The sequence below is a fragment of the Jatropha curcas genome, chromosome 2 (genome assembly GCF_041381405.1).
Source record: "Jatropha curcas cultivar XTBG-Jc1 chromosome 2, XTBG_Jcur_1.0, whole genome shotgun sequence".
Taxonomy (NCBI): domain Eukaryota; kingdom Viridiplantae; phylum Streptophyta; class Magnoliopsida; order Malpighiales; family Euphorbiaceae; genus Jatropha; species Jatropha curcas.
The window spans coordinates 31,403,298-31,538,647 of NC_143152.1; the positions used below are offsets into that span (position 1 = coordinate 31,403,298).

At 33.3% G+C, this 135,350-nt stretch overlaps 26 protein-coding genes and 1 non-coding gene across 37 annotated transcripts in view; 13 read left to right on the top strand and 14 right to left on the bottom strand.

The window, feature by feature from the left end:
• Positions 1-1,294, bottom strand: part of LOC105647680 (PITH domain protein (DUF1000)) — a 2,187-nt gene extending 893 nt beyond the window's left edge. The window contains exons 1-5 of the mRNA XM_012233856.4: positions 1,122-1,294; positions 920-1,006; positions 421-544; positions 219-267; positions 50-107 (exon numbers count right to left, since the gene is read on the bottom strand). Coding sequence (XP_012089246.1) covers positions 50-107; positions 219-267; positions 421-544; positions 920-1,006; positions 1,122-1,160 — 357 coding nt within the window. The 5' untranslated portion in view covers positions 1,161-1,294. The remainder of the gene's footprint in view (positions 1-49; positions 108-218; positions 268-420; positions 545-919; positions 1,007-1,121) is intronic.
• A 953-nt stretch (positions 1,295-2,247) lies between these two features.
• EMB3119 (Ribose 5-phosphate isomerase, type A protein) lies at positions 2,248-3,480 on the top strand. Its single transcript, XM_020684761.3, has one exon. It carries the CDS (start codon positions 2,396-2,398, stop codon positions 3,245-3,247), a length of 852 nt encoding a protein of 283 aa, XP_020540420.1. The 5' UTR covers positions 2,248-2,395; the 3' UTR covers positions 3,248-3,480.
• A 980-nt stretch (positions 3,481-4,460) lies between these two features.
• Positions 4,461-6,293, bottom strand: LOC105647859 (uncharacterized). 3 transcript variants are annotated; one of them, XM_012234084.4, is made up of 6 exons: positions 6,075-6,293; positions 5,691-5,861; positions 5,494-5,577; positions 5,246-5,371; positions 5,054-5,143; positions 4,461-4,722 (listed from the first exon to the last, which is right to left on the bottom strand). In XM_012234084.4, exons 1-6 carry the CDS (start codon positions 6,169-6,171, stop codon positions 4,646-4,648), a joined length of 645 nt encoding a protein of 214 aa, XP_012089474.1. In that variant the 5' UTR covers positions 6,172-6,293; the 3' UTR covers positions 4,461-4,645. The 3 variants fall into 3 exon arrangements, with proteins under 3 accessions (XP_012089474.1, XP_020540423.1, XP_020540422.1); XM_020684764.3 differs by having other exon boundaries at positions 4,461-4,747; positions 6,075-6,287; XM_020684763.3 differs by having other exon boundaries at positions 4,461-4,756; positions 6,075-6,283.
• A 3,288-nt stretch (positions 6,294-9,581) lies between these two features.
• TIM23-3 (translocase inner membrane subunit 23-3) lies at positions 9,582-10,748 on the bottom strand. The gene has a single exon (XM_012233853.4). The coding sequence runs from the start codon at positions 10,461-10,463 to the stop codon at positions 9,921-9,923; it is 543 nt and encodes a 180-aa protein (XP_012089243.1). The 5' UTR covers positions 10,464-10,748; the 3' UTR covers positions 9,582-9,920.
• A 1,606-nt stretch (positions 10,749-12,354) lies between these two features.
• Positions 12,355-14,724, top strand: LOC105647676 (Duplicated homeodomain-like superfamily protein). Its single transcript, XM_012233852.4, has 2 exons — positions 12,355-12,896; positions 13,242-14,724. The coding sequence occupies exons 1-2, from the start codon at positions 12,493-12,495 to the stop codon at positions 14,644-14,646; spliced, it is 1,809 nt and encodes a 602-aa protein (XP_012089242.1). The 5' UTR covers positions 12,355-12,492; the 3' UTR covers positions 14,647-14,724.
• Positions 14,725-21,224: 6,500 nt separating this feature from the next.
• NEK2 (NIMA-related kinase 2) lies at positions 21,225-27,399 on the top strand. The gene is given in 16 exon segments (XM_089718182.1): positions 21,225-21,488; positions 22,667-22,778; positions 22,923-22,989; positions 23,396-23,461; positions 23,945-23,991; positions 24,110-24,155; positions 24,286-24,366; positions 24,470-24,512; positions 24,596-24,645; positions 24,725-24,806; positions 24,900-24,949; positions 25,166-25,239; positions 25,347-25,398; positions 25,808-26,239; positions 26,421-27,049; positions 27,051-27,399. Coding segments are annotated over 15 exon segments (1,824 nt in total). The 5' UTR covers positions 21,225-21,488; positions 22,667-22,692; the 3' UTR covers positions 27,070-27,399.
• A 593-nt stretch (positions 27,400-27,992) lies between these two features.
• On the top strand, positions 27,993-29,798 carry LOC105647673 (protein IQ-DOMAIN 19). The gene is made up of 3 exons (XM_089718220.1): positions 27,993-28,403; positions 28,529-28,771; positions 28,854-29,798. The coding sequence occupies exons 1-3, from the start codon at positions 27,993-27,995 to the stop codon at positions 29,457-29,459; spliced, it is 1,260 nt and encodes a 419-aa protein (XP_089574346.1). The 3' UTR covers positions 29,460-29,798.
• LOC105647674 (Pseudouridine synthase family protein) lies at positions 28,788-36,493 on the bottom strand. Its single transcript, XM_089718219.1, has 21 exons — positions 36,191-36,493; positions 35,880-36,092; positions 35,573-35,787; positions 35,369-35,441; positions 34,996-35,052; positions 34,665-34,744; positions 34,520-34,582; positions 34,329-34,416; positions 33,942-34,045; positions 33,697-33,799; positions 33,334-33,407; positions 32,722-32,786; positions 32,368-32,546; positions 32,127-32,194; positions 31,964-32,024; positions 31,544-31,581; positions 31,354-31,422; positions 30,905-31,253; positions 30,599-30,707; positions 29,890-29,996; positions 28,788-29,797 (listed from the first exon to the last, which is right to left on the bottom strand). Exons 1-19 carry the CDS (start codon positions 36,479-36,481, stop codon positions 30,678-30,680), a joined length of 2,220 nt encoding a protein of 739 aa, XP_089574345.1. The 5' UTR covers positions 36,482-36,493; the 3' UTR covers positions 28,788-29,797; positions 29,890-29,996; positions 30,599-30,677.
• Positions 36,494-37,652: 1,159 nt separating this feature from the next.
• Positions 37,653-42,331, top strand: LOC105647672 (Protein prenylyltransferase superfamily protein). The gene is made up of 9 exons (XM_012233844.4): positions 37,653-37,999; positions 39,025-39,089; positions 39,597-39,645; positions 40,481-40,575; positions 40,656-40,741; positions 40,850-40,909; positions 41,029-41,110; positions 41,626-41,739; positions 41,946-42,331. The coding sequence occupies exons 1-9, from the start codon at positions 37,813-37,815 to the stop codon at positions 42,114-42,116; spliced, it is 909 nt and encodes a 302-aa protein (XP_012089234.1). The 5' UTR covers positions 37,653-37,812; the 3' UTR covers positions 42,117-42,331.
• Positions 42,332-43,065: 734 nt separating this feature from the next.
• LOC105647671 (Ribosomal protein S3Ae) lies at positions 43,066-45,414 on the top strand. The gene is made up of 7 exons (XM_012233843.4): positions 43,066-43,203; positions 43,294-43,341; positions 43,612-43,717; positions 44,215-44,352; positions 44,462-44,647; positions 44,731-44,931; positions 45,105-45,414. The coding sequence occupies exons 1-7, from the start codon at positions 43,193-43,195 to the stop codon at positions 45,204-45,206; spliced, it is 792 nt and encodes a 263-aa protein (XP_012089233.1). The 5' UTR covers positions 43,066-43,192; the 3' UTR covers positions 45,207-45,414.
• Positions 45,415-45,843: 429 nt separating this feature from the next.
• Positions 45,844-49,495, bottom strand: LOC105647858 (uncharacterized). 2 transcript variants are annotated; one of them, XM_020684575.3, is made up of 3 exons: positions 48,720-49,495; positions 46,740-48,560; positions 45,844-46,618 (listed from the first exon to the last, which is right to left on the bottom strand). In XM_020684575.3, exons 1-3 carry the CDS (start codon positions 49,405-49,407, stop codon positions 46,185-46,187), a joined length of 2,943 nt encoding a protein of 980 aa, XP_020540234.1. In that variant the 5' UTR covers positions 49,408-49,495; the 3' UTR covers positions 45,844-46,184. The 2 variants fall into 2 exon arrangements, with proteins under 2 accessions (XP_020540234.1, XP_020540233.1); XM_020684574.3 differs by having other exon boundaries at positions 46,740-49,495.
• A 933-nt stretch (positions 49,496-50,428) lies between these two features.
• LOC105647668 (Tesmin/TSO1-like CXC domain-containing protein) lies at positions 50,429-55,351 on the bottom strand. Its single transcript, XM_012233842.4, has 11 exons — positions 55,092-55,351; positions 54,234-54,397; positions 53,389-54,124; positions 52,662-52,914; positions 52,464-52,566; positions 52,312-52,380; positions 51,981-52,161; positions 51,577-51,672; positions 51,436-51,502; positions 51,195-51,330; positions 50,429-51,105 (listed from the first exon to the last, which is right to left on the bottom strand). The coding sequence occupies exons 1-11, from the start codon at positions 55,149-55,151 to the stop codon at positions 50,760-50,762; spliced, it is 2,211 nt and encodes a 736-aa protein (XP_012089232.1). The 5' UTR covers positions 55,152-55,351; the 3' UTR covers positions 50,429-50,759.
• Positions 55,352-56,385: 1,034 nt separating this feature from the next.
• LOC105647667 (protein NDL2) lies at positions 56,386-60,204 on the bottom strand. The gene is made up of 11 exons (XM_089718424.1): positions 60,051-60,204; positions 59,752-59,851; positions 59,289-59,386; positions 59,056-59,144; positions 58,482-58,542; positions 58,296-58,382; positions 58,090-58,167; positions 57,957-58,013; positions 57,707-57,762; positions 57,240-57,375; positions 56,386-56,977 (listed from the first exon to the last, which is right to left on the bottom strand). The coding sequence occupies exons 1-11, from the start codon at positions 60,108-60,110 to the stop codon at positions 56,738-56,740; spliced, it is 1,062 nt and encodes a 353-aa protein (XP_089574550.1). The 5' UTR covers positions 60,111-60,204; the 3' UTR covers positions 56,386-56,737.
• A 4,174-nt stretch (positions 60,205-64,378) lies between these two features.
• LOC105647666 (uncharacterized) lies at positions 64,379-67,009 on the bottom strand. Of its 5 annotated transcripts, none has more exons than XR_016319803.1 (4): positions 66,547-66,889; positions 66,167-66,239; positions 64,761-66,082; positions 64,379-64,624 (listed from the first exon to the last, which is right to left on the bottom strand). XR_016319803.1 is itself a non-coding variant. In XM_089718611.1 (4 exons), the coding sequence occupies exon 4, from the start codon at positions 65,998-66,000 to the stop codon at positions 65,101-65,103; it is 900 nt and encodes a 299-aa protein (XP_089574737.1). In that variant the 5' UTR covers positions 66,001-66,082; positions 66,167-66,239; positions 66,547-66,743; positions 66,902-67,009; the 3' UTR covers positions 64,379-65,100. The 5 variants fall into 5 exon arrangements, 3 of the variants coding, with proteins under 3 accessions (XP_089574737.1, XP_089574738.1, XP_089574736.1); XR_016319802.1 differs by having other exon boundaries at positions 64,723-66,082; XM_089718611.1 differs by adding an exon at positions 66,902-67,009 and having other exon boundaries at positions 64,379-66,082; positions 66,547-66,743.
• A 2,761-nt stretch (positions 67,010-69,770) lies between these two features.
• Positions 69,771-72,946, top strand: LOC105647665 (uncharacterized). Of its 3 annotated transcripts, none has more exons than XM_089718267.1 (6): positions 69,771-70,205; positions 70,662-70,777; positions 71,417-71,476; positions 71,752-71,804; positions 71,900-71,932; positions 72,039-72,946. In XM_089718267.1, exons 1-6 carry the CDS (start codon positions 69,982-69,984, stop codon positions 72,159-72,161), a joined length of 609 nt encoding a protein of 202 aa, XP_089574393.1. In that variant the 5' UTR covers positions 69,771-69,981; the 3' UTR covers positions 72,162-72,946. The 3 variants fall into 3 exon arrangements, with proteins under 3 accessions (XP_089574393.1, XP_089574394.1, XP_089574395.1); XM_089718268.1 differs by having other exon boundaries at positions 69,772-70,205; positions 70,665-70,777; XM_089718269.1 differs by having other exon boundaries at positions 69,782-70,205; positions 70,676-70,777; positions 71,412-71,476.
• Positions 72,947-74,868: 1,922 nt separating this feature from the next.
• On the bottom strand, positions 74,869-77,390 carry LOC105647664 (FKBP-like peptidyl-prolyl cis-trans isomerase family protein). The gene is made up of 8 exons (XM_012233833.4): positions 77,227-77,390; positions 76,939-77,115; positions 76,734-76,768; positions 76,025-76,118; positions 75,794-75,854; positions 75,372-75,417; positions 75,193-75,263; positions 74,869-75,062 (listed from the first exon to the last, which is right to left on the bottom strand). Exons 1-8 carry the CDS (start codon positions 77,373-77,375, stop codon positions 74,985-74,987), a joined length of 711 nt encoding a protein of 236 aa, XP_012089223.2. The 5' UTR covers positions 77,376-77,390; the 3' UTR covers positions 74,869-74,984.
• A 702-nt stretch (positions 77,391-78,092) lies between these two features.
• Positions 78,093-85,288, top strand: ZDS (zeta-carotene desaturase). Its single transcript, NM_001308705.1, is given in 14 exon segments — positions 78,093-78,601; positions 79,452-79,576; positions 79,848-79,982; positions 80,577-80,649; positions 80,796-80,869; positions 81,363-81,467; positions 81,570-81,814; positions 81,993-82,080; positions 82,955-82,997; positions 83,100-83,256; positions 83,405-83,533; positions 84,233-84,305; positions 84,502-84,666; positions 85,009-85,288. Coding segments are annotated over 14 exon segments (1,761 nt in total). The 5' UTR covers positions 78,093-78,420; the 3' UTR covers positions 85,177-85,288.
• A 22-nt stretch (positions 85,289-85,310) lies between these two features.
• On the bottom strand, positions 85,311-86,654 carry DRT102 (DNA-damage-repair/toleration protein DRT102). The gene has a single exon (XM_012233831.4). It carries the CDS (start codon positions 86,509-86,511, stop codon positions 85,543-85,545), a length of 969 nt encoding a protein of 322 aa, XP_012089221.1. The 5' UTR covers positions 86,512-86,654; the 3' UTR covers positions 85,311-85,542.
• Positions 86,655-87,082: 428 nt separating this feature from the next.
• On the top strand, positions 87,083-91,183 carry LOC105647661 (adenine phosphoribosyltransferase-like protein, putative (DUF2358)). 2 transcript variants are annotated; one of them, XM_012233829.4, is made up of 8 exons: positions 87,083-87,224; positions 87,314-87,471; positions 87,574-87,671; positions 87,762-87,827; positions 88,130-88,212; positions 89,760-89,806; positions 90,635-90,713; positions 90,856-91,183. In XM_012233829.4, the coding sequence occupies exons 1-8, from the start codon at positions 87,171-87,173 to the stop codon at positions 90,943-90,945; spliced, it is 675 nt and encodes a 224-aa protein (XP_012089219.1). In that variant the 5' UTR covers positions 87,083-87,170; the 3' UTR covers positions 90,946-91,183. The 2 variants fall into 2 exon arrangements, with proteins under 2 accessions (XP_012089219.1, XP_012089220.1); XM_012233830.4 differs by lacking the exon at positions 87,762-87,827.
• A 735-nt stretch (positions 91,184-91,918) lies between these two features.
• Positions 91,919-93,444, bottom strand: LOC105647660 (uncharacterized). The gene has a single exon (XM_012233828.3). The coding sequence runs from the start codon at positions 93,103-93,105 to the stop codon at positions 92,008-92,010; it is 1,098 nt and encodes a 365-aa protein (XP_012089218.3). The 5' UTR covers positions 93,106-93,444; the 3' UTR covers positions 91,919-92,007.
• A 1,431-nt stretch (positions 93,445-94,875) lies between these two features.
• On the bottom strand, positions 94,876-95,511 carry LOC105647857 (Calcium-binding EF hand family protein). Its single transcript, XM_012234082.4, has one exon. The coding sequence runs from the start codon at positions 95,428-95,430 to the stop codon at positions 95,038-95,040; it is 393 nt and encodes a 130-aa protein (XP_012089472.1). The 5' UTR covers positions 95,431-95,511; the 3' UTR covers positions 94,876-95,037.
• Positions 95,512-102,906: 7,395 nt separating this feature from the next.
• WNK1 (WNK family serine/threonine-protein kinase 1) lies at positions 102,907-106,492 on the top strand. The gene is made up of 7 exons (XM_012233827.3): positions 102,907-103,345; positions 103,437-103,474; positions 103,680-103,907; positions 104,049-104,269; positions 104,377-104,534; positions 104,670-105,108; positions 105,214-106,492. The coding sequence occupies exons 1-7, from the start codon at positions 103,271-103,273 to the stop codon at positions 106,251-106,253; spliced, it is 2,199 nt and encodes a 732-aa protein (XP_012089217.1). The 5' UTR covers positions 102,907-103,270; the 3' UTR covers positions 106,254-106,492.
• A 3,713-nt stretch (positions 106,493-110,205) lies between these two features.
• LOC105647658 (myelin-associated oligodendrocyte basic protein) lies at positions 110,206-114,669 on the bottom strand. Its single transcript, XM_089718613.1, has 6 exons — positions 113,775-114,669; positions 113,213-113,315; positions 111,433-111,488; positions 111,173-111,337; positions 110,576-110,689; positions 110,206-110,487 (listed from the first exon to the last, which is right to left on the bottom strand). Exons 1-6 carry the CDS (start codon positions 114,465-114,467, stop codon positions 110,395-110,397), a joined length of 1,224 nt encoding a protein of 407 aa, XP_089574739.1. The 5' UTR covers positions 114,468-114,669; the 3' UTR covers positions 110,206-110,394.
• A 328-nt stretch (positions 114,670-114,997) lies between these two features.
• LOC149498624 (small ribosomal subunit protein eS24z) lies at positions 114,998-117,336 on the top strand. Its single transcript, XM_089718614.1, has 5 exons — positions 114,998-115,174; positions 115,746-115,787; positions 115,987-116,157; positions 116,896-116,982; positions 117,106-117,336. The coding sequence occupies exons 1-5, from the start codon at positions 115,103-115,105 to the stop codon at positions 117,136-117,138; spliced, it is 405 nt and encodes a 134-aa protein (XP_089574740.1). The 5' UTR covers positions 114,998-115,102; the 3' UTR covers positions 117,139-117,336.
• LOC149498625 (small nucleolar RNA SNORD24) lies at positions 115,363-115,450 on the top strand. The gene has a single exon (XR_016319859.1). It is a non-coding gene; the product is annotated as a small nucleolar RNA SNORD24 (small nucleolar RNA).
• A 1,716-nt stretch (positions 117,337-119,052) lies between the features above and the next one.
• On the top strand, positions 119,053-121,503 carry LOC149498626 (Cytidine/deoxycytidylate deaminase family protein). The gene is made up of 5 exons (XM_089718552.1): positions 119,053-119,226; positions 120,095-120,154; positions 120,648-120,838; positions 120,996-121,100; positions 121,210-121,503. The coding sequence occupies exons 1-5, from the start codon at positions 119,211-119,213 to the stop codon at positions 121,396-121,398; spliced, it is 561 nt and encodes a 186-aa protein (XP_089574678.1). The 5' UTR covers positions 119,053-119,210; the 3' UTR covers positions 121,399-121,503.
• Positions 121,504-121,965: 462 nt separating this feature from the next.
• LOC105647654 (protein transport protein SEC24 C) lies at positions 121,966-134,127 on the bottom strand. The gene is made up of 25 exons (XM_089718057.1): positions 133,801-134,127; positions 132,664-133,630; positions 132,101-132,325; positions 131,901-131,975; positions 131,665-131,763; positions 131,374-131,485; positions 130,746-130,873; positions 130,449-130,568; positions 130,071-130,151; positions 129,291-129,368; positions 129,045-129,137; positions 128,038-128,092; positions 127,176-127,252; positions 126,980-127,051; positions 126,760-126,843; positions 125,516-125,635; positions 125,334-125,402; positions 124,757-124,834; positions 124,304-124,442; positions 123,881-124,045; positions 123,342-123,487; positions 123,081-123,260; positions 122,673-122,761; positions 122,542-122,573; positions 121,966-122,447 (listed from the first exon to the last, which is right to left on the bottom strand). Exons 2-25 carry the CDS (start codon positions 133,528-133,530, stop codon positions 122,335-122,337), a joined length of 3,297 nt encoding a protein of 1,098 aa, XP_089574183.1. The 5' UTR covers positions 133,531-133,630; positions 133,801-134,127; the 3' UTR covers positions 121,966-122,334.
• Positions 134,128-135,350: the final 1,223 nt, after the last annotated feature.

The following is a 135,350-nucleotide window of genomic DNA, read 5'->3' on the forward strand; positions in this document are numbered from 1 at the left end:
AAGAACAACATCAGCATCGCAGTAGCAGGCGAAGAAAACAAACACATACCTTAAGATTATCTGGGGATAAAATTGCAGTGTCACTAGGTGGGAAGTCGCTGACATTACTGCCATATCACATCATGCAAAAGATTAGTGAGCTTTGCTCTTTTCCGTTTCTGCTGCACTTTTTGTCAATACTAATTAGTTAAAGGCTTAAAGCAGGTGCTGAATAATACCTAAATCCCATATGCTCCTTGTTTGAGAAAAGTTTTACAGTCTTAGGACCTGTAGAGACAACCATCTCATTAGAACCTTTCTGGTTTATAATACAAAGTGGAATAATAGATTAAACCTAGGAAATACTAACTGATATAATAAATAGATGATGCTGAAAAAAAAAAAAGAAATGGAAGGGTTTAGCTTAATGGAAAAGGATACCTTCTTCTTCAGGTCCTTTGATGATGACAGAGTACAATTTAACAACTTGAGTGAATGGTATATAAATCAATAATTGCTCGTCTGCATCACTCTCTAGATTCAAACCATCATCTTCTCTATAATCCTAATTTCGGAATAAAGTACAATCAATAAAACCGAATAGAATAGTATTTTGTTGTTACTGTCGATAGCACTCAGGGGAGGAAAAAAGTACAATGGACAAAAAGAAGTCTACTTAAATCCTTTGTATTTCTTTGAGAATACTTGAAAGACAACATCACTATCATACTCAAACAATTTTTTCCAATAACACTGAGGTAAAAGAATGAATAACAGTTGAATCTCAAAACTTTCATTGCTTTGAAATTAAAGAATAAAAGAAGGGACAAATTGATACCGGGCGAGAATGATAGAACAAGAAGCAAACCTTCCGTCTTTAACAAAATCCAAAACAACATAAATTAACTAATACAGACAATTCTGTACTTCTAAATTTTACCTGCTTGAGAGCATTAGGAAGCGAATGGCTGGTGTTTTGATTAAGACATTCAACTCCAGACCAATCAACAAAGTCCACTAGATCAACCTGATTCATAGAAAAGATTCAACAAATCTCAATCACCCACCAAAACCCAGCATCCCATAATCAAATAGTCCCCCACTAATTTTCTCAGGAAACAAACGGAAACAAGAATACTTACTTGGCTTCTTTGAATTGCATTAGCTGATTCCGAAGACATGGTTTAATGGCCTGATTAATGAAAGTCTAGAGAGAAAACACCCACAAACAAAGAGAACAACTTTAAAGAAGAAAAGGATACACCACTGTTAGGACAGAGATCAAAATGTATAGTGTGCGCAACAAACATAGGAATCCTAGCGGAAGACGAAATTCGATGATTAAACGACAGCATTTTGTACACCTTCCCGTTGAATCTTAAGACTCGGGAGTTGGGGCCGGACCCAATTCGGAGGCCCAAACCCAAACTCGTGTGCAGCTGCCAAAAACTTTAGCCTTTAGAGATTGAGATCAATGACTTGAATTACAGTTAAGTATATTAATTAGAAAATATTGATTATATTAATTCATAGTTGCCCCCAACAAACAATTCATCTTCTCTTCAAAGCATATAAAAAAAAAAAAAAAAAAAGAGAATTATTCAAGACTAATTACTAATAAATTATGGACTCACTATAATTTTTGCTTAAATTTTTTATTATTATTTTTTTTAATAAAAAGAAAGTAATTAAGGACTAACCAAAACCATCTCGAGAAAGCTCTTTAAGAATATGAACACACAAAGTTAGAGTAGAAGCAGGCTTCCAAAGTCAATTTTTTATTATCTTATTTTTACAAATTTCACATTGTTCTAAAGTTACCTATTTAAATTGTCTTCCAATATAATTAAAAGCTTATGCTATAGTTTTTTTTTTTAATAATCACATATCATATTAAATTCACTATTTTCATTTAGACAATGACAAATCATTTATATTAAAATCAAGAGATTTTCAAATAAAAAAAATATATTTTTTACATATTGCCCATGGTATTTTATAACTATATTTAGCACTTGAAATTAAAATTTATGGTATTTATTAATTTTAGCTACACATCATTTGAAAGTCGGAATTAAGTTAAAATTAATTTAAAGTAATAAAATTAAAAATTTTAATTTGAAAATTTAGATGTTTAATTTTTATTTTTATTTTTATTTTTATTTTTATTTTACCAATAATAAGGAAAAACAAGATGTGTGCATTTCACCTTCCAAAGATACATATTATCAAAGCCAACAACCTCAGATATCCCAAGAGCCAAACTCAACCAAAAGTCTAAAACCTTTGAACCTTGCTTACCATGTAAGTCCAAAATCCAAACAAACATAAAGCCACACCAAACACAAAATCAAGAAAAGAGAGGAGCCCGAAAAACATCCTTTCATCTCCATTCACTTTCTCCACCTCTAAAATTATGGCTTCCTTATCCCTCCTCTCTCCTTCCTCTACCTCCTCCTCTCTCCACCACAATGCTTCCTTCCACCTTAACATGCGCACCAGCTCGCTTGCCCTGCGCACATCTACCAAGACTTTCTCAGTCAGAGCCCAATCCGCTCCAGTCCTCACCCAAGACGATCTCAAGAAACTCGCCGCTGACAAAGCCGTCGACAATGTAAAATCCGGCATGGTTCTCGGCCTCGGAACTGGCTCCACTGCTTCTTTCGTCGTTGCCAAGATTGGAGAACTTATGAAATCCGGTCAATTGACCGATATTGTTGGTATACCCACTTCAAAACGTACGGAAGAGCAAGCTCTATCGCTTGGGATTCCGCTCTCAGTCCTTGATGATCATCCTCGTATCGACCTTGCAATTGACGGCGCAGATGAGGTCGACCCAGATCTTAATTTAGTCAAAGGCCGAGGTGGGGCTCTTTTGAGAGAGAAAATGGTGGAAGCAGCGTCCGAAAAGTTCGTTGTCGTCGCCGATGAGACGAAACTAGTAACGGGTCTTGGTGGAAGCAAGCTTGCAATGCCGGTAGAGGTGGTGCAATTTTGTTGGAAATACAATCTGGTGAGATTGAAAGAATTGTTCAATGAGGAAGGGGTTGAGGCTAAACTAAGATTGAATGAAGATGGCAAGCCATACGTGACTGACAACTCTAATTACATTGTGGATTTGTATTTTGAGAATCCAATTAAAGATAGTTATGCAGCTGGAAAGGAAATTTCAGCTCTTGAAGGAGTAGTAGAACATGGGTTGTTTTTGGATATGGCAACTGCAGTTATTATTGCTGGGAAGAGTGGAGTAGAGGTCAAGACCAAGTGACAATTTTCAAGAAGGTAGTGACAACTGGATTGTCTTATCATTTGCTGATGTGCTATTGTTGTTGTTAATTACTTATGCTTTTTGTGGTGATTTTGAGCTCTTTTTGCCTGTTAGATGAGCATTATCTGAATGCTTGTTAGATTTTTTTTTTTTTGTTTATGCTATGACTTTGCTCAGTTAACATAGCAATGGAGATGGTGAAATAATGGAAAATGAATTTCATACTTATATAATTCATTTGCAACCACATTATTTTTATACAGTCTTTTTGCTCCCATGGAATTCAAGAGACTAATTTGCTTGCAATAATAGTTAATGCTCTTGTTAGTTGTTTCTTTCCCTTCCCTTTTGGGTATGATTCAATCTGAATTGCTTCTAAACTTATATCGTCTTGTACATTTCAATGATGGCGTATTCTTAGACATTTTATCACTTTTCTAGTGCCCATGCGAGTGAGAAACTGAGAATTCCAAATACACTCAATACCAAAACTTTTCTACCGGTAATTTGGCTTATTGGGAGTTTATTACTGACCAACTGTGTGTAGGATGGCCCAGTTATCATCTTTATATTGCTTATTAGTCCTCCATCGGATGTAATGTTAAATTTGGTTAACAAAGGTCAAATAGAATCTTAATTCTGTGGGAGCATCGTGTGACTTTCAGTTAACAAATCCGTTTTAGGTGATTAAGCCTTTTTTTTTCAGTTTCTACTATAATGTCAATTTTCCCATGGAGCAGAGCTGGTAATATTGCAGCATGGACTCAGATAGAAAGAGATAGATTAAGGGTGCCTAACTCTAGAAACTCTAGAATACTAGAACTTATTACTCTTTAGTTACAAACCTTGAAGATAATGGAAATGAGAACTTAAATATATGAGTGAAAATATTATCTGCAGAATTAGATTATACCCTTTATCTTTTCTGTGATAACAGAGTTATTTGTTTGACTGGAACTTGTTTGTTGCTCATCTAATAGAGAAGTCTCTTCTGCTGAGGAACAGAATGAAGGTCAAGCTTGTGGTCCATTACTTGCGGAGTTGCAAGTGTTTGAATATTCAGAATTAGATGGAAGTGGCATCTATTTTCAAACTATAATTTTTTAAAATTATGATTAAATTGTTATAATTACTAACCATTCATATTTCCACTTGTAATTCATTTCTGAATTAAATCATAATAATTGACAAATTAGAGAAAGACACCACTATGTATCCTCAAAACATACGGGTTCAATCAAAATAAATTACAATACAAAAATCAATAGCATACATATAAATATAATCACAGCATCGATCCAAGAAGTGGATTTTATTTCTAAAAAAGTATGTAATATGGTTATAATAAAAGGCGCTACAGGCATAGGATCCTGCATGCTGCTTTATTATATGATCATCCTACTTGCTCAGAGCCATTAGCGTAGACATGAACAATACGATCCTCCACTGCAAGTTCCCTGCCATAGTTGAGCTACCTGGAAAAAACCCACAAGGTTTAAACTTGTGGGTCTTGAAGTCAATTATATAGAAAGATTAAACTTAAATTGAATTGGTAAGCTTAATTGACAAAAACATTAAATCAAATTATTAATTAAGGATGAAAGGGCTTAATCACAAAACGAAATTAATTATAGAAAACTAATTCATCTTACAAAAATAACTGATATTTTGATAAAAATATATGATGGGAACTTGAAAAATGTAGCTAATGAACATGGTAAATGGACATCCTTTTATATCATCATAACCACATGTTAATTCATAAATGAGTCCTGCTTAATTAATTAATCAAATTAATTAACTCACCATGATTTCCAGGAATGCTTGCAGTATCATCAGTTAATAGAGATTTTGCAACTGTTATTCCAAGCTTGGAACAATCAGATCCAAGAGAACCTTAAACAATCAGGGACATAGAACTTGTGTAAGTTTTTAATTAAATTAGTATCAAAATTAATTAGGGTTGACTCAATTTGACAAAGTCGTTAAAGCTCTTACAATTGCTATAGCATGGGAAGAAAGGGATCTTAAAAAGGTTAGTAAATCCAGATTTGCAAGTACAGAAATGGGTAAAAGTTGAATTTTTTGTGCAGGTACCTTCTCCACAATAGATCCAATTGCAAGCTAGATACATAAAAAGAATTCAGTAACAGCAACAATCAGCTTGGTTAATTAAGATTAAGAGAAATAACGGTTTAATTATGAGAATTAATATATAGAGAGCTTCATTATTATGTGGTAATTACGATCAAAAATAGATGTGTTCAAAGGAACAGGCGTTGCTGGTGGAGTAGGTGGAGCTACTTGGCAACCTTTATATTTGAGCTTACCTGCAAAAGTAAAATGAAGAACAAGAAAAAACGAATTACAAAATATTTATTTTTATTGAGAAGAAAATGAAAAAAAGATCAGAAAAAAAAATTAAGAAGAGAGAAATAATTACATGTTGGAATGACACAAGGAAGGAACTGAAGATTATTGTTAAGATTATCATCTGTAGTTCTGTTCCAACCAGTCTCACATTTGCAGATGTAGCCTAATGGGTATTTTATATTTGCTATGCATTTTCCCTTCCCACATTGCACTAGATCACATATAACATCTGCATCTGCATCTGCAATAATATTAAAAAAAAAACTGATCAAATATCCATAAATGCATCGATTTTGGTGTTCATGTGGATGTGTGATTTTTTTTTTTTTTTTTCATCAAAAGGGTTTTCTCTTGGATTTCAATCCCTGTGCGTTATCAGATAAATATAGTACAACTGTGTTGCTGTGTTTACACTTTACAGTGTGTGTGTGAGAAAGAAAGAGAAAGAGAGTACCATATACAGAAGTTAAGGGATTATCATCCCCCAAAGCAATCACAGGTAGTAACAGAAGAAAGAAAGCTAGAAAAGGGAGTGCCTTAAAGAAAGTCATCTTCCCCACAGAGAAAGAGAGAGAGAGAGATTAGGAAATTTGGTGAGAAGGATCAAAGATTGTTGCTTTTGTAATTGTAATGCATGAATGCATGTATATATAGAGATAATATTACGTAGCAATCTCAGTGAGACTAAATTTTTAAACACTATAAATTTTTGGGGTTCATTAAAGTTTTCTTCTCTATATCAATAACTATAACAAGAAACCTTATGTTTTCTAATTTATTTGCAGAAGTTTCTATGCACTGCCAGTAAACAAATTATATCGTATTTCTGCAAATCTTTGTTTGTCAATGCAGTCACTTTCTTTCTGCAAATCCTTTAATTATAATTGTCTTTAATATCTACAAATAATTGCAATTTGAATAAACCAATCAATCAAATTATACATATTTCAAATAAAATTATGATTCTCATTTTGCAAAATTTTTATTTTGTGAAAAGTTTACCGTTGAATTTAGATAAATTAAGTTTTTTTTTTTAAATTTTCCCTCGAATATCCCATTTCATTTACTAATCTCATATTTTGATTCGCTGTATTATTTAGTATAAGTGTTTTTCTATGCATCGAACCCCCTAAATTAAATTAAATTTTAACTAAGGAAATTTTATTTATAATTAGATTGACAAGTCAAATTGAGGGATAGCGGTCCATATCTGCAACAACATAAACAGGGAAGGGGGTGTGCGATGAATTTAATACTATATGAAAAAATTAATCTGTGACAATTTCGTGTGTTATGGGGGAAGACCTAAAAATTCATATAATAGATACAAGATTTAAAGGGAATGAGACATGTGATATTAATTATATCTTTGTTAAGAAGAGAAAGCAAGTAATCTTTATATATATATATATATAAGCTTATTACAAAGTCAAAATCTCACCACTCTAAAAAATTATCAATGGAAACTTAGAAAAAACACATATATATATATATATATAATCCGGAAGTGTAGAACATAAAGCTTTTTACTTTCTTTTAAATACTTTTTTCAAAAAATAAATTTGTATTTTTATTCTTACACGTGGTAAAAAAACATTAGTAGCTAGATATTTCTTATGATTGTTAAAATTCTTGTACTATACTTGTTGTCTTTTAAATAGGGTAAAAATGTTATATCAATCGAATAATTGACTTCTGACTATAGCATTTGCCAAATCGCGTTGGGTTTTTTTTTTTTATATATCAGAAGTTAGAAAAATTGCGGTTGGGTATTTGACCACATAAAACATGAAAGCATAATTTCCTTGACAAGGTCAATTATATACAATATCTTCTACTTCACTCTCTATGTTACTTCTTTTTCCCATGTGAAATTTTGACCAATTGGTAGTATAATTATAGGCATAACAAATAGCAATACTTAAACTTTGCAATTTGCATTTTATTTTTAGTTTTTTTTAATAAACATACTCTAAAATAAAATTTAGAGACTAATAATTAATTACATTTCATAATTGAAATTGAAAGGCGAGAACAAAGTGCGATTGCAAAAATGCATAAAAGTTCGGGACATTTTCCATTGAATCCAGGAAAGTCAGTTAATTTAGTTAAACTATCTTTTTTACTTATTTTTTCGTCTGAAATATCCCTTTACTAATATTAAATGATGTATACAATTAGAAATATTAAATAGTATATTAAGAAATTAAATAATAAATTATATTTAAAAAAAAAAAAAGGAAATAGGTACATTTTAAGACAAATGAAAAAAAGTGAGCATATATATATAAGAGGGAATAAAAAAAAATGGAAGAAGAAGAAGTAAAAGACAATGTTCATTGAAATACAAAATCCTTTTTTTGACAATTTCTGATTCTTGTTTAGAGAGGTTGTAACTTGTAAGTAATGAGTGGATCACCAGGCCTCCAATCCACCATATTCCACTTTTGTATCATCGAGGCTAATGAATTAAATTTGGACTTCACATTTAGTCCAGCAGAACTGATAAAAGGCCCACTTTTATTAACTAAAAATTTTAAAAATCAGGTGTAATTGTAACAAGAAGCAACATTGATAGTGAAGCCCCTTATGAGATATTACTAAAATACCCCTAATGGTCCATATGCATTGCATATGAGTTTGTGGGTAGAAAGGGAAATAATAGTAGACATCAATCAGACTCCATAGGTGAACCTAACAGGATGCATAGCCTGGCTATAATCTCTTAAAAATGGTTTGCATAAAGCAAATGGTATCTTGTTCAAAGAAGAAAAAAAACTACCCTCCCAGATGTTGTGCAATCCCACACCCATAATCAAGTTAAAGAGTGAGGAGAAACATTTATAGCACAAGTCTTAGAGCTAGAAGCACCACACCAGACACCCACAGAAAGAGGAAGGGAGAGGGGTTGTGAATATCTAGTCAGACATTTCATTATCTCATACCACTTGAATCAATCCATCATACTAGCTCAAAGAATATTCTAAACAATCATGAGCTATAAAGCAGCACCAACAGTCAAACATCCCCTTTCCCTCAAGGGCTTTCCAACTTCCCTTCATTCCATCCCCATTTCTTTCGGATACTTCCAATTGCATCACAATCCTAGAACAAAACTATGTAATCCTTTTTTCCAACGAGGTTACGAGAATGCTTCACTACATGAAAATTTTAATGCGCACTTACCATTAGCTCTACACTCATATCTACACTCACTACATGAAAGGAGTCACAAATAATTATGCTTATTCAAGTGAAGTTTCAAACAAGACAATACAAAAGCTCTCCAAAGCTCTTATTCAACTTAAGTCGCACAAACCACTTGATCATCAGCATCTCAATACTACTTCTGTCATCTCATTCTTATTTTCTTTAAAAGAGCTAATACCCTATCATCTAAGTCCTCAGGTTTATACATACCAAGGAAACGCAGTTAGGACCCATCAGTATGTCAGTCCAGGGCAAATAAATTCAAGTCATGGCTTCCATTTATATACATCATACAATCACTTTGTTTTGATGAATGAGTATCCCATGAATGGTAGTTTCAAGTTATTGAATAATGTTTCCCCAAGGCCAGAGTAGAGAACATGAAGTATGGTGCTAACTAGTTCCACAAAGTTCACAAGAACCAGATATGTTCAGAATATCCACTCAACACAAAGCCAACATGATACAAATACAGCATAAAAGAGAATTAGACATGACATAATAATGTTCCCTTAAAACAATTAAGATTATCTAAAAGAGAAGCCAACATGATACCAATATAACATAATAAAGAAACACTAACCTGAGATCTTTTATGGTTTTACGGAATAATATGTTCTGAAAAATTAAGCATTATCAAGCAATGATGCACTAAACACACAAGAGAAGTCACAGCATATCGGAATTTCCATAAGAAAAAAAAAATGAGGATGGCAAGATAACAATAATGCTTACTAGCAATAATCACATCTTACACCAAAAGACCATAGAAGCAAATATAATATCACCAACATAATCAATAGTTATTTCAATCCCTAAACATCTTTCAGGGGCTTTCCTATAAACAATCAATTCAGTAAATGGAAAATAATAAGAACCCAAAATTCCTATCAAACAGGACATGAAGAAACGGCAAGTCGGCAGATTGGATTATGAAACAAAATACTCGTTACTATTACCAATCCAATTTATAGCAAAATCTATTAAATTCAATTACCTAACATTACCAAGCGAGACACCTCGCAAATCCTTTACCTCCCGAAACAACTTCCCCTCCCAACAAAACCCCCAGAAAGAAAACTTTCAATTTTCAAATGGGCACATATCTCTTAACCACCTGCTTTCCGGAAACAGCTGCCGCGGCCGCGATCCCTCCAATAGCCCCAGCAATAGCCGCTGATCTGGGACCCCTAGCCGCACGATAAATCGCTCCAGTCCCGAGACCCGCAAGAACCGTATTGACCAAGTCATCAGTATCTCTATAATGAATCAAAGCGCTTTCAAGCCCAGCGAACATAAGCCCCAAAACTCCCAAATTGTTCCCAAACTTTCGACCAGCATGTCCACCAGAATTGAGAATCCTATTGACCCGCAATTTCATAGAGTCCCCAGGCTCGGCGGTGCGAATACCTTCCCATGAGCCCTTAATCCCGCCGGCAATCGCTCCTGATAAGTAGCCGGTTCCAGTATAATATTGAAGATTTTCGCTCCAGCTGCGGCGTTGATGAACAGCTTCTTCTTGAAAAAGGAACTCGGGCGATGTGGGTAACTTGTATAAACTTTGAGCTGGTACGTTATAGAGATCTTGATATGGATGATATGTGTAGTATTTCTGATCGTTCGAGTCATCCATTATTGATGTTTGTTTTGCTTAGAGAGATAAAAAGTGAAGATCTTTATACAGAAAACGAAGAGTAGAAGATTGTTTAAGGAGAAAGGTACGGTTTTTATGGAAGAGAAAGGTAGATTTATGAGAAATTTGGGGTCTAGGTTCGGTTCTTGACAGTTCTTCGATGGGTCAAAACTCCTCACGAGAATCCCCTAAAGAAAAAGAGAGGTTTCTAGGAAGAAGCAGCTCTCTTTAGAAGAGGAGTAGGGTTTAACGACAAGGAAGGGTTTTCTAGTTTGACTCTGACTTGGCCAAAAAAGAATAGAATGTCAGAATTTTTTTTTTTTTTTTTAATTCTCTTATAGTTATAAAGCTCTGGCCAGGCCCAGTATACTTTTTGGCCCAATTGTAAACAAAGTTTTTCACTTTGGATCTTTGGGCTAAAAGAGGCCCAATCAGATAGAGTTCACACTTTCAGCTAAAACTGTGGCCCATTTATTGATTGTTTGAACAGACTTGCATCCTTTCTTGTGTGGTTTCTAATCTCTATTGTCCCAACCCCAAGAGAGTGGATTTGTAATTTTATTTTGGTGCATTCTATTAAAGTTTAAATTTCTAATATTAAAAATGATATTATTTAAGAATTAGCCTTACTATTCAAATCTTATGAATAGATAATTTCTTAAATTTAAGAGGAAAAATATAATTTTTCACTAAAGAAATATTTTTTTTTTTAAACTCCCCCAAATACTAGTGTATTTCCACTCCTGCTAGGGGCTAACTATTTGTAACCCTAGTCATATCGACATTTTGATTGAAGAAATTAAGCAAAATATCACAAAATTAAACAAAATACTTGATATTATAATGATAATTGTAATTAATATTTTTTAATTGGGATAAAATCCAAAACTTTAATATATGAAAAATATATTTCTATCCAATATAGGTATCCAAAAGCTACTCCATTCACCAATAAATAAAATAATTAAGATGCTAAAATTTGGAGATTTATTATCTCAAACTATACATAAAAAAATATTAGGCTTAATACATAATTTAATCTTTTGAACTTTCATGAAATAATTTTGAACCTTTCATAAATTAATTATTTTGAACTTTCATAAAATAATTCCAAACTTCAATTCTTAAAATTTTTTTCGTAAACCACCAGTATCTAAATCTTATTACCAGGAATCGTCTAATCTGATTTGGGACTTAGTCATATTTAAGGCTTAGCACTTCTTTACGCTTTTATAACTCTTTATAATAGTCTAGATTAAAAAATGAATCACTTTCAACGGCCATTATTATAGAAAAAGTCTCATTAAAAATATTTAGAAACATAACATCAAACTGATATGTAACACAAACTTATATTATAGGTGATTTACGATTAGCCCTTTAAATAGAAGTAGTGTTATTGAATTGAAGGTATACAGTATACTGTAGCCCTGAGCACCATGTGAAAATAATCTCCTTTCCTTTCCCTTTACTTCCTTAAATAATTGTCCCAGTCTCACTGCATGTTTTCACGTGTCCTGCCATCCCTCTTGCCGTTAATTACACCATCATCACCATCAGCTACTGCATAGGATTCTAAAGGACCCCACCAAACCCTAAATATTAATAACCCATTATTTTTTTTTTTTTTGCTTACAAAACTAATTCCCAATCTCATCTATAGCCTGTGCACATTACATTCCTCTAATGATGACACTGTAAAGCCAATAGCCATTAAGCCCAATTTGACATTGTTCATTTACTTTGATAGGACAGTGACTTCACCTCCCTCCAAAAGAGTGTACTGGGCCATCTCTTTTCCCTTCCATGATAGGACAAAGTCCTTGATAAATGAGAGAGAAATGGCAAGAGGTTGGTGTTGCAGTTTTGTGTATTCTTTTTTTCTTTTTGTTTTTTGGTTAAATGACAGTGGGAAATTGAGAGGAAGAAGGAGAGAGTGAGAGAGGGAAAGGGAAGTAAAGAATTTGCATAGATAGAACATAGACACAGAGAAAAAAACACACAAAAAAAAAAAAAAAAAAAAAAAAACATGTTTGAAGGAGTACCAGACCAATTTCACCAATTCATAGCTTCAAGAACTTCACTTCCTCTACCTCTTTCTTTCCAACCTATTCATGGCTCCTCTGTTGCTACTACCAATACTAGTACTAACTTTACCCCTACTTTTGATCCTTATAGTAGCACCACTTCTCATCAATTGCAAGTGCAACCCAATTTCTTGCACACATTGCACCATGTTTCGCAACCCACTGCCAAAAATGAAGACAAGGAACAGAATAACATGGTGGCTACTATGGATTTGGAGATTGAAAGAGAGAGATCGATACACCAATCCGTCGATCCGTGGTCTAATGATGAAGTGCTTGCCCTATTGAGGATCAGATCTAGCATGGAAAATTGGTTCCCTGAATTCACTTGGGAACATGTATCAAGGTATTCACTTTATTAATTCAGTGAGACAATATCTTCTTTGTGTTTCTCTTTTCTTCTAATGATTATTTGAGTCGCATTAATCCTTTTCAAAATTATGGAGATTTCGTAAATTTGTTTCAGCTGGATGTTATTAGTTAAAGCTCTTGCTAACATGAAGCCAGCATCTTGTGTCAAGTAGTCTTGGGATTTTCAATATCATGTCTTTGTTTATGTGTGAGAGAGGAGAATTAAAGAAGTCTTATTTGAATATTTAATGACCGACTAATAAAATCAAGAAAGAAAATAAATGCTAATGATATGTGTATAGGTGGCTTTTGTTTTTATTCATATTTATGGTGGGTACAGGAAACTAGCAGAGCTTGGGTTCAAAAGGAGTGCTGAAAAATGCAAGGAGAAGTTTGAAGAAGAAAGCAGATACTTCAACAACATTAACTATTCCAAGAATTATAGGTTTTTTGGTGAGCTTGAAGAATTATATAACAATGGTGATGATACTAATAATAATAGTCAAAGCTACCCTCAAGAAAATAATTTAGCAACAGCAGGAAAGAACAAGAAAATGGACAAGCTAGCCAGTGAAGAAGAAGAAGACAAGATTGATCATGAGAAGAACATGGAAGAAGATTCAAGAATTGATCAAACAGTAGGAAATCCAACTGAAGATAATGATAATAATGATGAGGGAAAGGAAATTGAGAAATCCAAGAGCAAGAAAAGGAAAAGAAGACATAAAAAATTTGAGATGTTTAAGGGTTTTTGTGAAGATATTATAAGGAGAATTATGGTTCAACAAGAAGAAATGCATAATAAGCTTCTCGAAGATATAGCGAAGAGAGACGAAGAAAAGATAGCAAGAGAAGAAGCTTGGAAAAAACAAGAAATGGAAAGAATCAAAAAAGAACTTGAAATTAGGGCACAAGAACAAGCTCTTGTTGGCGATAGACAAGCAAAAATAATCAATTTCTTGAAAAAATTCTCATCGTCATCAACTTCTTCTGATTCTATTGAAATTCTTGGAGAGACGACTACTTCATCTTCAATGGTGATACCCAAAAACCCTAATAAACAAATTAGCAAACCTGAAACACCCATATCAACTACCATAGCTTTAGGCCATCAAACAAATCCTGTGATTATATCTAAAAACCCTAGTTCATCTTCTACACTCTCTCACCCTCCCCAAAACTCTATTTTCCTCAATACCCAAAGCAAACCATCAATGCCCATTTCATTATGGACGGAAATAGCGCAAAGAAAGCCTTCACCCAGTAATAAGGAAGATCTTGGTAAGAGATGGCCAAAAGATGAGGTATTAGCATTGATAAACCTAAGGAGCAGTTTTTATAATAATAATATTAATGAAGAAAAGGAAACAACAGTAAAGGCTCCTCTATGGGAAAGAATCTCTCAAGGGATGTTAGAGTTGGGTTATAAAAGAAGTGCAAAGAGGTGTAAAGAGAAATGGGAAAATATAAATAAGTATTTTAAAAAAACTAAGGATGTTAACAAGAAAAGATCTGTTGATTCTAGGACATGTCCATACTTTCATCAATTAAGCACATTGTATAATCAAGGATCACTTGTAATAACATCTTCCGACGGCGTCCAAAAGCGATCCGTGGCAGCTTCACCGGAAAACCACTCGTCGGACGCAGGTGGTGGGCTGATCAGTTCCTCCCAAAATGGTTCTAGTAATTCAGCAATGCATGTTGTTGAAGGTGAGAAACATGATCTTGATTTTGAATTCTAATTGATATTAATTTTTGCAATGTTTATTTGGGTGTGTTCTTTCATTAATAATGAACTAATAAGAGGTTAATTTTTCCAATTTTTTAATTTTTTTTTGGCATATTAGTTTATATAGTATCTTTTATTTGTCACATATATATTATATTTCTTGGAGGAAACATGTGAGCTTGTATTTTAGTGAGCACCGACAAAATAAGAAATGAGGAAAGAGAACCGAGCATTATTTCTGCTTGTAAATCAATAAATTAATTTTCATTTTATAAATAATTGCTATTTCTGATCCTAATATTTTCTATTTTTATTGAAGTTTTGTTTTCCAAATTGAGGAAAGACATCCTTTATGCTGCTTTCACTGTTCAATTTCCAAATCCAATGAAACAATAAGAAATGGAAACTTGGAATCTTTCAGCAAAAGAAAATTCACCAGAATATATGTTACATTGCACATATTCATCACAGACCAACAGAAAAAATAACATATATATATATAAATCATTAGCTAGGTCTATGTATTATGTATATATTATGGTAATAATAATTGTCATTTTTCAGGTGAATTTCTTGCCAATATTGTGTAACCGCCAAACATACATATGCTTATTAATAATAAAAATGTATGTGTGTGTGTCAAAAATATATATTCCCCTTACCTTCTTTATTCATTTTAAATTTTCATTTATACTTTTTATATAAAAATATAAAAACTTGTTGATCTATAATATTGTTTTCTTCTAATAAAATTTACAGTTTTAATTTATTTTAAAAAAAATTTACAATAAAAATATATAAATTTTTATTTTACCACAATTATCCTTTTTAAATAGAAGACTAATTTTATTTTGGGATCTCTTTTATAACTCCTTTTCCATTGAATCAATATCTAATTTCTTTGAAAAAAAAATCGCACATTTTATAAAAATAATTTGTGAGAATAAAGTGTATCTTACCGTTTCAATCGCTGGATCTAATTTGAAAAAAAAAAAAATTTTTTTTCATAAATAAATAGAATATGTCCTTATTTGAAATTAATTGTTTATATTGATTAAGTTAATTTAGTTTTGAAGGGTGGCCCACTAATCTTAGTCGTAGACAGACTACATTACAAAGCCTACAACGACAACACAAAAACATTACATTTGTTTCTGTTCGGGGTGGTGGGTCCTACCACATGATCATCAGAGGAATACATTACATTTATATACGGATGCGATGAATGAATGTCTCCAAAAAATTTTCCAATTTTTTTTTACTTGAAAATAAATAATAATAAAATAAAGGAACAGGGAACGTTTGATCGTTTCGTGTCTTTACGAAGATGAACATACAAGAGAAGAGACAAGTCAAGGCTCAAACTGGGGCCCACTCCTTCCCTTGCATCTAATCTTATTATGTGTGCTACAATTGATACGGTGCAGCGCATCTACGTATTCTGTGATGGTCGTGTGGCGGTACACTGTAGCCGGCGTAGGCTCGAGCAGCTGTGAGTTTGGACCAGTTGGTGCAGCGTATTGCATTAGGGTCCTCACAATCCAACGGTTCAGAGTCAGATGTGCTAATGAATATCACATTCCAGATATATATAATATTATAAATGCTTAATCATTAAAATTTATAATACAATTATAAGTACATTTGCTCAAATTAACCATGAATAAATTATTGAAATAGGTAAAACTTCAATATTGCAAGTCAAGAATTGTTTGATTTCTAATATTTAATTTCAAATTTGAAAATATAGTATTTTCTGTTTGCTTCATTTATTTAAATACTTACATTAAAAGCACAATAATCTTTAGTTTAATTTTATTTATCCCATTGTTAATAAATATGTTAGATAAACAATTTAATAATTATTATATCACTTCATTGAATATTAACTATTTTATACTTTTTATATATTTAAATTTGATTTTTTTTTTTTAAGAAAAAAAACCATATTTGTGATTGTTCTCAGTAATTTTAAAATCATAAAATTCATATGACAGTAAATTGTTATCCATAAACCTTTATTTCTTTTTTCTTTTTGTAATTTTTGGCCTAAAATTATTTATTAATAAAGGCAAAATCAAATTAAAACTTTATCTGATGTAATTTTCCTTATTTTATCATTTTGGGCCATAGCCCATAAGAAAGTTTTATTTGGTTGGGTTGGGTTAGCTCATCTAAAAGGATACCGATTCTTCACAATCAGCCCTACATTGCTCACATCTTGCAAGTGTTGGAAGCAAAGGCACGACCAGCCCAAACTTAGAGGGTCAAAACCATATATAAGATTGTTTAATTCATTTTTTAAAAACCTATAGAAAAAAAAAAAGAAATTGAATATGGAACTCATTTGTGGCAGAAAATAACTAGGTTATTGCTGACTAACTGAGAATTTCATAAACTTTATATGCACAACCAACAAGTCTTATTTTTTCCTATATAAAATTGAAACAACACACGTTCGAGATTCAGAAGTCTCATCTACAATAATGTCTTTTTCCTCTGATAATTACGAGAGAGATGGAAAGCGTTGTCTCGATTGATAGCATTAGGCAGAAGAGATTGCTAATTTGGATGAATTAAATTTGAATCCTAAGCTCTCATCTTTAAATGGCAATACCTAGATTAAGACATGATTAAACACAACCATAAAAATAAAGTAAAACATTGACTAAAAAAATCATATGTTAATGTGTTCTAGTACTTTTGTTCTTAATACTTAAAAGGAACTTTTACTTGCCTTCCTTTAACTACTTAATCTTCTCTCAACAAAAGAAATCATTTTGTGCTTTAAGCTCCTCCTATATTTGACAATTGTGACTTAGACCTTGATATTTGACAATTGCTTTTTTTTTTTTCACCCCATTTTTACTTTGTTGACTTATTTCATTCTTAATCATATTGTTAGGTAATGGAAAATTTTGTTTTTGCTATTCTATAAAGTTTCTAAAATTACCGTTACACTATTTAATTTCTCTATTTTAATTTAAGTTGTCTACCTAAATTTTCCATTTTAAAAAATTTCTCAATCTCTTATTATTTACATAAGAAGTCTCCATTTTCTAATTGACAGACGCTTACATGCATCATTTTGACCTAACAATATTTAGATTTTTATACGAAAATGCAAAATTTTAGAGGGAGACAAATTAATCCTCATCTCCAATTATGAACTTTTTTTAATAGCTAGGATATTATTGGAAGAGTTACATAAAAAGTAGTTTTTACCATTTGGATTGACAACTTATTTGCCCTTGCCCACGAAGGAAATGGAAGTGTTGGTAGTTTAGTGGATTTTATGTACGAAAATGTATAAAGTTATAGTTTTAGAGCCAGCTGCTAATGAGGACAGAAATATGACAAGTTGAGTGGTGGGTGTGTATTATGTGATGTTACTGTGGTTGTGGGTAGCACTATCCGATCCTACTCTCCATCCCCAATTTTATTTCCATAATAATATCTTTATCTATATTTAGAAAATTTGTTGCTTACCACTCCACCATGTTTGCTCTAATTGCTAACCGACTCCTTATCCCACACCAAAAACAAAAATAAAATATAATTAACAAAGTTATTTATTTATATATATTGAAAGTTCTTATCGGCAGAATTGGCTACATAATAAGGATAATTTATCGTTGATGTACTAAATTAATGAAAACTTTTATGGTTGATAGTGGGATGAGCAATTATCGGTTTCTAAACTAGAATCGAAGCAAATCGACCCATTTCAATCAAATTCAGGTAATTGTCTTAGAAATTTGATTAATGATCAATTTGGGTATATAAAATCATTCAATTTTTTTTTGTTGAGTTACCATATATAACTAACTAAATTTATTTTTAAAACTAAAAAAATAGCTTATTTGGTTTGGAATAATTAAATCCAAATGAACCAAACAGATTTTGGATTTGGATACTATAAAAATACCTTTGCATAAACCGAAATCAATCTAATTCGAATTGGTTAACCGCATGCTCATCCCTAATCGCGAGAGCTCGAATTTAAGACCTTTCACTCCTCGTATGTTATTATTTTTACATTATCTTGATGAACATACTACACAATAGAGAAGTATTTTCCAATTTTAAATTACAATAAACCCACATTTGCTTACATGTTTGCCAATATCCAAAGAAGACTATTGTTCTTTTTTCTAGTAATGAGATGAGATGGACTTATGAAATTGCCTTAAAAAGTCAACAAAAGAATATGCACTATCAACTATAGTTATTTTTTAATTTTTTGATGATTAGATCACCCTCCATTAATGTTCTCACATAAAGGTTTTTCTTTTCTGTTTTTTCAGCTCACTTCACGGATGATCCATTCACTTCTTTTTTTGTTAAGCTACTTGAACGTTTCACTCTTTTGTAGATGAAGATGTGACATTTCCTTTATGGAGCCACTCATCTCAATCAATATTCATGGTTATTTTACTTTTTCATGATTTTGAAATTTAAGTAAAGGAACAAAGGGGTTTCACTGAAATTTTAGGTAATTGCATGTGGGTCATGAATTTCAATCATCCAATAATTCTATTAAAAGAGTATTTCTAAATGCATTAATTCAATATGAGGAGCGTGGGATTGCAATTGCTCGTATAAAATATTTAATTGCGGTAAAAAAGTTAACTCGAAAATATTCTGGAGTACCTGACTCTCATTTCCTTTCTAACTCTGCGATTAATTACATTATATTATGGTTTATAAAATAAAAACATTATAATTTTTTAAAAATCACAACAATGTGGTCCGAGTAAAAACTCAATAATTGAGATAAATTTGAAATTTCACAAAAGTGATGATGTGTTTAAAAATAATATTAGTTCGTTAATTACTTTCAATATTACACAAACTGATTTTAATAATTGGTTGATATTGCATGATGAGTTACCACATAAATAATGCTTGGCTACCGTTAATGGTTTTGAAGGCCATTTCTAAACCTTTTTATCCAAAAAGTCAGGAATTTGTTTTCTTTCTCTAGGAACTTTCTCAGGCTTTACAATATTCTTGCATGTGATTGTATGTAAGTTAAAATCTGGATTTATTTGCTAGATTTGATTGGAACCTAAGTCATGGTAATTAAGCCCGTAAGTATTTTTCTCGACTTATATTATAAAATAATTTAATTTTTAAAATCTAAGGATAACATATTAAAATTATTAATTTTAAAATATAGACATAAAATATATTAGAAGAAATTTACTTTTTTAAAAAAAAAAAAGAAGAAAGGAAATTTCCTGTACCGGATAGCTGCCTGCCTCCTACCGCTAATGCAAATATCTAGAACAACAAAACAGTGGTGGTGAGGCACCACTTGAGGGCAAAAATCTGGAAATATAAGAAAGTTAGGAGGGTGTTTTAGTAAAATCAGGTGAATGAAAAGCGCCGGGTTATTAGCCTCGTGATTGCAGATCTAGGAAGAGGTCCATGGGCTCCACTCTGTTTCCTTTGGTCGGTCTTCTCCTCTTCATCCATGTACTTCCATTCATGAACTCAAATGAAATAAAATAAATAAATAATAAAATATTTATGGTAAAAAATGAAGTCTCTTTCATTTGTACCTAACAAATGCAAATACTTTGAGAAATTTCACATAAACCATTAAGAGATATATTTATATTCTTTAAATTATTATATTTTTAAATATTTAAGTATGTCAATCTAAGGTAAAAATACTGGAAAAAAGTTTGTAACGCAATTGATTAATTCTTTTTTTATTTATAAAAAAAAGGTATATATTCAAGTTTGACTAAGGAGCGGCACAGGATAGAATTAGGAGTATCCTATTTTTCACAGTAGCTGTAGATTTTTAATTTAAAAAAAAAAAAAAAATCCCAACACAAAGCTGACAAATTAACAGTAAGAGTGGTAGAGCTACACCCACCTTTGCTTTAACACCTACCGACTAGTTTGAGTTTTCACTCCTTTTAACAAACATAAAAATAAAAATAAAGCACAAAAAAGAAAATACTAACCCAGCAACTTCAATATTGTTGCGTGATTCTCATCTTGACCCATTATTGCCTTCGGGCCTTCCCTTCACTCTCTCTCATTTTTTAATAATTTGAGATATTAAGTAAAATTAATTATTTTGATAGCCCATAACTGTTTTAATAGTATTTTTTTTTCTGTAATTAGTAGTAGTTATTTATAAAATATTACTTTAATTTTTAAACATTAATTTAAAATGTTGTCTTAATCTTTAAAAATTAGATATTACTGAACTTGCCTTTAGCATTTTAATTCGTCAAAACGGTAAAAATTGTTGTCAAATATTACCTTAATCTTTAAAATCTAAACATTACTTACAGTGTGTTTAACATTTTAATTAATCAAAATGTTAATAGTTATTTAAAAAACTGCAGTAGAACACATCATTTCTTTGTTTTCAATATAATTTGGTTACAAGAGTTATGGAGTCATAACCACGGTCTAAAGGTATCTCATCCAAGCTAAACTAAATTTAAAGAATAAAAATGTAAAAAATTAGTGTCATAATCAGCAGTCAGCACACTAATCTCTCCCTCCCTTTGTTTTATTTAAGTAAATATAAATTAGTTTAAGCATTCTATAAAATGGTGGTCCAATCATCTTTTCCTTCTCAGCTCTCTTACTGAAGTTTGTCATTTTCTCTCTCTCTCTCTACAAACAACTCAGTATGTCCCTGGAGCTGCTGCTGCTTCCGCTGCAACTTGCTCCTAAGCTCCTTCTTCTGCTACTCAAACGCTGTCGTTTCTTTGTATCTCTGCAAATGTTCAATTCCGCCTTCTTGTTCCTCTCTCTTCCACACACATTTTGATCTCTCTCTTCGATCCCCTACCTTTCTTTTTCTTCATCATTCACATTCAGGTATTTTCTTTTCAGACTCTGTAGATTTGATTCGCTTTCCTTTTCTGTAATCTTTCTTTGCATTTTCTCAGCTGCATTTTAATTTCTTTTCCTTATTCAAAGATTGAAGATTCACTTGATTTTGTTTCTAATAATTTTTCTTCTGTGTAATCAATTGCTTTGTATTGTGTACATTTTGGTAATTGCTGTTTTTGGAACTTTGATTTGAAATGCAAGTAGTTCAGCTGTTCTACTTGTGGCCTTGAGTTCCTTCATTAGCCAGATATTTTCATTTTTGTCTACTTCTTTCTCTCTCCCTGCTTTTTCCTTTTTTTTTTTTTCTTTTTTTACCTTTTTTTTGGGTAATGACTGCGTTTGGTTGCCGGGAAAATGTGGGGAAAGGCAGGGCGCTAGCATTTTGAGTCTCAATTTATTAATTTATATTGTTTGGTGAGAAATTGATTGTTTTATTGAGTTGCGCTTTTTCTGTTTGATATGGTTAATGCAAATTGCAAATTTCAGCTTTACAAGTATATATTAAAAACACAAAAAATCAACATGTGGCGTTTTGTTTTCTTTCCTTACTCTATTTTGTTGGCCAATAAATTTGCGATTAAAATCTCTTACTTATATTATCTGCCGTTTATGCATTTGTCAAGATCTTCAATTATTTTTACATGGAAATATTTTTTTAAAATAATTTATTTTCCCAGCTCTAAATCCAGTTTATTTGAATCTATGAGTGCACGAATTCTTGCAATTTAGTTCACTATTCAGTGTTTTTTTTTTTTTTTTTTTTGGGTTTTGAGAATTTATTTCTTTTGTCAAAGAGATCATCTCTTCATATTGTGCTAAAAAATAAAAAATAAAAAGAAAAGAAAGTGTAGTGTTCCAAAACTTATCTGTTTTTGGCATTGCAAAATCTTGGATAATTTCTTGGCTTTCAAGGTCTCTTTTATATAATTATTTTTTTTAATTAATCCTTTACATGACATAGTTTCATTTTCGTGCAGTTCCTTTCTTTGCCACTGGCTTATAGGACATGCATTTCTTGAGTAACTTTACGGATAGTGTAACTTCATGTTATCGTTAACATTTTGCATTCCTTTCTAAGTACATTGTGATTATTAGATGAGTATGTGTAATTTTCAGATTTACCATTTTTTTTGGAATTAGTCATTCTTTTTGTCTTTGTTCAGAAAAGTAAGTCTCTTAAATCTCTCACATGGAGCAATATGAAGTACTGGAGCAGATAGGCAAAGGATCATTTGGTTCAGCTCTTCTTGTGAGGCATAAACACGAAAAGAAGAAGTGAGAATGAACCTAGCTCTCTATTCTTAATCTTCTTGTTTGCCTGCTATATTTGAATTTTGTTCTATGAAGGATAAATTGTTTGCTGTATGTTTTTTGGTGACACATTTCATCTTTTATTCTGATTCTTTTATGTTTGTGAAGGTATGTGTTGAAAAAGATTCGCCTTGCCCGGCAGACTGATAGGTCACGTCGATCTGCACATCAAGAGGTCAGTATCTTGCTTGCTGGGCCATTTATCATCAGATTATAGGACATGATGTTTATTTATATTTAAGTTCCTTCTACATTTCTGTTCTGCCGAAATGATAGGTTTTTCCATGGTTTACACCAAAAAATATTTCCCAGCGGTGAGGGAAGCATGTGCTCCTGGCTTCTTATGTCTGAAAAATTAGGAATGAAATAAACCAGTGTTAGTCAAGGGTCTGAATTCAGTGATTTAATAGGCTGTACCTCTTTTTAAGTTTAAACAAGGATATTTGGATCTTGATATGATAAATGCTTTTCAAATGGGTTTTGATATGTATTAATGAATGAATTCACAGCATGTTATGTGGATAAACCTCTGTTTATGATATTTGGATCTACAGGGTTAACCTTTTATTTGTTTTATGCAGAAAGAGCTCATTTCTAGAATACGAAATCCATTTATTGTAGAGTACAAAGATTCTTGGGTAGAGAAGGTAAATTCTGCCTGTAACTATTTGTTAGTTATAATGTGGCATCTTCTTTTGGTGTTTCTTTTTTCCCTCTCCTTGTCCTTGTGAATGGTTTGCATGGGTGTGCATTATGATTTTGATTAGGGTGTTCTTGATGAATCTTCCTCGAAAACAGTATATGGTTCCTATCAAAATTACACACCTAATTGATTTGAATGTACGACAGCAATCTTGTCCTTGTCCAACTATTCCAACTGGGTGTCACCCTTGACATTAATGCGCTACACTTAAATATTAACATCATGGGACGCTTTCTAACATTTGTCAAATGCTTTTAGCATGGAGTGATATTTTTAACATATCATCATCATGAAATCCTCTTAGATTCATGATTGGTTTGTTATGGCGTCTTTCTTCATTGGCCCAGTTATTGCATCATTATTACGGTTCGAGGACTCTTTTGAGAGATGGTCTAATAGTCATTCAATTTTGATACTTTTGGCTCAGGGTTGCTATGTATGCATTATCATAGGTTATTGTGAAGGAGGAGACATGTAAGTTTCCTATCTTGCCAGAATGATGATATATGGAACTGTAAATCCATATATGCATTTCACTTTGAAGTTAAGTTAACCTTGGCACCTGTGCTGTTTTCCTTTCCATGTGTTATAGGGCAGAAGCTATAAAGAAAGCTAATGGAAAGCTTTTCCCAGAAGCGGTTTGTGTTTTCCTTCTCTTTTTGGGCCCCCTTGTATCTTCAGGCAGTTTTCTATTCATTTTTATCGACTTCTATGCAAAAATTTAAAATTTGACCACTTCTTACTTTTTTGTTATCTAATATTTTTCAGAAGATCTGTAAGTGGCTTGTTCAACTCCTGATGGCACTTGACTACTTGCATATGAACCATATTCTTCATCGTGATGTCAAGGTTAGTGGCATACACCGAGTTTCATACTTGGATTAAACATTGAACCTCTCTTTAGAAATGCACTGATAATGTCTCATGATCCTAATGTCTCATGATCCTTCAGTGTTCAAATATCTTTTTGACAAAAGAACAAGACATTCGTCTTGGTGAGTGATCACATTTTTATCTTGTAATTTTTGTGGAGGGAGTTACAATATTCACGAATGAATAATGAACAACATTGATGCAGGCGATTTTGGACTTGCCAAAATACTGACTTCAGATGACCTTGCTTCTTCTGTAAGTATTTTGCTGCCTGAACTGGGTTAACCTTTCAATTCTCTTTCTTTTAGCTTAAGTTTTGCTGTCCTACATTCAGGTTGTGGGGACTCCCAGCTATATGTGTCCTGAGCTTCTGGCTGATATACCTTATGGTTCAAAATCTGACATTTGGTCATTGGGTAAGTTGTGGTATGTGTATGCAAAAGTTGTTCACTTTGATTTCTCTTTTGATTCTTGTAGTTTTTTATATTTCTTGAAACATTGTTGCTCAGGATGCTGTATATACGAAATGACTTCTCTAAAGCCTGCATTTAAAGCCTTTGTAAGCTTCATCGACCCTGATTTTTTACTTTGTAGATTTAAGATGTATTTCTTGTTACACTTTATTACATGTATAAAGATGGATTAATGAAAAAAGGTTCTCACTGTACTTCTCCATTTATGTTTGAGTTGTCTCCAACTGGCTAACATTTCTTTTTGTTTCTAGTTCTGAGTCTACTTATTGTATTTAAATTCTTTTGCTATGTTTCTTGAGCAGGATATGCAAGCACTGATTAACAAGATAAATAAATCAATAGTTGCTCCGCTTCCAACTAAATATTCTGGCGCCTTGTATGTTCTGCATCCCTTCATTTTATAGCTGCTGTAGCAGTAAAGCCTATAGATGATGGGGTTTTAGTGAATATTCTGTCTGATCCTGTTCCTATTCAATGTTACAGCCGAGGTCTCGTCAAAAGCATGCTGCGAAAGAATCCAGAACTTAGGCCAAGTGTATGTGTAATCTCCTTTCGTCTCTTCTTTTGTGATGTGTGAAAATCCTTCTGCAAAAGAGCATCATTGTAGGCTGCCATAATGATGGCCTATAAAGTCCCATTTCATTGGTTCTGCAGCAAAATATTGCTATTCGTTGGACTACACAAATATTTACACTTATATTCTGAACTATGAAGTAAAGTTTCAAAGTAAATTAGTTATTTCATGCTAATCAGTAATCTCGAACACTTCCAGAGATGACAACACAGAGCCAAGTTTACTGTTAGTACACAGTGCTCTAAAATCTTTTGTTGTTTTGCTATAATTTGCTTGCTGGTAAATTAACCCTTGCATTAGAGATATGTGCCAGTGTATAGACTTTCTTGTAAATTGATATGGTTCTCTATTTGAATGTATATTGAGGTAGGCTGCAGAGCTGCTGAGGCACCCACATCTTCAGCCTTATGTTGTTAAGGTTCACCTTAAGATGAATAGTCCTCGACGAGATGCACTACCTTACCAGTGGCCTGAGCCGAATTACATAAAGAAAACACGATTTGCAGATCCAGAAGATTTTCCTCTGAACTCATACAGGGAGAAGCGGTACTCATTCAGCAATGATAGGGCATTAAACCCAATTACATCTGAAGCAGATGAAGAGTCCTTTTGTTCTACCAAAGGAATGCATCGTAGGTTATCAGAATTATCCATTGGAAGTAGCAATGAAGGAACAGTTATTTGTAAACCGATTACTTCTTCAAAACCTTCAAAAATTTCCAAGACTTCAAAGGTTACCGCAACAAAAGCTTCTGCTGCTGTTGTTAGGAGAGAAAGAGAACCTGTGAAGAAACGTGAATCTGTAAGACAATGGAAATTCCTGTCTGTCTTTTCTCAAACACATACATGCAAGCATTTACACTCGCACATGCGAACTCCAGCATGCATGCACGCACACACAAATGCACATAGAGCTTGTCAATTGCAACTTTTCCTGGAAACACAAATCAGGTTCTTATGTGTCATTTCATTATCTTTTTCAGCTTCCTGTTACACGCACACCAACAAAAAAATCTGACCCTACAAATCGCAGAGCATCTTTCCCATTGCCAGCAAGATCCACAAATATTGGTATCCTTCACAGTATAAAATCTCCAGATGTCTCTGTCAATGCACCACGAATTGACAGGATAGCTGAATTTCCATTAGCTTCATATGAAGAGGCATTCTTTCCTATCCGGAAAACTTCATCAACTTCAGCACAAGGATCATGTGGTTCCCCACATCATGGTGACCGTTCAATCACTAAGGACAAATGCACAGTTCAGATAAGTGACAGACCCACTGCGAAGCTCAATTTCAGTGAGGCATGGCAAGGAATTGAGCATAGCATGTTTCAGTTAGACGAAGAGGAAGGAAGCAACTCCTCTAATCAAAATGCAACTGCTGGGGCATCAAGCCACACCTCATCAGACACAAGGCGCCGTAGGTTTGACACCTCATCGTACCAGCAGCGAGCTGAAGCTCTGGAAGGACTGCTTGAATTTAGTGCAAGATTACTGCAAGAGGAAAGGTATGATGAACTTGGTGTGCTACTAAAGCCTTTTGGACCCGGCAAGGTCTCGCCGAGGGAAACTGCTATATGGTTGACAAAAAGCTTCAAGGAGAATACTCAAACCTGAAGATTCCTAGCAAGTAACCAGTTTCACATGTATTATAATTGTAGCTGTGACAGTTTTTAGAGCTCGGTCTATCAGCTTTTCGTCAATGACATGTGAAGAGGCACTAGATATTTAGGCAGATGCTTCTTAGATTGTAAATTTCAGTGCCCCTCTCATTTTTCCTTTTTTTTATTTTTTTTATTTTTTTTTTTTTAAATTTTTATCAAGGTAGCCAATGTAGTATGGCAAAATACCGATTCAAACTCATAATTTGTAGACGAGTTGGGGCAGGCAAATGGACTACCATAGCTGTACTCTCCAATAGATATTTTATATCCACGGCTAATCTGCAGTTCCCATACGACAGATTTGTCACTTCTGTAGCTTCCAGTTCTCCTATCCTCTAATTTTGTTTATGGAAAAAAAAGACATTGATCGATTTTTAGGGTTCTAAAGTATGAAATACTTGAATGTTAGTTTGCGGGACTCCAAACATAAACATTACCTTAAACCTACGTCATATTCCCTTGGCAAATAAAAGCAGAACGTGAAATTTTGGAGGATTCTATGTGGTCAAGTCTGATACAAATTTAAATTTAGGTTTTAATAAAATGTTGCATTTAGATCATTTAAATTTTAAATAAAATTACAGGTACTTTTTTTCGAGGGAGAAAATCACATGTACTTTTAAACTCTGTTTCTTAAGAACTATTAAATTATATTTAATAATCTAACAAAAAAATTCAGAAAGAATCTTTGCCAGTAACTCTTTAGGAGAGTGGCAAATGGCTTGATTAGGGGGAACTTTGCAGGCCTTAGCCAATAAACTATGGCAGGAGAACATACAATATAAAAACAAATACAAACAAAATCAAGTGATAGAGACCATTAAAGAGTCAACAGGAGGGTTTATTTCCTTTAAATAAGAACAATGCCTGCGTCTTTGTAGTGGAGATGGGAAAGGCAAGTAGGTGGATGATAAGTTTCTTGCTAGGGAAAAAGGAGGAGAAAGAAAAGAAGAAAAAAAACATTTCTTTCTATGAGGATAATGTGAAAACCCCAAATGCAAGTTTACCATCTGCTCCTACTACTTACAAGAGGAGATGGAGTTTTGGGAAATCATCAAGCAAAGAGAAAGTTCATAAAAGTTCAACATCTCTCGACTCAATCATCCCTCTCATAGCTCAACATGCATCATCATCATTGGAATGGGAAAATCAGCTAAGTAAAAAGACCAAGACAATAGCAACACCACCACAATCTATAAAAAGACTTGTGGCATCAGAACATATAATAGATAGAATAAGCAAATCAGCTGAAGATGCGGCTGCCACCAGAATCCAAGCTGCTTTTCGATCTCATCTGGTACTAACATGTATTCCTTTTCATTTTACACATGTATGTTTTCGATTCAAATCCTGACATTTTTTCCTTTGAAAATTTTCAATGATACTGAAGAAAAAATAAAGTTTACTGAACTACTTTTGCAGGCAAGAAAAGCACTATGTGCTTTGAGGGGATTAGTGAAGTTACAAGCACTGGCAAGGGGTCACTTGGTGAGGAAACAAACAACGGCTACTCTCCGGCAAATGCATGCACTGATGGCAATACAAGTTAGGGCCCGGTTTCAGAGAATTCAGATGGTTGAAGAATTATCACAGCTTGTTGCAAGAAGCCAATCATCCAGGCATGGAAATTTCTCTCATGATAATGAACTAAGAGAAGCATACAGAGTAAGCAATACAGGAATTCAATCAAACTCTTGACATTTGATTTGATTTACTACTGTTTTAATTTGGTAACGTGTTCATGTAGGAAACTATCGACCTAAATATTTATGAAACGAAAAGACATTTAAAGGAGAAACATCGATATTTTAATCATTCACATATAGATAAAAGAGGGCACAGCAGGCCCCAGAAATACTACTCCAGCGAACTCATCTCAAACAGAGAGAAGCAATACGATGAGTTTTCCTTCCCAACAGCACCAAGTAGTCCCCAAATCCATTCCCCAACTTCAAAGGCAATCCCAGGAAGAGCCTCTTTCACCTATCAGAAACCAGATTACATGCAACCTATTTCTCATCCAAACTACATGGCCAACACAGAATCTTCAAGAGCTAAAGTCAGGTCACAGAGTGAACCTAAACAGAGACCAAATTGGAATATCAAACCAAAAAGCAAGCAAGCAGCTTCAATGGATGGAAGGAATCGCCAGCTAGATGCTCAGATACAAGGCTCATCCACTTACTCGACACCCATTGCTCATGAGAATGAAGACCCCTGGTTCGTCAAGCTTTATCAATCAACCAGATCAAAGGATGGTGACTGTGATGTTAAGAGCCCAGCTAGCTCTAGTTATTCAAATTACAGCAAACTTCTTGTTGCATACGAGGTAGGTTCCTATTCATTTTCATGACTATTTCACAAATTATCTTGCAAATGTTTTTGTTCTGAGTAATTTGAATCTTTTGACTGCAGCCACATTTGAATCTGTACTAACTGATCACCCAAATTCTTATGGCTCTTTATGCCTACTGAAGAATTTCTGAAGGAATAACTAGCATACAAGTTCGCTGCTATGATGCTATCAAAGAAACATGCCAATTGTTTTAAATTTACAAATCTAACATATTGTAAGGGAGCAGCAAATTCAAGTTCATCCATAAAAAACTTCTAGGGAAACAAATTAACGAAATCAGTTCAATTTGACAATTTATGGTAATCATCACTGCAGTCACAGGGTAAGGATGAATCCTGCACAGCATAAAATTCATGGATGAAGGAACGATCTGATTATGTATTTAATATGCTAAAGATATAAAATCATGGAACAAAAGGTGAAATACCAAAATCATGTTCGTCTTTCCTTCCTTTACAATGATGAATGATAGCTTTTTCCAAAAAACATATCACGAGCAATGAACAAGGTGATTAATTGTCTGCAAAATCTAACCTGCACATGCAGTGAATCCATAAGTTAGAGAAACATGCCCCTGCATTATATACTGTTTAAACTTTAAAACTGTGCATTCATTGTGTTTCAATTGATTAGTCCCCCAAAATCTCAGTTGTTCTTGAAGAACAAATTTGAGATCCCATTTAAAATAGCTAGAAAAGCTGATATGCAGTGAATCCATAAGTTGGAAAAAAAATGCCCCTGCATGAAATACTTGTTAAAAACAATGTAAACTTTTAGGCATTTCATTGTGATTCAATTGATTAGTCCCCAAAATTCAGTGTTTCTAAAGAAGCTGATTAATACATCATAATTGCACAGCTTCAAACTGACAGAATTATGAGGTATATTTTATGAATGCACAATGTGCTTTGAGAAGCACTATGATCAGGAAACCTAACCGAGCCATGTAGATATGTATGACATTTGCAAGGCTTCAGCAAAAGGTATTACAAGGTTAAGAATATTTATAAGGATGTTCCAAGTCAAATGAACATGCTAATCAAGAAAATTCAGGGAAGACAAGCAGACCCTGAGGTATTAATAAGATAGTATTGATCAACAAGCGGAAATTCTTAATACATGGAAAGAGACTGAACCTCGTTTGCTCTTGTAACTAGTACTTGTGATCTCCACAAAAGCGTAATTCTGTTGCCAGTACACCAAACCTCTAAGATTTCAGTGGTTTAATGTTTTATGGAATGCAACCTGCAATTTTCATGAATTATTAATTATGCATGTGTATATGCGTTGTAGGCTTAAATTTGAAAAGAAGAAAAATCTGAGTATGTATGTTGACCAAGTAACCACATTGGAACGAGTATGAAGCATGGGACTCAGAAGTACTATGAATACAATTTCAAAATATGAGATTGTTGACACATTCACTAAATGAAAATACGTACAGATGTTGATGTCTTCAGCAACTCCCTAATGGCCATTGTAGCATAACATGAAGCAGGAAGTGTGAAGCTTAACTTGAGAGCTGTTTGGGCTCCATGTGAATTAGACCCAGTGGGAGACTCAGCTTGTGGTAGCCCTTCTTCTCCATCACTCTCTGCCTCTTTATCTACCCGTTCATGTTCATCATTTTCAAAGCTTGCTGTCAATTCCGTTCCATCAGAAAGGCTTTTCCCCTCATCTCTGTTGACTCGTTCTTCTTCTTTGATTAATGTATGTGTTTTTCTCTTGGCAACTTTTTCTAAATCTGTCTCTGCCAATGGTGTATTACAATCAGTATATGAGACTAATTCCCTGCAAAATGAGAGAGATAACAATGATTGGTCAAAATATTATCCAGATATCGAGACCAATAAAGCTACACGATGAGGAAACAGGCATGCATACGGCATACCATTCAAAGTCCATTGGCTTCTGAAAAACACGCCTATAACTTCCCGTCATGCTGGTTATAGAAAATTCCCTACAGAAAAGACATGTATAGCTTTAATTAGAATAAAGTAAGTGTGCATGAGAGGGAGAGAGAGAGGGAGCGAAAAAAGTAATATCGTAAAGAAATTGAGGAACAGCATTTTGTTGAGTACTTGACATTATGCACACTCTCAGCCAAATTGATAGCATCCTGATCAGAACAAATAAGATGATAATTAAAAGTAAAAACAAACAAAAAGAAAAAGGAAACTGAGAAGACTATAATTTGAATGTGAAATAAGCAAATAAATAAATAGAAAAAGTGAACCCCCACCACCCATAGGTGAGTGGTCAGACTCAAATCTGATGCTCCCTAAATTGAGAATGGCAAAAAGGCAGCCAAATTTTCATATTTTATGCTTTGTCAACATGGAATGATAAAAATGAGATTTGTGCACCCTATTCACGTTGAGGGGGCTGAGACCAAGGTCTCTTCCCCTTTGAAATAAACAGTTAAGATAATTGATTAAACAGCTAAGGACTTTTCTTTTTCCTTATAGAGGCAGGTAATTGATCACTAATGCATTTCAAACCTTCTTTGCCAAATCATGATAAGCCTCAGCAATGTCATTTGTTGGATAGCACACCCTAGATCTGCCAAAACAACAAAATCTAAACTTTAAGAAGAAGGAAAAGAGAACTTCATTGTTGACTTTCTTAATATTGTACAATCATGTAATGGTTGGCTTTCCTTACCCAGGCATCGGAAGGATGACATCATCAACATTATAATTTCCAGTGGAGATATCTTCCGCAGTTACTGCCTGCCAAATGATAGGTAGCCATCTTTACAATTTAACATATTCATTGCATGAGTGGGTTATACATCAGATTAACAACAGAGAGCACTATCAGCACGGTTCATTCATAGTTAACTTCAGAATGTGTACAAAAATGTAAGAAATAATTATGTGATAACTATAATGTAGGACCTAACCTTAACAAGAGCATTTTTCCTTTCAGGACAATCTGTTCCAGTGGTTTCATCCAAATTAGAGCAATCATAGATGTCCCCACAGCTACCATCTTCACATTCAGAATTAAAATCTGCTGCATCCTTCTCAGTATCATTTTCTTTGCAATACACCAAGTCCCCCACCACAACTTGGTCAGTTCCTGGCACATAATTAAACATATCAAAATTTTTTGTGATCGCTGCCAAAAAAGAGTGATAAAGCTTTGACAATGTGCATAATGGTATCAGCCTATAAAGGACAACAATGACAGGCAAACCACATGCTTTATTCACTGTGCACAAGAACAACAAGAAACTAGAAATACAACAGGATACCATATTTTTGCACTCTCATACTTGCTGCATGGTTCCACAAATAGCTTTGATAACTGTGTACATACCTGAAAAATAATTGCAGAATAAATATCAAAATTAGAAACCATAAATCTAATATAAAATAGCTTCCTCACGCAAGTTCCACAATCTCTTTGTATTAAACCAGTTATGCAGAAAATATAATGGTATAGTTGTACCTAAAAAGATTAGACATTGAAAGAATATTGGTTTTACATTAAGAATACACATCACAAGCACAAACTCACACAAGGCATTGAAAAAATATTGGCTTTACATTAAGCATATATTGGTTTTCTATTTTTCATTTTCTAAGAAAACCGTTTTTTATAAGTGAACACGCCCTTAACATGTAAAGCTTAATCATGCCTAAGCACTGGATTGTCTAAAATAGAATCACCTATAGCACAAGTTTATTAAATTTAATATTCAATGGTGAGTGAAGGCTTAGAAGTGCGAGTGCCTGAGATACTTTCAGAGAGCATGTATATAACCATGGAACACAGCCTGTCTATGTTAGTTCTCTTATGAAACTAGGCCAATTTCATGTCAAAAGGAATATATTAGTGTTGATATTGCTGAATAATCACTTACATCATTCTCAAGGTTCTAGGTATGGACTTTAAGGCCTGTGAATAGTTACCAGGACATTTTTTCAAACACTGAAGCTGTGAAACATATAAAAAAAAGAGAAAGTTACGCTAATCAAGAGGTAATATTATGCAAGAATATAAATCCCACCTCTCACATGGATGTATGAACAACATTTATTAAACAATTGTGACTAAAACAGAAGGGAAAGGACAGTAAGTTAATTGATTCCACAATAGGGTTAGAAACCTGTTATCTTTTCCCTCTTTTTTCTCACACTTATTTCACATGTTGTCCAACAGATTAAATACTAGCAGTGGCCACCACAGAGAGAATGGTGCAGAACAATGATATCAGACAACTTACTATAGCCCTTTCAGCAATCAGATAGCGAGGTAATTGCCTTAGAGTTCCTTCAATATCGCCAGTTTCCTTATAATATTCTCGTGCCTTCCTTACTGCATCTCTTTGTATTTAAATATCTTAGTCAAGAAAACAACTGCTACTAGTTCTACAAATAATGTTCTAGTGTTGGAAGTAACATACATTTGACTTAAGAACAATTATATGGGAAAATCCTCTGCATAAAATACAGAGCCAACAAAAGGATATCTCCTTCTCTTGGATCAAGAATCATGCTTACGACATTTTTCCATTCTCCTCGGAATAATGCAGCCCCAATGAGATGTGTTGGCACAGAACCACTACCAAAACGCTGAAAATTATATGATAAAACAGTGTAAGGCATACAATAAAATCATGAGTAAAATTATAATAATGAAAAAATAAGATGTAATAGGTAATTCAACTCAAAGTTTTATAGAAATCAAAATCAGATATCAGTATGCTCAGCCAACAAATTTCTGTAAGGCTGGCTGATTAACTACATTTGAGAACAGCAAATATAGAATGTATACTACAAATTTCAGAAGAAATGGAAGCATCAACACAAATATAAAAGTGGGAGAGAGAAGAAAGATAGATGATCAAGGAAGTACTTGTAAGCCAAAGTAGTTGATGAACCCATTCCTTCCTAATGAATCTGCAGATCTTTTAATCGTATCTTCAGAGTCTGCAACAACTCCTCTAATGAAATGCAAAAGCTGTGAGTCCATGCAACAAGAAATTGGACAATGAATGCAACTAGCCAGCATAGAAATGAAATCCATGCATGGGAAACCACTCTTACCGTAATGTGACTGTGAATCGATTCCCTAGGAGCTGCCCAAGAAGAAGTCCTTCCTTAACATGGCTGCAGAATAATGCAACAATAGTTTATGACGTGCTAAAAATAATTTCACAAGAAACTAGGCGAACTTAAAATTTGACCTTACCAGAAATCACCCACTTTGATACCAATCAATCTGTCATTAAGAGCAGCTAGTCTACTGGCATGCTGCTTGAAAACAGTGACCTGGAAGAACAAAAAGAACATAACAACTGAAATATCTTTCTCCAATCAGGCAATAATTAATCAAGCATGCCAAGAAAATTGCACCATTCATGCAGTCACACTCAACTTTGTTAAGAACATAGACCTAGAAATCCCAAATGAATTTCCATTTTATAATCGCAATTCAATTCAGGTTGAAGCAAATGCCCTTTATAAATGGACAAACTAAAATGAAGCAACAGGAGGATTTCTGATTAATGAGAATGGCTTACTCTTTGAGTTGAGATAGCGCGCTTGTCCTTTGTACCCGCAAACCCAAAAGATCGTGGCTGTGAAAAAAAAAAATTCAAACAGAAATTCCAAAATATGATAAAACAATTTCAATTTCCTAGAAGCACAGACATCATAATCCAAATAGGGGGAAATACGAGCAGCATATCAACATATTTGTTCCCAGGAAAAAAAAAAAGGTTTAAAAAGATAACAGGCCAAAAAAAAAAAGTATTATTCCCATGATTACTAATTATGCCCCAAAATGACTGATTCAAATAATAATCCGATTGTAAGCCAAAAATTTTTGGTTTTATTATCTTTCACCATCTCAACGTAGGCAAAAACATAACAACGCCACAAAGCTTGATGTACCTGAAGGCCAAGCATCTTTCCTATCAGACTCATAGCTTCCTGTGTATCCTTATTCTCTTTGTAAAGATGAAACCTGAAAATTTAAATTTTCGGTCCCTTAATGATTTTAAATTATAATAACAAAATCTCTCATCATAAAAAAAAAAAAAAAAAGCTATATTTGCTGCAATTTTGAAAATCCTACAACCATTATTTGACAACCACCTAAGAAATTTGCCAAGATGCTCTGGCCAATCATCTGAACCTCTACTATCAAAAGGCTTATCACCTCTTTCCTTCCTTTTCTTGGAGTTTCTACCTCCATTTTTATGTCCTCCAGAATTCAATCTGATACGAATGCATTTCGATGAAGCATCAGGTCCGTCAACAGTATCAGTCACAAGGAACTTGAACTTCTCCTTGAAGAAATTGTGCATTGCCTATAAAATTCAAAACACCAAATCAACAAACATCATGTACGCCATTAAAAATAAATAGATAAATTAAATAAAATCAAAACTTGAGAACAAACCGTTCTATGAGCTTTATCAGAATCCGGAGAAAGAAGAATAGGCGAAATGCTACTTCTATCTTCACTAGCAGAAGTAATTTGAGCAATAAAAGCTTCTAAACACTGCGTATCAGGCTCACTTGCAAGTAACCTAAACGATTCAATTTCAGATTTGTAATCTTTATCTAATTCATTCGATACTTTGTTTGCTCTGTCTCCTACAGCTTCCACAATCTAAAAAAAATAAAATAAAAGCAAAAAACAAATTAACACAAAAACCTATCTAAACAGACTAAACAAGTATCGACTTTCCGAAAAATTATGAAATTAACCTGTGGAGGGACTTCAAGAGAGGTCAAATGAACTACATTTCCATCGGTATCAACTTCGTTTACTATAAAATCGGAGTATCTTTGCTTGAGAATTCCGCGAAAGCCAGGGAGTTGAGATATATAGCAGAGGATTCCGACGTCGCGTTCTTCTATGGTAGTTTTGAGGGTTGACATCGGAGATATTGAAGAATAACTTTCTCTTGATGCGGTGGTTAGGGTTCTGACATAATATGTGGAGTTGCAGAAGGAAGACGACAGGCAGGGTTTTAGTACTGAAACGTGCCACCGCATCTGGAGGTTTTAGTTTACTACACTGCTTCTCCAAAAATGTGTCGTTTTACTTTTAGTCTCATCACTTGAGAAAACTCGACAGAAAAAACTTGCTGACGTTTGATAAATTTCTGCTAATATCTAATTGTCGTTCGCCTCTATACAAAGTGGAAATGCATTTTCCCACAAAACAAATAGTTTCCAATCATTTTCAAAAATTGGTGGTTATTTATTTGATGTGAAATCTATATAATTTTGCATTTTTATCATTTATAGTTGTAAAATAGAGCCTACAAATTTGAATAGTAATACTTGTAAAAATAAAATTAAATGATTTAATTAGCATCGATGATTAAAAAGATTATGAAATTCATAAATCCCACTTTTGCTTTAAAATGATTAAATTAAGAGTATCATGGAAATTTATGTTTATTACTCTTCAATTAAATTAAAAAAATGAAAAATTCATTAAATATTTAAATATATCATTGGAATTCCATCCATACAAAATACCTCTTAATTAAAAAAAAAAACATTTTTCACTTGTTTATTATGAGTTGGATGTTTTTTCATTCACCATTTATAATTATTTTAAATGGAATTACCTATATTGGAGGATGAATTAAAATAAATAAATTTGCAAAATCTTTCATATATTCCCGTTTATCCATTAACTAATTATTTATGATAAATATAAATAATTTAAACCGTTAAACTTGATGAGGGAACAAAACAAACCATATAGGAAAGATTTAAATAGTAAATTTAAAAGTTATTTAAACCATATTGAGTAAAAGTTATTTAAAAATAATGGAAAAATCTTATCCCCATACTATTTTGTTGGATCGAATATTCAATAAATGTAAATTTGATTAATAAATTTCCCTTATTTATTTTAAAATTTTTATCACTCTAGTTATTTTCATTTGAACTTACTAAATTTGAATGATGATATTTAAATTTTTCATAAATTTATTAACTTTTATAAAATATACCATAACACACAAAATTAATAATTATTTTTCTAGCAGCCTCACCTCAATATTCAATTATTATAGATAACTTTATGGATTTTTTTTTATTAACAATAAAATTTAAACCAATGAATTCCATCCTAAACTAAATTAAAAGGTTTTAATTTGTAAATTAAGTGAAACATGACAAAATAAATAATAATTAACCCAAAGCCGAAAACGAGTGTTCCAAGGTCAGTTCGCACTCTTTTTAACTCTTTCCGTCCTCTCGTTAACGGTACAAGTATATAACAGATCCGCCGGCCAGAGCCGGAGATCGAGAGCATAGAAAGATAGTCAGATACGCCTACTATCCACAGAGAGAGAGGGACTAATACTATGGTGACTAAAACAGAGGAGACACAATTGAATAGGCTAGAAAGTCAAGTAGAGCATGGAGGTGGAGGAGCATGGGAGTATCTCTGCTTGGTCAGGAAACTCAAGGTTAGAAGATCAGATAAGGTCTTGAAACATGGTTTGTTGATCTTGAATGAGCCGAAGAAAAGATCTAGTCTTGGCCCTGAAGGTGATTTATTTATTTATTTTTAAAGTTCCTTTCTCTTCTTTATTGATTTGCTATATTGGGTTTTGCTTAATTGCAGTGAATTTCAGTTTTTTTCAGCATTCTGACGAGCTCTGTGGTTGATTTGAATTGGGTCTGATTAAGAGTTCTGGACTTGTTTGTATGATTTTGAATGATTGGGATTTGAGACTTCAAAATTTGGTGTTGATTGATTTGAATATGAAATTCTGTGTAACACAGTGTGAAAGCCTTGACCTCTCAATGAATGAGTTTGACTATGTTTAAGAGGCTACAATGACTGCTTATCTGGATATGGGAGGAATTGAAAGTATAAGAAAGTAAACAGCAGGAGTGTCTAATGGAAAGCACTAGTTCTGCGTGCGAGGGATTCTATAGAAAACAGTACACTGTTTGTCAAGACTAGAGATTTATTCGACTTCTAATATAGATTAGACCAATGGCCTGTTTTCCGTTGGTCTTGTGATTTGAGTTTAACACGCGCACACATATAGATCTCATTGCTTTTAAATTGAAAAGAAAAATTGATGTCCTAATTGAAATAGTAGTTAAATCTTTCATGGTGCTTAGAATAAATTTATGTGGAATTCATTTCATTTTCAAATGAACTTCGTTAATGTATTTCATGTTTGGATCAATTATAGAATTCATTCTAAACGTGCAGCTTTACTAGCTTATACTTAAAATTGTTAGTTTTAGTAGCTTGTTCTCCTTCTAAGTTTAAAATTCATTTGCAAATTCTATCAGATGATCTAAGCATAATCAATTCCATAAAATTGAAAATGTGAAATTCTAAATAAATTTTCATTTATACCAAATATGTTGTAAATTGAATTCTATAAAATTTCATGAAATTCTTTTGTACCAAACAAAACCTTTAGAATTGAAGACTTTCAGTGTCACTGCAATTTAAAGTTTTTCCCTCAGCTTCCTCCCCGTTTTTTCCAAAGTTGCAGCTCTGCAATTATCGAATAGTACTTCTAACAGGAGATGTTTTTTTCTTGATGTAGAATGGACTCTGTACGAACAGGTGGCAATTGCAGCCATGGACTGCCAGTGTCTTGATGTTGCGAAGGTATTGCTTTTTCCCCCTTCTACACTCAACATCATTGCCTGTTTTTATTTTTAAGAAACGAGAATCTAGGCAAAAGTTTCTATTGGTGATTAAAGCCATAATTTCTTTCGAAGAAGACTGGTACTCTCAGATTTAAGCTGTTTCATTAGGTCATACATTGTTTAGATGATAAAATATGGTTTTTTTGCAGTCTTATGATTGCTTTATCATGATTAGTATTACCATATATTTTGTCAACAACTGGTGTGTCACCCTAGATATCTTTTGAAGACACAGATTATCATGTATGCAGTAGCTCCTCACCGCTTGAGCTATCATTAGATCAAAGCGCTCAACTCATATCCATTTCTGACCCTCCTTTCCTTTTCCATGCTAAAACATAATGTTTTATGTGGAGCTGTTTAATTCATAGAATTTTGTTGATTATTTCAATAGTGGGCAGTGCAAGATGCACTATCTTGAAATGATATGAAATTGGTGCACTTTTAATTCTGGAACTTTTTGCAGGATTGCATTAATGTGTTGCAGAAGAGATTTCCAGAGAGCAAAAGAGCTGGTAAGTCAAAATAACCTACGAGCAGCTCTATTTGTGTGCTTTACCATTATTTTGTGTAGGAGCATTCCTACTTGTCCCGGTTTCATACCCGTGAATTGTGCTTAAGAAATTCCATTATCCTACTTTTTCTCGTTTCTTCTATCTGTGGCCCTGTGGCTAGGAGAGTTTTAGGTTTTCTAGCAATTTTTTTAGATACTAAGGGGCACACCTGGATATATAGGTATGAAATTGTCAACATTCTTATCACCATTTGTTTCTCCATTTTGCTTATCCAACAGTAAAGAGAAACAAAGCAAAGAACCTTTTAGCAATTGTTTTATTTAACTCATCATCTGGCCACATTTTAATGGGCTAATACTAAAATAACCAATCTGAAGATTCTTGGTCAGTGATCCCATTTCAATATTCTTCGTGCTAGAAATTTTGTCTGTCTTCATTAGGCCTTCAGTCTTTGATGGTGTGCTTCTAGGGATGGAGAACTTTCTGTGATATGTCCTCAATTGGACAGCACGTTTTCTTTTGTTTCTTAGCATGTGGCAGTGACGGATGACCTATATGTAGGATCACTATATCTAATTGGCTAGTTTTTGGCTCAAGAGGATTATATATATATATATATATATATATATATATATATTGGTGGACATTCTGTAACATAGTTGGCTTCGGTCATAAACAGCTGGTTTTATATATTGAAAAGATGAATAGTCAGTACCTTTTGGCTGTATTTTGGGCCTTTTAATGCTGTTAAACTAATTATGTAACTAGTGAAGAGATATTTCTTGAGCTTTTGACATTTGATGTTTTGATAATGTTATTTTGGACTAAATTACAGGCAGGCTGGAGGGGATGTTACTTGAAGCAAAGGGATCTTGGGCAGAGGCTGAAAAGGCTTACTCCAGTCTGCTAGAAGATAATCCACTGGATCAGGTAAATTTGTATCCAATTATTAATGAAATGGAACTTTTATTTCTTGAGGGGATGCTTTATTTATTGGTTTTCTTAAGCAGGTAATACTTAAGCGGAGGGTAGCTGTGGCAAAGGCACAAGGCAACATATCAGGAGCTATTGAATTGCTCAACAAATATCTTGAAATGTGAGGCAGATCTGAAAACCCTCATTCTTTGTGGTTGTGATAATAAATCAGTGTTGTGCATGTCTGAGTTTTGTTCTTTTGTTGTTCATCCCTTTCCAACTTTGCTAGATTTATGGCAGATTCTGATGCCTGGAGAGAACTTGCTGAGATATATGTATCTCTACAGATGTGAGTTCCTTTTCTTTATTGTCAGTTAAGAAAGCTATTGTCTACTAAATTCCTTCAGTCGTGTTGTCACTGGATACTTCATTAGCAGCTTAATCTATGTCTCTACATTGATAAATTAGGTACAAGCAAGCAGCATTCTGCTATGAGGAGTTGATACTATCTCAGCCTACTGTTCCTGTATATCATTTAGCCTATGCTGATGTAAGTAACTTCTCCATTCTGGTTATTATCCTTTTTATTTTAATGAAATATTAATCTCTTTCCTTTTCTCTTGGTTTTTGTGGTTTAATAAATTTTGATGCGTTTAAGAGTAAAATAGATCTTTTTTGAGAATATTATAATATACAAAACAAGATGCAATTAAATTTGCCATCTCCTTATTTGTAAAAATACTACATATTCTCCTTCTTGCCATTAATCCTATACAACAGCTGACGAAAATCCCAACTTCTGCTAATACTCATCAAACCATGCAGAAGGAGAAGCTTGACAGCATCTCTCATTCTGAAACTATTTGTTGATAGAAAACACTTGAGGCATACCCAAACAGCTTGCCTCAGACCCCTCTTCCTTTAAAAGCTCTATAGCTGCTGCCCACATTTGATATGTGTGTCTAGAAGCTTTTGGAGACTGTTGCAATGCAATCTTGCCACTGTCAGTAAATGTTAATCTTCTTGGTTTTACTGTTTAATGCTTATGCCTTCTTGGTTTAACAGGTGCTTTACACTCTTGGTGGATTAGAAAACCTACAGGCAGCTAAGAAATATTATGCATCTACAATAGAGTTGACTGGGGGCAAGAACACCAGAGCACTTTTGGGAATTTGTTTGGTGAGCTCCTCAATACTCATTAATTTCAATGATGGTTGCATTATATTTCATTTATTTGTTTCTCTTTTGGCCTTCACAGGCAAAATCCATTCATTAGCTTTATATATTATCTACTGTAGTTATGAGCTCTTTGCTTCTTCTAATCTGTCATTTAGCTGATATCTGAACTGTATGACTAAAAGAATACTATGATCCCTGTTATCCAGTGTACTTCCGCCATTGCACAGCTTACGAAGGGGCGAAACAAGGAAGACAAAGATAGCCCAGAGCTACAGTCTCTTGCAACAGCAACTTTGGAGAAAGACTACAAGCAAAGGGCTTCTAGCAAGCTTTCTGTGCTCACTTCAGCACTAAAAAGCTTGAAAGTTTCATCATAACTTCTTTATCATTGAGTGATGCTTTCTATGGTTGATAAGCTAGAATGCTACAAATGTTTCAAGTTCTTGTTTTTCTTTTCATTGAAGTCCTTAACATTAGGACATGATGTATTATTTTAGAATCCTCCATTGAGCAAACTACTAATATCGTGAGATGAATTTTTTTTTTCTTTGCTATCGAAATAATAGTGTAACAGATTTTCCTTTTTTTATTATTTTATACATCGAAATTCTTAAAAATTCTGCAATACTAGTCGATTGCAGAAACGCCAATAAACCGCTTCTGATATCATTTACTTTCATAAGAATTAAGAAAATAATTAAGATATCTCAATAAAAAAGAAGGTTTTTTTTTTTTTTTTTTAAGGTAAAAATGAAGGTTAATTTAAGAATTGGAAAATCATTAAATAATCTCAATTTTGGAGAAAAAAAAAATAGTAGTTTAAAAAAAATAAGAAAATGATTAAATGACTTTAATTTCAGAGAAATATCCTCTACAAGAAAGTCTGATATAATTTTTATACATTTTTTCTCATGTAATATTAATAAAGTTTTATATATAAATTTTTATTATTCTAAAATTTGTAGTCTTATAGATTTAGTTTTTTAATATGTTTTGGCTAATTTTTAATACTATAACCAATGAATTGTTGGAAAAAATAAATTAGTTCAAAAATATTTTTTCAGAAGTAATTATTTCCTTAACAAGACAAACTACTTTATTATTTCTATCATCCTGTCACAGAAATATAATTTTAAGAAAATGAGATTATTGATTTTTTTTACATTTTCTTTTATTCAAAACTATATGGAAAAATATGCTTTTTTTTTTGGGTACATATATTAATCTATTCGTTTAATGAATTTCTTTTGCTGTTAACTTTTTTTATTTCAGTTATTACTTATTGCCAGGTGGCCCAAGAGGCATTTTCGTAAATTAATGGGTTAACCGGTGGCATATATAATTCTTGGTGGATATAAGAGCTAACCCTAGTAGGGTTTTTGTTCCAGCTCTGCTTATTACCACTGCATCTTCTAAACGGCAGCCAAACCCTAATAGCAGCAGCTCTGAAATCATGGCCGTCGGGTATTCATCCATGTTAACCTCAATAATCTCTCCCTTATCTATAGCATTTGGACATTGAAATGATTTCGTTTCTGTTTTTCTTTTTCTCAGAAAGAACAAGCGTATATCCAAGGGAAAGAAGGGAGGCAAGAAGAAGGCGTAAGTAGATTTACAATCACCGTAACATCTTAATGACCTGAGTATCATATGAATTTTGAATCTTTTGATTAGAGATAGAGTTCATATGTTAATTTCTACGTGTATATATATTGATGATTGGAGATGCGTGTACTGTGTATTATCGATAAGTTCAATATTATACAATTTCAATCGAGGAAGGATATATTTTGCTGTGTGCTTTAATTAATTTTTTGCAAATATTTGTTTTTTTTTTCGACGAATTTGTGATATGGTGGATTATTGAAACAGAGCTGATCCGTTTGCCAAGAAGGACTGGTATGACATTAAGGCACCTTCTGTTTTCAATGTCAGAAATGTTGGCAAAACCCTTGTCACCAGAACTCAGGGAACCAAGGTATTTCTTTTGCCTCCTTTTCACAATCTCATATACATACGTGTGTTGTTAGTTAGTCCATGAGATGTTTGAGGATGTTGCTTAGATTATTTGAATCTGAATAGCCTGGTGACTGCCTGATGGAAATTTTATTTTGATAAATGACCATCTTCGTTTGTAAAATCAATCAAATTGCGTTTTTGTAGCTGTTATTGTGAATCTTTGCGATTACTAAACCCATTCCCCTATCCCCAAAACCAAAAAAAAGAAAAATAAAGGGTAGTTAATTGACAGGAACTTACAGTACTCCTTTAACTCCAATGGAACATTTGGTAAATTTTGAATTTTTGCATGTGAATCCATTTGCTTTTTTCGGGCTGTCATCTCCATTTGTATAAGACTGGACTATGTGACTTCCAATGTCTCTGATGTGAGGTAGATGTTGATAGATGCATTATTTGGGAATTATTATGCAATTTTTGTTCTGTGCTAACGTAAGAGTTTGATTGTGTTAACAGATTGCTTCTGAGGGGCTGAAACATAGAGTTTTTGAAGTATCTTTGGCTGACCTTCAAAAAGATGAAGATAATGCCTATAGGAAAATCCGTCTCAGAGCAGAGGATGTGCAAGGAAGGAATGTGCTGACAAACTTCTGGGTAAGTTGCATCAGGGTCACTATTTTCTGCTGGAAGGCAACTTTTTTTCTGGACATAAGTATTCTATCCTTATGAATCACTTGATTTCTTGTTTCCCCACAAATTTCAGGGAATGGACTTCACTACAGATAAGCTGAGATCACTGGTGCGGAAATGGCAGACACTGATCGAAGCCCATGTTGATGTGAAAACAACCGATAATTACACTCTGAGGTTGTTCTGCATTGCTTTCACTAAGAGACGTGCAAACCAGGTCAAGCGGACCTGCTATGCTCAGTCCAGTCAGATCCGCCAGGTTTATATTTTTCCCAGTGGTTGAATTAATTTTATACAACTGCACTTGTTAACTGTTTGCTTTTGCCTTGTCCTTGATGCCAGATTCGCCGGAAGATGAGGGAAATTATGATTAATCAGGCCTCATCATGTGATTTGAAAGAACTGGTGGCAAAGTTCATTCCTGAGATGATTGGTAGAGAGATTGAGAAGGCAACTTCCAGCATATACCCATTGCAAAATGTCTATATTCGAAAGGTCAAGATCTTGAAGGCACCCAAATTTGACCTTGGAAAGTTGATGGAGGTATCATTTGCTTCTTAAGTTTCAAAATTTGTAAACACAAGTAAACATTATGTTGATGTGCAATATAGATTAACATGAAAGCCATTTTGTGCAACATAGTTTAACATGAAAGCCATTTTTAAAGTCAAATCTTTATGGATTCATTGACTCATTGATATGCTGTTCATCGCTAGGTTCACGGTGACTATTCGGCCGATGATATTGGTGTGAAGTTGGACAGGCCGGCTGATGAAACAATTGCTGAGGCAGAGACTGAAGTTGTCGGTGCAGCCTAAGGAGTATTTTAGTTTGTTATAATCCTCTTGTTTTCAGACTTGTGAACATTTAGTACTTGGAAATTTTGCATTTTTGGATATTAAGAGGTGCTGAGCTAAGGTCTGTATATGACCAATATGTGTGGATTCTTTAGATATTAATAGCCATTAGCTTTTTCCTTATGTACCCAGATTCTAATGCTTCATTATGATTTTGTTTTGGATTTCATATTTGTTTGGTTGATGAACTTGGCAGGGTGTAGTGAATGATCATAGTCCTTGTGTTTAGTTTGCAATTGGCTTGCATTGCTGATATTCATAATGTAGACGGATGGGCAATTAATATTATCTTTTGAAGCGTTAAAGGAGGATTTTCTGCGGTTTGTTGAAATTTAGCATAATAATTGACAGATTTTTTTTCCTTGTCTTTTTACTGGATTTCTACAAAATGGAAAATTTCATAATTTCAAAAACGTTTTTTAACCATTGGTTCAGAATTTATATCGGGTTGAGTATTAAAATTTGATTGGGATGTGTAGTCTTGTTTTTTAATAAATTTTGTTAAGGTTGGAAATTATGCGATAAAAACTAAAAGATATATTTAGAAGTAAGATACAAATACAAAATTCTAATCCAAAATAGACTTCAAATACAAGTATTAAGCAAGAGCTCAGTACTAACTGCCATGCAAGTGGCAATATTACGAACATGTATAACAGAGGTTGCTACATTACAACATTTCATTACCTTGGAAAAAGGTAGTAGAGAAACCATTACAAACATAACAATTTTTTGTGAGCGTTTGGGGAATTACTTAACATCTACATTTCATATCTACATCCGTCATCATCAACCTTGTAAACCCGTGATAAAAAGAAAACTGAGATTTCTAATTAATTGTTTTGCTTCACTTTGACAAACATATAAATGAAGTGTATATGAGACTATATCATCAGAAGATGAGGACGTTTTACTATCTGTGCTTCAACTTTTATTTAGTTAGTAGAGTTGAAGTGCATTTCTAACTTCTCCTCCCTGAAATAATCCAGAGCCCAAAAGTTTATTTCTAACAGAAGAGAGTTGAGCAACAACATCACCAATGTTCATGCGCTCTTGTGGGAATTCAACCGAACAAGAAACTCCAATTTCAAGTATTGAAACCAGGCACTCAATAAGTATATTGTTTCCCCTTGTACTAAAATTCTGATTATTGCTTGATATTACATCTACATTGAGTTGCACATGAAGAAGGTTGAGATCTATGACTTGTCCGGCCACATGTTCAAGCAATGCTTCTTTAACAAAATTGTGCAAGCTCAAATTCTCTTTGAACATATCATCAGTGGGTCTCTTTCCTGTAAACATCTCTAACAAGAGTATGCCAAAGCTAAAAATGTCACCAGATGTTGATACTTCGCCTGCCACACCATACTCTATAATACATACATATTATGATAAGTTAGTTTAGAAATACATCGAGGCTATATATACTTTATATGAAGTATATATGAATATCACGAATTAATGGTAAGAATATGATTTAAGTACAATTACCTGGAGGACAATATCCAATAGTTCCTCTCAGTCCAAGAGAGCTAAATTGATTTGCAGAATCTAGCCTGTCATCAGCAAGGAACTTCGCCAACCCAAAATCACTTACATGTGCTGTCATTTCTTCATCAAGAAGAATGTTGTTTGGTTTTAGATCACAATGAACAATTGGTGCTCCACAATGAAGATGGAGATACTCGAGCGCACAAGCAACATCAATGGCAATATTAAGTCTTTGAAGAACATTTAAAGTCCTTGGCACTTCATCTGGTCCAAGAATTGGATGCAACCAATCATCTAAGCTCCCATTGCTCATGAATTCATAAACTAAAGCTTTGAAATCGTTACCCTGATAATCAACACTTGAACAAGCTGTAAGTACTTTGACAAGATTTCGATGTCTGATGTTCCTTATGGCTGCACATTCTGCTAGAAAACTCTTTGAAGCCCCTCGACGTTGAAGGTCGAGCACCTTCACTGCAATCACAATTCCCTCAGGATCGAGAACTCCCTTATACACAGACCCAGAGCCACCTGTGCCTATCAAGTTATTTGAAGAGAATCCATTAGTGGCTTTAAGAAGACTTTGATAGGACAAGTTCAATGGAGCATTGCCAAAAGGTGTGGATGCAGAGCCTTCCTTTTTCTTCCTTGAGTAGCAAAGAAACAAACAAACAAGCACAAGTGCTACGCTTGTAATCACAGAAACTGTAGAGATTATTATCTTCAATTTGATGGTCATTCTTTTGTTTTGTTCTTCGGAATTACAGGCAGGTAGCCCAAATTCAGGTATACCACCACAAAGCCTTTTATTTCCTGCTATTGACGTTGCACTTGCGTTCTTGAAAATACCTTGTGTTGGTACCATACCTTCGAAATCATTATAAGATAGATCCAAAGTCTGTGTTGAGTTGAATGCCTTTAGAAACTCTGGAATCTTTCCTGACAAATTGTTGTGAGAAACATTCAATTCTACGATGCCTCTTAATGAAATTAATGATGAAGGAATGGAGCCTTGGAAGTTATTTCTGCTTATGTCGAGAAACTCTAGAATTACACAACTGCCAAGACTAGTTGGAATATTTCCTGATAGCATGTTATTACCAAGCTCTAGCCTTTGGAGATTTTTCAAATTTCCAACTTCATTGGAAAAGGAACCTGACAATCGATTTCCAGATAATCCAAAATATAATGATAATGAAGAAAGTTGAAAAAGTTTAGAAGGTATAGAACCACTAAAATTGTTTCTACTAAGATCAATAGAAATTAATGTTTCGCAATTGCCTAGACTCGAAGGGATAATGCCCTGAAAATTATTGTCAGACAAATCTATTTGAAGCAAATTTGTCAAGTTTCCAATAGAAGATGGAATACTTCCCATGAATTGGTTATAATCTAGATAAAGCAGTCGTAGATTTTGAAGCTTTCCTATGGTATGAGGAATGGTACCCCAGAATCTGTTAGATGATGCATTAAATACCTGTAAGCTTTCAAGAGAAAATAATCCAGCTGGGATGTTTCCAAATATTTGGTTGCCTCCTAAATCAAAAGCCTCAAGCTTTTTCGATAAGTTTCCGGTCTCTTGAGGTAGCTCTCCTCCAAAGTTGTTTTGGCCTATGCTTATCAGTCTTAAAATGGTGGCATTAGTCAAAGTGGAAAGAAACTTCAAGTCATCGTTGTTAGGTTTCCCAGTCGCACTACTTCCTAAATGGTTCTCTGACATAGTTAAAAAATAAAGAGACTGCAATTTCTCAAAAGAAGGAACTGCTCCAGTCAAATCATTGATGCTTAGCTGAAGAGATTGCAGGTTGGAGGCGTTTGAAACTGAAGCAGGAATTGAGCCAGAGAATTTATTAGATACAATACAAAAGTGAATCAGATTTGGAAGGCCCAAGTCAATTGGAAGATTGCCATGGAAGTTGTTTAATGCTGCATCTATAATCTCAATGGAAGAGATATTGTAGATGGAGTAAGGGATAGTACCTGAAAACTGATTGCTAGAAAAAATTAAATCCTTTAAATTCTTCAACTTGCCAAAAGTATGAGGAAGATTCCCTCGCAATTGATTTCCATTTACAGAGAAGTATTGAAGAGATGATAAATTCCCTAAAGATGGAGGGAGAGTCCCTGTCAAATTATTTTTTCCAAAACGCATGTACTTGAGCTTCAATGAGGATCCAAGCTTACAAGGAACTTCCCCTACCAGTTTGTTTCTTGCCAAATTAATAGAAACAAGGTTAGAACAGTTAGTTAAAATTACACAAGGAAGTTCCCCCTCAATGGAATTATTATGAAGAAACAAAGTTTGTAGTCTGAGCAAATGGCTGATCTGATGAGGGATTTCTTGGGTAAAGCTATTGTTTTGAAGGAACAATTCTCTTAAAAAGCTTAAATTGCCAATATGGGGTGATATGGAACCAGAAAGCTTGAGAGAGCGTAGATCTAGCACCGTCACTCTCTGGTGTCTCCGTACACACTGAACACCATACCATTGGCAGAAATGAAAACTGGCATTCCATGAAGTCATGACACCAAGAGGATCATCAGTTATTTTAGACTTAAATTCTAGCAAAGCTAGTCGATCTGTCTCATTATTTCCGTAGATCATAGCACAAGTAGGCAAACTAAAGCAGAAGAAACGAATGATAGCAATGGCGCAAGAACGCTTCATTATGCAGTTTGAAACGCTGGTTAAAAGAATTGGCTATTTGGCTGTAAGGATGGGAAAAGGCTCGACTGATAGGCTGGTAGGCGTACTATCAATTTGGAGTTTTATATATGTATATATGCATTTTCATCTTATTTAGTAATAAATTTTTAAAATACAAAATTTCTATAGTTATAAAAATTTTAATATTTTTTAATTAATTTTCAATATCAACGATCAAATAACGAAAATAAGTTATTTAGAAATATTTTTTAAACAAAATTAAAAAATATTTTCTAAAAATAAATGGAATCTAGTTAATTAAATTACAATAACTGTTCTAATATATATATATATATATATTATTTTGTGAGCACTGATTTTCATCACGTCCAAATTTCAATTTTAGTCTAATCAGTTTTCATCAAGCCATTTATGGTATGGCCCAAAAACAGTATAAATTCCAAAATAAGTGATAAATATCCTTCACTTCATTATTGACCCAGAAAGAAACTGTTATATTATCCAAAGCCGTCTTCTTTATTAAGCAGACATGGATTTTCCACGTATTTGTTAGAGATAAAAATCAACATACAGGTCAAGTCGTCTGCAAAATTCAAAATTTTCGCCCTTCGTCACATATACAGTAGGCAACTAACTATTGTGCTTATTAACTCCCTAAAATTTAGATGTTTTAAATTATTTATTCATCGTTTATGCATTAAATGAAAAGTTAAGTAACAATAAAATAGTAAACATAAGAAATCTTATAGGTAAGATGGAATAATAGAAAATTTTTTTTCCTTAATCAAAAGTCTCCTTGAAATTAGAATATTTTTAAATATTCAAAGAGCGCTTTACCTATTAAAATAATATAAAAAAATAAATAATGATCAATTAATTAATTATATGGTATCTTTTAAGCATACTTTTAAAAAATAAAAAATATATTTATTAAATATGGGAGATTAAATTATAATTGTAACCAAATTTGAAGGACAGATAGTTACTTGTACACTTAATTTAGGGATTGCAAACAAACAAAAGAGCAAGAAAAAAGATTCTGTCTACTACAAAATACACAGCTAACAGTACAATTGGTAACTAACAAATATCTTTTAAGAGTTGCTACAACTTGGAGAAACTTTAGAGGTATATGCTACAGGCACTGCTTTATCTTGGGCAATACAACTAAGATACAAGGGGTAGACATACATTACATTAATGTTTAAGGTGCCATTGAAGATAGCATTATCGACAGGGAAACGAATTCGTCTCACTACTATTATACATGGGATCCCCTTATGCTTGGCTCATAACACAACATGCCTCGGCATTATAATTCTTGACGATGACAATTTTATCGGAGGATTCTGTCATTGCTGATGCGGTGAGTTGAGAGATGGGAAGGGTGGGACAGATCTCAGAATCAACTTTCTACCACCCCTCCAATTAGCAGACGACCCGAATCCATGATGAGGAGGTGAAACCCTTTTGCAGTTTGGTGAGGTTGACTTAACAACACTTGCAGCTGAGCGATTGCTGGTTAGAATCTCAGGGGTTTCCTCTTCTGGAATCGCCTGAAGATGTGTTTCAAATTTAGGCTGGCAAAACAGATCTGTTCCTGGATTTTGGCTGGAGCACAATTGAGTTGATGTACCAATAACTGGAAGAGATCTTGAGAGCTTCCCACTGAAGGTCATTGGAAGTTTAATTGAAGACCTAACAAAATGATAACATTCGATCTTAAAAAGTGAACTTGTAATTAGTGAGAATGTTATGTTGATTTATAATATGCTGAAAGAGAGAACCTAGCACTTTCAGAAAGTTCTGGAAGATTTGCATGCTGTTCTTCGCCCCCTTCTATTTTACCATCCAAATTCACATCCAATGCATTCTTCTCAAGGATTTCAGACTCTCCGCCTTCAAATTCATCTTCTTCAAGTCCTATAAGTATCAATCCATTTATCAATGAAAGGCAGGACCCTCATCGCAAGCAAAGTCATTGATTTCTACCATTAGGATTTGAACAAGTACTTGATAAACACTTACCATTCTTGGTACCAAAAGTGTTTTTACACCCTTCGCATCTACAGTTGGAAGAGCAACCAACCCCACCCTTAATACATAGAGTGTTGTCCACATTAGAAGGGATAAAAAGAACAGCACAAAGAAAGTGACAAGAGTAAAAACCTGGAAACATTCGCAGTATTTCTTTAAGCAACTGGATTTTTTACAATTGCATCCTCTTTTATGCCTGGCTGAAGCCGGAGTTTTGTTGACTTCATCCTGCACAAACAATTTAAGGAAATAAAAATATTGCCAATGACAGAACAAACAGACAACCATTAAAATGAAACCACAGCCATCAAAATACAATCATATCTGGTATTTTGTGAGGCACCATGTCATTGTCTTTACCACACAAAAGAGACCATGCCCTAACAAAAATAAGAGGATGCAATGTGATTGCATCATTGGCACTTTGCCACACAAATGAGACCATGTTAACTAAACAAGAAGAGGATGCAATGCAACCATTAACATGCTAGCATGACTCATAATCAAATAGTTTAGCTAGAGGGAGGATTTCTAACCCCAATTTCAGGAACAAAATCTGTGCTTCTAATCACTTTAGGAGCAAAAGCAAGAGGATTGCGAGATTCAATCTGTTTCCGAGTCTCTAGAACAGTGCCTTCATGAGCAGGCTTGTTAAAACAATCTTGACATGAACAAGGCTCAATACAGTAGAGTCCAGCAGCAAAACATTCACAATAACTGTAGCAAATAACATAACATTCACAGTAATTATACTTCCGATTACAGGATCTATCATGCTACAATAAATGTAAGAATTGAGATAATGCATTTGATTGTAAGGACACTTTAAACCTATTTGCATAAATTTAGGCAAACATATGAACTTACAGCTTCAAGCATTTTGACCTTTTACAGTTACATCGCTTGCAGGATGCTCCAACAGGTTCCAGTTTGTGCCTGCAAGTAACTAGAAATTAAATTGAATATTCTGGTTCAGCTATTTGAACTCGCGTTTCACAACATATCAATTCTAGAAATACCTCTTCGTTTTAGGACTGCTAGTGCCAAAGTCTTCACTAACATCCGTTGATGTTTGTTGAGCATTTTCCATAGCCTTATCTTCACTGTCGCAAAGGGCCAAACCTGTCTCCAGTTCCATAGAGGTCTAAGGTAAGGATTTACTAACAGAATTTGAGCCAAATGTCAAATAATTAGAAAAGGATTGAAGGTCAGCTTACTTATTTCCTGCCTGGAAGATAAAGTCTCAATCTTGACAATTTTACAATCACTTGAAGTAGTAGTAAGAGCATTCAAGTGCAAACCAATACCCTTTCTTGATAACATGGACATTCTTGCAGCTGAATGCGTTTCAACCTGGGCAACTCCACTATCTGGTTGCGGTGAGATTTGAGGAGACACATTGCTTTCACATACTGATTTCTTTTTATGAGCACCTGCCATCTCAAAAACCAGCCTTCGTATTCTATTTTGCTGCTCAAAAACAAGCAAAAGTATGTCAACTGGATAAAGCAAAACATACAAAATCACCATTAATGCTTTATGTAATTAAAGCAATTTATTACTAAATTTGAACTTCTTGGTATTGCATATGAAAACAGTTTACATGACTTGGCCATTTCTTTCAATAAGCAGTCGCCTAGTTTCATCCCACAAATTTATAAGAAGGAACTGACATAAATCTTTTTATACGAAAATGAACGACTTTACAATAACAAATATAGGACAATGATACCATAAAAACAAGGCTTTGCGGTTGAAAAGCTAGATGTTTGGAATGAATTCATGAAGTTTATCAAGATAACCCAAGCACCCAAGGCTCTCAGAAAGAACATAAATTTCAAAAGAAGGTCAGGTTGGTTTAATGTTGTCACTTCAAAAGAAATCAGCTTTATTTACATTGTATTAAGCAACACTCAGAGTAAACAAAAGTTACTTAAGTTTTACCTTGCAGCTCGATAGGCGCTTTTTCCCCTTGATGTCCATAACTGTGGCTGCATCATCCACAACTAGCTTGTTCAGTAGAGTGCCAGAGAGTACGGCCGGTATTTTATCTGCCTCCTTTTTTCCTAATTCTGTTGACTGAGTTCCTATTTCTCCCATTTTGTGTTCAGAAGAACCAACACAATTGGTAGATTCCATATTCTCCGAAGCATTGGTATTATCCTGTGGGATCTGCAGTACATTTGAGACAAAAGAGATTGTCCCAGGATCCACAATTTTCTGCTCTTCAGACTGTTCTGCACTAATGGATGAATCGAAACACAAGATATCAGACACATCAGAAATCAGTGTATCCCAATCACATCCGGCCTCATCTTCACTTTGCTCAATTCGACAGATTCTGCGCAAATGCTTTTCACTTTCATATAAACAATGTCTCTCATTTGATTTGTCCACCTTTTCTGGCTCAATATCCGTCCTAATTGCATCAAGAAGAGCAATGTCACCATCTGGACCAGCACCAACACATTTGAAAGCTTTTGGCAGCTCAATTCCTAATTCCAATTGCTCATTGAGTGGGTCAGTTGTAACCTCCTTAGCTGAACTACTAGAAGTTGCGCATCTGAGTTGTTCAGTGCACGAATCAGGTAGTTCAACAGCTTCAGAGACCCCTTCACTCGCATTGTTGTCACCTTTAATGTGAGAGAGCTCAGGTTTCAATGGGTCAGAGAATTGGCGCCTAATAGTAACAAAAACAGCCAGATAAAACTTGACTCAGCAATAATCACCAGTGCTCATTCATTTGATATAATAAAGCAAGGAAAACAATATGGGACTTTAGTTTTTACCTTCTAATAATAGATCTAGCATTTCTTTGGGGATTGAGCTTTGGTGATGTGAACACCAATGGAGGGGATGAAAAAGATAGAGAGTTGAAAGTTTGATCAGTGGACACTGATTTAACTAAGTCAATAGGTGAGAGATTGTTGATGTAATTAAAGACAGGAGAATCCTGCAAAATCAGAAGCATTATTTCTTTGTATCATCACAAAAGCCAATTATCAATAAATCTGGAGAGCTATTACAATAATCACCAATACTCATTCAACCAAGAAAAAAACAATGATGAATGAAGCAAAGTAGTCATATGCTAAGTAAACGCATAGGGCAACCATTGAAGGAAAACTATACTTAGAACTTTTAATTTTTCAAACTTTGAGCAAGGGAATTACTTCAGTTTTTTATTCTTTCATATTTCTGCTATTTAACTTGCATTGTCTCTAGGAAGCATAATTGGCAACAAGTTACATCACTCTCGTCCACAGAACAAAAGGGTTTACAAAAATTCGAAAATCCAGTTAAACCAGCAGTCAACAAATCCCTAAAAGAGGCACCCACTAAATTCCAAAGCAATTCAAACAACTATAGAAACAAAGCCAACGGAAAAACCATACGAAACAAGCTTGAATTCCATGCATTAGGAAAAAAAAACAAAGCCTAACCGGAGAAAAAAAAAAAGCCCGTAGTTCAATAATACCATAGAAACAAACTTACCAACCAAAAAACAAAATCAAATCAAAGTCAAACTTAAGGAGAAAACAGAAATTCGCTGAACTAAAGCCCGCAAGGTAAATCATCTTACTGAAGCCGATTATCCAATTTAAGAGAGTGCAATAAAGAGAGATTAGGGTTTGAAGAAGACAGACCTCAAACTGAGAAAGAGGAGCGGAGACGAGTTGGTCCTTATTAGGTGTGTTCAGCTCCATAGGTACTTCTCCGTAGATCTCCTCAACATTTCAGTCTTCTCAAAGCCTCACATCATAGCTTAAACAAAAACAAAACAGAGCTTATCTGGCTTTCTCTCTCAAAGAGTAGAGTGGAGAAGAAGAAGAGTAAAGAATTGAAGAGAGAGAATGAGGGGCGGGAAGGCGGGAAGATGGAGACTTCTTTTTGTTTTCGTAAATTTTGGGCTCAAACCCTAAACCTTTTGTTTGTTTTGTTTTGTACGGTTCTATTTTTATGGGCCCTCGGTCAGGAGGGGACCATTAACCATTGGGCATTATCCTTCCTCTCCTTGCCACCGCCGCGACCGCCTCAAGTTTTCATTTTTTATTTCCCAATTCTAAAAGAATTATGTATTATTAATTGTATTATTATTATTATTAGTATTATGACACTAATTTGAAATTATAAGACAAATGTTTTATAGTTGTTTGGAAATTGACCAAAATTCATGTTCAATTTTAATTAATTTTCAATTAAAAAATCAATTTGCCCTATTTAAACAAAATGTATTTCGCACGCAATTTATTTATTTTAAAAAATAGATTCAATTGATCTTTAGATTGAAAGTTTCAGTTAAAATCAGTTAGGAAATTCAATTTCCACTTCAATGAAATTTATGAGGCAAATTAATTATTATTTCTTCTGATAACCTAATTTTGGAAAATACGACGTCGATTAAAGAATAAAAGGGTAAATGTTAATTTTCTCATGTTTAATAATATTTACATCTAACATAAGTCCCTCTTTCTTAAAAAATAAATTAAATTAGTTTTTAATTTGACCGTATCTCTTTTACTCTCTTAGAATATTATATATTTTATTTTCCAGTTTTTTTCCTTTAAATAATATTCTAATTGTTAAATTCTAAAATAAAACAATTTAAAGTCAAGGGACTAAAAATTCTCTTTTGAAAAGTCAAGGACTAAAATGTATTTTATTCAACAGGTGGACCAAAATGCAATATACGGTGAAAACGATTGTTTTAGTAATTTATTTAAAATAAAAATATAAAACAATTAAAAAAAATGCAAGATTAGATATACAATAAACTTTTCTTAATATATCCAAAGGAAATCTATATATACATAGTACAAGATGTCGATATTCTATTGGTATAACCCCTGGTGATTTTGTGAATAATGGTGCATGCGAGAAATTTCACAATTTCACACCAAGAATAAACAAATAGACAAATAAATAAAAAGGTAACGGCAGTTCAAGAATATTTGTTTTAGAAAAAATGAAGTTACAAATATTCAAATAGGATGTATTACACATTAATCTTCCTTTACTAAAGAATCATTTCACAATCTGTTGATAGATTAACCAAGTTACCTTAGAATTTCTCCGGTACAACCTATTCTTTCTACAACTCCAAAAATCTTTCCTTGCCAATACAATCAAAGAATGTGAATCTATGCTACCATCCTACATATATGATACACCTATCATGGTTATATGTGCAAAGCTGAAATCTTGCTGCTTCACCCCCCCCCCCCCCCCCCCCCCCCCCCCGCGATCGCTAACTCGGGGTCGTGCGAGTTAATGAAAATCATTCTTCAACACATCAAACTTCAATGTCAACGCGTGTCTTGATAGGTTTAAGCTTGATCCCCAAACTCTCAGGAGAGAGAAGTTCTGGTGCAATACAAGAATGGCTTGAGGGACTGGCAGGGTTGGAGCCATTACTCGATGAGGAAGCAAAATGTGGTGGTCTATAGTAACCAAATCCCATCAGAAAGAATTCCATTGGGATTATCATGGCATAAGGATGCTCTTCTGTCACAAGTGAACCACAGGCCTGAACCTGTAACAATAAGTGGGATTTAGCCATTTTGATATATTACTTCAGCCCAAGTGTCAGTTTGTTTGTGTGTTTGTGATGTGTGCATAAAAACAAACACCTGCACACATGCGCATGCCATGATGGTTTTGCGCATATGTCTATGGATGCAAAAGCTTAGTTTGCACTTACAAAAAATGAGAAAATAAAGCTAAGCTTCTGCATCCACGGCAAAAATAGCATGAGAATAGAAGCAACAGCCAACAGGTTAGTCGGATCATCTTACCTCAACAAGTGCACAGCTTTTCTTGCCCATTTTGACACTCATATACACAGATTCATCACGGAACTGACTGCTGTCACCTACAAAAATAAGTGTTTTGCATTGCAACTCCTTCAAGCTGTCCGTGAGGTCATGCCTCCTGCTTAATAAACTCAAGATTTAGTTGATCATAGGCATTACCACAAGATTTAGCAGTTATAAAATGACTCATATCTTCTTGCTTCAAATAAAACCATATTTTTCAGGTGAACTTTTCCCATAGGATTAATATGCATTTCATAAGTATGCCTATGTTGCATCTAATCATTCATCAGAGGAAAATGGGTCCACCAGGACAAAGAATTGGAATTACAAGAGGCTCGAGCCTTTGCATGGGAATGAGAGAAACTCACAAACCAAACAAGACAGGCCAGAGAAAATGTCAAATAAAGCATAACAATAATATCATTTAAGAAGTGACAAGAACTCACTCATTGATTGCTTGAAGAAAGCGCATTACGTTCAAACTTTGCCTCTCATCCAGCAACTGTGGCCACACATCAAAAGGGGTTGAAATCAATTCATTGCATGTATTCACTCATATTCCATCCCCTCTTAGACATTAATAACAGTTCCACACACATATTGCTCTGAACAATATGCTGGTAGGAATCAGTTTTCACTGCTTACCCATTAGAAAAAGACAGAAGGAAATAAGCAATTGTAACAGAAATTCCTTACCCTTCTACAAGCTTGAATGATGTCTGATTCTGCACCATGAACACCACACCTAATGTCCTACATTAGGAATTTAAGTGTCACAACACATACTGAAATCAGAAAAAAACTCCAAGAATGAGGCCAGTATTTGTACCTTACTGAAGTAACGCTGGATAAAGCATTCCTTCAATACACCAGACATGCCATAGAAGTATAACAAATTCATTAACACCTGAAAAAAGAAAAAGCAAATTTCAGAAAACCCTAAGCAAAAGTAGTGTTGCCCTTTCTTTTATGTTTTCACGCTGTTATTAATTTACAATTTACAAGTAGTGTTGACCGGAAGACACAGAACAGAACCTTATTGTAAAGCCATTCAGTCCATGAGGGTGCTCTGCAAATAGGAGAAACAAGGATCAATCCAAGCACCCGTTCTTTATATTTTATCTGGAACAGGAACAAAAAATAATAAGAAATCAACAATCCATTAGAAATCCAGAATGTCCAAAGAGACAACCGACTGGGTAACTAGTTTTGCCAACTTACTGCAAAAAGTGTAAGTATGTAAGCACCAGCTGATACGCCTAAGCACAGAACCTCTCTCACCCTGATTTTAGAAAATCAGTTAAACCTTAAATAAAACATAACGAAAAAATTCATTGGAAAATAGATCCAACATATCTATTGAGATTTGAATCCCACTTGAAGCATGATATAAGGTAAACAAGTATGTGAAATAGCACCATAAATGAACATTAGAAACCATAAATAACTCTAGAAGATGATAAAGTACCACCTAATTTACCTGCAAAATGACCGAGTAAGATACAGGCTTATATTGGAAGAGTAAGGACTATGCAGGCAAGTATCTCTATGCCCGTCTAAACTAAACGCTATTTAAGTTGTGCACAAACAATGGTATTCAAAACTGACAAACCATTTTTATGAACACAAGATACAGGCTGCAATGAATTAAAGTTAGCGCCAGAACTCACAAATCATCTACTAAATGTTATGACAGTGGTCCATGATCGTAATATCACATAATTAATTATGTAATATGGATTAGATAATTTCACGGACACTGTCATTCTAGAACAAAACAGAAGTGCTTACATACCCGAAGAAATCGAGCACTTCAGCAACCTGATCGGCTAAGTCATCCACACTAAGAAATGGAGCATCTGAAGAAATCACGTCAGCTCCCAACTGCAAGAACTCTTGAACAAAAGGTGGAGAGAGAGACTTTATTAGTTTCATTCAGTGGTGAATAGGAGGGAAAAACCAACCAAAAAAACAAAATTAAACAGCTAAGCAACAAGCTAAAGCTAAGCAAATAACTCTGACACTAACCTCATGTCCTGGGGCATCAATGTGGTAAATGCAGAAGTTATGGAGCAACAAAGAAGCTGCCTCTGGACAAAAGAAGAGGCCTTGGAAACAAGACATGTCTGAGAAAATCCAAGAAGCCAAAAACTCAGACAAATTAGAACCTCAGTAAAATTAAAAAACCTAAAGCTAGAAACAATTAAAGCTTATAGAACGCCAAATAGTAGGAGCTGAATAATTACGAACATTTTTAGATTACACAAAAAGTCCCCCTCCATCAGAGCTAATTAGAACACAGCAAATATTTACAAATGGTCTCCAACCATGTACAATATAGCACCAATTAAGTGAAAAATTAGCCCAAGAAACCCAAAAATGATTCAATTTAAAGAAATATGAACAAAACATATAAACCCATCAAAAGTTACCTTAAAGAAATGAGAAATTTAACATACGAAGCAAAACAGTGACAATAAAAGAAACATACAATTGAGAGCAACATCTGGGTAAGTAATCAAAGCAGGCTTTTCTTGATCACCACACACGTACACTGAAATTGAACCTCTAGTAGTTTTCACCACATGTTCCTTAAAAAAAAAAAAAAAAAAAAAAATTTAATAACAAATACCAATACCAAAACCAATAAATAAAAGTTCCAAAGTTCTATAACCATCCATTAAAGGTAAGTGAAAAAAATTGCATTGGTAGAAAGTGAAAATACAACAAAAGAAGGCAAGTGAAAAAGAAACGGCTCCCATTTCTTCGTCTGCTTGCTTAGTTCGTTACCTTTCCTTCAAAAGAAAGCATGTCAATATCTATAGAAACCGAGTCACTTGACTCGCCCATAGCCCAGTTCTTTATCACTCACACGCAACAAAGTTTAGTATCTTCTTCTTTCTTCTACCTCCTCCTTCTTCTCTGTTTTCCAGGATTTATTTATTCGCTTTATTTTGACAATATAGCCAAAATGACTAAACTGCCCCGAGAAAGATGATGAAATTACAAGCTAAGTTTTCTTAATTGGGCTAGAATGACAGGTTTGTCCTGCGGTCAGAGAATTGACTCGTATAATTTTGTGGATTTTCGGGTGCAGAAGTGACCGTTGAAGGTCTGTAAACGGTCGGCTGAGGGTAATTTGGTCATGAGAACAGAAAAGGACAACAAGGGGTTGGGTGATTAAAGCCGCATCGTTTTGTTGGAGAATAAGGGAATTGGAGAGCAGTATCAGACAGCTGTATGCCACCTGGAAGCCGCAAAAGATGATGGTCCAGCGAGTTAAATCCATCCTAGTGCGCCAGCTCATCAGTCTGCCCGTGCTCCCCAGCTTATTTACTTCTTTAGGCGTTTGATTACTCAAATCTTAAAGAAAAGCAATTAAAGAAATTTCCATATTTCATATGTTTATTGGTGTTTTCTAAATAAATTAAATTTCTGAGTACGTAGGCGTTTGATTACTGAAGTCTTTATTTTTTTTATTAATGTAAAACTGTATTTTTATATGTTAAAGCACGGAAAATTTTGATCTTATTATAAGACATTTTAAATTATACAATATTAATATTGTAGTCACGTATTTTTACTAAAATTCGAAATTCAAATTTAGATCCATTACTAAATCTTGTATGTACTTACATTAAGGTATGTATTGGCGTGCTTATTAAAAAACTTTTATTATTATCCAAAAGTGATAATTTAATTTTTTTTATAATATTTTCCTATAATTATATATATATATATATATATATATATATATATATATATATATATTAGAAAGTAACATTTTCTGTAACCAAACTCCATTTTAAGGTTAATTTGTGATAATTATTTTTAATAATTAATAGGGATGAAAAAAAGGGGGGAGAGGGAGAGTTTTTTTTTTATTATTCCTAAAATTATGTAGAATGTTTACATTTTTTTCGAATTGGTAAGTTGTGTTGACATTCAGACTAGCAATACTCGCTGATCACTTATTAGTTAATTATTTAAAACTTTTAATAAACTATATTTAAGAATTTATGGTATTAATAAACTCTATTTTTTAAATTTTAAATTTTAAAAAATCTAAACTGGATACTACACTATTATGATAAATTTGACTTTTTTTTTTTTATTTTTCATGAGATTTAAAAAATAATTAAATCATTTCAATTTAAAAAGATACGGTAGTTACCACACCTAACACATGATGAGATTTTAGATGGATTTGATCGAATTTTAATTACTCTTTCTCGTTAAAAGGATAATCGATTAAATTTACTTTTAATTAATACTCATTAAATTTGATATAAAATTTAATGTAAAAATATAGACTACGATAATAAAACTATAATTAATAATTAATGATTTTAATTTTCTGAAGGTGTCTTTTAATGGAATAAAAATCAAAACAATTTGTCAAATTTGGGAAAAAAAAATACCAAAAAAAGTGCAAAAAGGTTGCAGGAGAAAGTGGCTAAACCAACCCAATGATTAGTGATTCCATGATTAGTGGGTAAATTATCCCAAAAAAAAAAAAAAAGGAGGGTAAGTCAGCTTTATTTGCCTTCAAAAGAGAGGATTGGTCAGTCACACGCTACCCAAAAACGCGTTTTGAGACGCCAATCACGGGCGCAGAAGACCGAACTGCTCAGCCCGAATTTACTGACAGTAAACATAATTGTACTACGTGTCCATTTGGCATTTCATGTATATTTAAAAAATATTAAATTTATATAATTATGTGAATAGGTTATATTATTTTTAATTTAATATTAAATTTTTAATAAATAATTAAATTAAAAAATAACAATTATTGATATATATAGAAGATAAATATAAAAAAAATATTTATTATTCCTTGAAAGTAATAAATATTTTATAATAATTTTCTTAAATATGTTATGAGACGGAAGTAGTACTCAAGAGTTAAAAGGGTTCATCATTTTTTTTTTTTTTTGAAAAATTTGAGCAAATTGAATTAATAATGACCATCTATGAAAGTTTAAACTAAATCAAATTAAGAAAATATCTCTCATAAAAAAATAAGAAAATGATGCATTTTAACTTGGTTAACCATTTGAGGGTAATTTTAAAAATACTCGTTATTATAATCTTTTTTATGAATAAAAAATATTTATCGGACATACAAGAAAAAAATACATATTCTATATATTTGGTTTGTGACTTCAATTTTAAAATTCCAAAATATAAGGGATTTGAATTTCTTATATTTTTAAACAATCAATTTTCAATCGATTTAAATAGTTTATGGCAATTTATGAATACTTGATTTTAGTAGTAATAAATTTATCTATTGACTTGGCTGTTATATTTTATATTTTTATCTATTTCTAGGGAAGTTTGAATTGATAAATTTAATAATATTTTATATTAAAATTTTTATTTTTATTTATTTCACGCAAGGACTGCAATTTAAAAAAAAAAAAAATTACCCATCGCTGTTCAGCTTATGAAAAATTTTAGAAATTACTAGATGATAAGATGCTGAAGCGGTTTAAAAAGTTCAAAACTCACAAATACAACTGGATGAGCTGGACGACAACACGCGAATTTGTCGCGCACGTAAACGACGTGCCGGGATGGAGGCTATTAAATGCACATGGATCAAATATTGTACCAATTGTTTTTATCTTATTTTTTATTTTTTAAATTCATGGATGGCGCCAACAAACCTGCACCTTTCAATCTCTATTAAACTACCTATCTTCTGCAATTTCTCCTTCCTATCTTCTTTTCAAACTACCTTAAAAAAACCATCAGAAATCAAGACAAAGAAACCATCACCAAGAAGAAGATTTGAACTTGCTTGTTCCCTAATTATCCAATGGCTTTAAAAATTTGAGTTTATACCTTAAAGTTAAACTTTTGACATTGTAAACATAACCAGGGCACTAACAAAAACCATTATCGATACTCATATCAGCATCCAAAGTACATATGCAAGTTGACAACAAGTAATTCTCGCTGCCTTGAACTTGACAGCAAATGCTAGCTGGGATTCCTACATACCATCTTTCACATTATCTAAGCAATTTAATAAGTATTTAGGGTTGTTCGTCAAAATTAGCTGTTTTGGTAGCTATTAGTTGTTTGAATAGTTTTTTATAAAACGCTAAAAATTAAACGATATATGAGTTAACTTTTTATAAAACTCTACTTTAACCTCTAAAAGTTAGTTCAAACGCTATATTACAAGTCAAAATGCTAAAAGCTGGTTAAAAAGTTATTGCCCAAACACAGCCTAAATGTTTTGAATCCAATCACAATCACTCGATGCCATGGCAATCTGCCAGCTGAGATCCTGACAAATTGCCTTTGACAGTACTGGGGTATCCAGTTCATTAAATTTGATTTTCAAATTCTGCATCAGTTCTCACAAATTAGATGAAACAAGATACAGACTAAATGGTGAACGACCCAATCACAATGGTGAAATCTCACACTTTGTTAGTGTTGTTGCATCTAATCCCTCCTAGGCAAAGAGCCTGCAAACTAAGTAAGGAACTTTACAAAAGGAATGAGCTTTGGCTTGGTGATTTTGGAGTCACCTCTACGCTGGGAGGTCTCAAGTTTGAACCTTAGTCAAAACCAAACTAACCGTAAAAAAGGGGAAAAAGAAAGTGGGAAAAAAAAGAAGTAGGATCTTTCTTAGAAGATTGAAAATAGACCTAAGCTGATTCCACGCTTTTTAATATAGGTATCATACCTAAACAGGAGAATCCTAATAAAATGACACGAGTCTGAAAATGGTCTAACAATTACAACATTGCCGCAAGCTTGATATAGGAAAAACAAATTCAACAAGAAAGCACAAAAGGGTATCTGTCAATGGAGAAAATCAACTGGCTAAAACTAAAACAATTGTAAAGGCTAAAGAGGCAAGAGAATACTGATAATATTCCCAGGTGAACGTACAATGAGTCATAACCCATAGCCGATCCTTGATAATGAATCAACTGGACATGTGAGCATACATATATATTATATATATATATACACACATACATAATGGTTAAAGAACTTAGAGCAGAAAGGATTATAGTATTAGGAGGGCATAATACCAGAATCAGGCAATGTCTACATAGAGAAATTGCTGAGGACCATGATAGATCATATTTCACAAAAATTTCATAATCACTACTTGGCAATGGAAAGTATAAATAACTAACACAAATAAGGTAAGATTGAAGTCAGAATTCCATACCAAGTCAATGGCAGAATTTACATGCTCAAACTACATTATTCACATACTGTTTAAGCTCTCATGTACCTCGATAGTATGAGGCAATGTTTACATCTTATATGATCTCCATGCATAGCCCTGGTCTTTAATTTTTCTTCATTTGCAACAACTAGGACACCTGCAATGCAAAGGCATAAATTCCACAGATGATAAATCAACAAGAAAGAATGGTGGCTATAATTGAATTGACTTTAGGAAAAAGGAGCACATACTTACAACTATAATTATGTAGAGTGGTCAAGAGGTAGACTTACAGCTCAAAAGTTCGACAAGGCAGGATGTCCTACATGCTGCATGTTACTTGTACAAACTCAAGCTACAAATAAAAAAGCTTCATGCCATGAACTCAGGTATTTAGTGACAATGGAGTTTTCTTATTAGACAAAAGGAGAAACAAAATTAAGGAACAATTTTGTGAAGGATATACAGGCAACTGAGAACACGAAATTGTATCAATTCAATTGCTCAAGTAACTCAACAGGAAAAGGAAGAAAAAAAATGTTTAATCAAACTAATTGTAATCAATAGCATAATGATAAAAATCATAATTCCTAATTGTTCTGTTAGCACTCAAAGAAAAATATCTGAGTATCTCTATTCATTCTTCCAAGCATACAAGATCAGTGAAAAACCAAGATTTTGCGATTTGGAATCCAGAAATCTCTGCGAGAAGGACCATGGCAACACAGTTGCATCTGCCAGTGATTGGCTTGACCACAACTTCTCAGCTGAGAGGCATGTCTTGAACATAAAAACAGCATTTCCAACAGATGTGCCAAAAAGCCAATTATGAACATCCCAAAGAACTTCTACTGCCAGTCCGTCGACCAATATTGTATGGTTCCCACGAAACTTCCAACGTAGCCGCTTCACTTGCATCACAGTCTTACAGTCCACACGAACCACAAGACATGGATCACTGGTACTGATTGTGTCACATTCAATCACAAGATCATGAATTTGACCATTGTCACAAAACTGAGCCCTGGTGCTAAACACTTTCTTCCCAAAAACATGTTCTCTCTTGGCAACAAAAACTGCATTTGAAGGAATAGGGGTGGCACTAGTTTTCTTGAAAGCCTCTTTTCTCAAATCCCCAAGAAGAAGAACCATTTGCCGGTCGACAACAATGCCTACATAAAATCCCTCTAATGGTTCAGGCCCAGATCCAAATTTGGCTGCAGAAAGGTCCCAATATATGTCAATTTTACAAGAATATGCTTCTAAGCTCTTGGACCCTTTTCTTTTTGAGAACAACCAGGGTTTAATATCAACTTTGCATAAACATTGATTAGCAGAATCATCCATTCCCACACTTAGACCTTGACCCATCAAATTCTTACTCCATGTAATAGTGATGAAGCAATAGCGACCTCGAATTCGACATTGATACATACAAGTAACCAAATTCTGTGCATTTTTACTAGTATTTGAAGACGAAGAATCAGCTACCTGAACCCCATTTTCACCGAAGCAAGAAGGAAAATCTCTCATTTTTACTACAAAAATCCTCCAATTCACTACAGTAAAACTCTCACTCTGGACTTTATACAAACACCTGAGCCCAATTTTGCATCTAAAATTAACACAATAAACATGACTCAGAAATGGAGTAAACAGTAGCAAGAACAAGAAAGTGTAACAGAGAAATATCTCTTACCTCAAAAATCCAACTAAGAAAATGCTTCAAAATCTGCAACTCAAGTCTTGATTTGATCTGGGTATCATCTATTCTGATACATTTTTTCAAAAAAAAAAAAAAAGAAAAAAGAAACTATCAATCAATACTTTAAAGAAGGGGAGAGAGAGAGAGGGCAAAATCTAAATTGGAGACAAAAATGGGGAATGTGGGTGGTAAAGTAACTGATGAGAGAAGCAGACAAAAAGCAGACTCGTTTCACTGTCAAATCCCATCTCCAGCAATAAATAAAATAAATAAATAAGTAAAAAAATTCAAACTTTTTTTTAGGAAAAAAAAACCATCAATCAATCCAAAAAAAAACAAATAATAAGTAAAATATCCATGTATTCAATCTATACCTCAACAAGAAAGAGACAGCATAGATAACCAAGGGAACAAAAAAAAGGCAACTAAGAATGCTATAGCAACTCCGTATTGCTGGAAAGGCTGGATTTTGAAGATTACTCTACACTGAGAAAGGAAAAAGAGCATTTCTTTCTGTCTCTGTAGGTCTCCCCAAACTTTCTCTCTCTATAAACCTTCTTTTACCTGACATCTATTCACATGTAAATAGAGACATGAACATTTTACAACACAGAGAAACGGAGAGAGATACACTTTCACTTGAAAGTTGAAACCTCTCCCTCTTTTCATGGAACAAAATTAATATGGTTAATGCGTATATTCAAAGCATTTATAGTTTTATTTTTATACCTCATTTTCTGCATTATTTAGAAGGATTTGAGACGAAGATAAACAGGAAAAGGAAAATAAATAAATAAATCTGGTTGTTTGGTGTGGGGTCCAACTCAAACCAGTTAATCCAAGCACGATGCTCTTTTTTTTCCTCTGATATTTTTTTTTTTGGTTGAACAAATTTATATGAGAAAATACAAGTTTTTTCACACTCAAAAAAAAAAAAAAAAAAGAAAAAAGAAAATACAATTTTTTTTCTTATTTTGGTAACGTTGGTGGGAAAATACAATATTTATTTTAGATTATGAAGCAATAGCATGCATGCTTTGCATTACATTTTTATTATTTTTTAATAATAATTTGAAAAATATAAAATATATTTTGATATTGCCATTAAATCATCATTTTGAAAATATATATTAGAAAAAAAAATTAAACCTTTGATTTTCTCCAAATCATTTTTTTGCAAAAAATTTCATTCCGAGTGAAATTATATTCAATTACAATCATATTAAATTTTATAAAAAAATTTTAATTAATAAATTATCAGTGTCAATAAAATTTGTTTTAATAATTTTAGAGCAATCTTTTATATTTGTAAAATTATAAAAATTAACCAATTAAAATATAGCTAATAAATGAAAATGATTGTTTAATAATTTAAGAACTCAAAATTCATATTAAGAACTTGAAAATTTATATCTTTTTCTAAGAGGAGCAAAATGCATTCTAAGAGTTCACAATTTCAAATTTAAATAAGTTTATATGTCAATTAAAATATGAATTTAAAAGTAAATTTTAAGATTAAATTTTCTTTTTTTAAAGTTGGATCAATAAAAATAAAAAAAGAAAAAGAAAAAGAAAAATACAAGTTGGATATGTAAGAAATTGAAACATGGTTACATGAAATTTAATTTTGATAACAACGTAATATCTAGCAGATAACTTTGACCAATATTCTCATATTAACCACCGAAGATTTCCAAACCATTCGCCAGCCTCGTTTAATGCTATTTCCTATTATTTTAACAAACCAAGCATCAAGGCTCTATTTGGGAATTGGGAGAGGGTATATCACGCAAGGTCTTAGCGCGTGAAAGGTTCCCATTTAACGACACATCAATTTGCATTAGTGCTAATAATTACTTTATAAAGCATAATAAAGACGTCGCCTTCACGTGCACTTGTCCGTGGTCGGTTATATGCGTTACATTCCGAATCTGGCCCATTTTAGTCCACTTTACTTTGGGCCTATTTGAAGCCCATTTCACTTTTTTTTTTTTTTTTTTAATTATCTAAAAGAGGGAAGAGAGTGTCAAAATTGCATTATTAGATAACTGATACGTTACTTGTAACTATCTCTCTGAAATTATCCATTCTGCTGTCCCAATCCAACATGAGCTCTTGCTAGCCTAATTAAGTTGCAAGCTAACGTGGCATTTAGTGTCCCAATTAATTAATTTGCATTTATAAAATAAATTAAAAAAAATTCCTTTTAGCAATCATTTTTAAGATAACATTATAATTTATCATACGGATTATTAAAGAAAAATAATAATAATATGAAAAAAAAAGATGTTGGAGTCTCATATGATTGGACCACAAAAGGATTAGCATGCTGAAAATAACATTATAAAAGAAGATTAATAAAGATAAGGAGTGCATATAAATATATATGAAAGAGAGGTGAGGATGTTTGAGAAAAGAAGAAGGTGTAACATTCAAGGATGAACCTTTCTGGCCCTTTATTATGAGTGTGTATCATATCTTTGATCTTTTTGTTCCCAATTTCTGCACAAGTTGCAATCGTTCACGCTTCCACGTTTACATGCCTATTTCTATCTTTTGACCTTCGAGAAGATTTTTTTTTTTTTCTCCCTTTTGCTTAATGATTGATATGATAAGTAGGGAAATTTTTTTTTTAAATATATTTGAAAATGGATAATGAAGAAAGGTAAATTGAATAAAACAATATATAAATATTTAATAAACATTACTTTCACACTTAGAAATAATATAATGGTAAATGCATGTATAAAACGATAATAAATGTAGATTTAAATTCTCTTTTATAATATTAAAAAATAAAATAAAATAAAATAAAGTTAATATACAGAAACGGTAAGCTTTAAAGCTCTTTAGTGTGTTTTTCTTGGTGATAATAATGTCTTTTGGTCTCCTACAAACGGTAGCCCAATTTAGGTTGGGCTCCAATGCCTAACCAAGCAGGCCCAAGTCAAAAACTTGTTTATACACATTTGATTAACGAAATGGACCGAAAAAACCATCACTTATTGCCTTATTGGATTTCAAAACTCCAAATCGTTTCGTTTGGATATTGGATCAAGAGACTGAAGTTAAGCTGGTATTGCATTTTATATGGTGGTAATTAAACGACAGGTCGCCCCGTATGCCAACGCGTTAAAATGAAATTTCACAAAATGACTCGCGCTGCGACGTGTCGTTACGTTGAAATAGGGCTAGCCACGGTTCAATTTTGAATCAAAATCGGCTCGAAAACTGTGGGTTTAAACTGAACTGGGACCGGGAAGTTGGGTCCGGTTTTGATTCCTGTTACCAACTATTGAGACCTGAACCAGCCCGATGCGGCCAGTTCAACCGGCGAGTTCACCGGAACTGACGCCGGAATCAGAACCGGCAGACCCAAAATCAGAAAGATCAGTTATATAATATAATATTCAGTATTGTTTTGTTTGTTTGTGTGTATGCTTCGTTGATCGATTTGATTTGTGTAATCTGGTGCTGTAGCTGATTAGCATCCAAATTTGTCTCCTTTTGGAGTAAATGACCAATTCATCCAAAATCACCGGACAATGATTTGATGATTATCATAATCCTGATGTTACCTGTCAAATGATATACATAATTTAGTTAATTAATTACCATATTAGGCCGCAGACCAATTTCCATGTGAATGAAGAACCCATAGTAAGCCATCTTTGTTGTAAAAACAAGAAATATTAATTATTTATCATGCTCACACCATTTAGCCGGAAAACACATCTCAGATCACCAAATACCCAAATAAAACGGAGAGAGTGGTGTGTGTGGTCTGTGTTGTTTAGGGTTGCAGAGAAATGAGTGAGCAATGTCTTGTTATAGATGCATGGATAAGAGAAGCACAAGAGGTGTCAATATTAGTGGAGGATATAGAAAGTAGAATCAAGAACAAGAATCTAGAACTGGAACTGGAACTGGGACACAGGCTTAAAGAAATTGCAAAATCCAAGCTTTTTGAAGTTGGGATTAAGCTTGATCGCCTTGAATCCCTCCTCCATAACCCACCTTCAAAACCCATCTTGTATGTTTCAATCTCTCTCTCTCTCTTTCAAAACCCACTTTTATAGTGTTTTGACTTTTTGGTTTTACTTTGTATAACTGTGTGTCTGTTTGTTCTTTTGGTCTGATCTTCACTTTCTTTTGAATTGTCTTATTTACCTTGGAGAGTTGATAATGGATACTGTTATAATCAGATGGAAGTTTTCGTAATTTCTTGAATCTCAACGTTGTTAATGATGTTAGTACTTAGATAAACTTGTTTTCACGACTTAAATGTAGGTAATGGAAAAAAAAAAAAAAAAAAAAACATCTTGGATCAAATCAAATAAAGAAAAGGAGATTAGCAAACTTTATAGTCAATGTATTAGCTCTATTAGAAATTTAGTCCTGCATAATTTTCATAGTCTAAAATGTCAAGATTTTATTGACTTGAGGAAGACTTGAATTCTGTTAGCTTGCTTAAGTAAATATTTAGTAGCAGTGTATTTGCAGAACTAAAGAAGATGTGGAATTCCGATGGGAAATGCTATCTGACTTCCGGTCAAGAACAAGAGTGCTGGCTCTTAGTGTCTATTCATCACCATCTACAAAGAGGTAGGATTGAACATTTTTCAATTCTGAATGGTAGAATTAGAAAAGGTAGCCATTTTCTATGACGCACTTGGATTTTATGTTTATGTCAGATATGTAATTATGAAGATCATAAAGACATGAAAAGGAAATTTTGCAGAAGCAGCCGAACATAGTTTATAGTTTGCATCTCACAATAAGAAAATGTTATTATGAACTTAAACAACCAATCTAAACTAAATGAAAGCGTCAGAAAGTATTGGCATTGAATTTCTTTGGCTAAATGGATCTTATCTTATTTGCAGTTAATGAAATATACAAAATTGGTGCTTGCATCTTAAATGCTCGGTTAAGTGAAGCCTGAATCCCAAACTTTAATTCAAAAACAAAAAAACTTTGGAATCCCCTTTCCTCTTTTTGAGTTACTGTATCACGTGTCAACTGAAATTATTTCAATAAGACTACTCAATTGGGTTCCCAAAATAATTTTTGCTTATTGTCTACTTGTCTAGTCTCGTGTCATCATTGCATGGATCCTTCTTTATGATATAACAAAGGAAAGACAGCAACCTTAGCTGATTTCCTGCACATTTAATTTAGTTTCTTGGCTATGTTTGATTGGATAATCTTTTAGTTGTACCAATTACTCGTTGTACAGGGCAGGGGGCTTGCCAGTTACAAATACCAAAGGAAGCAACGAACCCTGTAAAAGTGACGACCAAGGTACGACTCTACTGATGTAGGTTCAAGCACACAACTCTTCCATCTTATCAATAGTGCTAGTCTAATGATATTATAATGAGCATCACCGATGGGCAAATTTTTTAGAAATAAACAAATCTATTTTTTCCCCTGTTCAGTATCATTCAAATACAAAAATACGTTTCATTAGGACACCTGAACTTGGTAATATTATTCTGGTGCTTGGAATGTCGATTATTAATGTTTTAAGAAAAGTGTTCGTGTTTTAATCAAGCCTTCTCTACATTATGACGCAGATCATATGAACTCATTCTCAAAAGATGACTCTGAGATGCTCAAACCTCTTATTGTAAGTATGATTATTCATATAAAGTTGCTCTTAATTTTCTGCTCGCTACACTTCTGGCTTATCCATGACCAAGTTGCTTCTGTGGCTTCATGCAGTCAAAGGATGCAACCCAAAGTCACGAACTGCAGGTACATTTTTTGCATACGAGCCGACGATCCTTCCTTTTCTTTTCTTTTTAAAAATTCTCTCTCATTTTCCTAACCATCTTTTAACCTCTATTTTTGTTATACTTAGATGAAGCAATCTGTTTCTTGTATTCCAATGAGTGGAATCAATAAAGTTTGTTGGATCATCTGTTTGATTCTTGGAGCAGCTGCACTTCTAGTCCTCCTGGTTATCCTCTGTGCAGCTATATAATCTACCTACTCTGCCCGGTTCCTATTTGTGTGCTATTACGATTACTGCTGCATAACTACAGAGCAACAATTAGTGGATTATGTCTTCGTAGCTTCTATTTATATACCTGTTAACTCTCGGAGATGCATGGAATTGATTCTGAAATTACTGGCAGGATATCAGTGTTAATTCCATATTTATGGGACGATTATCTTCACTTGCCACGAGACCTTTAAGCCCACTAAGACTGCCTGCTCTTCCTTTGATGCAATATCTACTTCTTCATGTTACATTGCGTGTATGTGCCATTGCCTCTCTATCCCCATTCCCCATTTACGAACACTTCATCTACGACTCATATTGCAAAAACCTTTTGTACATAAAGGAAACAAAAGAAACAATGGCAATGACTCCGAGCATAACCAATCGCACAAATCATCAAGCCATTCTTACATGTCAAGTTCTGGAATCTATAGAAGGACTTTCCTTGTTCATTCTCAGTTATCAACCCGTACTGTTATTCTATGCCTTAAAAAAGACAATAAAGATTGAGATCAAAGATGATACAGTGCTTCAGATCTGCAGAGATCGAGAACAGCAAACATCATTGTCTCTAGTGTAGCAGCAAGAAATTCTTGGGAAGTTCAGGCCGCCGGAGAATGCAAAGATGGATGATCAAGTGATGGAGGATGGAGACTTTAAGTATACTTTTGATGTTTAGTACATAAGCTATTAAGGGTGCTGTTTGGAATTACACATGCTAAAGCACAATAAATTGAATGTGAGGGAATTTCTTTTCTCTTTTATCTATTTTATCTTATTTTATTTTCTTTGAACTCAATTTTTCAATGATGAGCAAAACCAGATAAAAGAAGGTAGTCACTAAGCAAAGACTGCAATGACCTTTTAATACTTATGTTTAAGATCCCATTTAGCATTGTCATTGCCAATAATAGATTTTGAATTAAATATTTATTATGTATCAAAAATAAATTTTTGTAGGTGTGTAGCCATGGTGTGAGACACAGAATTTGTTCACAAAAATGGGTCTCAACTCAACAGTGAAAGTGCCAAATTAAGTTTGAATTTTGGTACTGTACGGATATAATAGTTTTTTAGGGTTTGGGAAATTATGTACTATATGGTTGATTTGAGGCACATAGTCCGAATAAAAATAATCAGTAATTACCTAGATGAGGTTGGTGAGGTAGGTTCTTTTTGAGTAAGATTTCACGAATGCTATTTTTTTACGGTATTCGGTAACATAGTTTTTAAATTAATTTTTAATAATTAACTCATGTAATGTTTAACTTTTAGCGTTTTATGAAAAACTATATGACCTCATGTAGCATTTCAATTAATTTTACCGAACAGATCCAAAGTGTGTTACGTGCTTAACCGATACGGTAATTTCTCTATTTCTCCATATCGGTCCTGCGACCGATTTGGTTAAAAAAAAATATGACACAGAGAAGAGTACAAGTACATGCATTATGTGTTGTGTAGAGGAGAGATACATTACTGTTTCGAGGTAAAAGGAATGACATAAGACATAGACATTGCACCAAACATTCAGATTTACTTTAGCATATTTAGCCTGCAAGGGAATGCAACAAGAAATCAAAGCTATTCTCCAATTCACCTTTGTCTAAGCAAAGCAACATTTATCTATCTCTGTGTCTCTCAATGAAGTGTCTTCCTCTTAACTTTCACCTACCATGAAACTATACTCTTATTTCTTCTAAATGGGTTGGTTTCAATCCTTCTTTTCTCCATTGAAGAAGCTCTGGTTTCGCATGCACTCTGCTCATAGAAAGAGTAATACTTTTCTCTACATTTTTTATCTTTCTTCCTTCTGCTTATTATTTTGATTTTCTTCTATCAAAAAAGATTTTCATGCTTCAATTCCATGCCTACGTATTATTACAATTCATGATTGCATTTTTCCTTTCTGGGTTCATACCAGTACATAATTAATAACTCTGCAATTGTATTCAATTATCTAAGTTAATTTTAGAATCCTAAATGACCATATTGTTATTTTCATTTTCTGTTTTTTCTGTAGGTAAAGGCATATACATTTTATATGAAGATGTGAAGTCCTGCCCAAGTGAAGATGTGCAAGTTCTGTGGTCTATACTGGTTGAGTCCCATCTGCATGCACCTATTCCAACCCAACAAAACAATATTCAAGAATTGACCAAACTTTCAATGGAAAATGAGAAACTTTAAGAGATTGTTTCATACTTTTGCAAACATGTATTTATATAAAATTATTTAGAATTGGTTTTAGGGTTTTAATAATTCTTCTTTGAAAAGAAAATGTATGTGGGTCTCTTCTAGAAGGTATAAATAATTATTAAAGTGTAGTTATATGACTTTGAAGTGAGTTGGTTTGTCCATATTTTGGCAGTTGGGATTGCAGCTTAGCACTTTTCAAGTCTGTATTCTGAGATGTCTTTAGGTCTAAACATGTCAATTGAAGAACTGATGGACAATTGGAGCTACTTTATCTCACTTTTTATTTTCTTCAAATCTAGTTTTATCAGATTGACAATGATGGTTGTCAAAGATTCTTCAAATTCAATCATTATATTGATTATTGTTTTTCACATTCTTTTGACTTAAAAATAAATCTATCCAACATTCAAAGAATTATCATCCTCATGGCAAATTGCTTCTTTTATGCAACTTATTTACTGTATGAAAATCGAAAAATTACTCGGGATTAAAGAAAAAGAGGTGGTAAAAATTATTTTCTCCATATCTCATACATTTCATTTTACTGTAATTTCTTCCATATCAGTAAGAAACAAATTGCATTTGTTTAATCTTAAGACAAACTCATAATACTTTCAAAAGCTGCACCTCAAATATTAGAGGCTCATTTGCATGAGAGAGAAGGCTTCGTCGAGGGCCAAACTGCAACGGAAAGCCATTCAAATAACGAAATTAATTAAACTGAATAGTGGACATTGATGTGCACAGAAAAAGGTCATCAACAACTAAATATAAACCTTGAGGTTAAGAAAGTAATGCAGGATTTACAAACCTCTTCTGGTATTGGTTTCAAGGTTTCATTTATGTACCCCACAGAAGGTGGTATCAAAGCTCTTCTCTTCCCTGAAGAGATGGAAAAGAACAGATATTTGAGAAGTAATTAACATGGAATTAGATACAGTGTTAAAAGAATGGTTTATGACATTGTGAATCTGTTCTTTTAGAACATACCTCCAATTTTCATGCCAATTAAGACATCCTTCAAGCCCTTAATAATCTGTCAGAAGAAGCAAATTATAAGTTGTAATATTAAAAGACACTTCTTAATAAAAAATATGTCATAATTAAATTCTTATAATTTATATGCAAGATAACAAACTTTACGCCATTGGCCAGTAGTTGAATGGTCAAATATCTGCTTGTAGCCTGAGAAGGAAGCGTCTTGAGATTGGAAAGAAGACGCATACATTATCCATATATTTCAGTTAGCACTCACATTCCATTTCCTTTCCTTTCCAATTATAAATTGCTCTAAGCATCCAATAAAAATAGGCATACAAACTTGATTCAATTGTCCCTAAATGATATGATTCACAATGACCAGATTCCTATAAGTCAAATATCCTAAGATGAAATAAGAATTTCCTCCATACCCTGTTCTCATCCAAAGGAAGTATGACAGGTGAACTTTCCCCACTGAATTGATCCACTGTGCTGTATTAAAAGGACAATTAGAATTCAAAAGAGCAATGAGCAGTCCTCATTTGATAAAGGATGAGAATATAAAGAGAAGCCTAATAATAGCATGAACGAGCACAACCTATTCCTGATATAGAAGTACATATATAAACTGTGAAAACAGTAAAACATTGACATAAAATTACCTGTGGACAAAATATCCATTTGATCGACGACATACATAATTTATTTCAACTACATCTCCTTCATGAGCTTCTGAACCTTCTCCTTCTATAATCTCTATAAATAAAAACCAGAAATTAACATCTGAATTCTAATAATAACAAATTTATTTGACATTGTAATTACAAACCATGATTTTAAATATTAGCCATTTGCAGCATATGGACCCATGGTGAATCAGCTATATAAATGAAACTTCAATTTTCTAAACAAATTCACAAAAGGACCAACCCTGGCAGACTTTCTGTGACACATTGACACGCCTACACCACAACCTGAGTATGATTTGAAAAATCCTGATGGTAATATCCATATAATTCATGCTTATATTTTTTAACTTCCCAGCAGTCAATATCAATTATAATTCAACTCGCATAACGTATATAAAGGAATGTCACTAGTTCATTCTCTACAAAACTATATAATATATGCAATTCAGCTGAACTAAATCTCAATGCCAATTTAGTTGGGTCAGCTATATTAATCATTTCCTCCCCAATATCCAGAGTTTAAGACAACATCTATAAATGCCAGTAGACAAGCTGACTATGAGTCAAAGCCTGATAGCGGAGTTTAAGACAACATCTACAACTCATTTTAGGTAAATATCGTCTTCTTTTTATCTACAACAGACATAACAAGCAAAATTAAGAAAACAGATATAATAGATACCTTGAATCCTCACTCCACTGTCAAGCTTTAATGTCCTGAACACTTCAAATCCCAAACAAAATCTCACATGAGAACTAATAGACTGTGTATATGAAAAAAAAAAAAAAAAAAGAAAAGAAAGAGTCTTTTAAGCTTAAAAAGCAATAAGAAGGAAAAAGAAAAGAAAAAAAAAAGGAAATAAAGATAACAAATACAACTTTTTTACCTAACAACTTGAGGTTCTTTCATATCTGGCACTGGTGCAGCAAAAACAGGACTAACACGTAATAAGATGGAATTGAATCCAATTGACTTCAAAAGCACTCTTCTTGGAAATCTTTTTACTGATAGAGAAACAAATTTGCCATAGAACTCCATGGAAGTGGCATCTTTCCATCTATTACTGCATGATCAGTGAAATATCAACAAATTTTGCTACTAAAGTTGACTAAAAAAAAAATTTGAAATTATAAATGATTGCTCTAAAGTCTAAATGCTGGGGACATATATTTACCTTGGAGACTTGAAAACTGGAGGATAGCGGAACAGGGTTTGCAATGGAAGCCTTTCCATTACCCAGAACCAGAAGAATACACCAAATGAAAATTTTGGAAGTAGCTGATAACACTTGGCTCTGAAGAGGATATGGCAATAATGGGCCATCCTGTGAAAGTAGCCACTCGGCTTTCTTTCTCTCTTTCTTTTGTTTTTTGGTGCCCATTAAGCATAACGTTGGTCGTTGGGCTTGCTAAGCCTGGTGATTGCAAAGTTAGAATTAGTACTATGTCATTTAACTAATTTTAATGAAATATATTACAACCTGCATTAAGCTTAATTAACATATATTTAACTATTTTATCTCTATATTTAATGGAAAAAGTATAAAAAATTATTTATGGAAGGATATAATAGTGCAATGAATGTAAAATATAACAAAATATATACTTTTAAAAATATATGTTTAATTGTATAAAATATTGAGACAATATAATAATTTCCTTCCTTTTTGTATGTAGTTGGCCTGTACATTTTTTGTACCTTAAAAAAATAGATAAAAGAACGGGGTGGAAAGAAGGCAAAGGCTCATGTTAAGGTAGTGAACGTGGCCCATTTCCTTCCTATGGAGAAAGAATGGAAAAGATAAGACGCTCGTTCCGACTTTCCGTTAAAAACAACACAAACAACATTGGAAGAACGACACGACAGCCCATTCACTTGAAAGTTGGATTAATTATTAACAAAGGGTTGACATAAACAATCCTTCTGTTGTCTTGAATTTTATTGGTCCATTATTATCGTGTTAGTGGCAAATCCACCCAACCCACCAAAGTGAAACTCTTGCCAACCGCGATAACATCCAAAAAACACACCTCTAAGAGAATCTTTAAACAATACCCAAAAAAGAAGATTAAAAAATAATCTCTCTATGTTAATTTCCTGACAAATTTCTCATGCTTAAGCATCTCCTGAATTCAATTCTTGAGATACCCTCTTTCTCTTTATCTATGATTCTTTGTCTATTACGTGCCTGAAAGTGAAACTGTTGGCAAATTAATACTTCAATGATATAAAAGCAAAAAGGAGTATTATTTTTTCGTTTTCTACTTTCCATCTCTTTCTTTATTGGAAGTGATATTGGTAGCAGAAAGAAAGAGAGGAGAAGAAGTGGGGAGCTTAGAGCTGCGTTTTATCCTTTTCTTGTAAAGTTATGGCTTCTTCAATTCTTTTTCCGACAAATTCTATTACTGGAACTCGAAGCAAGAATCCTGGGTTCTTGCCCTCTTGTGGTCGACGGTCGGTGGCTCAGGTGGTGAGAACGCAAAGGCTGTCATTTGTTCGGTCTGCTTTGGACTCTTTGGAGACCAAAGTGTCTGATATGAGTGTTAATGGTACTTCACTAATCTTCTAGTTCCTTTTGTCTTGGTATTTATTCCAGGCTTGATTGCTTATTCAATTTCTGGGTTTGTACTATGTCTATGCATGTGCTTAGAGTGGCGAGGAGTGTTTTTTTTTTTTTTTTTTTGGGGAATTATTGATTCTTGGCAATTATACTGAAGAGAAAAGTGTTGAATTTGCTTTGGATATTAAGAAATAGTTCATGGGTGAGAAGGTTTTTATTTTTGTTATTAAGTTTTGGGCCTTTTTCAGACATAGAAAATGGAAATAGTCTCTTGGGTATCAGGAAGTCTCTCAATCTCTAGTGTAAATGTGTTTAGTAATTTAGTTACCGGCTTTAATTTTTTGTCCATTTGAAAACAAGCAGAAAGGACTGCTATAACTGAATTCTTACTTTTGTGTCATCTCACTGAACTCAATTATTGATCACATTTTGTTGATGTGAACTCTGAACTTCAGTTTGGTTCTTTTAGGTTCTCTTAGTTTTGATATGAAGATTATTTAGCTGCCGGTAATTACCTGCTACTAGAATTCTGTTGGTAGAGAATATCAAAATTCAGTTCAAAGTAATCAGAGATTCAGAATGCAAGTTGAATCTACCTTAAGGTTCAAAACCTAACAGAGCTAAAACACATTGAGGATTATGAATTTTGGTAAACTGCATATCAATATATGTCTGTTGGCATTTATGTATAAAGAATGCTGCATTTCTTTGTTATTTCCTTTATTTAATGTCATTTGAAGATTAACATGACTTTTTATATTCTCCAATTATTTAGTAATTGTGGTAGTTTCAGATATCATTCGTGTTTCTCACTATAAATTGAATGTTATAATTGCCAGCTCCAAAGGGGTTATTTCCACCAGAACCTGAACATTATAGAGGACCAAAACTAAAGGTGGCTATTATTGGGGCTGGGCTTGCAGGGATGTCAACTGCAGTGGAGCTATTGGATCAAGGTCATGAGGTGTTACTCATCATACTCTGGAGAGCCTTCTGATACCATCTTGATCACTTATATATTTGTTTTCCACATTTTTTTATCCAATCCCGTCGTCTTGATCTCTCATATATTTCTTAGGAAATGTGTGTGTTTACATCACCAATGTTCAAATTATGTACCATAAACATCTTTCTGCACTTCTCATTGCTCAGAGAAAACATTGTTATATATTTCCAAAAGTTTGTTCCATATGGAAGCTCGCATTCAGTATCTTAAATAATTTTTTTTCTTTCAGGTGGATATATATGAATCAAGGTCTTTCATTGGTGGTAAAGTGGGTTCATTTGTCGATAAACGTGGGAATCACATTGAAATGGGACTTCATGTTTTTTTTGGCTGCTACAATAATCTCTTCCGTTTGATGAAGAAGGTCAAGAATGTTTGATTGTAATATGACATTTTGTGATTGAAGTTCACTTATCCTTACCAACCTAAAAAAAAAAAAAAAAAGTAAATTTAAATGTGAAATATTGACTTTGCCCCTTCATGTTTCTCATGATTATAAGTGATGATAGTTCCCTTTTGCAAGTTTTGAAGTCTGTTTTCTTTTTATTTTAGAAAAAAGTTGACAAGTCCACGTTTCTATTATCTATATTGGCTGGCTGGGATTAGTAATGAAGAGACCTGTTAGATTCCCAATTGTGTTTATTACTTTTTAGTGAACTAACTATCTGTCACTCTCTTGTATCTAATTTTGGTGATATTATATTGCTGTATGGTCATATGTTGTTTGGAATTGTACTTTGTGGGCATGGAAGTTCTTGTGCTATTTTTTTGGATGATTAATGTTATAAACCATACGATAATTCTTTTTGTGAAAAAACAACTATAATAATTAAATATAACTTTGATGATGATTGTAATTGTACCATCATCCCTCAAAATTAAATTTTCTTATAAACATAAAGAGCTACAATTTATTTGACCTCTAAATTGTTCTTCTTGAATCTCTGCTTGAGCTTAGGTGGGTGCAGATAAGAATCTACTTGTGAAGGATCATACGCACACATTTGTGAACAAGGGGGGTAAAATTGGTGGTATGGTTTAATGCTTGATCTTCTTTGGTCAAATATCAACTTAAAATAGTTATTTGTCAAAGTTCAATTTTTTTAGTCTGAACTATCATGGCAATTGTGTTGTGTACTATCAAGAAATCCTTTGATTATTTTCACTTGGATTGCAGAGCTTGATTTTCGATTTATGATTGGAGCTCCATTACATGGGATTCGGGCATTTTTGTCTACAAATCAGCTTGAGGTACTCTTTACTAATATTGCCCATCCTGAATTTTATTACTATGTCCATTTCTTTTGTGCGACACCAACTAGGTTGGGACTCGGGATTGATGTTGAGATGTGTTAAATATCTATTCTTCGTTTGGTAGTAGCAATGCTCTATCCTTTATGTCTGGCTATGTTCTTAAGCTGAAATGTTTCTGAATAAAAGTCGCAAACTTATATGCTACCACATGGGCAAACACATCACTTTCTTGTCCAATATTGACATAGTGATTGCTGCATTGAAAGCATAATTTTTATGTCTACTGGTTCTCTCCATTAATTTGTTGCTTTTTTACTTGCCTTTGCCAACCTCTGCAGCTTTATGATCTTTAGTGAAACCATTACAATCACATAAGAATTTAAGGGGCTTTTATTTAACTATATGGTTTCAACGAGTGCCTAATTTCTTGCTCCATTGCGAATTTGCAATGCTCTTGATGCATTTTCTCCTGAATGTTGTTGAAGTGCAGCCATATGATAAAGCAAGAAATGCTCTGGCTCTTGCCTTAAGTCCTGTTGTGAAGGCCCTTGTCAATCCAGATGCAGCAATGAAGGATATAAGGAATTTAGATAGTGTAAGCACTGTTTTATTGTTATATTTAGGTTTTGAAGAGTTGCTGGTGACATTTCTTTCTTCACTATTGTCATTTAATTGAAACTGCATTTAATTCTTCCAGATCAGCTTCTCTGATTGGTTTTTATCAAAAGGCGGCACACGCACGAGTATCCAAAGAATGTGGGATCCTGTTGCCTATGCACTTGGGTTCATTGACTGTGATAACATCAGTGCCCGTTGTATGCTCACTATATTCTCATTGTTTGCCACTAAGACAGAGGCTTCCTTACTACGCATGCTTAAGGGTTCTCCGGATGTTTACTTGAGTGGTCCCATTAGAAAGTATATTGAAGATAAAGGAGGCAGGTAGGGCTGTAAGATTAAGGATAAGATGTAGGTTAAAGTTATTACCTGTTGGATTACAATACATTTTTGCTGTTGTGAATTTGGTTATGATGCAATTTTATTGTTGTTTTTGGATTATGATTCATTGTTATTTTCACTTTTGAACGTTCGTTTGAAATTCGTTTGTCTGCTTGACCAGGTTTCATTTAAGGTGGGGATGCAGACAGGTACTTTATGATAGGTCTGCTGATGGAGAAATATATGTCACAGGGCTCGCCATGTCAAAGGTGAATGGCTTTTAATGCTATTTCTCTTAGATAAAAGAACAGTGTTGAGTTTATTTACATGTATGCTTAACAAGTTCTAATCGCAAATTCCTGAATTGATATGGTTCATTGATTTGGCTTAACTTCAAAAGACATTGTTTAAATAAGTACCGATACATTTTCTATATCAAGAGTCTAAGAAGTGGCACTAGTGGTGCATTCAGTCCGCACCTTATAAAACTTATTGCATCGCTACAGTTTCTCAAACATGACAAATATCTACTTCTTTCTCTAAAACATGGATGCACATGTTATGTGCAAGTTCAATTGGAAAGAAAAATAAACTTGTTTTCATTAGATTGGTTCATGTTGGAATTCTTGTTATAATAATAAAGTATTGGTTTTCCTAAGCATGTGAATTCAACATCAAGAATGGTCTATTCATGTAAAATTATTGAAGTTTAGGTCTAAGGTCTTCTAATAATCTGCTGCTGTCTTGTTGCATGAATTAAAAGGAGAAAAGGTTAATTTTGCATATTTTGGCATTGGACATGCATCTGCTCAAAATGTAAAGCTTTTCTCGTTGGAAGATTTTTCTGTAATCAATGGTTTTTTATAAAGAAATGAGACAAGTTAATAATAGAAAGTTTGTTGAGTTTGTACTAAGCTAACATATTGAAGAAAAGAACATGCCGAATGCTATAACTAGAATAAGTCAAAAATAGAGCTCACAAATGTGGTGCAATGCTTGTGTGCGGAACATTCATGAACTGTGTGTGCACCTTATCTATGAGATTTTTCTTTCTTTTTAATCCTTTGGTATCTGTCTTTTGTCTTTTTGGCCATTGTTTAAACAAGACTTTAACAGTGAAAACATTTTTTCATTTCATTGCAGGCTACCAACAAGAAAGTTGTAAAAGCTGATGCTTATGTAGCAGGTATATATTCAAATATTGCTTCCTCCCACATCATAATCGTACTTTCCCTTTCCATGTTAGGGTGATAGTTGTCTCTCATTCTACTGTTCCATTTTCTGGCAGCATGTGATGTCCCTGGAATTAAAAGATTACTTCCATCCCAGTGGAGGGAATCTCAGTTTTTCAATAATATATATGAACTAGTTGGAGTACCTGTTGTCACAGTGCAACTTAGGTATAATGGCTGGGTCACAGAATTGCAGGATCTTGAACGATCAAGGTAATTTTCTTTGCAACTGGCATTCTTAATCTGTAAAATTGTGCTTTTAAACACCACGGCTATTATCTGCTTTTGTGTTACTTTTTCAGACTATTGGATAAATTTTTACATATTCCTTCATAAACCTATTTCTTTCTTTTGGCTGTAGGCAATTGAGGCAAGCTCTTGGTTTAGATAATCTTCTGTACACTCCAGATGCGGACTTTTCTTGTTTTGCAGACCTAGCACTCACTTCTCCAGAAGATTACTACATTGAAGGACAAGGTTCATTGCTCCAGTAAGGGAAAACATGTTACTGTTGTCAATAATACTATTACTTTCTGCTTTTACAATCAAGCAAAGAAATTTATATCATATGTCACCGCAGGCTGAATACTTTAATGGCTTTTAGTTACCACTAGAAAATTCTGTTTGTCAATGATTCCGTAATTTATACTTGTACATTTTAGTTTTATCTTTCTGGAATATAGATTTCTCATAGCACTAGAGATATGCATTCATTATAAACTAAGGTATACACCCGTGACTATTCACTTATAAGAGTTTAAAATTGTAAAACATAATCAGTCACTGAAGAAATAAGAATTAGCTACTATGCATCGAATGGAATCATTTTATTTTTTATTTGCTTGCATGTGTTGACCATATCAGATTCATACAGTTCAATATTTTGTTATAAGATATCATCACGTGACTGTGTCACAATTTGAATAGATTGATTTGGGTTCAGGGGGTCCTTTTTGTTTTTGAAATCTTAGATTGTGTTGTTCTGCATATATGAAATCCAAATAGTCCTTTCTACTATTTATTTTTCAGTTACAAGGGGGCCATCGGCCGTAAACTACAAGATTGCCCCAAGCAAAATGATTATCATCTTTCAAGCTTGCTTTTGATATTCTCATGCCTACCTCACTTTATGCTTGCTTCATATTTAATGTCATATTAGATCATGTTTACTAAAACTATAAAATTTCAGATGTGTCCTTACACCAGGTGATCCTTACATGCCCTTGTCAAATGATGAAATCATAAACAGAGTCTCTAAGCAGGTTCGTAGCTAAACAACATCTTATTATTATTCTGTATCTGAACTGCTTTATTCTGTAAGCTCCATTACACACATTGAGAAGTTATGAAAGAGCTTACATCTGATACCAAATTGCTGCATGATAAATGTCTTAGAATCCTTTTGCATTATTCTCATGATAATTTTTTTTTTTTCAAAAAAAAAAAAAAAAAAAACAGGTTCTGGCTTTATTTCCATCATCCCAAGGCTTAGAAGTTATCTGGTCATCTGTAGTAAAAATTGGGCAATCCTTATATCGCGAGGGACCTGGAAAAGATCCCTTCAGACCAGATCAAAAGACACCTGTAAAAAATTTCTTCCTGTCTGGCTCTTATACAAAACAGGTAATTCACCTTTTCCGCAACTGTTACATGTCTCCCACCAATTTTTTTTTTTTTTTTAATGTAAAAAAAAAAAAACACACATACACACTGAGGAAGCATACAACAAAAAAGGGAAGGATATATGACTATTCTTTAGTTTCCAGGAGTATGCTTTGCTTGGAAAATGATTTTGGCTAAAACAGATATGTTTTTTCCTTGAAAATTTTAGAAGGCTGGAGAACAATTCTAAGTTTACAGCCAATGGAACCTTGTGATATCTTCGAGATTTAGATTTCCTGTTATTATGTACTAATTTGTTAATAGTGAATATGGTATTAAGACTTATTGTTCGATATTGAACAGGATTACATAGACAGCATGGAAGGAGCAACTTTATCTGGTAGACAGGCTTCAGCATACATATGTGATGCTGGTGAAGATTTGGTAGCATTGAGGAAGAAGCTTGCTGCCATAGAATCTCCAGAAATCGGGCCGTCTTCTCCAGTCACTGATGAGCTGAGTCTTGTATAATAGGTGGTAGCAGATACCTTCTTTTTTCTTTTTTCTTTTTTTTTTCTTTTTCCTTATTTATGTAAAATTGAAATGAAATATATTTTGCCAATATAAAAATTAGTTTCAAACATCATAACCAGCATCAAACACAATGAGCAACTGAATTACACTCTAGTAACATTTATTCATAGTCCCTGCTTCTGATATACAAATTTTTATCTATGTATTAACATCCAAACAAGGATACTGACCAACGGCAAATTAAAACAGACCTCATCTCCATACTCTCAACATACAGATGACTCAATTAAAATAATCAAAGAGCCAAACAACAAACACATAGCAGGCATTATACAAAAGAAAGACAAACACAGCTCAAAATCCTTACTTTATCCACTGAAATCCATCCTCTGCTTCTTTCTCGATAGCACTTTTAGCAACTTCAAGATCTTCATCAAAGAAAATATCCCACTGCCCTTCCCACTTGATGAAAAACTCAGTATCCTCAAAATACTTGACTCTATGCACATCCCCAGCTGGAGTAAACAAATAATCACCAACAACCAAATCATATTTCGTCTTCTTGCTCAAATTCCACACTCTCTTGCTTCCTTTAATCACCACCAAATCATGCCCAAATGTATGGTGATGTGCTGGCTCTACACTCCCTGCTTTAAAGCTTACAAAGGCTGATGTTGGACTTTCCCTTACTATCTTCATCGAACCACCTGGAATTATGTCAATAGGATCTAGCTTTCTGTTCTTGACTAAACAACATAAAGCACAAGGATTTAAAGTTGACGTTTCTTCTTTCTTATCTTCTTGTCCAATTTTTGGCATTTCTACAAGAGAGTTATCAAGAAAAGAAGATATTTCTTCATTATAAGGAGTGGAACCAAAAGCAGGACATGGAGCTTTGAAAGGAGTATTAAGCCAAGCGTCAAGAATTTCTATGCCAGATTCTGGAGTTGTAGCCAGGCCGGATACGGCGAGGACATTGCAATTGTTAATAGATCGAGTGTTGATTGCATCGGCGGTGGAAAGACAGGTGTTGGCGAAAACGCCGGGGAATTTGTTGGCGAAGATGGAGACACCAACGCCAGTTCCACAGGCGACAAGACCGCGGATTTCAGGAGAAGGTGAGGAAGGAGATTTGGAGTTGGCAGCGGAGACACGGCGGCCGACCTCGGCAGCGATTGAGTAGTAGGAGGAAGTGCCAAGGTCTTCGACGTCTATGTTGAGAGATCGGAGGTGAGAAACGAGAGCGTCTTTTAGAGTGCAGCCGTAAGCGTCCGCTCCAGTAATGACTTTGAGAGGCCGCGTAGTGGTGGTGTTGGTGGCGGTTTCGGCCATTTGTTGTGGTTGTGGCTTGGAGATGGCGAATGGGAGTGATGAGTAAGTAGAGTGAAGAGCAGAGCAGATAAGATGAATCGGGACGGTTTTTGTCGATTAGTCTGATTTTTTTTGTCAACAGAGACGTTTCCCAATCTTCAGAGAAAGATTCTGTCATAAGCCATAAAAAATATTTGAAATTGGGCCCGATATTGCACTATTGGACCTCGTGTAGGCCCACTAAACTTAATTCTGAAGTCATCGTTCTCAATAAAAATCCACCTAAAAATCCAAATTACTATTTAATACTTTCAACTGCATTGAATCGGTTCTAATTCGATTTAATTTTAATTATTTTTCGTAAATTTTGAATTTATTTTTTGAGTTCAATAAAAAAATTAAATTGAATTAAAAAAATTCAGTTTTCTTTATTAAAATCGAAATAAAATTGATTTTGTAAAACTTTAAACCGAATTGATTTTCCAAAGACTCAAAGTTGTACCATGTTAAAGGAAACAGAGAAAAAAAAGTATAAAAATAAAATTATTTTTTAAAATTAAAGATTTCTGTTAAAAACCGAATTGAACCGTTTTGTTCCTATCCCGGTTTATTCCGCCGGGTTGAGGACGAGGGTCTAGGAAGGATAAGACCACACAAGTCCGATACCTGATTAACCGTTGATGTCCGACTGGGAAATGGCGGGAAGCTATTCCCTCACTCCAACCTTGTTCAGGGTACCAAAACTTAGAAAACAAAATCAATCATTAGACTTAAATATCTCCCTCTTCCTCTCTGAGTTATCTATCTCTCGCCAATTTTGCAGAGAATTCATTGTATGCGATGCTTCTCAGGCACACCAGGACCAGGCAATGGAAACTGGAGAAGAATTGATACTCAACCTAAAACTCCAAAAATTTTGAAATTGGCCGTCACTGGTGTCACTGAGCTACTAAGAATCTTCTCCTTCTCCACTAAAGACAGGTTGGTTCACCTCTCCCTTTCCTTAATAACTCTTTCTCATTTTCTTTTACTTCACCTATTTGTATTTTTTTTTTTTTCCCTTTTCCTTTGTTTAATATTTAGGGTAAGCTATGAAGAGAGAGACGAGATATTTGTTTCAGGTATTGATGATGTTATAATGATCCTTAAGGCTGATTATGAGAATGCTTATTTTGTCACAGGTACTTAAATTTTTTTCACTTTGTATCTTCTTTAGGTTATTTTTGAGTTTTGCCTGTGTCATTGGTGCTTTCCTTTTTCTTTGCAAGTAGGGATTTTTACTTCTGCAATTTATACTGAAGATTGTATCTTTGAAGACCCTACTATTAGATTCCGAGGTTAGAACTACTATGACTGTTCTATGCGTTCGATAAAATGCTTCTGCTTGAATGATTTCTCTAATTTGTTTGTGAGTTGGAAAACAGAAATTGCTATATTACCTCGTTCCTCCCTGTCCCCCTACATTTACCTGTTTTTTCTTTCTTGCTTAATTTCAACTTATGGTATTCTACTCAAGCAATGTGGCATTCGTTCTCCACTCTCTTTTCTCCCTCTCTCTATATATCTATTTCAAAGACTGCACTAAAGAATTTCTAGTTTCTTTGAAAGGATGTATGATAATATGAAAGTATTTTTGCAGGTACAGAGTTATATTCGCGCAACTTAAAACTGTTGGTTCCTTTCTTTGACTCTCCATCAATTGGATTACAAAATATTGAGAAGGTAACCGCTCTCTATTAACTGATATATGGGTTACATAAATCAATTTGATATCAGTTGTACTCTTTCAGTATATGATGCACCTTAAAGCAGGTTGGTTATTTTGAACCAGTCCTTAGGAGATTTGCATGTTAGCCATGAACCAGTCAATTTAAAGCTAAACAATTCATCTCTGCTTCTGTCCCGAACTGGGAAAATTTTTTTGAGAATGAGAAAGACTAGATAGAATTGGTTTTTAAAATCTCGATTTTTGATCTTACACTGAATGCCTTCATTGCCTAAACAAAAATAATATCAGGATGTTCCGTCTGAAAAATGATCAGCTCTTTGTCAAGCAACTTCTGATCTAGAACTTGTATGAGAATGTCAAAGTAAGAAAGAGCTCTTTGGCAAAGGATTCAAATATAATATACTGTCCTGTCTCCAGTGCTTCTTTGCTCATTTTAAGAAAGTAGTCACCTGATGGCTTAGACAAGAAAATAAAATATTAGACAGGTTCTAGGTCATGTTATAATTTGGAGAAGGGTCTTAATCATTTTCAGTTCTAAGGAATCCACTTTTTTAAAGACCATTTTTTCATATTGTGAATTAGTATTGTGTTCTTAAGCATTGTGAGGGATTTCACAATGTTTTATGTCTTGGGTACTTTTCCTTTACCCTTGAAGTATGCACTTCTCTTTGTTTTAGCATATAAACATTCAGCGACCCTTTCTGTTCCATTGATTGTACTAGACTTACAGGTTTCTGATAGATGTTTTTCTCAGGCTAAAGGTTATGTATTCAGCATTTCACAGCTCATTAAATTATTGTTCCAAGTCTGTGATTAAGGGGCTAACATCATGAATTTTGTGAGATAAGATCATGGCTTATGAATTTCAACATTTTATTATTTTACGGTTCATTAACCTGTTCTACACATCACGGCAAGGGTGGAAATCTTCAATTAATTTTTCCTATTTTGTGACAAACAAGCTAACATTGTGGATTGAATAACCTTAGTTTGTGATGTCAGATATCTGTAATGTCAACATCATGGTATAGAAATGGCATATGCTTCTAACAGCGGCAGCAGCACATAATTAAAGTATTCAACTCTTAAAACATCTTGGGATGAGGCATGCTTGGAGATTTTGGTGTTGTGGTAGACAAATGTGAAGGAGCAATCGATGCCTACTTTGAATAATCAAGCTTTATTATCCTTTGGGATGGATCCATTTTCAGTACAGCTTATGAATTTGAAATCATTTATAAGTGGATAATTAAGGAAAAAGAAAGTTGCACTACTGCATAGAATGTGAGAGAAGGAAAAAGAAAGTTTACAAAGCAATCATGTGAACAAATACATAGTTATATTAGATAAGGTGGTTTCTGGCTCAAGTATTGAGATCTTTTAGATGTTGAACCACCTTTAAGACCTTTTAACATCTCTTTTTTACGGCTATTTGATCTTATGAGCTCGTGGATCTGGCAGGCGCTGCTCATCTGAAATGAGATCATGAATTTTTCTTATTGTTTCCATTCTTCTTCTGCTAAGGATTCTTATGTTGCAGGGTATCAATTCAGGAACTAATTTTGTGCAGGCAACTTGGAAGCTAAGGTGCCTAACTTTGTTATCTATGTTTTTATACTGCGGTCAGGATAACTTAGGTGAAGTAGTTTTCCTTTTTGCCATCGATTGGCTCTGGCTAGGGAGGGGGAAGATTTATTCCAGATTTGAAGCTTTTCTTTTCTGTCTTTTGTTGATTAATAACCTTTTGCTTACCCACACGCACATATACACGCAAAGGGGAAAAAAGTTGCATCATAGTTAAATGTATGCAGATTGTATATATTTTAAGGAGTACTATGTTAGCTTTTTTGAGTTACCAAAAGGTCTCCCTTCATCCCTAATTTTCTGGCCCTACCAATGCTCCAACATACTTAAATCTGATAGTTATTAGGAATTTATTTGTCTTTAGGCATATGTCTTGAAATGTGTGAAATTGGACTAAAAATGGCTGAAAAAGGACAAAAAAGGAAAAAGAGAAGAAATGTACCAAAGAGATAAAGAAGCTTGTTGCTGCTTGAAATTTTTGCATTTGAAAGAAAAAAGGTAACTGTGTGGTCACCATGCAAATTTATTGAGAAAACTATCCTATAAACTTCCATTTTGTTTTTGGCTTGATGCCCTCTAACATAAACTTCCATGGGTGTGTAATTGGGGCTAATTTGAATATGTTACTCATGCATTTGATAAACAATAGACAATCTCTGTATAAAGGACTACATGGATTAGTTTATCATGTTCCATACATACTCTAAAATAATTGTTTGTTTCCTTGCCTAAAGAAGTTCTTCCTTTCTTTCCATTGAAATTCTCTTGCATCTCACACCATAAGTTATCCTGCTTTCTTAATTGTTCTGAATTGGATTATCTGATTTGCAGAACCTACCTGAAATTTCCATGGAGGCCTTTAATTTCCATTGATGGAAGCACCCTTTACGAATTAAATGATGAGTTTAAAGTAAGATAAAAAACTTTATTCTCTATTTCTTTCTTCTTCTCCTCCCCTTCCCCTCTTTGCGCTTGCCTTTGTGTATCTTTGAACTTCATTTTATGTTTAGAGTGCGAATATTTAGGAATGGTAGCAATTTTTACTTTGACAGATTATTCGGCATGCTGAGAGTTGGAATGTTTCAGCATTTGAAGCAATTGGCCAAATATTTACCACTAGCTTTGGGAGACCAGATGATTAATTAATCCTTAGAAATCTGAAGCTGCTGTGAAGTACATATGCAACTTATTTATTTCCAATTATTATTAGGATTGCCAGGGTAAAAAATAGTTGCATAAAACATTACCTTATTCCTTGTAATTTAATGGCCACTCACTTTTCTGGCAAAACATGCCTATACTTCATGGATGTATGAAAGACAGATAAGATGGTTTTTTCCCCTTAATTTGGAAGTGCATGACATGTGTTTTAGCAACGAACTAGCAGTCTTATTTTATAATTGGCCTTTTCACAGTGGTTTTTGATATATAATTGTGAAGGACAGAAGCATACTATTGTAATGATGGCAGGGACAGTGTCACCAAGAACAGGCGCGCGCGCGCGTGTATATATATCTATATATATATATATATATATAGAGAGAGAGAGAGAGAGAGAGAGAGAGAGAGTCTGGAGGATGTATAATAGTGCTCTATCTATTGCGCGCAGAAAGTCTGGTGCTTTATAAAAAAAGGAAGGTAACCTGCTAAGATTTTTCAGTGCTTGGATGCAAATAAAAAATAAAAAATGATGCTGGTAGTAGTGCATGCGCGCCTGGTTACAATATTTCTTTCTTTTTTTTTTATTTTTTTTTTCTAGCTGTTGGCCTTGTGGGCCTAATGAATGACATTTTGGATTTGTGTTCTTGTCTTCTTGATGTGTTTCTTTCTTCTAACAACAATTTGAACCTACTTCTCAGAGTTGGATGAGTTTTGCTGGGAAAAGATGATTGCTAGTGTCTACTATACTACTACTTGCTCCATTTCTTGACTCTGGATTGAGCTGGAAATTGCTCCACTTTCTTTAATGAAGTAAAATAATTACTAATTAAGTTTAAAGTTTGAACTTTGATAAATTTGAAAAATAAATAAAAAAATTCGTAAGAAGTTGCATTGTATACATTCAATAATATTGTGAAAGTAATTAATGAACAAAACCCTTAAGGAAAAAGAAAATGAAGTTCATATTCAAGCATTTTGCACATAATATTAACAAAAATAATCACGTACAGAAAATTTAAATAGAAAATTTTAATTTTCAAACTTTAATCCCTCCTCCAAGCGTACAACAACAAAGAGAAACCCCCGTTACTTCCACATGACCTAGTAGATGAAGAACATGAACTTCTCCCACAGTCACTACTCTCTTCTGCCCATTGTAACACACTAGAGCACGACGGCGACGGCGATAATGACATTGCCGCCGGCGAACCTAACGTGTGCCCTACCGATGACAAGCTCTTCCTCATCAACCTCTTCTCTGGACCTATCATTTCAGGCCATACCCCACCTTCACCAACTTGAAAAATAAAAACACCATGACCATTACTATTAGCACCATTATTATTGTTAACCCAGTTAAAAACATCCCAAAAGAATTCTACTTCCATTCCACCAACAAAAATTCTCTCGTTGCCTCTAAATTTCCATATTAATCTTTTTACAACAAGACTAACATCACCATCAACTTTTACTATGAGCAAACCCCCTTTATATTCTATTCCAATTTCATGTTTTGACCCCAAGAACTTAACTCTAGATATGTAACTCTTGCGTCCAAACACATGCTCCCTCTTGGATAACAGGTTCGGGTCACCTAATTGCGGAGTCATGACCAACCCACATCGCCGAGTCAACTCAGTGGGAAGATCACCAAGAAAGAATTCTAGTCTTGCATTGCAAACAATGGCAATGTAGAAACATGATTCTGGCTCCGCTGAGTTGTGAGTGAACTCAGCACGAGTGAAGTCCCAATAAAGTTTGATTCTTTGGTAATGATGGTGGGTCAAGTAGATGGATTTTGAACCGGTTTTGGTTCTAAAGAAAGAGAAGGTTGATGGGGAGAGGGAAATGGTGATGGAGAAGGAATCTGCAGCATATATAGTTAAGGTATGAGAAAAGAGGGCTTTTGACCAAGTAAGAGTGAGATAAGTAGGGGAATTGCAGAGTTGAGTTTGGTATATGCATGTTATTATACTTTGAGGCACTTGAGAACCACTTGAGAGTGTGTTGGGGTGGCTGAAACATGCTGGGATCATGGTGTTCAATCTTGTTTGTATCGTTATATCCTTCAACAAACAATTCAACAAGCTTCTTGTTAACTTGTTTTGAGTTGGGTTTCTTTGGGCTTTGTAGTTTGGCATGGGGGTAGGGATAGCAATGTATGGGATAGAAGAGACTGCTCTGGGATTGATGGCATCTGTCCTTTTGAAGTTATTGAGGGTATTGATGCACGTAACTATAGCTTGACAAGGTATAAAGTTTATTATGTCCCAACCCACAGAGTTTGTTCAAACTTGAAGGGACTCGGGAGGTTGGTCTAACTTGAAAGGATTCAGGTCTTTTAAGTAAAAAGTCTAGTGTTCGATGAGAGTGTTTAAACTTAGCACAATCGACTTTGAGTTAATTTGAAAATATGTTTCAATTTCAATTATCTTTAAGCGATTAATCAAGCTGATCAGAGGAAAAGTATAAGCAAAAAAGTGGGTCTTTTTGAAATTTAGAAATGATGAAAGCACAAGGGGATTCCATAATAGCAATCATTAGCAGTAGCAGCTAGGTATTTTCAGCTTAAAGTTGTTTTTCCTTGATTTGCGCCATTGAAAGGGCTTTTCAAAGTCTTTATTATTTTCTTAAACAGACATGAGCTGGGTTGCACTTGCACTGCCCTTTCTCTCTCAGTCAAGTGAATGTATATGCATTTTTCTTTCTTTAATACTTGGGAAAGGTCTAGCCCTTTTTATATTCCTTTCTTTCCATTTGCCATCTCAAAGGGAATGAGAGATGGGGCCTATAGAAAAGGTTAGTCCAGTCACTCTGCTGTGCATTTCACTTGAGAGAGAGAGAGAGAGAGTTATCAAGTGGGTTGAGGTTCAAGAGGGCAGGTTTCAGCCTTTTGCTGTTGGAGATGACATATCATTTGTAGACATGTCTGCATGTCACTTTTATCAATTCCTTCCTTTTATAATTCTAGGACGAAACTGGCAAATTTATTAAATTTTATCAATTTCATTCATTTATGCTATGTTTTTTTTTTTTTATGAAATATTTATGTACAAAGAATATATTATAAATCTGCACTGACTGACCTTACTTTATTTTAAGAAACTACTTTAATATAAAAATTTAAACATAAAATTAAAAAGTTTCAAGAATTAGTTTTAGCTGTCCAACAGGAATTAAATCTATTCATAGATTAATTTTGTATTTTAAAAAAATGGAAATTTTCAGATATTTAATTAATAAATTTTCTAAAAATTGAGTCCTGACACCAACATGTCTAATCAAAACCTATGCATATATTATAGTCCAAATTCATGATTTTTTTTTTTTTTTTGTTCACAAATTTATAGTATTTTGATTTTAGACATTGTTCTTTCTCTTCACTTGAATAGGAAAGACATTTGTTTTTTTTTTTTGAAAAGGCAAGAATTAGGAATAAATGTTTGATGATGATGTGGATTAAAGCATTTTAAGCAGCCCAAAATGCCCACAATTGAATAAAGTAAGTAATTCCAAATTTCATCTTTAAACACTTGCTAATCATATTTTCAAACTTAATTAAAGTGAATGCTCATAATTAAAGCAGTAACTTTTATTTTTTATTTTTTTATATTTTTTTTCTTTTCCTTAACTTTCTTTAATCATTGGTTACTAAATGAAAAGGGTGTTGCTGTTGCCTTCTCTTTCTTTAGATTCCATCTTTAATTCTTTATTTCTCAAGTTCTTTATAACATTAACCAAAAAGAAACCCTACCCTCAAGAAAAAAAAAAATTGAGAATAAAAAAAAAAAAAAAACCTCCTTTTTCATTACAAAATAGCCAAAATTATGCCTTTAATCATATAAGAATGTGCAATTCTGCCTCTTTTAGCCAAACAATAATGCAAGAAAAAGAACAACATATATACTTAACAAGAAAAATGACAAGAATATCCAAGTTTTGCCAATATAAAGAAAATTATATGCAATTGATCATTACATTTTTCTTTTTCCTTCTCTATCTTGATGAAGATTGATATTTATATAAATCAAGAATTGAAAATGCAAAGAATTGCTACACAAAAGCGACAAAATTCATTTGTGGGCATGTTCATGTTCAGCAGCTTTCATGAGCAAGCTTTTTGTATCAAGAGCCATTAAAACTGGAGAATTACCAATTCCACGAGCCATAGCAAACATAATCTCTGCCATCAACGACTTAAATTCTTGAGGATCAATACTACCATTTTTATCTTCATCAAATCTTTCAAAAATTGCATCATAAAGATCATTCCTTTCTTGTTTTGCTCCCGATTCGGATTCTACTGAAATTAGCTTATAAAATCCTTCATAGAGTTCATCGCGAGAAATTGCTCCATCTCCATTAACATCGAGCATTTCAAAATACTCCTTAACACAAATTTCGAATGCATTCCCATCTTTCATAAATTCGATCAATGTCAGTCCGTTGATAATAGCTAAACTCATAATGTTCTTGATCTAAGTACAAGCATATTATATTCTGATTCTTCTTTTGAATCAGCTTTTTATTTTTTATTTTTTTGGTTGATTTGTTGATGTTATATATATATACATAAGCACATTTGCTTTGCTCCTATACTTAGGGTGTTTGTTAGTTCCTAATGGTTGATTAGGATTTATTTTAGAGGAATGAGCCATTAGATTTAGAGTGTGTTCATATAATTCTTAGTCTTGTTACGTGGCATTTTAATTTCTAATTAATTTATTTTATTTTATTTTAAACTCAAAATAAAATAAAATAGGGCTTACTTTTCCCAAAAATAAAAAATAAAAAAAAGAATAAAATTGGGCTTAAGTAAATTAGCCCAAGTAACCCTGGATCGGCCCAAATAATATTTGTAGAAAAGGTAATGAAAATATTTAAACTTGAAAATAACCATTTGTACCATTCAAATGAAAATTAACATTTTTTTTCAATTACTATACATTATATTGTACAATTAAAGTAAAAAAATCGCATCTCACTAATTTAATTTTTTCCTACTCTTCAATATCCTATTTACTTTTATTTCTCGATGTATTTCAGTATCAGGTTTTTTCACTCAACTCTCTCCGGTTAAATTGAGTGTAGAAAAACCTATTGATTCAGCATTAAAACTTTGAAGCCTGTTAAGCTTTTCATAATTTTAATAATAAAAGAATATTTTTTGGCTGTTAAAAAAAACAATTAAAGTTCAATATTCAAAAAAAAAAAAAAAAAAAAAAAGAATGACAAGGTTTAATTAATTAATAATGCTTCTCTAATTAAGTACAAATATATACGGTTCTTAAGGTTTATTATTAGTCTTTTGCTATAATAAAAAAAAATGCAGTCCGATATATAAAATAAAGAAAGTCTTTTAGAATTGTTCAAAGTCTTGAGTTAAAAGAAGTAGTAATCCAATTTGATTTTGGTTTGGCAATTTTTTAAAATTAAAAACTTATAAGCCATAGGTATTTGATCAAGCTAAATGTATATTTTTTAAGAAAAACAAAAAATAATAATATTTGAAATGAATAATTATATGATTATTCTTATATTTATTATTTTATTTATTTCAAAGGAAGGGAGAGACCTAGGAATTAGGTGCAAAAATGCATAGGATCCCACTTTTACCCATGCATGCATGTGGATAGCACCCTAACTCCCAAACACTCCACGTGTTTTTTACAATTTCTTCCAAATTATTATTATTATTATTATTTACTCTAAATACTGTGGTCCTAACTAAGAAACCCACAAAACATTCTCATAATTTTTTTAATATTGAACAAAAATCGAACCCATGCAATTTTAACATTGTCAAAAAAAAAAAAAAAGAAATTGTTGTAAAATATAAATATATATATATATATATATATATATATATATATATATATATATATATATATATATATTAAGGAAGAAAAAGAAATTTAAAGATAAAAACAAATAGATAACGCCTTGGCCGCACAGATTACACTAAGATTTTGTACACTATGTTGTCCTTGTCAAAGAAAACGTCGGTTTGCTGCTAATCAAGGCTTTAATTGGTCATTAAATTCTTCATTAATTATAGATGAAACGCCACTATTGAAAAGTGAAGACTAATAAGGTCTTTTAAATAATGTTTATTGCTTAATTTACCTTTATATATGTATATCATTTAAGACAAGATAGAAGTCTTGTATAGAGCAAATACATATTTCACGTTAAGGAGTTGTGTCTGCAACTAGAACATACAAAATTGGACGACGCACCTGTCTCTAAAGTCTTGTAATATCTCACATGGATATGGAGCCTCCATATTTAACAGTTACGTGTCTGTGAAATAATTAGGTGATGTTATGAGAATTTTTAATTTTTACCCTTTAAACAGATTTTTTTTTAAAAAAAAAATTTTGCTTCCTTAAATCTTGAAAGTGTGAAACTTTGATTAAAATATAATACATGTCTTAATCTTTAAAATTTTTGATTAAATTTAAAATAATAAAATTAGCATTTGGAGTATCCAAAGTAATAGTATTTGGTTGCACGGTCTTAGGCTTAGGTTTTGGATTCGTCCTTTTTGTATATTTTTGACCTTAATCCACGCTTTCATGTAGAATCAACGACAACTAGTCAAACGAGGAAATTTCTTCTATATAAATTAATTTAAAATTAAAAAAAGTCAAACGAGGAAAATTGAAATTCTCATACCTTCATTCTTATATTTTGCAAAAATGATTGAAATGTTAATTTAAATTACAAAATTACTTCCTTACTATTACAGGACATGCATACAGATGGTTTGATTTTTCTCTTCAGTGTTATAATTACTTTTTTTATTTATTCAAAGTTATACTATTCATTTTCCTTTTTTTTTTTTTAAATGATGATTGGATGTGAATAAATTTTTGATTTGATCAGAGAAAAGAAATTACTATAATATATAAAAACTGATTAATTACTGTATGGTTATAAAATACAGTACAAAAATTTTTTACGCTCTACGGTTCAAAATAATTAAACATATCCATATACTAAAAAAAAAAAAAATGCAAAGATGAAAACAACTTCCCTATCAAGAAAGCTACCATAAGCTAGCTCATTAAGGTGACCTAGTCCTAGAGCCCATTATTATTTTCTAAACATAACTATAAGGGTACCCAAGAATGGACTCTTGCCCAACATCATAGGGCAAAAGCCTCTCCATGATAAGCCCTAAAAAGCTAGGTAAGTTATTATCTAAGTCATTATCAAGACCTTAGATTTCAAAAACCCTACCATAACAACCCTACACCAAACATGTCTAACAATTGCTTGAATGAGATTAGGACAAGACAAAATCCCAGAATGCATTTGATACTCTTATGGTTTTTTTGCATGTGAAGGTCAAGTCCATATTCTCAATACTGTGCCCTAACCCCCGTACGCGACACGTGGCTGCTGCCCTACTTACCTCATTTTGTAGGATCTATTAGAACATGTACTGTTTCTTTCTTTTTTTTTTTTTTTTTGTCTGTTTTAATTTCAATTTCTTAGAACTATTCAAGCATATACCGTAGTACTTGGAAATTTTGGAAGCTTGTATTAATGCATATATAAATTCAATTATTCCAATTGAAAGGCCTAGTTGTTAATTATTCAAATATTGCACACTTGCATTTAATTTATAAAGAAAATTACAAATAGAATGGATCCAACTTATAAAAATTTGATATTTTAAAATTACTCTTTCCAGTTATGAATTTGTCTACTTATAAATAAAAATTAATATAAAATTACTTGATTAATGTCGTTATACTTATTCATATTCTAAATTTATAGTAACGTATTTTGAGATAAAATTAATTTTATATTTAAAAAAAATGTGAAAATATTCTCGATATTTCGAATATATATTAATTTGTATTTCCATAATAGAATTTTGGAAATGAAGGAATGTATATACAAAAAAGAATGAGAAATGGATAGAAGTAATATTAGGTAATCATCATATGTATTTGAAAAAAAAGGCTTCATTATTAAACAATTGTATTCCTCAAAAAGAAAAAATAAAATCATTTCATTTGAGAAATTCTAAAACTCCTCTTCCAACGACTCACGTGACCGTCCCTCATCTCACGTTGCGTTTGTCCATTGTTCCTTCGCGCATTAAAAGTTCAAATGTGAACACTTACAACTTAAGAATCTAAGATGACCAAATAGCCAATCAAATCAAGTTTTTAATGGGCTTTTTGGTAATTCAGATTTCGAACCCATATTCCTAATTCATATCGTTTCCAAATTTTTACGGTGGGCCATGCTTTTAATTGAAAAACATATAGGATGTATTGGATAAACCTAATAAATCTAATAATAACAATTAGCGAAATAATAAAAACAGTAAATTTTATATTATTATTTAATAAATTGAAATTGTTTTAGCGTAATAATAAATTTTATCTATTAATTGAAATTATTCTCTTGATTACTACTAAATCTGAATGATTTGATTTCATTTGACTGAAACACCATAAATAATTCAATTGGGTTGAGAAAAATGAGAGTACTTCGTCTTAATTAGATAATTAGTCTTTAAGTTTATACTACATAATACTAGTAATTATTACGTTTTTCGTTTTATGCACGTTAATCATTTTTTAGGTGACTTAATTGTTATGGACTGCACGCATTAGAAAATTTCAGAAGCTTCTTTTTCCACAATAATTTCAAACCTTCCGTGTTTCATAATTTCAATATTTGAAATAAGATTGGTAAATCAGGCTAGAGATTCCTAAAATGGATAAAAAAGGACTACGTGTAATTTATTTTTTATACTATATATTATTTGAAAAATTATACGGCACAATTGAGAATATCGGTATCTTTCTGCTAAGAAAAAATAGGCAAAATGGTAATAAATAAAAATAAATTTTCAATTTGTATGGATGCAATTTTTGCACTAAAATTCATGATTTAATTTACATTAATTTTAGTCCTCAAGGAGTGTCTTAAATCTTTTTATTCTTCATTAAATATTTCAAATTTAAATTTCAATAAATTGAAGTGAAAGACCCTATAATTAAAAAAAAAAAATCATATATGAAGAATTTTATCTTTTGGCCACGTTACAAACTATGTGAATAATTTATATATATAATTAAAAAGAAAACTTTTTAATGAAAAATAATTAAATGATAGTAACTAAAAGAATACTTTGTATGACTTGATTCTTAAAAATAGGATTCAAAGAATAAAAATAAATAATAAAAATAAATTATTTGGTGTCCCTTCTCTCTCATACCAATCTCCTTATAACTTTCAGTATCAAACATGAAAATAACTCATAAAAAAAATCATATATAATCCCAAAAGTTTGGTTTAGAGTCTAAAAAATAGCACACCAATTATATAAACTAAGATTGCAAAGTAAACAATTAGAATTTGGTGCATTCCAATTTAATAGAATTGATTTTTTTTTTTTTTTTATAGAAAAATCATACTAGGATTTCATTAATTAGAAATTATATACATATATGAGATATAGATTAATATATTTCAATATTTTTGTATAGGAAGCCTAATAATAAACTACTTATATAAATAATAAAACACAATATTGATTTGAAGTATCTGATCAAGTTAACAGAGCATAATATTTGTGCCATATGCAATCACTTGCTCCACTTTGTGAATATTTATGGTCACTATTCGGCTTCATGGTCTTCCTACAAGTCCGATATAATTATTTTCAAATTTCTTTATTTTATTAAAGAGGAAATTTGCAATTCTTTCTGCATAATTATCCAAATAATAAAAGATGCTAGATAAAATCACCACAATTATGATAAAAATAACTTAAAACTAGATCTGAAGACAAAATCTCAATATATAGGCAATAATAAATTTCAATATATAGGCGACAATAATTCAGATCTATTTATTATTTGCAAAAACCAAAGCAAAAAGAAAAAAAAAAAGAAAATGAGTGACCACCGATGGCCGTCCGTGGAAGAAAAGAAAGAGATTTTAAGTTTTTAGAGAAAGAAAGAGAGAGGAAATTTGAGGGTTGGTATTAGTAGAATATCGATGAATTGATTTTAATTTTAGGATGTACAATATTCTTATTTATTTTTTATATTATGTTCTGTCAATTAGATATTTTTGAATTAAGATTGTATTTTTTTTTATCTATATATATAAAATTGATTATTGAAATTTATATATAAAATATGTTGTTGCATATACCATATTTATATATGGTTTTATCTTAATGAAAATTTCAATTTAATTTTTTAAAAAAATTTTGTTTGAATTTGCATAAGACAAACCCTCGTAATAAAGTCTAGTGCAATAATAAATAAAAGCAAACGTGGAAAGAATATCCAATCCCCAATCGTCAAAGGATAATATACTGTTTGCAGAGACTTTTCGTTTTTAATTAAAACGTTTAATTACCCTAATTAATTATTAGAAAATAACTTATGTAATTATTATTTACTTCGTAGGTAAGCAATGTATTAATGAAACTTGCAATATAATTATAATAACTGTGCATTTCTTGAAATTAATCTTACTATAACAATTCAACATTTTTTTTTACATAAATTTATATTAAAAAATATTATATGTAGTTTAATTCAATATTTTTCTTTTTGAAAATGGTAATGCCAATATTTTCTTACTTAAATTAAATATTTTTTTGAAAAGTTACTTAATTTAATATTAAAAACATTAGATTGTACTTTACTATAAAAATTACATATTTAAATGGTTTAATCTAAGAATAGAATGAAATGAAAATGAATGTCTAATTTTAATATAAAAATTAAAAATAAAAATAAAAATATAGTTTAATCCTAAAATAAAAATTTAAAAAAACAAAAATTATTCAACTTGACCTGAAGTCTGAAGATGACAGCAAACTGAATCGTATTCTGCTTTTACCTAACACCAAGCCATTTTGCAAACCGTATTAAAGAAAAGTGATTAAGACAAAAAGAGAAAAATAATTTATTTGATGGAATGTATAATTGTCCATTCCTTTTTGTATACAAAAAGAATTATAAAAGAGTTCATTCAGATAATTAAGAATATAAAGAAGTGGTTATTTTTTTTCCTTTTAAAATGAGATATTCTGGATTTATTAATATATTATTTTACAATAATTTCTTAATTAAACTATGAATATAATTTTGTTTTAAAAATGTATAAATATAAATTCAAAATGGTCAATTTAAATTAATTATTATATTACTCAATTTTTTAAGTGATGTTACATTTTTTGCTTTAATCTTTAATGCTATTTTTTTTTTCGTAGAAAAAAAAAATTATGCCAATGTTCTGTTCATTAAGTTAAGTCTAATTCTATTCTGGTTGTTTCAGATTCATAATGGAAAAGCTCTTTCAATAGAAATTTTCTTAATTTTCGATTTATTGCTTTAAGATTTGAGTCATTTTCACTCGGCCTAATATTTTAAATATTCCTTATCTCGTCACTTTATTATATTTATTTTTTTAATTTTACTCTTATATCTTTATTAAATATAAAAATCTATATATTCCAAAAATTTATACTTATTATATCTTTCTCTCTTGCTTAATTACTTATTTTATTTTTCTCTCTTTCCTAATATTTTAGTAACAGAGTAATGAAAAAAATTATCAAAATGGAAATAATAAAATAAAATATAACACATTTAATCAAATTTAAAATATTTTATAACAACATTGATGATTTAATTATTTTTTAGTTACTTTGTAAAAATTAAAAGCCACATATAAAAATCAGTAAGGAGAGTGTTTTATTATTATAAACATGTTGCACATTTAAGAATCAATTGAAATTTAGCTGAGCATCAAATTTGGGTGGGTCCCCTTTTTTTTTTTTTAATCAGACTTTCAGTTTTATTTTTCTTATTTCATTTCTATTTTCCTTTTCACACATTGCAGGCCATCTTCAAAGCCTTTTAACTGAAGTGAAATGAAAATGGCCCACCGTTCTCTCTCTCTCTCTCTCTCTCTCTCTCTCTCAGTTTGTCATGTTCTTTCATGGGGTGGGTGGCTCTGTTAATAAGCATCCTGTGTGCTCTCTTAAAATGTGGCAAAGAGATGCATAACCTTTTGTCTTATAACAAACACACTCTCTCTTATGGGACTCATTGATTACTTCTCATCTGTTTCTATCAAAAAAAAAGAATACAGAAAAGTAACATTTTTTTTTTCTTTTGAGATAGATTATCTTTCTTTATTGCATTTCGTACTCTGACTCAGAGAGAAACCATAACGGGGAACCTAAATTTGCAATAAAAAGAAAGAAAGGAAAGTGCTTTGCCAAAGTAAATTAAAAAAAGGCTTTGGAGAATGAATGGTCTCTCACATCTCGAACCAGATTACTCTGAGTTTGTTGAAGTTGATCCAACTGGAAGATATGGCAGAGTAAATATATACCTCTCCTTGAATCTGTTCTTTCTCTCTGTATTTTTGAGTTTTGAGTTTAATTTTAGGATGTTATTCTGTTTCTTTGCAGTATAATGAAATCCTTGGCAAAGGAGCTTCAAAGACAGTGTATGCATCGAAATTTTTCTCTTTTATGAAATTTCTTGGATTCAATTTCAGAGTCCTCCCTTTTTATTTATTTATTTTTTCAATTTTCTACTTTGCGTTTGCCCTTTGTTTGAATTTGGTGCATACCCATTTGATGTTTTTGGATCTTTATTATGTTTTGTTAAATGTTTGGGATATTTATTTGTTAATCTTTGGATTGGGGCAGTTATAGAGCATTTGATGAGTATGAAGGGATTGAAGTTGCTTGGAATCAGGTCAAGCTCTATGATTTCTTGCAAAGCCCTGAAGATCTTGAAAGACTCTACTGTGAGATTCATCTCCTCAAGACATTGAAGCATAAGAACATAATGAAATTTTATACTTCTTGGGTTGATACTGCAAATAGAAACATCAACTTTGTCACTGAAATGTTCACTTCCGGGACTTTGAGACAGTAAGAAATTGTCAAAAATCTAATGATTCCATCATCCATTTTTGCTTTTCTAATCACTTTTAGATTGTGGGTGGGTCTTCTCTATTATTTATCATTTTAAGTGGGATCTCTTGCCCTTTCTTTTTTTTTGACCTTTCATAGATACCGTTTGAAGCATAAGAGAGTTAACATTAGAGCAGTGAAGCATTGGTGTAGGCAGATCTTGAAAGGACTTCTTTATCTCCATAGCCATGACCCACCTGTGATCCATCGAGATCTAAAATGTGATAATATTTTTGTCAATGGAAACCAAGGGGAAGTGAAGATTGGAGATCTTGGCCTAGCTGCAATCCTTCGAAAATCGCATGCTGCTCATTGTGTTGGTATGCTTAATTGATTCAAGAATTATGAAAGAAGAAATTTCTACTTCTCAAACTAATATTTGCTTCTTGATTCACTTTGGTCTTGTTTGGGTCTATCTTTTATTCAGGAACACCTGAGTTTATGGCACCAGAAGTGTATGAAGAGGCATATAATGAATTGGTGGATATTTATGCATTTGGGATGTGCATTTTGGAAATGGTCACTTTTGAATATCCATATAGTGAATGCACTCATCCAGCTCAAATCTACAAGAAAGTTATATCTGTAAGATCCCTCTCACTCTCTCTCTCTCTCTCTCTCTCCCTCTGCCTCTCTTTCTCCTTTCTTTCTACTTCTCTTTCTCTCTTTGTTTGTGTCTCTCAACGTGATAGATTGAATTCACCTACTATATCATTTTAGGGCAGAAAACCTGATGCTTTGTACAAAGTGAAGGATCCAGAAGTGAGGCAGTTTGTGGAGAAATGCTTGGCAACTGTGTCGCTTAGGCTTTCAGCTAGGGAGTTGTTGAATGATCCGTTTCTCCAGATTGATGACTGTGAGTCCAATTTTAAAACCATAGATTATGGGGTAGAAATTGATGACACGAGTCCTCTCATAAGGCAACCTTATTTGGAACTTCATGACAACACCTATCCCTACAGTAATGAATACTCAAATGGATATGGCTACGAGGCTCAAAATGAATTGGAATATCATCTAATTGATTTTGGACAAAGTGGAATTGAGCTTTTCGAGTATCATGATGATGAACATTCAGCAAACCTTGACATAAGTATAAAAGGGAAGAAACAAAGTGATGGTGGAATCTTTTTAAGACTCCGAATTGCAGATAAAGATGGTTAGTAAACGTTCTATCATCTTTATTTTACTTACTATTTTCTTAAATTGTTTTCCATTCTTCCCCAGTGAATGTTCAATATAGTACTTTATTTTCTCCTTGCAGGTCGCATCCGAAACATATATTTCCCATTTGACATTGAAACTGATACAGCATTGAGTGTGGCCACTGAAATGGTTGCAGAACTTGATATTACTGATCAAGATGTGACTAAAATTGCAGATATGATTGATGGGGAGATAGCTTCCTTGGTTCCAGAATGGAGGCCTGGGCCAGGCATAGTGGAAACTCCCTGCTTCGCAAATCAAACCTTATGTCATAACTGTGCTTCTACTCGTACTTCTAATGGCTCACTTATGGATTTTCTATCAAATAATCCATGTTGTAGAAATGGATGTGCTTCAATGCATGGCCGATTTGAAGAGATCACATTTCAGGCTGATGAACCTGAACATCAGTCAACAGAAGGTGTACCAAATGTACTGCGCCATTCGGATTGCTTGCACTATCAGGAAATTTGGGGCCAACATGAAAGCCGCGAACTTACTCCAGTGGGCTCTGGAAGGAGCCATTCAGATGAAGAATATGAAAAATTTGATCAACCAATCTCTACGAAGGATAATAATGATATAAAGATGGAGAATGAAGTTCAATCTACTGCAGGGAAGTCAATTCAACATTTAAGAAGTTCCTTTTGCAGGCTTTCTTCATTGTATAGTGACCCCTCAGACAATGAGAAAAAAGTCCAACAAGAATTAAGATGGCTTAGGGCAAAATATCAGATTGAATTAGGCAAACTCAGAGACCAGCAATTAGGACTTACATCAAGACCTTCAATTTCTAGCAATAGAGAATGCAAACCAAGTGATGAGCTTTTGTCATCTTCAGTAATGGATTCATTTCAAGAAAATAACAGGAAAGATATCTTAAAGTCTTTAGTAGATGATAAGCTTTATGGTTTGCATGTAACTGTCAATAAGAGCAGCCCTAATTTGGACACTCAAATGGCCCGAACCTGCAAGGCCATGAATGAATCCCCAACAGCAAGAAATATGGTCACTGCCAAAAGTTTCTGTAACAGGTCATTGCTTCCACACTCTCTTCACAGGACAACATCCCTCCCTGTTGATGCTATTGATGTATAATATATGTAAGAAAACTTTTTTTTTTCCCCATTCTTTTATATGTTAGTTATACTCATCATAGATGCTTTATCGTTATTACCCAATCCACCTTCAATGGGAGATGGAGCAAATCCACCTTCAATCTGCTAATGTCCTACTTGCATGCCTATCATGTACTAAAAAACAGGAACAAATCATTTGTGGTGATTTGGCATATGTAAATTATGAGGAGAGATGCAAAGCCCTGATCTTCAAATGGAGATTGGAGTCCATGTATATTATTATTATTATTATTATTGTTGTTGTTTTGTCCAAACAAGGAGATGGAGAGTGTAGGTTTTTTGAGGCTTATGATAAGATCTTTAGATGTAGAAAATTAGTTGAATAATCTATGTGCCTTACCTAATGGCTTTTTGATATTGAGCTGCCAGAAAAGGAATGGTTATAATTTGCTATCATGAGAAAAGGTTCAATCATTGAAGGTGTGATGACTTTGTATTGGTGTCCCATGTGCATACTCTCAATACATCTCAAATTTGTCTAAGACTAGAACACTATCCTCTATTATTCTTTTAAAGGGTTTGTCTAAATGTTTGTTTTATAGAAATTCTTAGATAGACACCGAAACACCCCGTAATACAAGGTTTGTTTAGTATTATTTTTGTATGAGATAGTGATGACCATGCTTTGGTTTCAAACTGGAGCTAAATTGAGATTAAACCGGTCAAAATCGGCGCTAAACAGTAGTCAATGATCCGTTGGTTTATGGTTCCAAACTATAACTAAAACCGAGAATTTAAGGTTCAGTCTAGTTCATTTTTTAAAATCAGAACCAGAAAAAACATAATTCTTAAAAAACTTTAAATTACTTTTTTGTGTTATCATAATTTTTTAAAATAAATTTTAAAAATATTTATTAAATTGGTTTAGTGTTTTTCAATAGTAATATTTAGCATTATTATTTATTCAAGCTATAAATCTAAAGAAAGATTTTAAAAAATTTGAAATACATTATCTAATTTTAGCTCCAAACTGAAATAAAATCGAAATTAACAATTTCAAAGTCATTTTAAAAAGTACTTAAAAGCGGTTCAATTTCAGTTTTATTTTTCTTATAATTAGAATCTCCGGTTTTGAAACTAAAATTCTGAAAGTGTGGCCATGACCCATGCCTAGTATGAGATGCTGATGGAATTTGACTGTTAAAACTTAAAAGTATTTGTTGAAGATTATTAAAATTTATTCTAAGGTAAATTTTACATGTTTTAATTACAATTAAGTGAATAATTTGGTATGCAAGGTGTAGCTGGTCAATAAGAGGTTTCTTGAGGACTTTTTTGGCAAGTTGCATAAATTTATTACTGGTAGAGCCCACACAGTATGGCAACTAATATAGCGAGAGTTTAAAATAATTGGCCCAACAAAAACAAGACATTTCATGCAAAGGTGATCTAAGTCACAGCATGGGTTGCTATTGCCTACATCACTTTGTATGGTTGCTTTAATAATGAATGGTCCACAAACCGACCTCCATTAGGCTGACTTTGATGTAGACTTTAAAAATAAAATAAATAATAAAAAGAATAGTAATCAATTCATCCATATAAAATTGGTGGTACAAAAATTGTACTCTTTCGTACAAGTATGATGCAGCTTGGTCAAACTCTTCAAGCCCATCATAATAATTAATAAGAAATAAAAGAAGTCTTGGATGGACTAAATAGTCATTCTACAATAAGAAACTTCTATGCTTGGTTAAGGAAAATTATTAATAAATATAGATCGCAAAATTTGTGTAGTACTTGGTTTTTAAATAAATAAATAATAACTTGTTCAACCATGTTACTTGAATAAAATCGAATATCTATTTTTAGGAATTTATTTATTATTAAGAAAAATAGTACTACTATATTAAAAATATTAATTTTGGATCATTAAAATATATTTTAAATAAAATTTTCAGCTATTAGATCTTCAAATTGTATTGAAATAAGTGTATTTATTAATATACTCTCTAGCTTTTATAAAAATAAACTCATTTTCTTTTTTTTTTTTTTTATCTCAAACTATATGTCTATTTCTCTTTTTAGAAGAGAATAATTTTTATAATTTCTTATTTTATTCCTATTATATATATATATATATATATATATATACAGACAAATAAAGTCTTGAAATAGATAGTTTATTAAAATATAGACCTTTCATATCCTAGTTTAAGAAAAAATTATATTAAATATACTAAGAAAAAAATATGATTAACCATATTAACTATATTTTATTAATCTATATGAAAGTAAAACTAGACGTATTTATATGAATGTTTCACGCGCAAAGCCGGATGAACTTTTATATAAAGTTGAGTTTATAATAGCAAAATTAAACATTTGAAGCTTTTGAAGAAGTCAAAACCAACATCAAAAAGCAAATTATAGTTTAGGAGAATATGATGAAATACTTGAAAACTTAGGCTAACACGAAACCATGATGTAAAACCCACCAGTACCACTTCTTTTTTCAGGGGATAAGTTAATAAGAAAAAAAAAAAAGATTCAGTACAAGCTTCATCATTAATCGAATCATAATAATGGCTGTAGTGAATTTTAAATGGTTAATGGGTGGGGGTGAGAGAGACAGAGTAACTTTAAATGATTGAGAAGCTTTTCCTGTTTTTGCTTTCTCATACCAATAATGTCCTCATCATGAGGATATGGAAATTTTGGTTCTTAATTTTTTTTTTTTTTGTTATTATTATTCATAATTTTTGTGACTATAACCAAAGCAGCAGGGTACAACTAGTGGAACCTCAGCATCTAAAAAGCTGATTATCCTTTTACTAAAGTTAAAATAAGGGAATGGGTTTGTCTTCCACTTGCTGCATAGGATTTCACATTAGAGAGAGAGAAAGAGAATTGGTGATTTATACAATAGGTAAGCATATTATTAGATTCCAAGCAGCAGCAACTTTTTCTAAAGAAATGGTTTGAAAGATCAGAATTATCTTGTTGAACTCACGAGTCAAGAAAGCTTTGAAAAGAAAAGGAAAACTCCACTGAAAACAATCACTGATAGCATCATTAATTTTTTAAAATTTGCCTCAAAGTAATCTCAATTCTGCCTTTTTCCTAAAAATGTTTATATTTTATTCTTTCTGGGAACTGGATAGACACAACCCCTTTCAAGTTTAATGATAACTTGATAAGGATTGATAATGCATCCTGTTATCCCTAGACTTGAAAAACATGTGAACAGTATGACCAAAAAGTAATTATGATTCTACAAAAATATATCAACTCCAACAATTTAGAATACCATTATTTTTTCAAAATTTCTTATTTTGAGTAAGAAATAAAAGTATTTTGTGGCGTTAATATTATATTAAAAATATCTGTTTAAGGTTCATTTCGACCCACCAAACATGAACTGCTTATTGGAATGGAATGCAAGTTGTTATCAATTCATCCAAGAAAGTGGAAAATGTTAGGGCTGACTCCACTAGTTCTAAATAAAGTGATCAAGTCAAACCCCTTACCAGTTTCCTGTCATATCCCTGAAACCTGACTAGATATATACTCTGTACAGGAATAGAAGTTGCTAAAGACAGGATAGATATGGTACAAAGATGCTCCATCTAGAATATAAATACCTAACACCACTAGCAGTAACTAAAAATTTAATTAGACCAAAACTAAGATGAAAAAGAAAAATATTAGATGAATGATAATTACAGGATCAATTACTCATTTATAAAATTATAAAGATATACTATATTTTTCATTTTCATACTGTCAGCAGATTTCAAGTTAAAAATCAAATCATTTTATTTCAATAGAAAGCAATAATCTTTTCGTAAAGTTTTATACATTACAATTAAATAAGAACTTTTTATTATAGTTTTGCAATTAAGGGTAGAATAGATAAATTTTAACTAAAGAGACTATAGTACACTCCACTCTCAAGATTAGCCACTGAGTGCTAGTAATAGAAAACCATGTATTTGCTGCATATATTCAACATTGCTTCAGTAATTGAACACCACAGAATGTTATCTATTCAAACAGGATACAAGTGTATTTCCTATACCATGGCTAATCTTATTCTATACAAATAGCCTGTGATTGTTTAAGATCAGGAGATTCGAGTTAATGCTGCTAAAACCTTTTTATAGAGGCCTCAAAAGTGGATAATCTTCAAGTAGTTCTCGCTCTGTCAGTGTATCATTTTCGTTCTGAGGAGTCCATAACACCTCAACTGCCTGCATTATAATAGAAAAGAGAGTCAAGACATTAGATGTATAATAATCTACGAGTCATGCATGACTCGGGAGATATTTCTATACTTACTAGTATTTTGCTGGCGGGAATGGAACCAAGTTTTTGCAATGCTTCCTTTAAGTCTCCACTACTGTTTATGGCTGGCAATTTATGTACTCCTTCAGCAGCCACCAGGATAGTTATCTGCAAATATAAATTGATTTCAATATATAGATTGTTCTCAAATTGAGAAGTAAGAAGGAGAGTCACTCATCTGTCTGCTGTTAATCCAAATTTTATCATCAGCCTAGTTTTTGAGATAGCTTAACATTAAATACAACTCCTAATAAATGCTCTACCTTATGACGCCTCCAAATCTGATGTCATAGAACCACATTATATTCTCTCATGGGAGCATGCTGATTTACAGTGCCAAATCTCTTGTTAAGAAAAATGAAAAACTAGGCATTACAATGGAACTATCTTAACACAAGGAAGTTTTAAAATACAGCAATATGTACTGTGCATAGCTTTCATATTATATATTGGTTTTGATGCTCAAACATGTTCAAACCGGAGACCAGGAGCTAATAACATGTTATATACAATATCATGCTATGAATAGTCTTCCACTCCATCATTTGATATCAATTGAAAACTACTGCAACTTCAGAGATGAAATCTCACCACTATATATTCATTGTTAAAACCATTAGCTCTTTGGCTTGATGTGCTTTGCTTTTTTATGTTGTTCACATTTACAAGCGTTTCTTCATCAAATTTTCCTCTTTCTTCAATAGAAAGCTGATTGAAGCGTTTCTCACCATCCTCAATGCTTCGCTTCACATCCACCTGCAATAACATGCGTATGTTGAGAATATATAATGACTGCACTAAAATCCGAGTGTGAACAACTAAAAGATGTTCCAGGGATAGCTGTTACTCACATATGAATAACCAGAGATGCAATAGTCAGGATGTCGGAGCAAAGATAATGTTGTCTCTGCAACCAAAACAAATGTGTCATGAACCAATATTGATGAGACCGTACAAGAGAGTCTTCATTGTCACTTTCATTAACAAGCTGATTATTGTGGTCTGTATGGATTACTCTTTGGCCAATTCATTCAATAAATCATGGTCAGGAAAATTGCTATAAAATAGCAAAATAACATCATGAACCAAAGAAGGAAACACACACACTAGGTTGCTTTTAGATTCCAGGTTCAGGAATTATGTTCATAAAATGAGGTTTCCTGAGGTGGATGAGAAGAAAAAATTCAATTCAGAAAAAATAATTATACTGAACTCAAGGTCGTAATAAGGATACACCATCCTTCCTTGACGAAAGGCTTAAGCAGCCTAGAGGTTGACATTACTATAACTTTAATCCATGCCAAATAAAGGGAAAACTATTAAGCACTAATTCACACTTCCTCTCTCTCTCTCTCTCTCTCTCTCTCTCTCTCTAAATTTTATTCAGAAAGCTAGAAAAACAGTTGACTACACAGCAAAGGTGAACCTCAGCCCAAAATAGTGGCAAATCAAATGAGGACTGTAAAGGTCCAATTTAAGAGGAATATCCAAGAAGGCATATAGGGGGTATATCTAATGGTAAAAATTGTTCATCTTATTCAAAGAAAGAAAGGATCTCAGACAATTGGTCTTCATTTAATACTTGTGGATGCTTATTTTGATTGATTAACAGTTGATGTAGAGGCAAACCTCTGAAGACGTCTACCTTAATCTGAATATCCTATCAAGATGCAATTCCCTGTTCCTTTTAAGTTTTTCACATCCAAATTCCAACAAGGAAACACTACTTTCCAAACCAACCGCCATTTTTTATCATTGAACTACTCATGCTAACATTGCAAAATATTCCTCAGCCAACAAAAAATCATCCAGTTAATAGGAAATGAGATGCTACTTTTTCTCCCACCTCTGAATAATGATTTTCAATCACCCTCAGACACTTCTTTGTAATGAACTAACATCCTTTAAACAACTTCTCAACAAAAATCCTCAAAAGAGTTCTATTAAATCAAAGAATTGCAGCATTATCAGGTATAACTTGAATCTCAAGTCTCAAGAAAATTGTGGCTCAAAAATGCAAAACACAACAAATCTATAGGAAGAAATGAAGCTTCTGCCATGCAAAGTTGAAGTGAGATATCTTGAGGGAACCTTAGGAAATTCACAATGGTCAAATTAAGGTCAAACTCTGAAAGTCCTCGACTTCAACTTTCCTTTATAACCTCAATGAACTTATGTCTACCAGGTTGCTAATATAGTGTTCCTCCAATTTAAAAGGATTGATGGCATAAAATCAAACGGGACCCACAGAGGCTTCTAATGCATTATTAACTTGGTTTGGGCTCTGGTCTCAAATGTTTCATACCATCAGCCTTCCTAAAATTCATTCTAAACCAATAATATACTTTCTTCAAAGGTATTAACACCTATGTGGGAGCATACTGAGACATTTACAACAGCAGCAAACAGGAGAAAGATTATTAGCAATACATGTAGATGGGCATGATATTCTTTTATTGTAACTTCTAACCCATTTACAAGCAAAAGGCAAACGTATCCACTATATTATCTATAGTAAGGCAAAAGGAAGTTTCAGACAAAAGAAAGGAGAATGATGGAGAAAAAAAGCACAACTTATATTGAATAAGCCATCAGCAAAAGGAAAAAAAAGAAAATACCGAAAACATATACCTGTCAATACATAGCTCAAACCCTCTGATGAGGATGTATCTGCTATTTCTGCTATTCGATTGAGGTCACTTTGAAGAGACCTCCCCATGCCCAATAATCCAACCTAAGGAAAGAGAAGGGGAATTAGAAGTACAGAAGTTTTTCTAAATGAACTGTACAGGAATGGCATCGATTCCAAGTCTACAATTTAACTAAAGGTAGAAATAAGCTTCCTTGCAATAGTGATAAAATGATACTATTCAACATGGCACTAAATATGAATTGTTGTAACATTGATAACAATGCAATCAAAATTTAAAGCCCACAATTAACAGAAGGACCAAGGATCTCACAAACAATCTGGCATAGTTTGCCACCAACGAAAATAGAATTAAAAAGCAGTAGACAACAATCACAGACCTAACTTATCCAAAAATCGTTTCAAGCTAAGTATCTCCAAACATCATTTAGCATATTCGAACCACATTGTCCAACTTACGTCACCACATAAACAAAACTAATAATAATTGAAACTTAAAAAAACAGTAAAAGAAATATGATTAATTCAAGTACGAAATATTACCTGAAGCTTAACAACGCTAGTTTTTTCAGTAGCAGTGAGCACCCCACCCTCACTCCTATCAGAAAGGAACCCAGAAACCAACATAAACGCAGCGAAACCCGCCAATATTAAAAACAAACTAGACCCAGCACCTACACCGACTCCCACTGCGGGACCCACGTAAATCCCACCACCGCCACCAAACGGCGATGGCGCGTAGTACGGCACCGAGTATGAAAACTCAGGACTAGACGTTCGAGGCACTGAATAACTCCTAGACGATGATGAAGATGACCGAGAAAAAGACCTCCCACCCATCCTCCCACCGGAGGCAGCGAATGCGGAATTAGGATCGTACATCAATAAAAGCCCAACCAGAATCGCTGCAATTGCAGGTTTTTGAAGCGCTTTCAAGGCTCTTACCATCGCACCATAAATCATCTCAAAAGGGTTTGTTGTTATTGATCGACTAACTGATATAGGATTTGAACTTGAACTCGAACAGGAGGTTGTTAAATGTTTATCCATAAAAGAGCACTTACCGCTGAATTTAGCAAGACCGTGACCTTTCATTGTAAAAGCGGCACCGTATTTAACAGGTCTGAGAGGGGCAGAATAAGGGTTACAGGGAACTGGGCGAGATGGGGGTAGTTGGAAAGGGACGGTCTGGTTCCATTTCAATGGATTCCATTCGAGGAATGAAGCAGTTGCCATTGAAGTAAAGATTGAATTTTTTTGAGTATTGGTTCGTTGTTAAAGCTGGAAAAATTCTGGGATTTTTGAATGATTTGCGAGATATTTTTAGTAGGGGTTTATGGTGGAGAAATCTGAGAGTTTTGTGAAAGAGGACAATCAGACGTGGCTTTGCATTTGAACCTCATCTGCATTTGATTGGTTCATCCATTTTTCCGGAGGGAAGCGATGGGATTCTGCATTTTTGTTCTTTAAGTCACGTGACATAACACACCATCACGTGACATGGATCATTATATTATTGGTCTTTTAATTGAGTGAACCCAATAGAACAAAATACGAAATAAGAATTTCACAATACGGTAGGGTCCAGAAACAAACGAACGGCCCATCATTAAGTAGTAAGTTATACTATTTAAGTAAAATAAATATAGGCCTAACGGCCCATCATAAGAGACCCAAAAACTTGGCCCAAAAAGAAAAGAGGTCCCCTAGGGCATAATCGATTTGGAAAAAACCCTATACAAATGCTATAAAAGCTAGGGTTTTGCGTCTGCATTATTCTCTCCCCTTGAGCTGCTGCTGTTTCTACTTATCCGCTCTCTGCCTCCAAGAAGTATCAGGTAGGGTTTTAACCAGCTTCTCTTGCGGCAACCATGGCGGACAAGGCGGTCACTATACGTACCAGGAAGTTTATGACCAATCGCCTCCTCTCCAGGAAGCAATTCGTAAGCCCTCTCTCATTTTCGTTCCCAGTTCTCTCTATTTCCTTTAGCATTTGTTCTTGATATTGTCTGATTCGTTTCCTTTTGTTATTGGATTCGTCTATTTTAGAGTAATAATGTGAAATGATGGTAAAAGTTAATTAAGTGCCAGATCTTAGATCATAAGAAAAGAAACAGCAAATAGAAATATGGGCCGGTGATGTGATAAAATATTTGCTACTCTTGATAGGTTTTAAAGAACTTATCTGATGATTCATATCCACCAAGATCTCTGAGGCCATTAGCTTAACTAGTATAACTACTCTTTTGGAATTGTTTTTTACGCATTCTGTTGCATGGTCCTTTGTGTTTGACTAATGAAAGTTTGGATTGCTGTTAATTCTATGTCAATCAATTTATAATGATGACATTTAACAAATGGGTTTTATTGTTAGTTTTAGATGTATTAATGCATGTGTATTTTGTTTTCTATGGGTTCTGCAATGCTTACGAAATATTGGGTAGAGGATTGTTAGGACTTGTTTAGATTTGCATGCTGTATTTGATTCAGGTTTTGCATGTTTAATTATTGCAGGTTATTGATGTTCTTCACCCAGGAAGGCCCAATGTCTCCAAGGTATATTTCTCCATTTACACGAAGTTTTTTATGATAAGTTATATTTATATTGTGAGAGCGATATGCCCTTCTTTAATATTGGGCGGCTCTTAGGCAGCTATAGTAGTTTAAATTTTTAATGTGATTTTATTGATATTTGTTTCTGGCTTGCGTCCTTTTCTTATTTTCTTTTTCTTGTATTTTCTTCTCTGTTACTTAGGCAGAGTTGAAGGAGAAGCTAGCAAGCTTGTATGAGGTGAAGGATCCCAATACAATTTTTGTATTCAAGTTCAGGACTCATTTTGGAGGTGGGAAATCCACAGGCTTTGGTTTGATCTATGATTCAGTTGACAATGCAAAGAAGTATGAGCCCAAGTACAGACTCATCAGGGTAATGTTCTTGATATATTATTTTCAGAAAGGAAATTTTTATCATCAGTACCTCAGGTTATGGTCTTTTTGCTCGTACTTTGCTAGATTATGAGGGTTTTGTATATCCATATATGGGCACTCTCCAAGTGATCTTGTTATTATCTTCCCTCCTTACCCCCCTTTCAAACCTTTAAATCTAAATGTTTTGTTTGTGTTTTGCTGTATGCAATATGCAAATTTTCAATCAATTCTTATTCCATTCTCCACGGTCGCTGAGGCCGGCGGCCCTCACAATGAGTGCATCCCTCTCCTCTCCCGCTCGAGGGCCTTAGCCCTGTCTTTGATATTGCGAATGCGGGCTCAAATCGTCTTGCAATCTTGGCTGGGTTGATAGGAGTCAAATGCTCCCAATACAGGCCAAGCAGGTTTGATAAAGCATCTTTCTCCTGGGTGAGTTGGACGATTTCGCCCGGAATGCGCGCAAGTCTGGAAGCAGGATCCCTATCCATTGCTATCTATGTTTGTTTTTCTACGTTTCTCTTTGAAAATATAGACTGAAAGTTGTGTGTAGTTCATATATATTAGTATTTTTTTTTTAATATTTGATCTCTTAATTGTCTTCTAGACTATCATCATCAATAAATTTACATATAATTTGGTGATCTGGTTAGGTAGACTTTGTTGTTCTTATATTTTTCCTACTTTTGTTTGGTTTTATTGTTCTCTAAAAATATCTATATTTCCTACTTGTATGCAGAATGGGCTTGATACTAAAGTAGAGAAGTCAAGGAAACAAATGAAGGAAAGAAAGAACAGGTCCAAGAAGGTTCGCGGAGTAAAGAAGGTGAGTCAATTTATTTATTACTGTTTTGTGCTTTCTCATTTCCTCTCTTCTATTAACTGCTTCCTTTAAATAAAACTATCATTGTAATTTCTACAATTGATCATACAATACATTCTTATGCAGACCAAGGCTGGTGATGCTGCCAAAAAGAAGTGATTTTACAAGGATATAATTATCTGTTTATTTGTGCTCATATGCATCAATGAGGGGTTTTACTTTATAGTGTTCTAGCACTTAGGTAATTTTGAAGGAATCTTTTGTTGTCAGTGTGAACCCATTTGATTTTCAATTATATGATTTTGAGCCCTTTGGAGTGGACAAATTTTATAATATTTGCTGATACTTTTGCCTTTATTTTCAGTCAATTGCGATATGAATTTGTTGTTGTTTGATTGATTTGTCTAGTTCATCTCATGGATTGAAATGCTTATGATTCTGCTATGCTCTGCACTCTTCAAGCTATTACAGGATGTTTTTGAAATAGGGGAATATTTGCATTTGCTTTCCTCTTGGGTTTTATACAGCTCTTTTTGTGGCAATTTGAATTGAATTGCAAAATGCTAGTGGTAGTTTTGGGGTTTGCGAATTGCATTTTTTAAAATTCTGTTTTTGTTTTTATTTAAAAATTGTTACTAGATTTATCTTTTAGTTGGTCAAAATATGAGTGAAGATTATCTTGCAATTGGTCGGATTTGAAATAAATAAGAATTAAAATCTAAAGTGTGCTTTTGGTCAACTGTATTGTTTTTACAACAGTAATTTAGTACAAATTTCATGAATCAATTTCAGTCTGATTAATTTATGCTTTATGAAAATCAAAACTCAAAACCTCAAAATTGTTCATGCGTCTTCAATAAATTCAAATCGGTGCGGGTCATGAATGGAGTGCCTAATGTTAAAATTCAACATTTGTAGTTTGTAACACGAGGAATATATAAGTTTACCCAACTAACCATTCTCATGTTATGATGTGATATTATTATAAACAATTAATTTCTTATGATTCATAAATTGCTGGTTGGTGGGATAAGTAGGAATTTAGTATGCTTTTCTGTCATTTCACCTAAAACTGTTTTTGGTATTTTATTCAATGTATTACGTGTGTGTGTGTGATTTTTATGCTTAGTGGTTGACCACTTGCCATATAATATAATTAATTAATTCCACTAAGCAAAATAATAAAGAAATTAATAATATTTTCCTTTTAAACATCATGCAATCAACTAATTGTTTTTTTTTTTTTTTTTTTTAAATGATAATCACAGCAACAACAAACTAGTCAACAAAAGACTCCTTCATTTTTATTTTTAATTTAATACTTTTATTATATGTATGTAATTAATAACTTTTTGTTATTATAAATTTGATGATGCTAATTGAAATCTCAGCTATCAATGGAAGTTGTCAATTCCAATTAAATAAAATAATATTGATTTTTTAAAGGCGTTTAACATAATAATGCAATTGAATGTTCCATTTTTTAATTTTAGAATAAAGTTAAGTCATCTTTTATATTGTAAAATAAAAGAGAGATTAATTGTGATATTAACAATATTAGTTTTAATTTTATTTTTTATGTTTTTTCTATAGTAAATACTTTAATTTCTTTATTAATTAATTATTTTTACCAACCGATTACATTTGATATATATGCATAAATGACAATGTTATGAATATTTGGGAAAGAAAATAAAACAGATAATAAATTGGTAAAATTTTCTCAATATTACCATCTATATCTCTTAAATCTTTTAATTGGCTCATGACAAAAATGGTAGATTGTATGAGTTTTACAATACTAATTTTTCTCAAAAATGGAAAATAAAATACAAATATTATTAGAAGGGAATTTATTCACTTGTAGATGAATGGATGCCTCGTTTTCTTTCTTCAATGACTTACGCTTTCACACGTATCTTTTTGACTGGAAAACGAAAATCCCAAACAAAGAAACAAAGGATTGAATCATCTTCGAAGATTCCTTTTTGTCTAGCACCATCTTTACCTCTTAGCTTCACATGCTCTTTCTTTTTCATTCTCTTTTCGCTCTTTATCTCTCTCGCTTTGCCCTCCATAAGTTTGCACTATAAATATTGTGAATTCGTGGACTAGTTTGTCTCGTCCACGTTCACAGGTCCCTTTTTCCCTTTTATCTCCTCATTTTGCACGCCATTTCTTTCAATACCCAGTTTCTTGATTCTTGAATCTAGATTTTGATTTCTTTGATCATGGAGGATGCTAATGGTTAGTTTCTTGAATTTTAGTTTTTTTCCCATTCTTCTTTGTCTTGCACTGTAGGGACGAGTTTGATTTTCCATTTTGATTCTTTGTGGTATTAAATGAACAATTTTGATTTTAGATGTAATTATGTGTGTTTTGTTTTTTATGTCTGTTTTATATTTGTTTTTTTTTTTTTGAATGGAATTATCAGTTGGGTCGTTTTTTTTTTTTTTTACATTTATTTTTTCTGCTTTTTGTTTTTCCAAATTTGTTGGAATCATGATTTGGGTGAGTGGATCTCTTTGCTGGGAATTCTGTTAGATCTTTACAGAGACCGAAGGTAAAGAGATGCGACTTGAAAGATAACCGATTAATATTATTACTTTTAACCTTTGATATACGAAATTTTCAAAACTATGTCGTTTTCCAGATCTGTCTTTATGTGTTTGTATGCATTAGTTAGTGGCTAGGGATCTTGATTTTGATCTTCTGTTAGGATTTGTCTTATGGTGTTGAATTGAATATCTCCCACAATCCTTACCCTTATGTTGAAACTAAAAAAGGCATTTCTTCACTATCACACAGTTCATGGTCACTATTTGTGGCTTGGTTGGCATCAGGGTTATAGTACAAGTCAACTGTTGCAATACTTTTGGATGCCAAAATAGACCCATATACTTTGAGTTATGCACTTGTAGCGCGGCTGAATATTGTTTACAGGAAGAGAATGTTGAAGTAATCTTTTGATTACTTGCTTTTGTTCTGATCAGAAATTCTTTAAGTTAATCACAATGCAAGAAACCTATATGGTGATATGTTTCTTTTTTCTTTTTTTTAGATCAAAGGTTTGCATTATGACACTTTTTTTTTCCTTCCTCTTTCTTTTAAATAGTGGTGGAAGCTAAAGATGGAACTATCTCTGTGGCATCTGCATTTGCTGGTCATCAAGAAGGTAAGGCCACACTTGTACCTTATAACAATTTTGTTTTTACTTTTAAATGAAGAGATTAAGAACAGTCAAATGCCAATTATTATAATTTCATGTTCTGATCAACTGATGAGTTGCACGTCAGAGGTGATAATGATAGACCTATGCCTGGCACATTGCCTGTTGACATTGAACTGCACGAGCATACCATATTACATTTCCATTATGATCTATATAACCTAGAAGTATCAATATTTGAGGACATAATCCCTGTTTCTGTTAAGCCAATTATCGATTTTTATATACTTAAACAAGTTGATTATACTGATAAATTCTCTTTTCAGCTTTGGTTTCATTTCTCTCCTGTTATATAACTTGGATGTGCTTCCTGATTACTCAAGGATGCATAGTTCTCATTTCTTTGTCACTTTGCTCTTAAAAGGAGCAAAACCATCGTTTCTGAGTATGTTGTTGATTATTAGCCCCCCAATTAACATTTTGGGGATTGTTCAACCAGCTGTTCAAGATAGAGACCACAAATTCTTAACAAGAGCGGTTGAAGAAGCATACAAAGGTGTTGAATGCGGACATGGAGGCCCATTCGCTGCTGTTGTTGTTCAAAATGATGAAATAGTTGTAAGCTGCCACAACATGGTCCTGAAACACACTGACCCAACTGCCCATGCTGAAGTTACGGCCATTAGAGAGGTTAAACTTGGAAATCATTATATTCAATTGATTCGTTTCTTTATAAGCAACTTCCAAAAAGTTTTTGGGAGCTGCTTATTTGTTCTTGCTCTGTCTGCACAAACACAGCACTACAGTTTTTGATTCATTGTAATATTAATATGCTCGTATCTTTTAGGCTTGCAAGAAGTTGAACCGGATTGAGCTCTCAGATTGCGAAATATATGCTTCCTGTGAGCCTTGTCCAATGTGCTTTGGTGCTATCCATCTTTCAAGAATCAAGGTCCAATAGCCGAAACTCTTTCTTCTTTTTCTTTCGGATACTTCGTTTCCTATATATTCAGCTCTCTTTAAGTTTCTGATAATTTAGTGTTTTTGCTCTGTTGCACCAGAGGCTGGTTTATGGAGCCAAAGCTGAAGCAGCTATAGCTATTGGCTTTGATGATTTCATTGCAGATGCCTTAAGAGGAACTGGGTTTTATCAGAAGGCTCACTTGGAGATCAAACAGGCTGATGGTAGTGGTGCTGTTATTGCAGAACAGGTGTTTGAAAAGACCAAATCCAAGTTTACCATGTACTGATTTATTCATTGTCATCCAAAAATTAAATTAAACAATGTACTTACTAATTTGGTGAACTCCTTGTTATTATAAAATGCTTATCACATGCATCTTGTTTTATCAGTATTTTGGATCTGAAAATTGGTCTCCTATGGATGTTTGGTTGTTCTATCCCAAGATCAAATCAGGTATTATCATAGTAAGAAAAACATTTTATGTTTTTGACAGTTTCAAATAAAACATATTGAACATAACAAAAGGTAATTTATTTAATTCAATTTTAGGGTTTAGGGTTTAGGTTTTTTCCAGAGTAAATAAAAAATTTATTCAAGTTATTGAACACGAGACATTGAAACTATGAAGGCCTTGCCCACATTACAAGAATAGGGGAGAGGGAGAGTTTGAACCCATGTCTGAAAAGTCATGGGTACCTCCAACTTAAGCCCATATTTATTAAGTACATAAATAAATTATAAAAATAGTAATTAATTTGTAAAACCAATCAATACTAGAGATGGAAACTTAATCGCTAAACGATAAACAATATGGTAAATGAGACTATTTTGCCACAATATGAAACAATAAATGTTGTTCAGAACCCAACCTATGAACTTTCATATTTGAGAAAATGTGTGTAAAAATTACAACTGTCGTATATGGGGATGGTATAGTGCTTTCTCCCCCAAGCCAATGTAAGGGAGCGAAAGAAGAAAAAGGAGCGAGGATGAGGCAACAGTAAAACAACAAAGCAAAAGGGGCAATGAAAGTTTTGTATCTTATTAAACCATACTAACAACTCATGGCAAAATTTGTTTTCTACAAAAATAAATAATGGGCTTGCTGACCACAGATGTTACTCAAGCACAGAACCAATTGTTTCTTCTCTTTCAAATCCACTTCTGCCGTAGTCAAAAGCCACTCAAAAGAACTACTAGACTGAACTGAAGAAGCACAAAATTAAGAAGACATTTTCATTTGAATTTGCCGATGAACATGCACCAGAAACTCAACGTAGGAGAGACCGCCAGTTGGAACTTTGTCTTCGATCAAGTATGAGAAGAATGCCACTCCTGAGTACAGAAATAATAGACAAAACTTTATCAATTCAATCAACAAATTGTACATATCCTTGATTGTACAAAAGGGTAGTTCTGACAAACTGACCTGATGGATCTCCTTTCTTGCATAGCTTTAAGCTGCAAGAAGACAATTAAAAATTTTAATCAGGCATAACATTTTATATATGTATCAGTCAAAGACGCCATGATACTAGCAAACTGAAATATTCGTTATACCGCAGGTAAGAACATCTTCGGCGCCTTATCTCATTTATCACATCATTTAACTTCTTTGATAAAGAATTGTCATATTGCTGCAGAACAAACTGAGCACACAAAAAGATTAGTTGCAAAATGGGAAGTTAAATGTAAGCAAATCCATTTCGTCTGCTATACATTGTTTAAAAAAGTCCATATATTTCATGATATTCACAATTGTATTAACTGAACAATCACCACCTAGTGTGATAACATATCATGACTTTATTACATACAGATACATAGTAGAAAGAAGTTCATATTACCCATAAACTTCTATACCCTCAATAAAATTTCTTAAAAACAATTTTTCACTGTCCTATGATATATTTTTGAAATGGAATCTAACTAAGAATAAAACAGCTTTCGGGGATGGTATTAGATTACCTGAGTTGGGATCTCACTAACAGAGGAAATGCCAAACAGTTGTTGCAAGATATTTGAGTCAACCGAGCTTCCAATGTATATTAAACCTTCTTGCCCATTCTCAAGGAGATAGATTCCATCATCACTCACATGTTCACTAGAAAGTGGAAGTGCATGAGGGATAACAGATTCACTTCCATCCTGTTAACAAGCAGTTACAATTGGATTTAGGGCCTAATTTAATGCAGTATCATTTACCAAGCAATAAGATGCAATTCATACCTGTGAATCAAGGTTGTGGACAGCAATCAACCTCGGGTGCACCAGGGGAATGGCTGAAGGGGTAGAAACAGAGGAAACATAAGTGATCCAAGAAGACCGATCATCTATCCTCCCATCAGTTCGCAGTCCTGTACTTTTAATCAATGCTGAAAAGAGAAGAAAGAACCAGAAGTGGTAAATGGATTTAATGAGAACAGGAAGAAAAATAAATATATAGGAATAGGATACCTTTGAATTTAATTAAAACTCAGGAGTCTAAATTGAAAAAAAAATAAAAAGAGAAGCGGCAATTTCCATCACAGCTAATTTACTTGTCCAACTTTCCCTAATTCACAGATTATTTTTGACATTTGAAACTTGCCTAACCATACAATTATAAATTTGATGCACGCCCAGGTTTACATGGCCTGCCTATATGCCGCATTGAATTATTGAAATAATCACATAACATGGCAGACCAATTGCAAGATAATGCTTCCATTTTCAAATACAACAGATTTGACAAATCAACATAAATTGATATTCAGGCAAGTATTTACCAAGAGTGTACAAAGGCAGAAGTTTAAGTGCTTCTGGAAGAATAAGTTGTCCTGATGACGATACTGTTGCACAAAATTTACGATATGAAAGCAGAATGTTGATACAAAAGTTTGTAACTTGTTCCCGGACATTCAATGGTGGTGTGGTAGGAATTTCATTTGCCGCTACAAAGTGCAACAGCAAAAACAGTCAGTCTTCTCATAGATTAAAGAATATTGATTCCGTGAACTCTAAAAGCTCCTTGAAGAGAATAAAACATAAAGGAGGTAGTGCACAACTGCAGAAGCTCGATGTGTGGTTAAAAAGATGTCATATTCATACTATAAGTCTTATGAGAGAAATGATTGGTGGATTTCAGAGACATGTGCACAAAACCACAGTGGAAGCAAAACAGAGAGAAAAACACAAGGCCTGATACATACCTTGCTTTAAGAAGCATACAAATTGAGTGTCCAAGTCAGCCATGCGGAACAAATTACTTAAATTATTTGTGCATGGTAGTGATAAAGTTGTAACACGAATTCTTCTTTGGCCATACACCGTAGTGTAGAGAAGGGCACACTGAACAATGAAGCAAACAGTACAAACAGAAAGATGAGAGAATGATGGTCTCTATGATAAAATTATAATGGACCCTTCAAATTAACCATTGTAACAACAGAATCTCAATTTTCTAATTGCAGCGATTAAAACCAGACTTCCATTGTTGTAAATTGCTGCTTGATTAAGTAGGAAAGGAAATCATTTGAAGAGCACATAATTGCAATTGCTACAATTAGAGAATCAGTGCTCCAATTTGAAAACAGAGAGCAGTTTATTAGCAAATGAGAGGCACAAGGATTGAAACAATAACAGATGCAAGAAATATGATAAACCTGAAAGGCACACTCTGAGCCATCCTGCAACTTGTCATCATGTTTCAATGTCACCATTATAGTTTTATCACAATCAATCTGCAAAGGATGATTTAACAGGGAAGGCAAATTAGAAGTAATAACATAACACATTTGCTAAATAACTAAATTAAAAGAAACCAAAACCAATTAGGAAAAGAAACCAGAACAACTAGAACCATAGTAAAATAGCATATAAGTGATCAATCAGCTTTCAAAGAGATCAAAATAAAAAAAGAAATTTCCAAAAGATACTTCTACCCACCTAATAGCATGTAAGGGAGAGAAATTTCTGGCTGCTTTTCAGGTTCAAGCACGATGTATTATGAATATAATTATAATTATTTTTTCTTTGATTCGAAAATCCAAAAGAACAAAGAAATTATGAAATCACAACAGAAGATAACTATGGGAGCCTCACAAACCAGCACTATCAGCTGCAATTGAATACTCTCAGCCTCACTAATAGACTTCAACAACTATCTCCACAATGAAACTCAAGTTTAACCATCAGCAAGCAACAAAATAAACTCATTTATTTTGTGAAAAGAATACAGACCCCAGGTAGATCAACATCAGTTGGAATCCGCTTACAAAAGTTTCCATAGTATTGTTGAACTTGAATACCCTACAAAGCAATGAGCCTTGTCAAATAACAAGAATTCTGCAAGCTTTTAAAAATATGTGAAGCAGTCAATTTATAAAAAAGAACAATATATCCAGTACCCGAACAAGGATTACCTGGCTGCATCTCACACGCATCACTGCCTCAAATCCTTGAGGCCTTGTGACATTCCATCTAAGATCATTGTAAAGCTTTGCAGGATCAGAAAGCGCTGAGAAAGGATAATAATAATAAACCTGGAAGATAGTGCAATAGATTTAAAGTCAAACTTGGAATAAGCCAACTTCCAAAGAAGAAGCTTAGAACCCATATCGCATAAGGATAGAGTTTCATAGACAAGATACAACCAGTGGTCCAAATTTATTCTATTTAACATTTAGATGGTAGTGCCGTGTTAATTGCAAATGCAAGAACATTGTAAAGGTTGAAAACATATGTCCAAGCAAAGATACATTAATAATGAGGATAAACTGGTAATATTCTTCATAGTTATACAACATAGAACGAAGTATCACAATGAGGAACTAGCAAGAGTAAATGTGTTCAGTAACTCAGACGAAAGTGAGTGTCTAAGAAAATCATTCAGAAACGGTGCCATGAGTCCTTGACCACCAATGGGAACAATAGAAGACATTAATCATAACAGATTAGATTTATCCAGAATTTCATATATACTAAAATGCTTGCGTTCACAGGCGAATTACCATAACATAATGAAACTAAAAAGAAAAATGCTAAGATTTGTTTAATACGGCTACTGACCGATAAGATCACATAGGTGTTATTATTTTTGGCACTTATTTAATATTATTAAAATACCCTAACTTCCAATAAATGAACGAACTGTGACCACCAACCAATTTTTCTCAAGGACTAGTTTCTAGTCAATTTCTCTCTGTATGTTAAGATATCTCTTTGCTCATTGTTATTGGCTTATAGCAGAGAGGAAGTGTGAAAATTCTAATTCTTTAGAGAGAGAGAGAGAGAGAGAGAGAGAGAGAGAAACTGCTCAATGGTTACTAATAGTAGAATTACTTTGACGTTCATAGCCACCACTGATAACCTGTACAGGAGTGGCCAAAATTGAATAAATGACCATGATTTATTGGTCATCATGTCCTTTCAATATCTTAAAAGTTAATTTAAATTTGTGCACATCCAGGAGCAGTTCAGCACTGTTGCACTTGTGTCCCAAGGCTTACTACCTATAACTTAGGTGCAAAAATATATACACTAATTTCTATGTCATCTTCATTGTAGCAGTTATGACTAAAAACACAGGATTCGCACTTCCAGGGCTAGGAGTTGATATTCCTGTATAAATGTACCTCTGCAGACAACAATCTATATTAATTAATACCTGTCCTCCAGTAGTTTTTGGGATGACAGAGATAGATGCAATGTCCACGTATGTCTGGGTAGTGATAAATACATCAACGCAGACCTGAAATATGTACCAGAAACAAATAGAATATAAGACTAGTATAATCAAGCAAACAGGCAATAATACCTGCCATAACTTATCCACATCTTGATTATGACCATTTAAACAAAATGGAAAAAATGATTAAATAGACTACCTGATACTCGGCAAATTCAATTGCCATTTCTTTCAACGTTTTGTCTGCTGGTTGAAGTAATTTGTGGGCCTCCTACAGAAGAAAATATTTGATACCAAACACCATTGTCAAATAGGCAAATTTATACTGCACATAACCAAGAACAAAAGCAGAACTCCAAGAGCAGGTTGCAGAATATATTTAAGAGTTTTTTTACCTTCTCCCCAGCAGACACGTTACTCCTTCCCTCAGCCTCTCTGGCAGAAAGAGCACTGATGCCAACCGACGGCAACACTGAAACCAAAGTAAAATAATCAGAATTCTCTACTAGATTAATTGATTAATTCCATTCAATATTTGCATAGGTTCCAAGGATAACAAAAAAGCCGCAAACCCATAATATCAAGCAAAATTTCAGATTTTATAAAACCACGTTAAAAACAAAAAGCAATATCCAGAAAACAACATATGTATATATATATATATATATATATATATATACACATGCACGCGCGCGCGCACAATTCATACAGGTCCAAAGATGCCAAATATAGACACGGGTGCGCACATTTATACACAAAATTCACACAGAAAATGTGCACCCAATTTCACAAGCTGTAGCTAATTGTATATGGGGAGGCCAATAGTTAGGCTATGCTTTGATTAAGTTCAAATTCAGTCCGAATCCTAGAACTCTTGGATTCAATTGAAATTGATTTTTTTTTTCTCTCACTTTTTTGCTTCACATTTTCTTTGGCATAATACTATTCACCGTTCTTTATGGCTGTAAGGATAATCAAATTGCATACAGGAACAAACCAACAATTCCTTGAGATTGTAGACACAAACAAATTCAGTTTTGATGTTTATTGTAACACTGCATTACTTATTTCGCACATCTAACCAAAACTACAATAATAAGATCTGAACCTCAAAGCATCATAAGTGCATAAATGAAGAAAAATAAAGAGGATTAATATAACTGATTGCACACTCCAACACGAAAGAAAATATGTAGAAAGAAATCATTCATTTAAATAGGTAAAAACCAAAGAAAGAAATGAGGTTTTGAGCTTTGCCTGATTGAAATACCAAAAGTTTTCCTCCAATGCTCTTCATTGCCAAGAAAACTGCCTGGAAAGAGTAAGAACATTTTATAACATTTTAAGAATTTGAATCCATGCTGAAATCTACACACCAAAGCCCCAGTCAAAAAGCACAGAAGAAATGCATCTATATACTGGACCTTTATTTGAAAGCACCAAATATACTAAGTAGCACGCATCCAATTTATTTATCACTTTGAATCAGTTAGGTTTTGCCCCAATAGAAAAAAACATAATAAAAATCAGATCTTAAAAAACAAGAACATGAAATGTTACATTGGAATACAATTTACTTAGCAAAATATGTATCAGCACATTTAGTAAATGAGTGTGGTCATGTGTGCACAAAAGCAAGCATGGCAAGAACACCAAATGATTCCCGATAATCTTTTATGACTCTGCTCTATGAATGGGGACATACATGTATACCGATGCTCAATCTATTCTGAACAGATCATGCTAACCCAGTAACACCACGTGTTCTCAGATCACAAGTATCTTCCATCAGATGCAAGTTGTTGAGAAACATGCACTCTAACCATTCAAGTTCTTAAACAATTGTTCAGTTGCCTTCTCTAAATTTATTGAAAGAAGAATTGAATTTATTGGATTGGACAACTATTTTCAAGTTACTAATATAGCTTCCTTCACCAATGTTATTGACATTGACAATTTCCTTTTCCTTTTCCTTTTCTTCTATTTTCCTGCTTATCCAGCCAAATGCATAACATACCAGAAAAGTATTATTAGATGTCCTCCACACCATCATGTGACAGCATGCATGGACATGATGTTTGAGACTTGTAGCAGATGGGATAGGGTTGCATTCTGTTAAGTGTAATAGACACATGTATTATTACAATCCAAAGCAAGGTACAGGCTCACCATGGTCACATGGCACACATGCCTTGGGCTTTTAACTATAATATAATGCATAAAGAGCTACTTAGAAGTGCAGTTGCCTCATAAGGACAGCATACCTTGATTGCAGCACCAAAGGCTGATTCAGCTGTTCTACTATTCTGAAACATGCTCGGAATGCTTTCCAGTAATAGCTCTAAATGTTGTCGGCACTAAATTCACATATAAACATAAATTATTAAAGAAAACTGTGAACTCCTCAAAACAATTTAACCTGTAAGCAATGAGTAGTTGTACAAATAATGTCTCACCAACATCAAGAGGTTAGCCATAATAATAAAATGCACAAGAATTAGATATCTAACCTCAGAAAGTGGAACAATAACATCAGTTTGCAGAGGAGTGTAAACATCTTGTATATCAGGAACGATAAGCATCAATGGCTGTAAACATGAGCCAAAGTCAAATTAGTTTCTAAACTCACATTTAATATATAGAAAGATGATGGCATAATTATGAAAATACACCTCCATTTTTTGAATTAATGGCAATTATGATCTTCATTCTTTGTGTAAATTGTCATGTAGCCTAGATGGTTAGCTGAATATTATGATAATGCTCATCCTTAATTTTTTCTTTTTGAGACATCATGCCAAAAGAGTATATAATAGAACTAGAACTTACACATCAGAATCAAATACTACGAAGCAAAAAGGTAAAATAGAAATATCATAGCTCATTCGAAACAAGCAAATGCATCTCAAAATGTCAGGTATATTAGAATTGTGTAGGAGGTGTTGCTAAGAAGCATTGCATTGAATATGCCATTAGAGGATATTAAAAACTGTTTTAAAGGTAAATTTGGAACATTTAAGTCATAAAAACTTTAAAACAACTGAGCAGCAGCTTGAATATGTGGTTCACGACAGCATCTAAAATGGTGCTTTTTGAAAAAATAATTTTCGACCAAAGCACTAAGTAGACTGTTATACTTGTAAGCACCAAAAGTGATGCGAAACCCCAATAACAGAAATTCACTATTCGGACGAAAAGAAAACATTTACTTCCATTGTTCTCTTTGATCATTACTCTATATGGATGATAGTTTTCAACCAACTGGAATTAAATTCTGCAAAGGAAGATACCTGCTGTAATGCGCGTTTCAAATTGTAAAAATGGATTGTAGAATCGAATGTTGCAACTCCCACCATTGTCCTAGGTCCTTCCTGCAATGACAAATTCATTAATAATCAATATATACAATAGCAATCTCCTTCGCAAATTTATATGGCCCAGAAATAGAAGTAGAAGTAAATTCTCCACACTTAAATAAAAAGCAACAGAGCATGGACAAGTGAATGGCAGGTTAGTGAGTTGGAGATAGCAATTAAAAATAGTAACACTCCACATGATAATAGTACCAGTGAGTCCATCAAGATTCCAAGAAAGGATGCAGTTCATAACAGTCTAATACACACCGTTACATGCTACAAAGTCCTGAAAGAAATATACATAAAACTCACTGGAAGATCAGCAATAACTTGATTGATTGAACTACAAGCTGCAGCAGTTGCACCAGTTTGTATGGCATTCATGGAAACATCAATAAGGAAGAAATACACAGCTGGCATGGGATCACGCACCTGGAATGTGGTAAATAAAGCAAACAGTCATTATCTCTACTGTACCATAAACAACTTACAAGACGAATAGGTAGAATACACCGAATTTTTTCATCAAGAATCCAACAGAAAGATAAAGAAAGGTATGGAGAACAATGGTTTTTCAATAAACATAGCAGATCCTATAACGTAGCAAACCATATATTCTTTTGTGGCAACAAATTCAACTGTTCCCCTGCATAGCTCAGGCCTTTCATCAGCATCTCTGCGCCTACCATCTGGTCCCAGATTGCAGTGGTAATCACGGGGTGTCTCATCCGTAAATCCTACCAGATATGCCAAAAACTGTACATTCATTGTCTTTCCAACATATTTAGTGAACATAAGACAAGAAACTGGCAAGCCATTGAAATCAACATAATGCTCAATGGCATATGTTTGAAGAAGCAACATAAACCATCAGAAAATATATAGAACCATGAATAAATATAATCAACAAAGCTCATACAAGACCATAAATTTAACTCAAAGGTAGCTCATCTAAAATCACTCTGATGTGAAAGTCATGGACAAAAAAAGTTTCTCACAAATGAAGCAAGCATCACTCATAATTTCCAGCAATAATGAATCCTGCATATAAATCATAAATATGAAAAAGCAATTTTTTGGTAATCCTAACCACTGTGATCAGGCAGAGATCCACAAAGGTGAAGATTACATTCAATCCTAATAAGCATAGTGCCCCTTACCCATCCAATTCACAATGGTTAACACTGCAAAAAATTCCAAATAAACAACGTAATAATAAATGACAAAGTACACTGACCACACAAGTTACAGATAAACCGCCTTCCTTGATCAATGAATTTCATGAAAGGATTTATATAACCCTTGCAACGCGAACAACGGACAGGACCACTTTCTCCAAAATCCACCAGCTACAGCCACAAAAGTTTTATGAAAAATAAAATCAGAAATTTTTTCATTGGATAAGCAATCAACAGAAACTGTAATGAATAACTGCTAAGGCTTTTCTGAAAGAAAAAGTTTAGAGCTTTATGAGAGTCAATAAAGTAAATAAATACGAGGAGAGATAGAGAAAATAAATCATCAAGACCTGGATGGGCTCCTCAGATGGGTGAGGAAGAGCCAAAGGTTGAACCAACAAAGCCAGCTGCATGCCGGATGTTGTCAAAAGATCAACAGTGCATGGAATCTGAAAATTTGATGAAGAAACTGATCAATAATGATATTAATAATAAAGAAAAACAACTAACTGCCTATATGAGAGATCTAACAGTTTATAACAAAATTAACTACAGAAACTGAGGTATTTTAAATGTTTACTGTAACCTGATTGATTGTGCACCTCATGTAGCGCGGACTGCAATTCCCTGTGTCTCTAACAATGTAATCACTAGTAGCAGGCTTTACAATACACAAATAATAATAATAATAATAAGAGGAAACAATAAAAATTTGTTGAGATATGAAAAACTGAAAGTGAGTGTGGAAGATGATAAAAGAATGAAAATTCATGCAGGACTAAATACCGGAGGCGGGTTAGCTTGATTGCCTTGACGAGTGTCATGCAGAAGCACAGCAGAACCTGGAATGGGCCGTGGAATTTGATTGGGATCGATTTTTGATGATCCTGCCAAAGAACCTCCCGTTTGTCCAACAACTGGCGATATAGCAGTCATTTGATTTGGTAGTGGCGGTGGCATTCCATACATTCTAGGAGGTTGTGAACCAGGAATTTGTGGAGGCGGAGCCACCTGAAAGAATCCACAAAATTCAGACTCCAGAAACTTCAATTGAATATTGAAGAAATGTATATGAATTCTCATGCAAGACTCTTTAGAACTTCTTTACAAGGTTAACAAATTTCTACACTGAAGCAAAGGAAAAGGTTCCCTTGTTGTGTTTGCATCAGAAAATTCCAAGTCAAATAAAGACTAGATCCCACTTCGATGTAATGAGTTCATCTTATGGAAAGTGCCAAAATAACTCTCCCATTCAAACTTTGAGCAAGTGGGAATTCCTAAAGAGGTGCAATAACTACAGCATGTAGCATAGTTTCAAACAATGCATAGTATAATTTTTTAAGACTTACTGACTGTGCTTGAGTCTGTTGTCCATAAGGAAAACCCATTGGCGGTGCTACCCCTTGAGGTGGTGCAGAGAATGGAGCAACTTGAGGTGGTGCTGAAAATGGAGTCCCTTGAAGTGGTGCTGAAAATGGAGTCCCTTGAAGTGGTGCTGAAGATAATGGCGTCCCTTGAGGTGGTGCTGAAAATGGAGGTACCTGTTGAGCACCGATCCCAGAACTTCCCGTCAAGGGGCGCAGGCTTGGCACCAGGGAAGGTGCCCGAGCTACCCCCATGGTTGGTGGAGGGCCCATTGGTGGTTGCTGTGGTGAACTGCTGGCTAGAGGAAACCTTGGTCCGGCATTGAAAGGTGGTGCAGCTGGCCCGTTACTGACTAAACCACCTGATGGACTTGAGAGGGGCACAGACAATGGTGCAGCAGAAGATGCAGTAGGACTTGGACGAGCACCCAGAGATGGTGCCAGTGATGCTTGAGATGGTACCCCAGAAGAAAGGCCAAATGACCCAGGAGGTGGTCTGGAACCAAAAGGTGAAGGCTGGCTAAAAGGTGGCACAGTGGGTCTACCTAGACCTACGTTTGAGGGTAATGTAGGTGGTGGGGACCCTGAGGGAGGCACCGAGGGTCTAGGAGCTGCACCAGGAGGTGGTGGGCCTGGGCGGGAGAATGATGGCGCAGGGGCGGAGGAAGGAAATGATGGTGGTTGACCAAATGGTAACGGCCTAGGAGCTGAATTGGGCATCGAGGGAGGCCGGTTGAGGTTCAGATTCTGCAAATTATCAGATAATGCATTGGGATTCTGCTGATAATTAGGGTTATAATTAGGCGGGGGTGTTTGTTGCCTAGGTGCCCCTGGAGGCACAGAAGCTGCCATGTTCAATTATCCAAACCAACGTAAAATCTCTCAACTTTTTATCTCAACAATTATAGGAAGAAAAATTGTTCATTCAAAACTATCCATTGAACAGGATCAACTGTAAATGTAGACATCAAAAGAAAAAAAAAATACATAACTGTAAATCAAAAGCAATTCAACCAAAATTCACATATTCAAGATATGAATATAGCCAAATTAAATTGCGAAGTAGCTGAATCCATCAATCACAAATCTGAAAAAAACAAATAAATAAACAAGCAGCAGTACCAGGATCAGAGCGGATTGGATCGATCAATGAATGGGTAATTGGATCTGGTAGAACTGTGATTAGGGTTTTGGACAGATTTAAAACGAACTACAAATCAGGGTTTTGGGGATCAGAGGAAGATCCAAGGTTGGTCTCGACGACAAAGAAATAGAGATTATGAGAAAGGCGGGTCTTTTGACGTTTTAACAGAGAAAAGAGGGAGAGAGTGAGTTCTGTCGAGTTCTTTTTCGAACAAAATTTGATGTGTGAGAACGGAAAAATGAATCTAACAATGGATTTTCGTCCAAGTTTAAGTTTGGAATTGGTGACAGACTAGTTTTATCTGTTAATTAGTGCTATTAATTTATAATAATAATTCATATATACATACATGTCGGACGTCGTAAAAAATGGCCACGTCACTATTTCAGAGAGGACGTGTTGTATAATCCATTGAGATTATGCCATTTCAGCATCTACTCTCCACATCCGGGTCAGTCTTTTCTATAAAAAATTTAAGAATTTACGAAATTTCTATTATTGAATAGGGAAATAGATGATTGACCCACTGTTAATTAATCATTTAATTATTTTTATTACATAACATTGTGATATTGGTTCACCTATAAATAGTTTTATTTTTTTATATCAACGCATTATATTTTTTTTAGAATAAAGGATATCTAATTTTTATAACAAATAAAATATTGATATAAATAATTCAGTTTAATTATTAAAAATTCACCAATATACATAAACAGTTTTATGATGGTAAAAATTAGAACTAAAGCTTTATAGAAATTACGAATTATTAAAAAAATACAATAACTACTGGCGAATTATATATTTAACTTGAATTTTTAACTAAGTGATATATAGACTTAACTTTAATTAGATTAAATTATAATTTAATTAATATTTATATACTTAAAGACAGCAATTTAGATGTTAACTATAGTTGACTTCTGGTGTTTGTTAAGACAGCATTCTTTTCAACCATGGAATTAAATGCTGCAACTACAATAGCCCCTAATAAGATTCTTTGGGGTGAATCTCTTTTAAACATTTTTATTAATCATATTCGTAACACAAAAAAAAAAAAAAAAAAAAAAAAAAAAAAAGATATCATCAAACATTAGATTCCATGTGGTGATTTTTATTGATAAGATCTCTCAATTTTGAATTTCATATGGTGGCTACTTAATTATCATCCAAATATTTGAAGAATTTTCAAGTTTAAAAACTAAATTTATCTAGAAATCATCCCATTCCCAACTATGTGGATATAATGATTTCCAATTGATTGGCTCATATCTCTAATATTATAATTTTTTGTTACCTCTTTCCACGCAACAATTTTAAGAGACGCAAAATATTATTTTGATTTATAATTAAAATAATTTGTGAATTTTACATTTCTTTTAACTGTCTAGAAATTCAAATATTTAATAAAATAATTTTTTAATTAAAATGTTTAACAAATGTAATCTTGTAAGAGTATTCAACGAGTCGTAAGAAAATGAATTCATGCATTCCTCCAAGTTCCATCAGGAGAGTACCTCAATCTTAT

Bases quoted from the DNA above. Each gene is read 5' to 3' on its own strand.
- EMB3119 (XM_020684761.3), top strand. From the start codon at position 2,396: ATGGCTTCCTTATCCCTCCTCTCTCCTTCCTCTACCTCCTCCTCTCTC.
- LOC105647859 (XM_012234084.4), bottom strand. From the start codon at position 6,171: ATGACTTTCTTTAAGGCACTCCCTTTTCTAGCTTTCTTTCTTCTGTTA. The intron at 5,862-6,074 runs GTACTCTCTTTC...ATATTATTGCAG, and splicing joins TCCCTTAACTTCTGTATATG to ATGCAGATGCAGATGTTATA. The intron at 4,723-5,053 runs GTGAGTTAATTA...GGTTTTTTCCAG, and splicing joins AAGCATTCCTGGAAATCATG to GTAGCTCAACTATGGCAGGG.
- TIM23-3 (XM_012233853.4), bottom strand. From the start codon at position 10,463: ATGGATGACTCGAACGATCAGAAATACTACACATATCATCCATATCAA.
- LOC105647676 (XM_012233852.4), top strand. From the start codon at position 12,493: ATGTTTGAAGGAGTACCAGACCAATTTCACCAATTCATAGCTTCAAGA. The intron at 12,897-13,241 runs GTATTCACTTTA...TGGTGGGTACAG, and splicing joins ACTTGGGAACATGTATCAAG to GAAACTAGCAGAGCTTGGGT.
- LOC105647673 (XM_089718220.1), top strand. From the start codon at position 27,993: ATGGGAAAGGCAAGTAGGTGGATGATAAGTTTCTTGCTAGGGAAAAAG. The intron at 28,404-28,528 runs GTACTAACATGT...CTACTTTTGCAG, and splicing joins CTGCTTTTCGATCTCATCTG to GCAAGAAAAGCACTATGTGC. The intron at 28,772-28,853 runs GTAAGCAATACA...GTGTTCATGTAG, and splicing joins AACTAAGAGAAGCATACAGA to GAAACTATCGACCTAAATAT.
- LOC105647674 (XM_089718219.1), bottom strand. From the start codon at position 36,481: ATGCGGTGGCACGTTTCAGTACTAAAACCCTGCCTGTCGTCTTCCTTC. The intron at 34,583-34,664 runs GTAAGGTCAAAT...ATTATTCTGCAG, and splicing joins ATCAAAGTGGGTGATTTCTG to CCATGTTAAGGAAGGACTTC. The intron at 33,408-33,696 runs GTAAGTTGTCTG...TATGTTTCACAG, and splicing joins TGATTGCTGAAAGGGCTATA to CTTCAGTGTTTGAAAAAATG.
- LOC105647672 (XM_012233844.4), top strand. From the start codon at position 37,813: ATGGTGACTAAAACAGAGGAGACACAATTGAATAGGCTAGAAAGTCAA. The intron at 40,742-40,849 runs GTGAGGCAGATC...CAACTTTGCTAG, and splicing joins CTCAACAAATATCTTGAAAT to ATTTATGGCAGATTCTGATG. The intron at 40,910-41,028 runs GTGAGTTCCTTT...TTGATAAATTAG, and splicing joins ATATATGTATCTCTACAGAT to GTACAAGCAAGCAGCATTCT.
- LOC105647671 (XM_012233843.4), top strand. The intron at 43,342-43,611 runs GTAAGTAGATTT...TTATTGAAACAG, and splicing joins AAGGGAGGCAAGAAGAAGGC to AGCTGATCCGTTTGCCAAGA. The intron at 43,718-44,214 runs GTATTTCTTTTG...TTGTGTTAACAG, and splicing joins CCAGAACTCAGGGAACCAAG to ATTGCTTCTGAGGGGCTGAA.
- LOC105647858 (XM_020684574.3), bottom strand. From the start codon at position 49,407: ATGAAGCGTTCTTGCGCCATTGCTATCATTCGTTTCTTCTGCTTTAGT. The intron at 46,619-46,739 runs GTAATTGTACTT...TATGTATTATAG, and splicing joins TATTGGATATTGTCCTCCAG to AGTATGGTGTGGCAGGCGAA.
- LOC105647668 (XM_012233842.4), bottom strand. From the start codon at position 55,151: ATGGAGCTGAACACACCTAATAAGGACCAACTCGTCTCCGCTCCTCTT. The intron at 52,567-52,661 runs GTAAGCTGACCT...AACTGGAGACAG, and splicing joins ATCTTCCAGGCAGGAAATAA to GTTTGGCCCTTTGCGACAGT. The intron at 52,381-52,463 runs GTATTTCTAGAA...AGTTACTTGCAG, and splicing joins AGCAGTCCTAAAACGAAGAG to GCACAAACTGGAACCTGTTG.
- LOC105647667 (XM_089718424.1), bottom strand. From the start codon at position 60,110: ATGGGCGAGTCAAGTGACTCGGTTTCTATAGATATTGACATGCTTTCT. The intron at 59,145-59,288 runs GTTAGTGTCAGA...GAGTTCTTGCAG, and splicing joins TTGATGCCCCAGGACATGAG to TTGGGAGCTGACGTGATTTC. The intron at 58,168-58,295 runs GTTCTGTTCTGT...TTCTTTTTTCAG, and splicing joins CTGAATGGCTTTACAATAAG to GTGTTAATGAATTTGTTATA.
- LOC105647666 (XM_089718611.1), bottom strand. From the start codon at position 66,000: ATGAGAGATTTTCCTTCTTGCTTCGGTGAAAATGGGGTTCAGGTAGCT.
- LOC105647665 (XM_089718267.1), top strand. From the start codon at position 69,982: ATGAGTGAGCAATGTCTTGTTATAGATGCATGGATAAGAGAAGCACAA. The intron at 70,778-71,416 runs GTAGGATTGAAC...TGTACAGGGCAG, and splicing joins TCATCACCATCTACAAAGAG to GGGGCTTGCCAGTTACAAAT. The intron at 71,933-72,038 runs GTACATTTTTTG...TGTTATACTTAG, and splicing joins CCCAAAGTCACGAACTGCAG to ATGAAGCAATCTGTTTCTTG.
- LOC105647664 (XM_012233833.4), bottom strand. From the start codon at position 77,375: ATGGCCCATTATTGCCATATCCTCTTCAGAGCCAAGTGTTATCAGCTA. The intron at 75,418-75,793 runs GTATGGAGGAAA...TTCTTCTGACAG, and splicing joins TTCCTTTGGATGAGAACAGG to ATTATTAAGGGCTTGAAGGA. The intron at 75,264-75,371 runs GTATGTTCTAAA...CCATCTCTTCAG, and splicing joins AATTGGCATGAAAATTGGAG to GGAAGAGAAGAGCTTTGATA.
- DRT102 (XM_012233831.4), bottom strand. From the start codon at position 86,511: ATGGCCGAAACCGCCACCAACACCACCACTACGCGGCCTCTCAAAGTC.
- LOC105647661 (XM_012233829.4), top strand. From the start codon at position 87,171: ATGTCCGACTGGGAAATGGCGGGAAGCTATTCCCTCACTCCAACCTTG. The intron at 87,225-87,313 runs GTACCAAAACTT...CCAATTTTGCAG, and splicing joins TCACTCCAACCTTGTTCAGG to AGAATTCATTGTATGCGATG. The intron at 87,672-87,761 runs GTACTTAAATTT...CTTTGCAAGTAG, and splicing joins GAATGCTTATTTTGTCACAG to GGATTTTTACTTCTGCAATT.
- LOC105647660 (XM_012233828.3), bottom strand. From the start codon at position 93,105: ATGCCAAACTACAAAGCCCAAAGAAACCCAACTCAAAACAAGTTAACA.
- LOC105647857 (XM_012234082.4), bottom strand. From the start codon at position 95,430: ATGAGTTTAGCTATTATCAACGGACTGACATTGATCGAATTTATGAAA.
- WNK1 (XM_012233827.3), top strand. From the start codon at position 103,271: ATGAATGGTCTCTCACATCTCGAACCAGATTACTCTGAGTTTGTTGAA. The intron at 103,908-104,048 runs GTAAGAAATTGT...GACCTTTCATAG, and splicing joins ACTTCCGGGACTTTGAGACA to ATACCGTTTGAAGCATAAGA. The intron at 104,535-104,669 runs GTAAGATCCCTC...ATATCATTTTAG, and splicing joins TCTACAAGAAAGTTATATCT to GGCAGAAAACCTGATGCTTT.
- LOC105647658 (XM_089718613.1), bottom strand. From the start codon at position 114,467: ATGGCAACTGCTTCATTCCTCGAATGGAATCCATTGAAATGGAACCAG. The intron at 111,489-113,212 runs GTATATGTTTTC...TTTTGGTTGCAG, and splicing joins TTTGAGCTATGTATTGACAG to AGACAACATTATCTTTGCTC. The intron at 111,338-111,432 runs GTGAGTAACAGC...ATGTTATTGCAG, and splicing joins GCATCTCTGGTTATTCATAT to GTGGATGTGAAGCGAAGCAT.
- LOC149498624 (XM_089718614.1), top strand. From the start codon at position 115,103: ATGGCGGACAAGGCGGTCACTATACGTACCAGGAAGTTTATGACCAAT. The intron at 115,788-115,986 runs GTATATTTCTCC...TCTGTTACTTAG, and splicing joins GAAGGCCCAATGTCTCCAAG to GCAGAGTTGAAGGAGAAGCT. The intron at 116,158-116,895 runs GTAATGTTCTTG...ACTTGTATGCAG, and splicing joins CCAAGTACAGACTCATCAGG to AATGGGCTTGATACTAAAGT.
- LOC149498626 (XM_089718552.1), top strand. The intron at 120,155-120,647 runs GTAAGGCCACAC...TTGTTCAACCAG, and splicing joins ATTTGCTGGTCATCAAGAAG to CTGTTCAAGATAGAGACCAC. The intron at 120,839-120,995 runs GTTAAACTTGGA...CGTATCTTTTAG, and splicing joins AAGTTACGGCCATTAGAGAG to GCTTGCAAGAAGTTGAACCG.
- LOC105647654 (XM_089718057.1), bottom strand. From the start codon at position 133,530: ATGGCAGCTTCTGTGCCTCCAGGGGCACCTAGGCAACAAACACCCCCG. The intron at 130,874-131,373 runs GTCAGTGTACTT...CATATCTGGTAG, and splicing joins GTTTATCTGTAACTTGTGTG to GATTTACGGATGAGACACCC. The intron at 123,488-123,880 runs GTAAATACTTGC...TTCTCTTTTCAG, and splicing joins TCTGCCTTTGTACACTCTTG to CATTGATTAAAAGTACAGGA.